Source organism: Sorex fumeus, unplaced genomic scaffold, assembly GCF_029834395.1.
Source record: "Sorex fumeus unplaced genomic scaffold, SorFum_2.1 ptg000008l, whole genome shotgun sequence".
NCBI lineage: Eukaryota > Metazoa > Chordata > Mammalia > Eulipotyphla > Soricidae > Sorex > Sorex fumeus.
The window spans coordinates 20,377,667-20,521,845 of NW_026606065.1; the positions used below are offsets into that span (position 1 = coordinate 20,377,667).

At 40.2% G+C, this 144,179-nt stretch overlaps 1 protein-coding gene across 2 annotated transcripts; it reads right to left on the reverse strand.

The window, feature by feature from the left end:
- Positions 1 to 21,318: 21,318 nt before the first annotated feature.
- On the reverse strand, positions 21,319 to 108,609 carry PHF3 (PHD finger protein 3). 2 transcript variants are annotated; one of them, XM_056109840.1, is made up of 16 exons: positions 108,222 to 108,609; positions 94,108 to 94,376; positions 67,063 to 67,224; positions 60,035 to 61,817; positions 53,652 to 53,961; positions 44,587 to 44,767; positions 42,701 to 42,845; positions 42,463 to 42,619; positions 38,186 to 38,302; positions 36,839 to 36,970; positions 35,931 to 36,063; positions 32,804 to 32,999; positions 32,166 to 32,313; positions 26,620 to 26,709; positions 24,478 to 24,673; positions 21,319 to 24,241 (listed from the first exon to the last, which is right to left on the reverse strand). In XM_056109840.1, exons 2-16 carry the CDS (start codon positions 94,349 to 94,351, stop codon positions 22,116 to 22,118), a joined length of 6,120 nt encoding a protein of 2,039 aa, XP_055965815.1. In that variant the 5' UTR covers positions 94,352 to 94,376; positions 108,222 to 108,609; the 3' UTR covers positions 21,319 to 22,115. The 2 variants fall into 2 exon arrangements, with proteins under 2 accessions (XP_055965815.1, XP_055965816.1); XM_056109841.1 differs by lacking the exon at positions 94,108 to 94,376.
- Positions 108,610 to 144,179: the final 35,570 nt, after the last annotated feature.

Here is a 144,179-nt window from a genome sequence, read left to right on the forward strand (position 1 = left end):
ATTAAAGTAGACTATTCTGCAATCCAGACTACTTATTTAAATATTCTAGCAAAATATTCTGGCTTTTAAATATTTTTTAAGATAGTACCCCAGATTCTCTCTCCTGTTCTCAAATCTTGTTCATTTGCTTTTCCAAAACATAGCTGTCTTCAGAGTTTATGGTTTACTACTATGCTATATAGTATTTCCTGAATCATAAAATTTTGTCTCCCAGTGTGTTTCTTCTCACATTATTAACAAATTGCATTTTTATTGGATTCGTATTAATACTACTAAATCTTATCAATTGCATATCACTGACATAACCAAATGGAAATCCAAAAATGTGTATTTCCAACTTTCAGTCTAACAAATATTAGAAAATATTCTACTTTTGTTACCTTTTTTCCATTTTTATTGTAATTTTCCTCCCACCTACTTCTTATTGCCTCAGATTAATAAACACACACCACATACACACACACACACAACACATGCACAAGCTGGCTGCGTGACATCTTATTATCTCATTCTTACTTTAGAAAACCTGCCCACACGGCAGAGTCTGGCAAACTCCCCGTGGCATACCCAATATGCCAAATACCAGTAACAATGATGGGTCTCATTCTCCTAACCCTGGAAGAGCTTTTAATATGGCACTTTTTAAAAAATCTCAGGGCTAGGATAAAGGAGACATTACTGGGGCCTGCTCGAGGCAATCGACGAACAACAGGATGGTTGTGATCATTGTTGTGATTGTGATCATTGATGCCTGATTATATAACTTTGAAAATTTTCTTGATTTTTTTCCAAGTTTCCAATTTCTGTTGTATGTGCACAAGTGCATGGTGGTGGTGGTGGGGGGGATCCTTTGAGTAGAATGCCTCATCTTAAAATATTTTAATGGCAGGAATCACCAGATGTCTCAAACTATCAAAAAAAGTTCATGCAATTTTATAGAATACTTCATTTTTAAGCAACACTCTATCTTTATGGTCTTCAAAGAACATTTGAAACAAAATAGCCACCCAAATAATTAAATGAGTTTAATAATTAGACTTGTTCAACATTATCCATCTGGGTGCTAAAGAAAAAGGCCTAAAGGGATGATTTTATTTTTTCAATAACTGTTTCTTAAAACCGTCCTTCTGTTAGCAATCAACCAACTAGTTTGACTGCTTATTCACACCGTTACCAGTAGACCCTGATAATAATCCAGCGAAGAGAAATAAGTTTAGTTTCATTGTCACTGCAAATACAATAAAAAGGTGTTCACTTATTTTGAAGGTTTTTAAATTTGCTTCTAGGGAGAGAAAGAGACAAACTGATCCTTTTTTTTTTTTCAGGGTCAAATCAGTTGTGCTCAGAGATTATAAATGGCTCTGCTCTTGGGAGTCTTCTCCAATAGTGCTCAGGGGACCCTATGGCACCAGGGTTCAAGGGGGTCCTCCAGCATGCAAAGTAAGTGTTAGCAATGTCCTTTGCCCAAAGAGGTAAGTTCTTTTCTTTTTCATTCTTATTTTTATTGTTGTTTAAGCCAGCATTTCTTAATCAGGGGCCATCTGGCTGCATGCAAGTAGGACCCTTATCCACTGTACTATCCCTCCAAACCCTGGGCCTATTTTTCTAAACAGATCAAGATCAAATCATGAGGAAGAAGAAATTTTAAACAAATTAACAACAGACTGAATCATTAGTCTTTGCGACAGAGAGAAGTCCAGGATATGATGACTTCTCTGGAGCAGTCTACCAAAATGATTTAAATGAATTAATGACAATCTTCCTGAAATGTAAAAAACCACTGGAAAAAGAACATTCCCTAATTTATTCTGTGGTGCAAGCATTACTGTGATGCCAAAATCAGAGATGCCCAAATCAATAAAATAAAATCATTCAAATTCAGTCACATTAGATGTTCAGCTGTGTAACAATTCCATCAAAGAGGAGTTTGAGAATATTATGCAAAAAAAATATGTGTACAAAAGATAAAGCATGCTGAACTTAGTCCTATACCTCCCGAGGTGGGAAGTTTTGTGTAGCTTCTTTTATTTAAAAGGCTTTGTTTTATTTTATTTATTTAATTTGCTTTTGGGGTCACACCCAGCGATGCACAGAGGTTACTGCTGGCTCTGCATTCAGTAATTACTCCTGGCAGTGCTTGGGGGACCATATGGGATGCTGGGGATGAAACGCAGGTTGGCAGCATGCAAGGCAACTGCCCTACCTGCTGTACTATCGTTCCAGCCCCTAAAAGGTTTTATTTTTTAATTATTTTTTAAATTTTATTCTATTCTTATAAAGTAGTTCACAATATTTGATTATATTTAGTACTTGAATGCCAATCCCCCACCACCATTTTTCTGATGTTTCCATCCCAAACCCCAACTTCTGCCCCAAAGCAAACCGAATTATTTATTTTGTATTGTTTGTTACAAATAAACCACTGAAAATGCTCCAAAATAGTTTTCTTGGAGGAAAGTGATTGGAAATTGTTGTATTTCACTCAGGGGCCACTAAGCCCTTCTAGAAGAGATTACTAATATGTTGTTAAGAATTGAGCCTTGTCGTAAAATGTGCTTCACATGCCAGAGGCCCATGTTTAAAAATAGCACCACATGGTTCCCCAAGCACCATCAGGAGTAAATCCCAAAACCAGGAACAAGTCCTGAACTTCACAAGGTGTGGATGACTCCACCAAAGTAAATAAAAAGAAAATTAAATTGAAAAAAGAAAAAGAATTGAGCCTTGTGAGTGTATACATATATATATGTGTATATATATATGTGTGTGTGTGTGTGTGTGTGTGTGTGTGTGTATAATGTATATATGTATCACTGTACCACTGTATCACTGTCATCCCGTTTTTCCTCAATTTACTCGAGCGGGCACCAGTAACTATTCATTCCAGACCTGAGTTTGGTTTTTTTTTTTTTTTTTTTTTTTTTTTTGCTTTTTGGGTCACACCCGGCAATGCACAGGGCTTAGTCCTGCCTCTACATTCAGGAATTACCTCTGGCAGTGCTCATCCCATAAGGGATGCTGGGAATCGAACCCGGGTTGGCCGCTTGCAAGACAAATGCCCTACCCAATGTGCTATTGCTCCAGCCCAGCCCTGAGATTTTTTTTTTTTAATTTTTATTAGTGAAATACCATGAGGTAGAGTTGTAGACTTACAAATTTTTGTGCTTGGGTTTTAGTTATACAATGATCGAGTACCCATCCCTCCACCAGTGCCCATTCCCCACCTCCAATGCTCCCAGCATCCCTCCGACCCCACCCCCACCCCCACCCCCCCATCCCACCCCACCCCTGTGGCAGGGCATTCCCCTCTGTTCTTTCTCTCCTTTTGGGTGCTGTGGTTTGCAAAAGAGTCATTGAGTGGCAATCATGTTTGGTCTATAGTCTACTTTCAGCATGCATCTCCCATCCTGGGAGGATCCTCCCAACACCCTTTACTTGGTGCTCCCTTCTCTATCTGAGCTGCCTTTTACCCTAGCATGTGCGGCTGGCCTCCAAGCCATGGAGTGAAACTCCTGGTACTTATCTTGACAGCCCTGAGATTTTAGCAGGCTCTCCTGAACTCATCTTTCCCAATGTTTAGAGGCTCTTTCAGGGTGAGGCGAATGAGACCTGTTACCATTACTGGTTTTGGCATATCGAATATGCCACGGGGAGCTTGCCAGGCTCTGCCCGTGTGGGCAGGATACTCTCGAAATATTAAAATTGTCTTGCATGTAGCTCTAGCACCTGCAACACTGGTTCAAATCACCTGCATAATAAATGGTTCACTGCACGCCAGGGGAGATTCTTGAGCACAAAACCAGCAGTAGTCTTGAGCATCATCATGTTGTGGCCCAAAATTAAGTTCAACTTAATTTAACTAAAAACTGGGGTCAGAGACTCAGCTCAGCAATAGAGAGAACACTTGTGTTATATATGTGAACCTCTGGGTTGGAACCTTTGCACAGCAAAATAGTTTTCTTCAAAATCTAAATGCCACACAACACCCCTAAGTAATTTTTTAATGTTACAGGGCCAGAATAACGTACCTGTACAGAGAGTACAGCAGGTAGTACATTTTGCTTGCATATGGCCTACTTGGATTTGATGCCTGGCACCACATAAGGTCAAGGGAATATAACTGGAAGTGATTCCTGTGCACAGAGCCAGGAGTAAACCCCAAGCGCCAAAACAAAAAAATAAACAACAACAACAAAAAGTTTCAGATTAAAGGGGCCTATAGAATCATGGCAACTACATGAAAATTTTAATGTTTTGTTGTTTTTTGTTTGTTTGTTTGTTTGTTTTGTTTTGGGGGAGGCCACAGCCAGAAGTGCTCAAGGCTTACTCCTGGTTCTACATTAATTATTACTGCTGGAGGGAGTTGGGGAACCATATGAGGTGCCAGGGATCAACTTGGGTTGGTTGCATATAAGAAATGTATATATAATATATATTATTATATGTTATGCTTTAATATATAATACATATATCATATATTTAATATATGTATATATTAATAGGATGGAGTGATAACACAGCAGTAGGGCGTTTGCCTTGCATGCAGCCAGCCCGGCCGAGCCAGGTTCGATTCCTCCGCCCCTCTTGGAGAGCCTGGCAAGCTACTGAGAGTATCTCGCCCGCACAGCAAAACCTGGCAATCTACCCATGACGTATTCAATATGCCAAACACAGTTACAACAAGTCTCAAAATAGAGACGTTACTGGGCCTGCTTGAGCAAATCAATGAACAACAGGAGGACAGTGTCATTACAGTGTCATGTATATATTATATATAATATACACATATTATATATTTAATGACTCCTTCAGGGTCTGGGGAATGAGACCATTGTAATTACTGGTTTTGGCATATCGAATACACAACGGATAGCTTGCCAGGCTCTGCCATGTGGGCGGAATACTCTCAGTAGCTTGCCAGGCTCTTCAAGAGGGATAGAGGCTTTTGGGGCGGCCACTAATTGCCCTTGTAGGTGTTCCCATGGTTCAAACCATATTTGAACCCTATCAAATATGGTGCTTCAATCCTGGAAGATGAGTATTAAGTGTGTTATAATGTGTTCAGAAAGCGTTCTGGAGTGTGGCGGCAGCTGGGTAGTGGAGGTAGCTAAGAGGACAAAGAACCTCTGGCTCCAGCCACATCTCTTCGATTCCACTGTTGTTCCTGCATTAACACATGCCTCAGAGACCTGGATCCTATGCAAACAGGATGAAAACGCTATTCGGGTTTCCCAAAGAGGAATCGAAAGAACTATGCTTGGAGTATCATGTTTCACTCAAATGAGACAAAGAATTCGGATTTCCTATCTCCATCGACAGTCAAGAATCAGGGACGCTTTCTTGTTTGCCAAGGTGTCTAAGATCAGATGGGCTGGACATATAATGAGATTTGGAGACGACCGCTGGACTAGAGCTGTTACCGACTGCATTCCATGGAAAGTCAAAAGACCACGTGGCCTCCCATCTACCAGATGGTCAGACTTCTTCATCAAGATCATGAACGATCGCTTTGAGGCTCTTTATGTTCCTAGAACGAACAGATACCATTGGCCTACACTAGCACGCGACAGGGACAAAGAGATGCTATTGGCACCTGCTCGAGCAAATCGATGATTAACGGGAAGTCAAGTGATCAAGTGATATATTTAATATATATAAAATCTTCCGGGGTGTCCTGAATGAAACACTGGCTGGGAAGTTTCTCTCTTCTACTCTCCAATAAATGTTTTTATTTTCTGGGGAAAAAATGATGTTGATATAAAATGATGTTGAAAAGTGTGATGTTGATATATTTTAAGTAAGTCAATACATTTTGGTAGTTTAAAAAATGTTGTTCTGCTATCTAAACAGTAAGCATAAGATTTAAATAAATACATATTAAGATGAATTTATTAAAAATTTAACCATAAGTACACTGGTCAGTGTAATTATGGATAGGACATAGTTAAATCAACTAAAAAAATAAACTTCTAAAAAGCTAGTGTTTGTTCCTCCCTTTTAGTCCTCCCTTTAGAGCATTTGTATTGAATAAGCAATATATGTGAGCTGAGTTTACAATAGCTAGAATCTGGAAAAAACCTGAGTGCCCGAGAACAGATGATTGGTTAAAGAAACTTTGGTATATCTACACAATGGAGTACTATGTAGCTGTTAGAAAGGATGAAGTCATGAAATTTACATACATGTAGTTCTACATGGAAAGTATCATGCTGAGCGAAATGAGTCAGAAAGAGAGGGACAGACATAGAAAGATTGCATTCATCTGGGGAACATAAAGTAACAAAAGTAGGAGACTAACACCCAAGAATAGCCAAGATAAATACCAGGAGGTTTACTCCTTGCCTGGAGGCCAACCATACATTCTAGGGGAAAAGGCAGCTCAGATAGAGAAGGGAGCACCAAATAAAGGGTGTTGGGAAGATCCTCCCTGTATGAGAGATGCACGCTGAGAATAAACTTTAGACTGAACATGATTGCCACTCAATTAAAAAAAATTTAACCATAAATGTTACATAATTATCATGAAATAACATAGAATAAAGATATGCAGGTGGCATGCTTGTTTTAAAATTTTACTTTTTTTTAACAGTGTAGGAGCACTGCTATTTATTCAGCCATTGATTAAGCTAATTTAATTGGGCATGAACTCCACATTACTTTTTTTATTATTTATTTTTTAATTGTATAAGTTAGTTCACAATGTTTGATTACATTCAATGTTCAAACACCAATCCCACCACCATTACACCTTACTACCACCAAATTTGAGATGTTTCCATCCCAAACCCCAATCCCTGTCCCAAAATACAACCAAAATAATATATTTCATATTGTCTTATGAAGAACTGCTGAACATGCTTACAAAAATGTGTTCGCATAGGAAACAGTGTGAAGATTGTTCTAATTTGGCAGGAGCCATTACGACATTCTATAGGACATCACTAACATGTTGTTAAAGTTTGGGTGATGTGAGCTTTGGTATTTATATCTGAAAATATGTATATATGCATATATATATATTTCCCTCTATGATTTGTTGCCTACTATCTGAACACACATCAAATATGGTGTGGTAATTATGGGGAATGTGTAGGGAGTGTTTTATGATGTGTCCAGGAATATGTTTACTCGTATGTGAGGCTTGACCTGAGCGCATATACAATTAGATTTCAGCTCCCAAAGGCTTTAGCTATTTTGTTTGTTGGTTTGTTTTGCAGTGTGTGGAGAACATACATGGCAGTACTTGGGGTGTCAAGGAGGGTAGAGTCATACAATGTTTAAGCTCAGGGCCTCACATTTGCAGGACATGTGTGCTCTAATGGTTTAAGCCACGACTCGACCTAATTACTTTATTTATTTATTTATTTTGCTTTTTGGGTCACACCCGGCGATGCTCAGGGGTTACTCCTGGCTCTGCACTCAGGAATCATTCCTGGCAGTGCTCGGGGGACCATATGGGATGCTGGGAATCGAACCCAGGTAGGCCACATGCAAGGCAAACACCCTACCCACCGCGCTTTCGCTCCAGCCCCTCAACCTAATTACCTTTGACTTTTTTTCATCTAGTTTCTCAGGAAATGAAACTCAGTGCTTGAAAAAAAATCATTTAAGTGTTCTTGTCATAGAATATTAAAAAAAAATACAAATAAACTGTGCCCTAGGGTGTAGCACAATGAGGCACATGCTTTAGATACATCCTGGGATTGAATACCAGTACCCCAAACACAAAACTGTTGGCTCGATTTTTTATCATGAAATTTTTATATTTTAAGTGTTAATAAGTTACTAACATATAAAGCTGCAAGACTAATTAGATAAATTCATTTCTGCTTCAATGCATTATTGAAGTGGCTTCAAAATAATTTCAAGGAGTGATTGCTTGTGATTGCTGCAAAGAAAAAACGTAAAACAGACTGAACTGCAATAGAGAACTTAAGAGAGATTTGTTCTGAAATTTGATACTTGGCTTTAAATTCATGATTAAATTTCCCTTTGAAAATTCCAAATGGAAATAGCACATTAGCATAGAATTCCTTGTAATAACCTTACTGTAGTAAAGGGGTTTTTTTTGTTTGTTTGTTTGGGGCCACGTCCTATGGTGCTCAGGGTTTACTTACTCTTAAGTTCAGGGATCACTCCTGGTGAACTGTGGGGATATATGGAGTGGAGGGATCAAGTTTGGATGGACCAAGTGCAAGGTAAGTGACTTACCCACTGCACTATTTCTCCAGTCCAGAGCACATTTTCTTATATCTGCTATTGACTTAATTTGTGACAGTCAAGATTTTTGATGTAGGTAGTATTCACAGAGATGAAAAAAAAATAGATTCAGCAGTTTCATTTCATGATTGGTGTTATATTTGATTCCAGTATCTATCTAAAGCATCAGGTTCTATGCTTCACTGAACCACCTCCTAGAGCACAGTTTCTTTGTATTTTTTTAAAAAAATGCTTCATGCCACGATCATGATCACGATCATCCTGTTGTTCGTCGATTGCCTCGAGCAGGGCCCAGTAACGTCTCCTTCGTCCTAGCCCTGAGATTTTAAAAAGTGCCATATTCAAGGCTCTTTCAGGGTTAGCAGAATGAGACCCATCATTGTTACTGGTATTTGGCATATTGGGTATGCCTCAGGGAATTTGCCAGACTCTGTTGTGTGGGCGTGTGGGCAGGTAACATTCAGTAACCTGCCAGGTTGTCCAAAGTAAGAATGAGATAATAAGATGTCGTGCATCCATGACAAGAACACTTAAATGATCAAATGTTAATGTTACCTTAAAATTTATGTAACATTAACATAAAAAAATAACTTATGTGAGGAAATCTCAAAAAGCATCAAAAATCTAAGCTTTGCTTTCTGAGACTTATGTTCTGAGACCAAAAAAAAAAAAAAAAAGGGATGACTGAAGTAGTAGTATTTTAAGCATTCCTGGATTAAGGACACCCCTCAATACCTGCACAAGAATCTTCTTCCATAAAACTATAAATTTTACTTGTATCAATTGTATGCCACAGTTTATAAATCAGAGTGCTATGTCTAAACTAATGTTAAAGTATTTCATTGTGCTAGTTTTTGTAGTATGAAAATTTTAAATGACTTTTGTATAAAACTTCTGCAATGTTAAATCTTTTCTCTTTGACTTAAAATGAAGTTGAAGTGAGAAAAATAGAGTTGAAGTTTCTTCCTTTCAATTTCCTTAAGGCAGGGACAGCAGTGAACACTTTCCTGAGCACTTTCCTTGTGATTGTGGTGTGTCATAATCTTGTACATTAAGACCATAAACAATAATACTATTGTAACCATGTTACCTAAAGCTAAAAAATTAATGATAAAAACACTCCCTTGGATAAGAAAAAGAAAGATAATTTGTGAGATGTTAGTGGGAAGGGAAAATGCAATTTTAAGAAATATTTCTGTAGTTTATATGTTAACCACTTTGTTACACTCTTATCTTACATTGAAGAGTGTACACTCATTTTCTCAGGCAGGAAGTTGCATTTGCTTTTTCTCTGAATATCTCATCAAACATCACTAACACAGGCTGAATTTACTCAGATTTGTTCACCCATGGTTATATAATTCTAAAAAGAGACCAATATTATGAAAGAAAGAAGCCTGGTGCTATTATAGCACTAATAGAAAAGTAAAATCTGATCCACTCAAAAAGATCCGAGGAAGTGTTTGATATGAGACTAGAAAGACAGGTCATGAGGTAGAATGGAATGAAAAGGTGTCCCAGGGAGGTTAGGGGAGAGAACATAGAAAAGGGTTCTGAAACAAGATGCTGAAACTCTAACTAAAGGTCAGCGTTGCTGGACTCATGTATAGGGCATAACACTTCAGGTAAGCTTGGAGGGATGTGCCAGAAGCATGCAAAGATTTTTTTAGAAATGTTATCCTTAGGTGTGCTATTAAGAGGGCAGCACAATGATCGTATTTTCACTTGAAAAGATCCATTTAGATTGTGTAGATTAGAAAATGAATTTGAAAACGATTGGGCAGATGCTAGCAATCTATCAAACGACATTTATATAAGGTGACAGGAGAGAAATAAACAGAATTGGGATGATTACAATGAACCAAAATACTAGTATGTTTGATTTGAGACCTATCTCATAATAGATTTATGTAGGATGAAGAAAGGAAAAAGTCAATGATCACATCTAAGTTTTTGTTTTCAAGAATTGATCAATAAGGGGAGATACATGGAATTTGGGAAGACTCAAATAGACTGAATTTATGGGACAAAGCCCACAAGCTGAGATTTGAACTTTGGGTTCTGAGGCATCATTCATAGGCAAAGCCGAGCTCTCAAGTTGGAATTTGCCATTAAACATAGAACTTAATGCTAAAGGCCTGACTGCAATTTTAGAGAATATACAAAATGAGGTTTTCATAGCAATGCTATTGGTGGAAAACATTCATGTTACTTTTTTTTTACACATTTACCCTTAATTGAGAGAAAGAATGCTTTCATTAGTACAGTGCTGCATTCACTCAGTGAAAGGTATTGACAATTAGAGAAAACTTAACCAATTCTTGAACACAGAATATGTGTATGAATGTATACACATATATTTTGGCCTGTAGATAGGAAAATTCAGCATAATTGTGATCAAGATTTATTGCCACTTTCTTTTCCAAAATCCAAGCTTATTCAAGTGTTCAGAAGGGCAAGAGGTTTTAATGCACTAAATAGTATTTTAGAGGCCAGAGAGTCTAGGAGGTAAGGCTGCCTAGCGTGCAGCTAGTTCAAATCCCTGCCACCACATATGGTCCCCTGAACACTGCCATGGGTTCCTCCTGAGAAGAGCGAGAATAAACTGAGCACTGCCAGGAGTGGCCCCTAAACCCCTCATAAATAAATTACATAATATTCTAATGTTACTAATCAAGCTTGTTTCCTTCCTCAACAGCTAACTTTTTTGTGTGTATTTTTCTAGTAAAATGGTTCTGTTCAACTTTACTACAACCTTGGAGAGAGAACTATCCTCCCAGAAACTCTCCAAAACATACCATTAATATAAGTATCGGGCATATCATTAGACTATCAAAATGCAGGTACAGAAGGCTACTTACATTTGATGGACTAAGTGTAACAAAAAACACCACTTTTAAATGAACTCCTGGGATACAAATACTGACTTCTATATCAGAGGCGCGCCATCCTTCTATCTTGTAAATCCCATGGCAGGGGCATACAAGCCTGTGGGGTTTCAAGGTTGAGTTCAAGGTATATAAACAACCAAGAACAGCAATGAACTGAATTAGAAGCAAGAGGCAACTCAAACATTAGTGACTGTGACAGCACAACACATGGGTAGAGTGTGTGGAAATGGGGGTGGATGTACAGTGAATGGAGTAACCTTTTGGGGGAGGTTGGAGGCACAGTTGGTGATGCTCAGGGATTATCCTGATGGTGCTCAGGGGACCATATGGGGTGCCAGTGACTGAACCTGATTAGGTTGCATGAAAGTCAAGTGCCTACTGTATAGGCACAACTTTTTTTTTTCATTTTTGGGTCACACCCAGCGATGCACAGAGGTTACTTCTGGCTCTGCACTCAGGAATTACCCCTGGCAGTGCTCAGGGGACCATATGGGATGCTGGGAATTGAACCCGGTTGGCCACGTGCAAGGCAAACGCCCTACCCGCTGTGCTACTGCTCCAGCCCCGGCACAACGTTTTCTTGAAGATGGCTTTCCACCTTAGGTGGGAAAGAAATGTAATCATTCTCTACATTGCCTACTGTTTGAATAACCTTTGTCTATACCATTCTTTATGTATAAATGATCATTTTAACTTGTGTCCTATGGATCGGGAGAGAAGATACTGTGAAAATGAAATGTCATTTTCAGTGGCAAATTTCGTGGGTAATTCTTACACGAAATATACTGACTCATATTACAGAATAAGAGAACTCGGGGGCTGGAGCAATAGCACAGTGGGTAGGGTGTTTGCCTTGCATGTGGCCGACCCAGGTTCGATTCCCAGCATCCCTTTTGGTCTCCTGAGCACTGCAAGGAGTAATTTCTGAGTGCAGAGCCAGGAATAGCCCCTGTGCATTGCCTAGTGTGACCCAAAAAGCAAAAAATAAATAAATAAATAAAATAAAAAAGAAAACTTTAGTTCACTGCTGTATCCTTATATTTCAGTACTGCTAAAATAGACGGCATACGAGATAAATACCAGGAAGTTTACTCCATGGCTTGGAGGCCAGCCGCACATGCTAGAGTAAAAGGCAGTTCAGATAGAGAAGGGAGCACCAAATAAAGGGTGTTGGGAGGATCCTCCCAGGATGGGAGATGCATGCTGAAAGTAGACTATAGACTGAACATGATTGCCACTCGATACCTCTTTTGCAAACCACAGCACCCAAAAGGAGAGAGAGAACAAAACGGAATGCCCTGCCACAGAGGCAGGGTGGGCTGGGGAGGATGGGGGGTGGGAGGGATACTGGGATCAGTGGTGGTGGAGAATGGGCACTGGTGCAGGGATGGGTACTCGATCATTGTATAACTGAAACCCAAGCACAAAAATTTGTAAGTATACCATTGTACCTCATGGGGTTTCACTAATAAAAATTTAAAATAAATAAACAAATCACTATCACTATCCTCCCATTGTTCATCGATTTGCTTGAGCGGGCCCAGTAACGTCTCCACTGTGAGACTTGTTTAAACAGATGGCATAACGGTATAGGTAGAAGAAGCTTACAAAGAAAAAAACCAATTTTCTAGCAATTGGTCTCCATTATCAGCCCTTAAAGATAGCAGTTATGTCCCCATTGATGGGAACCTGGGAACACTGATAGAGGGAAGTAGATGCTGGTGGTGTGATTGCTGTTGAAACAGTATGTCTAAAACTCAACTACATATAACTACAAATCGTGGAGCCTAATTAAAAAAAATTAAACATAAGAAAGTTAATTTAGGAGAAAGTGTCACTATACCTATAATTTATAGCAATGGTACACTGTTGCAACAGGCAGCATATAGTTATAATTTAAAGTCATATTATTAAGACCCACCTGCATAATAATCTAATTATCTCTAAGACACTGATCTATGCAAAACATTTTCTCTAGATGATGGTATTAGTTATCAGGGAGGCTTTGGATATGGTAAAAAGATAATTACTGTTATGCAAGATTTTTAAAAGATATTTTGCTGGAAAAATATCAAAGACAGGGCCAGAGAGATAATACAAAGATTTAAAGGCTTGCCTTGCACATAGCCAACTCTATTTCAATCCCTAGTACTGCACATGATCCCCAAACACTGCCAGGAGTGATCCCTGAGCATAGAGCCAGGGGTAAGCCCTAGCATCACAGGATGTGACCCAAAAACCCTCTCCCCCCCAAAAAAAAAGAGTATGTTTTCAGATTTTGATTAAGTAATTCAGAAGGATAAATTTATAATAGAAATGAACAAAATTAACAAAAACTAATAAGGTAATTTTAATACACAAAAAATTGAAAATACAGTTTAATATTTCTTTGGCACAATACTTGCTAGAAGTTAACTTTTTTTAATAATTTTTTTTTTATTTTTGGCTTTATGGGTCACAACTGGCAATGCTCAGGGGTTACTCCTGGCTCTGCACTCAGTAATTACACCTGGCGGTAGCTCAGGGGAACATATGGGATGCTGGGAATCGAACCCGGGTCAGCTGCGTGCAAGGCAAACGCCCTACCCGCTGTGCTATTGCTCCAGCCCCTAGAAGTTAACTTTTTAATACCTACTTTTCTAAATGCTTACAACTTTTAAATAAGGTTAAATAAAAGATTTTGTTTTACCCACAACCAACTAAACTAAATATACGTTATCAAGTATTTGATAATAATTATTTAATATTTTTTCACCTGAGTTGTTTTTTAGTTTTGGGCCACCCCTTGCTGTGCTCAGGCATCATTCCTGACTCTGTTCTCAGGGATCACTTCTTGCAGGGTTTGGGAAACCACATGTGGAGTGGCAGGGAACAAACCTAGACTGTCCATCTGCAGGGCAAGCAACATACCTGCTGTAGTATCTCTTCAGTCTCTGTGTAGTTTTTAAATAAAATAAAGGTAACAAAAACTAGAAGTGCAAAGAAAATTAAAAATGAAAATGAAAACCAAAATTGTTGCCTAAAGTGGGGAAGAAATCGTTAATAAAGGCTAAATTTTATCTTCCAGAATGTCATCAATTGCTGTAACCTTTGAAAAATTAGCATAATGCATAATTCATTAGCATAATGCATATGAAGGCCATATCCTAAGAAGTGTATATATAATGAAAAGTGGTACTCTCTGGAGAGTAGATACTGTTTATAAATTTGTAGAACTGATATGTTATATATTTAGGTAACAATCACAAAAAAAACACCATTTGCATTTAACTTTAATTCTATATGTATTTCAGAGCTGGGCATAAAACAAGTTTTGAATAATGACATTGAATATTATTATTTTAATAATATCTTTAGTGTTAAAAAGAGGAGGAATGATACCTATTGCCTCAATTCTACTAAGCAAAGTCTGCCTTTGTAGACTGCAGTCTGAACAAAATACAGTTAGCAGCTATCTGTTTAATTTCAAAACTTTACAGATTTGGGCTGGGAGAAAATTTGTAGCTTTTGTCATTTTTTTCAATCAAAAAGTTATTCTTGAAAAGTTCTAGAAATAAAGTTTAGAACTTTGGCATTATTAAGAAGCTTGATGGGGCTGAAGTGATAGCACAGTGGGTAATTTTCCTTGCATGCGGCCAACCTGGGTTTGATTCCCAGCATCCCATATGGTCCCCTGAGCACCACCAGGAGTAATTCCTAAGTGCAGAGCCAGGAGTAAGCCCTATGCATCGCTGGGTGTGACAACGCCCTACCCACCAAAAAAGAGGCTTTCAATTCCTCAACAACAACAACAACAACAACAACAAAATGGTGACCAAGAGACAAAGGACAGTTTATAGAATGGGAAAAATTAGTTACCAATACCTATCTGATAAGGGGTTAGTATCAAAAATATATAAGGTATTGGTAGAACTTAAACACCCAAAGTTTAAGAACTTAAACTTAACACATTCAAAAAAACAAGAACAACCAGTGTTGGCTCAGATGGGGGAGAAAAGGACTCATTCATTGTTGGTGGTAATGCCGACTGGTCCACCCTTTTTGGAAAACAATATGGACATTCCTCAAAAAACTAGAAATTAAGGTCTCACTTGATTCAGCTATACCATTTCTGGGAATATACCCTGGGGCCTAAAAACACACAGCTAGAAACACCAGCTGCACTTCTACGTTCATTGCAGCATTATTAACAATAGCCAGAATCTGGAAACAAACCAAGTGCCCCGAGAACAGAAGACTTGGATAGAGAAACTATGGTACTTCTACACGATTGAATATTATGCAGCTGATGGTGGTGAGAAGGAGCAATGGTGGTAGGATTAGTGTTTGAATATTAAATGTAATCAAATATTGTGAAGTACTTTATAAAAATAAAATTTAAAAAATATTATGCAGCTGTTAGGAAAACTGGTCATGAAATTTGCTTATAAATACATTTCGAACAAAATATATATTGCAAAACAATGAGTGCACAAGCAGGTAAGAAAATCCATCTTTAAGGTAGACATTGAGATTTGTAACTAAAAATAAACCCTTTATAAAGACACTCTATTGAAATGAAATGATCTAATTGGGAAGTTATTAACCGAGGAATAGCAGTGATATTTACTTTTCCAAGGATTCCTTTTAAAGAATAAATTCTTGCAAAGCATATGGGAAATTATTCTCCTGAGAAATATTTTTTAAAGCAGGTTAGACACATAGTTATATAAACATATACACCGGAGGGTCCCAAATTTATCTATCTACCAGCTTTTCCAGAAGAAAAAAACCAACAATTCTTTGGAAATCTACCCCTACTGCACTGACGCTGCTGCAGGGCAGTGCTACTTTGGGAAACTCTGATCTTAACATCAAAATCTGTAAAAACAGGGACTGGAGTAATAGTACAGCCGGTAGGGCGTTTGCCTTGTACGCGGCCAACCCGGGTTCGATTCCCAACATCCCATATGGTCCCCTGAGCACCGCCAGGGGTAATTCCTGAGCGCAGAGCCAGGAGTAACCCCTGTGCATTGTTGCCCGGTGTGACCCAAAAAGAAAAAAAAAATCTGTAAAAACAGATCTTAGTTTTTTGTTGTTGCTTTATTTTTAAGCCACACCCAGCTTGCCCTTAGGAGTCACTACTCCTGGCAGTGCTCAGTGGATTAAATGGAATATCAGGAATCGAGCCTGGGTTGGTTGCATGCAAGGCAAACACCCTATCTGCTGTACTTACTCCGGCGCCAGAAACAGGTATTTAAGGGTATTGTTAAAAGATTCACTGCCTTACCAGTGTTTACTGTGACAGTTCTGCAAAAAATTAAACAATTAACTTGTTAAAGATTCTTCCAGTTATTGCCATTTTCATGTTTTGAACTCATCTATTTGTGCATGTTTTAAATATAAATTACTGAAATTTTTATGAAACAGGAACCCCCCTAAAATGGAATGCTTGACACCTTATAAAAGCACTATCAATTTTACTCATGATTTATGAAACGGAAGTTTCATTGATTATGCAAACTGTCCTTCGTAGTCAATTATAAGCAATAAGTATTCTAACCAGTTAGAGGGGTCCAAAATTGCTTTTGCCCTATTGTTGGTTCCCTGCACCCTTCACCCGTTTTACTCTTAAACATACTTAGATGCTTTTTTTTTTTCGTCAAATCTTAGATGCTTTGTACTCCCAAACTTTGGGATTAAGTCACCCACAGCAATGCCAGAACCAGTAAGAACTGCAGTAAGTAGAATGGCTCCCAAACTGTTCACTGGACACGCTTAGATTAGGTTACAGGACAAAACGGGAATTGAGGTTACAGATGGAATTTAGATTTGCTAATCAGCAGATCTTAAAATAGGAAGATTATCCTGGCTTTTCTGGGTTTCTAGTCAGATATAGTGCAGTGTAATCACAAGGATACTTCAAACTAGGTAAGGAAATAAGGTTAGGGTCAAAAATGTATACTGAAGACTTGAGCCCACATTTTTGGCTTTGAAAACAAAGGAACCAGGAAGCAAAAACAGTCTCTACTGTAGTTTTTCTCGTAGTCAACGAAACCAACCCCACCCCATGCCCCTGGGGTAGGGAGTGGTATCATATACATAAGGGGTAGGGCAATACAGTCTGGTGTTAAGTCTGGGGTACAACTAGGAGGCATTTTGTTCACTAAAAGAGGGAGCGAGATGGAGGGATTGCTGAACTGTGTGTGCTTTTGTTTGGGGGCAACACCTGGCTCAGAGGTTACTCATGGCTCTGCACTCAGGGATCACTCCTGGCAGAGCTCACATGACCGTATGTACTGTCAGAGATGGAACCCAAGTTGACCATGAACAAGGCAAATGCCCTACCCACTGTTCTATCACTCCAGCCTTACACAAAGGTTCTCGACTGAGCCTTTTTATTACTTTGAGAAACCAGGTAGCTCAGTAGAGGATCTTCAATGCAACAGGTACATAGTAATAACTCTGTGTCCCTCTTGCTTCTTCTCATTTCTCAGACAGATGGCACACATGTGGACTTGGAGAAAAGTAGAACCAAGGTAGAACTCTATCACTACCAAACAGCAGTCTAATGTAACTCTTGGCTTCGTAAGATGACCAAGGTTTACATGAAGTGTTCCACATCAGGTTTTACATTGTGGAATCATGATGGTCTTACTGCCCCAGTGGGTGGTCTTAATTGATAGTTAAGATATCTGAGTACCAACAGTATAGATGTATGTATGAACTCTCTTGAGCCTGTTCTAATTTTCAAAAAGCATTAAAGTAGGGTTTTTTTTTATCATAAATCCCAGACTCTTGCTTTTTAAGATTTAAAAAATTTAATTATAGAACTAATATTTACAAAGTTATTGATATTTGAGTCTTTGTCATTCAATATTCAACACCAATCCCTCCATTAGTGTCAACTTCCCTCCATCAGCGTTTCCATACTCCCTTCACCCCACTCGTCACCACCTTCCTCTCCCCACCTGCCACTGTGATGGGCATTTTAAAATGAAAACTATGGGGCTGGAGAGATAGCACAGCGGGCAGGGCATTTGCCTTGCATGCGGCCGATCCAGGTTCAATTCCCAGCATCCCATATGGTCCCCTGAGCACCGTCAGGAGTACCTCCTGAGTGCAGAGCCAGAAGTAACCCCTGTGCATCACCAGGTATGACCCAAAAAGCAATAAATAAATAAATAATAAAATGAAAACTATTGCCCGACTTTCAGGAAGTTTCATATGCTTCTTCTGTTTTCAGATTTAATAAAGTAAGTCAACATTCTAGCATAGTCTAGCACTGTTCTGCCATTGTTCAACAATTTGCTGAGCAGGCACCAGTAATGTCTCCATTGTGAGACTTGTACTGTTTTTGACATATTGAATATGCCATGGGGAACTTGCTAGGCTTTGCTGTGAGGGTGTGATACTCTTGGTAGCTTGCTGGACTATTCGAGAGGGGCGGAGAAATCAAACATGGGTCAGCTGCGTGCAAGGCAAACGCCCTACCTGCTCTGCTATTGCTCCAGCCCAACATTAGCAAATTTAACATTAGCATCTCAAATACAATTACATGCTAACATGGCTGTTACCGATGAGTGTTCTGGGCCATCAAGGAAGATGTCCACATGGATTCAAATTATCTAGGAAGTGGGAATTGAAATTCAACTCAAAAGATGCATAGCAATAAAACAGAGCAGACAGGAGGGAAGATTCTAGAAAAGAAAATGGAAATGAGTTGTATATTCTTGGTGCTTCAAGGAGCAGTAGTTTCTTTTTCTTTTATTTGGAATGTGATTTTTAAGCAGCAGAAATTCCAGTGTAAATACAGAGACAACTGTATTGGCAAGACAGAGGATAGAGGAACAGATGGTCATATCAAAGTAGTTTTAAAGAGCACAATATCCATATAACAAGGAGAAACTAAAAGATGAACGTCTAACTAACTCACCAATTTGTTTAAGGTTAGTTGTAGATACTAAAAGATTGAATACTAAAATAAATTCGGACAAGTACTGACTGAAAACGCTTCTTATTTCCCCTTTATTTCCTCAGAAGCTAAAATCTCAAGCCATCAATATGGTTCCTACTCTTCGTACTCCACACAACAATTCATACAGAGATGAACATTCTAGCACTTAGTAGCTCAAATCTCAGGAAATGGTTATCACAAATAGGAGCTTGGCTGGGATGACGAATGAGCTAACAATAATCTTACCGCCTACTCCAGATGGAACCCTGGCGTCCAAAAGCTTCCACAAGCAAGACCCAGGTATGTGGGTACAAGAACTCAATCTCCAGGCCACATGACAGCAGAGGCGCTGGGTGGTCCCACCCTGGCTCTCTGCTTGCTCCTCAGCCTGGCTGTCACACCCACAAGCTTCCGCCTGGCACCATCTTGGCACACCAACAGCCCTGATCTAGAGCCTCCCAACTGAATCCCAAAATAGATTAGTGCCCTACAGAGATGTCTATGGAACCCAACCATTTACAACCTAGGATCCCAGAAGTGTGTGGAACCAGCACCCATGATATTCAAAATAAGTAATGAACAATAAATGATCTAGCATCTGCCCCCTGGCAGGCAGGCTTCAATGGTGGTGGGAAAATTTGGGAAAAACATAATGCCCAAATGTAGAGAGAGTATTGGGGAAAATGTCTGCCACAGAGGCAGGGTGAGGACTGAGAGGAAGGGGGGAGGGGATACTGGGGACATCGGTGATGGAAACTGTGCACTGGTGGAAGATGGGTCTTCGATCATGGTATGGCTGAATCTCAAACATGAAAGCTTTGTAACTGTATCTCATGGTGATTCAATAAAATAATTTAAAAACTTTTTAAAGAAAACAATTTTAAAGTAAGCATAAAGACAGTATGTGGAAGAAACCACTGGTTAAGAGGTAATCAAAAACGGATTTCAGAACTTATTTCCCATTGGTTAATCATTCCTTCTTGAACTTTGAGGAAAAAAAATATGTCTAATCATCCTTTAACCAGAAGAACCGGTAAAAGAAGACAACATACAAATCTGTGATAAAACATAATTTTTCATTTAGTTTTAATCTTTCTGGCGGGATAAAACCTTGACATCCACTTCCTCATACTGGTGAAAAGGACCAGAGAATAAGCTAGGTTTTGTTCAGAGACCAACATGTTTTCTAACCATTTCAAAGAGATGACCGAAATTAAACATTATCGAACGAAGACAAGGAAGGAAAGAAGCCGGGGAGAGAGGGAGGAGTAAGCAGAGGCAGAAGTACAAAGGCAGAGGTCTGGGCCCTCCTGCATGTCAGTGGTGTAAGAGGTTTAGTAAATGTAATATCTCTAAACCACAAAACCAACAACATTGGAAGGATGAAATCTAAACTACAATCACCAAACTGAAAATAGTGTGCCTGTTAAGAAGGTGGGCTGGGGGTGGAGGGAACCTAACGACATTGGTGGAGGGAAGTTGACACTGGTAGTCGGGGGGGGGTTAGTGTTGGAATATTGTAGGCCCAAAACTCAACTATGAATAACATAAGTTATGGTTCCTTAAAACATTAGCCAAAACATAATATAAATCTTAGGAGGCTAAGACAGCAAAAGGAGGGGCTAGAGTTTGTTGCAAATTTGATCAAATGTTTGTTTTAGATTTTCTATTCTTTTTCTGTCCAGACTGAAAAGAAAGCCAGGCTCAATTTTAAAATCTACTTTTTTTAACAGCTCAATTTTGAAATCTATTTTTTTAATGCTAATTTAAAACCTTGGAAAAGTAAAGGTTAATTTTAATTTTTTTAACTTACAATATTTTCCTTGAACATTAGCACAAATAGTACTTTCTCAATTGCATTATTTAGTAGCTTCTATAATACAACAATCAATATGTATGTAGTTTACGATTAAACTTAGATTTGGATTGACAATAAGTTCCAAGAGATTTCCATTTCAGGAAAAACTAGTCTAAGAAAATACAGTTGCTCCCAAATAGGAGTTAACACTTTTAACAAAAAGATCTTAAAACGTTTTTCTTAAATAAAAGTTCTGTGGTCAGCGTACCAGGTTATAAATAGTATACAACCATCAAAAATACCTATGAAGTGAATTATAGATGCATGTTTGTTCAATTTTGAGCTCTAAATCGTATTCTTCTTTAAAATATGAATTATCCTAATAGTGTATAATCTAATATTGCTCACCCCCCCAACAGCTTTTTTTTTCTGTATGTGCTTGGATAAAAGAAGAAAAAATGTCTTGAAGGAAGTTAAAGCTTTGAAAGAAATTCTTTTACTACTCAGTTTCAAATCACACACACAAAATAGGTGAGAAATTCTTTTATCATATTTAGAATCAAAATATCCCTTAAAATATTTACATTTTACAGTAAAAAGGATAGCAAAACACAAGATCATGTACAAGCTTAAGTATTCAAGTCTCTGAATAGCCAAATGAAAAGGAAGTAATGGGCTACCACAAAGTTGCGACATGGTAACGAACGCCTTCAATGAGTATAGATTATAAACAATATATATGTACTCCTTGGACTTCTGATTCTTGGTCAAAAACCGCTCAACTAAATGATTAATATAATCTGATTATGAAACTGGTTTGGCTTTTTGTTGCTCCTCTACAATCTCTTTAAAAACAGTGCAATTTGAAACAAACATATAGAGCACACATTACTCTCAAATTAATCATTATATAAAGGACATTCACTAAAGGCAGTAAATATATCCCATAGTTAACCATATTTACCAATTAAAGAATAAAACTAAATTTTCTAAGCCTTTATTGTATATTAATAAAACAAATCTTTGAATATACAGCAATGTAAAACTTTTAAAAATATTAAATTCCTATTAACTAGAGACAGTTGGTATGAAGAAGGGATGATGAGCACTGGTACCGAGCACTCTGCCCAACACACAAATTTATTGTTCTGCAAATCACCAATATTAAAAACTTTTAGAGATGGCACAATCCTAGCAGGCAATCAGAGAGTTTTTCAGATACAACATTTAACTGTTACTTAAATGGAATCTTTGACGCAGCCTGCCACTTTTACCTTTTGCTCTTAGCTCTGTCAGTGTGGTCCCTATCTTTGTGGTACCTATCTCTGTCCTTTTCTCCTTCTCTGTGTTTACTTTTCTCTCGTTCCTTGTCCTTTTCGTGGTCGTCACTTTTAGGTTTGTCTGGTTTCTTGTCTACATTCCTACCATCTCTACTTGCTTTTCCGTCTGCTCCTCGATCACTGTGTGACAGCCGTGCCCTCTCCTTATCTTTGTGCCCTTCCTCTCTTTTTCTGTCTCTGTCCTTGTCTTGGGTTCTGTCTCTGCGTCTATGCCTTTCAGATTCTTGTTCCCACTCTTTATCGTGCCGTTCTCTCTTCAAGTGATGGGAATCGCTATAAAATCTCTGGCGATCCCCTTTCCCCCTATTAAACGGCCTATCCAGTTGCTGCTGGTCTTGCCTACCCCAAGGGTCACTGTGACGCCTTTCTGGTCTCCGAATGTCTTTCACCTGATAAAAATTTTGCGGCCCTATATACCTGGAAGCTTGTGAAAGGGGGCCTATCATACGCTGTGGCTGGCCGGCCAGATGAACAACGGGCGGCCAAGGAACCATGGAATTTTGAGCAAAGCCAAAGCCCGGAGGGGGGAGCAAAGGGGGTGGCAAATGCGGAGGAAATCCAAACATGCCCTGAGGGGGGAAATTAGGAGGACCTGGAAATGGAAATCCAGGAGGACTGGACTTGAGTTGCGGGAGGTTGGGCTGCTGCGGTCTCATAGGTGCAAAGTTTGTACTTGCTCTGGGGCTGGTGCTTCTAGAAGTAAAATTAGTGCTTTTAGAAGGAAATTCCGACTGACATGTGCCTCCACCTTCAAAATGAGATGCTGTTGCTGATGCTCCTCTTTGAAATGGGTGCAGAGTCTCGATATTCTGCATTACAGTATCCTCCTGCAGAGGTTTGGCTTGGTCTGTTGGAGAAGCGTGTACGTTTTCTGCTGATGGAGAGTTCTGTGCAGCCACTGCATTTTCACTCGGCTGAACACTTGGGTTTTTCTCCGTGGAGGTCACATTGTCCTCTACTGGGATTTGTTCCGTTGCGTTCTCTGTGTGTAACAGAGATGGCGGGGTGTTTTTTTCTTCATTCCGGCAGCTCTCTCCCTCTTTGCTCTCTGAAGCAGCTGCCTGCTGACTTCGGCCTGCTGCTGCTGCTTGCCTGGGATCCCTTTTCAGGTTGATAAACTGTGGGGACCTTGTGGTGTTGGCAACCAGGCTTTCACTGCAACTCGCGTTACCGTCTGCATTTCCTTTGCCTACGTTAGACCTGCACGGAGAACTCGTACCTGAAGTCTGATTATCCTGCACGGTATTCTCTTGTTCTTGCAGCAGCTGTCTTATTAATGGTCTCTCTTTGCTCTCCGCAGTGTCCTCCTGTTTTGACTGAATTGTTAGGTTCGTTAAGAATGCTTCTGTAGAAACATCAGGTGGTTTACCTCGGAGACTAAGACTTGTCAGAGGTCCCGGAGAAATGGAAGAGGACCCGGCGACTGAGGTCTCTTCTGACACTACTGAATTACCTGGCGTTTCTGAGAGATTATCTATTTTAACATCTCCCTCCTTGGTTTCAACCTCCGTCGCTTCTGCTTTATCCATTTTCTCAGCTTTGGGGTTGGCTTGCTCATTTAGAAACGGAATTTCTTTCAGGGTGTTTTGCTCTGTCCCTGCCTGAGCCTGTTCATATTCCTGACCAGTGGTGCCCAAAAGGCTCTGAAGAATATCATCCACTGGAAGAGGTTTATTTGCCAGTTCCAAAGTAGAAGGCTGATTGTCCCAGCCAATTAATACCCCCGGGAGGAAACGTAAAGGTTTGGGTGGCTCCTGCTTCGTGGCTTCCACCAAGGGTTCAATTACTGCCGGAAGGTCTTCCTGAAGGGTTTGCTGGGGCTTATTTCTCTGCTTATGCAACACAGTTGTGAAAGAATTGAAAAAGTCATTTTCTTCCTCTGGTGCGTCCTCCAAGGAAACATCCATCTTACTTTTTTTATCAGGTGGCAATGCTACCGGCACGCTGTCCGTAGTCTCAGCTGGATGACTGGTACTAGCACTAGCACTATGTTGTCGCTTCAGTTTTTGTCGAATAATTAAGCCCAGCAACAGATTAGGTCTATGGAGTTCAAGTCCTGTAGAGAGGAGAAAGAAATTTAAAAATTATAAAAAATAGACACATCCAACCACAACAATAAAGGATGTATTTTGCATCTGGCATTTTTTTTTTACCACCCTGTAAGTGGGTGCTTTTCCCTCCCAAGCCAGCTCTAGAGGGTTTCAAAAAAGAGAAAAGCAGTCAGATTTTTTTTATTCTGGAATAATCTCCCACTTAACTTTAACGTGCTCTGTTATTAAAATCTATACCTACCAGGTCCATCGAAAGGCACGAGGGGGTGTGGAATTTTATCTGTGGCACCCAGAGGAATAAGGTACATATCCTTAACTTGCTTCATGTTATTAGCAGCTACTCCATAGCGCTTTCTGCTGCTAAAGTACGCAAACAGCAAAGTGTAAGAAATCTGGTCTTCTTCAGTTACGGGTGTGAAGCGAACCACACAGATTTCCTATTCAAAACAAAATGAAGCAAAAGTTTAAAATAATAACCTACACACAGTCTGATTACGCTCTCTCTAAATTAGAAATAATCTGCTGTATTTTATAATGATGGCTACCAAATAAAATGGTTTACTAACTCAGATGAAGAGTACTAAAATGAATGCTAAAGAATACTGAAAGAAAGCCCAATTGAACCTCAGAAAAAATGGACTTCAGAAACCACGGAAAAAGATCTTTGCTAATTCAATAATACTTGTTTGTTATAGCTGAAGGTTTCCTGTCAGAAATAGAGCCCAAGGGGTGCTGGAGCGATAGCACAGCAGGTAGGGTGTTTGCCTTCCACGTGGCCAACCCGGGTTCGATTCCCAGCATCCCTTATGGTCCCCTGAGCACCACCAGGAGTAATTCCTGAATGCAGAGCCAGGAGTAACCCCTGTGCATTGCCAGGTGTGACCCAAAAAGGGAAAAAAAAATTGTAAAACAAACAAAAAAAAGAAATAGAGCCCAAGGGCAACACACTCAAGGCAAACATGCTATTTACATCCAAATCTTTAAATATCTATATTATATCCTTATTTTCAATGTGACAACTTTCACAGAGGGATGCCTGTATCTTTGGTATGATTCTAATCGATAGCATTTATCACAATTATCTACTACACACAATCACAAACACTCAAATACATGATAAGCCACAGGAACTGAATTTAGGTATCAAAGGCCGTGAGAAAAGACCTCAAATATACACAGGCCATAAAGCTTGTAAAATCATTTCGCTTATTCAGGAAATGATTTGCTTGCCCCTGGGTCTTGGCCAAGTTTTTTGACAGACAGTCCTAAACTGCTATTTGACAGTGTGAAACAATCTGTTGCAAGCCTAAAATGATAGAAAACCTAAAGAAAGCATATGAGTGAGTTAAACCATGGTTCTACCTCACATAAAAGATGGCATATAAACGTTCCTCTTTTAAGGTTTATGATACAACTCTAAAAGCTAATGATACAACTTCATCTTGAAGAGAAAAAAAAAAGCATTTTCCTAAAGCATTTTCCTAGTGATTATATTTTCTTGTGTAGTCTTTTTTTTTTTTTAACTCAGCTAAGAAGAGACAGAATACAAGAGAGGAAAGAAAAAGAAATATGGTTGTGGTAAAGGTTACCAATTATCTCCCATTATCCACCTCCCTTCATTCTTCCAAGAGAAGTCCCAACATTTCGCTGAGTGCAAAGACAACCAATAAAGATTATTTGCCCAGTTCTTTCAGAAACTATATATAAAACTAAATGACTATACTGTTGCCCATAAAAATAAGGAAACTGATAGGCGCACTTTTGGACTTACTCACAAAACAACTAAACAGGGATTCTTTATTTCTGTGTTCCCACTTTGTGCTGATTAAGTCAGCTTTGACTGAGTTCGGCTGATTGAAAAAAACAAACAAACCAATACTGGGAAACAACAAAACAGAAGTCATAAGGCCCCTGGGTGACTGAATAGATTTGTAGAACCAAAGCTACTTAACCATTCTAAATGGCAAACCTACCTAAAATAGGAGAAAAACTAACATCCATACTGAATGTATTTCAGTTTCTTTGTGGTAAGAGATTAGCCAATATACTAACAAAATGTTTACAATCAAGACAAAAAATTCCATGATGAAACTTGATATTTCTGGTACAACTTTTTCCCCAAAGCATTGAGGATATTACAGACAAAGCATAAGGAAAGAGGGAGGAAAATTTTACCAAAGAATACTGGGCTGTTTTGAATCTTAGTGAATGGCTTCAGTTTTGCTTTGAGATGTTATACAGTTTTATTTTGTTCTATTCTATTATACAGAATAGAATTTGTACTGGTCCTTCCCCAGGGAACCTTGCAGAAGAATTCTTTAAAGGTTTACTTTTCAAGTATTTTGTCATACTGATTGGTACAGAAAGAAAAACCTTTCATTACCTTGGTACCTGATGCTTTGATTTTTTCCACATAATCCCAAACTGTCTGAGGTGATATCCTGCCACCTACTTGAATACTGTCTGGTAGATCCTGTGGTTAGAAAGACAAACATTGATCAATGTATAGAGAAAAATGTTGCTATAACATTTCTAATTCACAGAAAATATAGTTCAAAGACAAACGTGAAATGAGAATAACAACCAGGAGGTGGGGAGATAGATAAGTAGGCTGGAGAGCATGTTTTGCACGGCAGAGATGCGAGGATGGTCCCAACACCAAAACTCCCAAACAACGCAGGAAGGTGTAGGAGCAAGGAGCAGGGAGAAGCCACGGAGCATGACTGGGCATGGCCCCAACTCCAACCCTCTAACAAAGTAAATAGGTAATGAAAGGCAACAGAGACCTTCTCTGTTCGCAAGGGCTTCCTTTCCCATTCATTCCATTGCTGCAAATTCATGCACCCACAAAATAAAAATTCTTACTAATCGAGGGATTAAATAACTAAGAGGGAAAAAAAAAACCCCACCAAACAAAATTCCATACTAGAATCCCTGAGGTCCACATCTACATATAAACTAATGATCCCTCCGAGGTGATCTAGACCAAGAACATACCAAAAATGGGACTACCACATTTTCTAGCAATTCGATTTTTATCAAAAACACAAACATTCTTATTCAGAATGATGTGTGCAATGTTACTTGCAAATGCAAATATCTGGAAATAACCCAAGTAACTAGAGTCAGAAAGAGTGAATGAAGAGAGTGGAACCTTTTAGGAAACAGATTCCCTTCCCTTCCTCTCCTTCAGAATCCCAAGCAGCCTCCACAGCCATCCTCTGCCATCTCTCTGGGCCCACATTCACACCTCAGACCCTCTGCCTGCTCAGTTCTCCAAAGACTCCATCTACAAACTGCACCTGTGACTCAGCTTCCTGCTGCTGGTCTCCTGACCTAAGAGTTCTGACTGAACCTCACAGTGCACATATTTACATTTCCTGCAATGAACACAGATGCGACAGCAGCTCTAGCTACTACCAAGAGCTTCATGATGGTAATGCCTACCCCGAGCCCTGTCTACCTACCCCACAGAAAAGCCGTACCAAAGGCAGTGGTGGGAATAAATCACAGAGCCTTGGATCTTATTCTAAGGAGGAAGGGCCACCGTGGCCTTGAAAGGAGCCCCATAATCCCCATCAGGATCAAAAATCACAAACCAGAAACAGCCAAAAGAAGGCACTAGGAGAGAACTTTCAGGGAGGGAAAAGGGTTAAGGATCAGCCTGATGCCAAAGGGTGCCGGAACACTGTACAGCTGAAACCCAATCAGGAACAGGTGTTGGAACACTGTATGACTGAAACCCAATCATAAACAACTTTCTGTGTGCCTCAAGGTGATTCAATAAAAATAAATAAATGCAATTAAGGCATAAAAATAAAGAGTCAGCTGAATCCCTCAGATACTCCCACATGAGCTCTAAAGATACACGCTCAGAGCACAGCAGATACAGTGGGTGAGCTTGAAAATGGAAATTAATCACAAACAGAAAAAAACTCCAGTACTTTGGGAATTAAAGATTCTTAGTAAAAAAAATATTTTTTTCCACTTTTTAAAATATAGTAAGGTGGCTGGGGCTGGAGCAATAGCACAGCAGGTAGGGCGTTTGCACTGCACGTGGCCGACCCGGGTTCAATTCCCAGCATCCCATATAATCCCCCGAGCACTGCCAGGAGTGATTCCTGAGTGCAAAGCCAGGAGTAACCCCTAAGCATTGCTGGGTGTGACCCAAAAAGAAAAATACATATATATATTTTTATATATATTCACACACACACGTGTGTGTGTGTTGGGGGGGGGGAATAATGGACAGAACTGCAGAGCTGGTCTATAAAACTAACTTTACCTGGTTAGGGGAAAGGGGATAAATGGGAAGGGTCCTTAGGACCGGTAGAAGAAAACAAATACACTTTGGTGATGTGTGTTGGGATGATATATGCGTGAAAGTATCATTAATAGTATTGCAAATCATGGCACCTTTATAAAAAACAGAAGAAAAAGAAGGAAAAAAATGTGGTGCACATACACAATGGAATACTGCCCAGTCATAAGAAAAGATGAAATCGTGCCCTCTGCAAGACATGAATGGGACTGGAAGGGACCATGCTAAGCACAAGAATCGAGAAGACAAACATCTCAGAGTCCTACTTATGCTGCATAAAAAGAAACAAAGCAAGAAAATCATGTCCAGTAAAAACAAAGCCACAGAACTGAGATCAATTAGGGGTGGGAGGCAGGCAGTGCAGGCGTGCTGAGGGGAAGGCAGTGGGTCGGAAGGTTCTGACAAAGGGGGAGACAAGTTGGCATCTTTGCACCTCCAGGACATAAGCATTTAAGCTCCCGTTAACCACCAGTACCTCAATTTGAAATACTAAACCAGCTGACAGCATCTCTCCTAACAATACCTACTTTTACTTGTCCTGGGCCTGAGCAGGTAGGGCATTTGCCTTGCACATGGCTGACCCATATTTGATCCTTGGCACCCCATATCGTCCCACAGCACTAATCCCTGAGCACCACCGAGTGTGGTCCAAAACACAAAACTTTTTTTTTTGTTTTATCATTCGTTCCTGAATAACTATTTACAAAGTAATTGTATTACACAAAGCAATTGTATTAGATAGCACACATAATCCTGGGATGAGAAAGCATATGGGAGATGGATTTGCATAGTTATATGAAATGCTATACTATTTACTATAAGGGACTTGAGCATCTGCAGGTTTGGGTATTGGGGGTAAAGGGAGGAGAGTTCTGAATGTTCTGTGCATACCAAGGGATGACTATACTGGGATAGCAATTAGATTTCATCTCGAATGTCCACTCCAAGTGATTTGACATGGATGCCAAAAATACAGTTGAGAAAGCATCTGAGGAGCTGGAATGACAATATAGTGGGCAAGGCTCTTGCCTTGCATGTGGCAAACCTGAGTTTAATCTCCACTACCCCATATGGTTTCCTGAGTATCACCAGGAATGATCCCTGTGCAAAGAGCTAGGAGTAAGCCCTGTGCATAGCTAGGTAGGGCCCCAAAACACACAAAGAAGTAAATTAATTAACTTCAACTTGCACTGACCAGAGATTAAATCTTTACACAGATTTGCTCAAAAAAGAAGCATAGATACACTTCATTTTCTTATGAAAAATAATCCTTTGAAAAATACTACCTACTAGGCAAAAAGATGTAAAAGTAATAATTTAATAAAATTATTACTATTATTATAGTAAAAGTAATAATTTAATAAAAAACTGCTCCGAGAACTGGTTTACAGGACTAAGTTTACCAAGTTCAGGCCAGGGTGTATTGAGAGGGAAAGCTTAGAAAATGGTGGAGGGTATGATGTTGGAACTTTATATGCATGAACCTTATCATTAACATTACAAAATTATATTTGTTTGAAGCACTATGCTTTTTAATTTATATAATTATTAATTATTATATAATTTTTACAAAGCAAAATTCAAAGTAAGGGGGAAAACTAGGTTATTTCTTAATAAAAACACAAAGTCTAAACAAACTGGAAAAAAAGCAATAATATGCTAAGTTAATAATTATAGCCAAATCCAAAGAAAATCTTAACATTCATACCATCAGTCTTTACATACATGATATTTGGGAGTGAGGTTAGGCTACACGTGGCTACACGTGGCAGAGCTCAGGGGCAGAGCACACGTAGGCTACTCCTGGTCTACCCAGGGGTCACACTCAGCAGTACTTGGGAGACTGCTCTTTGGGCCCTATATCAGTCATTAAAAAAAAAAAAAAAGGCACATTTATAATTTAGGCTTTTTGAAATACTAAGAAGGGTTTTTTATGTTTCTTTTCTTAACTTTTGTTTTTATACTCAGCAAACTGAGAACGAATAAAAAAGATTTGGTAATGTTCAATATCTATGTAAGAGCCAAATATAAACCCAAGAAAATGAAGTACATGTGTACTGATTTATCCTATTCTGCATAAATGAAAATATATTTTTTCAAGTTTTTAAAACATCATTTTCTCTCATTTTTCTCACAAAGTTATAGTACAATGGACTATTTTCTATGAATGTTGCTTAAAAAGTTTCCTTTTATTCTCTCTGTTAAAAAACTAGCCAAGGGTACCACTAAAGTAACCAGTCATTACTTCAAACATTTGTGGAATATAAAATAATATGAGACTGACACCCAAAGGCAGTAGACGCAAGGGCCAGGAATATTGCTCCGTAGTTGGAAGCCTGTCTCATGAGCTGGGGGAGAAGGCAGCTGGAATAGAGAGGGGATCACAAAGTCAATGATGGTTGGAGGAACCGTTCGGGTTGGGATGTGTGCTGAAAGTAGATACAGGACCAAACGTGATGGCCTCTCAGTATCTATTATTGCAAACCATAATGCCCAAAAGCAGAGAAAGAGAGTATGGGGGAAATTGTCTGCAAATAGAGGCAGGGGGGAGGGTTGGAAAGGAGTGGGGGGGAGTAATACTGGGGACATTGGTGGTGGAGAATGTGCAATGGTGGAGGGATGGGTGTTCGATCATTGTATGACTGAAACTCAAACATGAAAGTTTTGTAACTGTATCTCACAGTGATACAAGCGGCCAACATGACCGACCCGAGTTCGATTCCTCCGCCCCTCTCGGAGAGCCCGGCAAGCTACCGAGAGTATTGGATATGCCAGACACAGTAACAATTAAAAAAATTAAATAAAAATTAAAAACCAGTAATTGGTGTCATGAGATTATAAATTAGCCATAGTTTCAATTATAATCTACAGAAACACGCAGGTTAGAACTGGAGCCATGAAGTTAAGAGAAATGAAAGCAAAATATGAAACTTTCTCCCCTGGTTGGGTTATACTGTTATAGTCTCTTTGTCTCTCTGTCTCTCTCCTCTTTCTCTGTCTGTCTCTCTCTCTGTGCTCAGAGCTTATTTCTAGATCTGGGCTCAGGGATCACTCCCAGCAGGCCTTGGGGGGGACTATTTGCAGTGTCATGGATCAAATCCAGGTTGGCTGTGTACAAGGCAGGTACCCTACCATCTGTACTCTCTCTAGCCCTTGAAACATTTTTGTTTAATTGTGCATTCTGTTTGAGAATCACACCTGGCAGTGCTAAAGGAGTACTTCTAGTGATGGCCGGGGAGTCATTTGGCCCTGGGAATCAAGCCTGAGTCAGCTGTGTGCAAGGCCAGCAACCTCCCCTTTCAACTATGCATCTACCGTAATCTTGTCCATGTCCATGATAATCCATTAATTTTTCATTTTCTGACACAAAAATGAGGTTTACTTTAAACAATATGGCACTTATCGGCATGAAAATTTCAGAGTGCAGTTTTCTTGAGCGGGCCATTCCATTAAGTGAAATCATAATTCCATGAACTGAATGGTTTAAGAATAACTGTTACTAGTTTTTATAAATTATCATAATTCTTTACGATGCTGCTTCCCTGCCTAGTGCTTTCAGGAACACAGATGCCAACCCAGGCACAGAAGGGTAAAGAAGTTCACAGTACCTCTGTCAAGTACTCAGGGGAACCAGACACTGGGTAGGCTTTGGTAACAAATTTTGCCACAGAAGGCATGTTGATAAAACCTTTCCAGATGAAGTTCAATCGAGCCAGGAAGGTAGACTCAACTTCAACAGTTCCCGGCATCTCTGGACTAAAGACAATGACATCAAAAAGGTTTTAGCCTAAAGATATACTCGTGAATAAATCCATTTTCCACTTAGTCACCAACCGTTCCCATTTCAGCATGTCAAGAAAGCAAAAAAATACATAAAGGCTATTGATTTAAGATTCTGAAATTATCCCTCTATCAAAGTATGCTCATTATTTACACAGTTGGTTTTTACAAACCCCTTTCTTCTTGATTATACCTTTGTTGGATTAAGATCCAGAGAAGTAAAAGTAATTTTTAATTACCTGCTTCGTGGGACCCACATAATTAAAGGGAGTTTGAAAATCTAGTCCCACACTCACAAACATATTACGTATTTACCTTAATTGATTCGGAATATAGTACAGTTAATTTCTCAAAAGAAAGTCTCCTAATCAATGTGTCACTTTCTGTTTTTAAAGACCTCTGTGCATAACTTGGCAGACAAACAACAATGCTTATTAACAGAAGTTACAACTAACAGAAAAATTACCGTGGAGCAGGAGAGAACGTTGACTTTGGAGAGTCCTGTTTCTCCTCTTCAAATAATTCAGAAGTTAAAATATTTGATGTTGAAGATAATGCATCTGCGATACTATCTGCTTCATTGTCCGAATGTTTCCGAGACACTCCAACAACAACTTTCACCTTTTTTGGAGAAAGATCATCTGCAGGTGGTGCCATTCGACCTAAAGTCAGAATAAACCAAAAAAAACTATTCTTGCAAAGTGACATTTCTGTATTTCAGAAATAACGACGTATTCGATATGCCAGACACAGTAACAACAAAGTCTCCAATGGAGACGTTACTGGGCCCGCTCGAGCAAATCGATGATCAACGGGAGGGCCTTTACTTTTACTTACTTACTCTGTTTCACTGACTGCCAACTGCTGTGCTCCCAGGTGTTGTGTTTCCTGAGTTAATGTTTTGCTTGTACTGTTTTGAGGGGCACACCCTGCAATGCTCAGGGCTTCCTCCCGACACTGCTCTCAGGAGTCACTCCTGGGAGTGCTCCAGCAACCATATGGGGTGTCAGGGATTTAACTCAGGTCAGCTCTATGCAAGCAAAAGCCCTACAGGCTGTACTATTGCTCAGAACCCTCCTGGGTCAATTTTAACTAATCATCATTTCTCATAGTGGGTTAGAATGCACCTGTCATATTGATGTGGGAAAAAAATTTTTTGGTTTTTGGACCACACCAGTGGTGCTCAAGACTTACTCCTGGCTCTGTGCTCAGGGACAACTCCTGGTAGGGTTCAGGAGATCATATGGAATGTCAGTGATCAAATCCAGCTTGGCAAGTGCCCTACTCACAGTACTAACCAGCCCCTGATGTGAAAATTTTTAAAAAGAGAGTGTTTGGCAACTTAGGCAAAAATGGAAATATTATAACGAGAGCCTATAACTGGTTTCTTTACTCCCTCACAATTTTTAACTGAGCCAAATTTCAACAGTCTGAATAATCTCATAAACTAGGATGAATACATATTCTATTGTGTGTGTTTCAGAGAGGTTCATGGCAATACATCCAGAGTACAATTCTACTTAGTTCAGAAACACAGGAAATCTTAGGAAAGCCTTAGAAAATGGCACTGGTTTGGGGTTCTAGCACCAAAGAAACATCATGACATAATTTCACAGGCATTTTTATTATAGAAAAGTTACCTGAATCTCCACTATCTTTATCAAGAAACAGAACATAAACTCAAACTTCTTAACATATCCCCATTGCCTGTGCCGTAAATCCAATCTCTAGCATCTATCAATACTGCCTAACGTTAGTATATCCAAGTTCCTACTTGTTTCCAGCTCCAATGCTATACTGCAATTAAAATTATATTCATTTCCCAGCTGGATTCCTCACGACTTCTTCCACTATAATCCCTACACAAAGTCACAGCTGCTTTCAAATTTTTCCAATGTTCTGTCATTCCCTGCTTTAAAACCTTCAATCACTATTCACCCCTCTTGAGATAAAAGATCAAAATAATTATTGGGAGTTTACAATAAAGTACATTCAGTATTTGGGGGGTCACGGGGAGGGGACAGGGTATTTGGGTTATACCCTGTAGTGCTCAGGGCTTACTCTTGGCTCTCACAAATTCTCTGGCAGTTCCCAGGAGACAAAATGGGGTGCTTGGGATGGAACCTGGGTTGGCTGCTTGTGCCTTACTCACTGTACTACCTTTTCTGGCCCTCTCTTTGTGTACTTGAAATGGTGGTCATGACTCACTAAATTTATTTTCACTGCTATTAAGATTGAAATCAATGGTTATTATTGATCTCTAAAAACTGTGTCAAATAATCAATTATCTTTTTTGTTTGTTTTGTTTTTTGGGTCACACCCAGCGATGCACAGGGGTTACTCCTGGCTCTGCGCTCAGGAATTACGCCTATGGGATGCTGGGAACCGAACCCGGGTCAGCCGCGTGCAAGGCAAACGCCCTACCTGCTGTGCTATTGCTCCAGTCCCTAATCAATTATCTTTATCCTCTTCATGAACTTAAGAGAAACTTCTACCACTCCCAGTATCTAGAATGTTCTTCCCATACCTCTTTACAGGCACACTTCTCAACACTCAAATGCTTCTGCTCAAAATTCAATTCTTATCCAAGCCTTCCATAGCACCCCAAATCTAGGCAAGCCTTCCTGCTTACAAATTATGTATATAACAACTAACTTCTATGACATAAATCACCATCTGTGGACTGGAGAGATAACGCAATGCTCTAAGTACATGCAAAGCATACATTGCAAGATGGAGGCTCAGGTTCAATACCAGGTGTTACACGGTCCTCCGCGAATTTGCTAGAAGCAATCCTTAAGCACAGAGTCTAAAATAATTTTTCCCCCACCACCTCCCATCACTACGTGGTAGGGCACCAAAACTGGGGGGATGGAATGGAGGGTGGAAAAGAGTTACTACAAGGGAATCACCATCGATTTTTTCCTACTGTAGGAAGGATATCATCTTAATTTTTTCACCACTTCATTAACAGTACCAGTTATTACTTTTTTACATTTTTATTACTTTTTTATTTTATAATTTTTATTACTTTTTTATTGCTTATTGAATAAATACTTATTCAATCAATGAACATAGATAAAAACCCTAAAGGGATCAAGGGGTGATAGCTCAAAGGGTTCAGACTTGTTTTGTATGCAAAAGGTCCCAGGTTCCTTCCTTGGCATCACCAGGTGCACCAGTCCACCCCAACAATAAAGCACTTAAGAAAGGGCAATTTCTGACTTGCTTCATGTTTCAGAAAATAAATACGAGCGCTATTTCACTCCTTAATTCTATCAATGACAGCCCCAGCTAAACTGTTCAGCTTCTGATATCTATTCCAAAAGATGAATTTCTAATTATTTGGCTCTCATATTTTAAGTTAATATTTCTCACAATCAATTCTAGATAATAGAATTCACTTTGATAACAAAATATAACTCAAATCTAAAGCCCCCAAAATAAGGGAACACAAAAAAATGAGGAACTTCTCAAAGAATGGATAAGTGCATCATTACCGATATCACAAATTAAAAAACTATGCAAACTACGAAGTATTACTCCCTTTCTGAACAAAAGCACTATATTTAGGAAGAAAAATCTCCAAATACCTATACAAATCTTGCAGTTAAGATCGAAAAGATGTTGTCTATGTTGATTAGTGGTATCTTTAGACATGGAGTCAAGCTCTTCCTTTAGTTTCTCAGATCCCTCTGTCTTCTCCGACTTATTAGCTGCAGCTTCCTAATAAAACCCCAGAGTGAAAATTAGTTTTGGCAGATAAAACTTGACATTATTAAAATCAACATATACTTCAAATTGATATTTTTCTAAAATATAACCACTTTTATTCAGAGAAAAAACTTCACTATTTCCTTAAAACAAACTTGGTATTAGACTTGAAACTCAAAGCATTGCTCATTCTTCAAGAACTCTTAACAAAATTTTGCATTTTCTCACTGCTGTCAGAAATGAAGAAAAATGGTACCAGTTCTCAAACTAGAGTCTAAGAAGGATCTACAGATTTTCACATTATTTCCTCACTGATGTCAGAAATTAAGAAAAATAGTTTCAGCTCTCAAACTATAGTCTAAGCTACAGTTTAACCTGTAGTCTAAACTGTAGTCTAAACTACAGTCTGAGTCTAAATTGTAGTTTCAAACTACAGTCTACCTACAGATTTCTTGGCTTACAAAGGAATTCACTGGTCACAGACCAAAGGAATCCACAATTTAACAGGTATATTTAACAGATGTATCTGGGGTCAGAGTGACAGTGTAAAAGACTGGGTGCTTGCCTTGTGCATGCCCAAACCAGATTCAATCCCAGAACTCTTTATGGTACCCTGAGAGTGATCCCTGAATGCCGGATCAGGAGTAAGCACTCAGTACCACCAGGTGTGGCCCCCAAACAAAAAATGTATCTTTTAATTCTTTTACTTTATGAGGATTAGAACTTAAAACCTTGTCAATCTTCCTGTTTTTAGCATCACGAAATATGACATTTTTATGATCCTTACCTGAATTTCCATGGCTGCTTCCTGTTCTTTCATGGGGGCATCACTCTCAATTTCTATTTCACCCTTATGTGTAATTTTTGTGATTGGTCGTCTTTCCACTTCTCTCTGCTCTTTCTCAATCATCTCTATAGTCTAACAGGAAGCGTTTTAAAGAAATAGCTCACGATTAAAAACACATGCAATTTTAAAGTATAAAATATAAAATAGCTTTAAATAAAATCTCGCAAAAGCTACATCACAGATTATTTTTAATTGTTAGATGATTTCTCAACAAATACGAGTACTTATGTAACTTAGAGGCTGTTGTAAGTAGGGAACTTTTATAAGAATTAGATCCCAAAACACAGCCTTTTAATTTATTTTTATAGATTAGATAACGTGTTTACGAAAGTGTTTACATTTACGGTATTGACATATACAGTTACCCCATCACACTACCACCAGAGTGCCCAAGACCCTCCATCAATGTTCTTGTTGTATCCAGTCTCCTAGACATGCTGCACCTCCATCCCCACCTTAGTGGATACTCTTAACTCTTAATGGTGTTCTTCAAGTACAAGAACAACTCCTTGTGGTAAGAGAGAGTTGAGTATCATATTCCTTCCAATACATTACATTTTTTGTCTTTTTCAAAATTGTAGTTTAAATAATATGGTTACACTAGTGCCAAATTTTATGGCACTGATTATCATACTACCAGTCACGACCAAAGTGCCCCCATTGTCTCAGCCTTGAGAAGTTCCCATGTACATTAACCAGAGGCAACAAAAACGCAATGTAATTTGCAGAGCGATGAAACAGGACATTTACATTAAAATTTTCTATTCTGATATAGCTTTTCTACAGCATTAATCAACCCAGTATTTCTGTGAAAAAGAACATTCAGATTTAAAAATTCAGGTGAGATTTTATTAGAAAATTATCGGAGGTAAATTTACTTTTCAGAGCTATGTATTTCAAACTTTGAATATTAAGGAGTTATAAGCCTGTAATAAGTTCATTACTACTTAAATTGGCTCTACAGATTACCCATATATTGTCAAGCCGAGCTTCTGAAAAGCTTAGATATGATTAAGGTGCATCTATTTTCCCATTCTTCTGGCATATGAAATATAATAACAAAATACAGGTAATCCTGTAACTTGTAACTGCAGAAAATAATGAAAAAGCAGAAAAATTCAGGTTAAACTGAATTTGAAAACTAGGTTAGTGGAGGCGAACTAACTAGAAGAGGCTTGCAACAGAAAGTCTGTACTGTGCAATCAGTGAATGAAATGTACGCTTCTCCCCTGGTGTGAAAAACACAGGTGTGGATATAGTCAAATGCACACTCATAAGTAATCTTACATGTCTATTTTCTCTTCGTCTCCAAGCAGCTAATTCTTTAGAAGCTAGTTCTTCAGGACTCATTTTTATAAGATGATCAGGGGTTACTTCTCCTTTCAGAACCTTTTTAAACAACATCTGGAAGTTTTTAAAAATGGGAAGGAAAAAAGAAAAAAAGTGTTGTAAAAGAGCAGTGACTAGAACATATTAATGATGCAATTTTGAAACCTGATTTACAATTTTTTTGTGATTTACACACTACTAGAGAGAACGAAAAGAACAGCTTTTGTATTGTACTCTATCACGTGAGGTAGTAAAATATATTTACTAATAAAATATATTAGTAAAATATGTATTTCATAGAAAACTCAGCACACGGGAATCCAGGTAGGAGCTCAATAAGCGTGTCTGCCTTGAACACACAGCCCTAAGTTAGATCCCCAGGGCTACCCAAGCCCCAGGTCCAAGCTCTGCTGCCTGTGATCCAGGCAATACAAGCCATTTCTGACTACACAGAAGCCAGGTGTGTGTGAATATCACAAAAAAGGTTCAACCCCTGGCAAGCACCTCAACTAAAAGCCGTCTGAGCCACATCACATGGACAGGGAGTGCAACCCGGATAATGAGTGAAATACCCAATGAGCGAAAGGATGGGCACTGGGTTAACCTACGGCCAAGAGTACAAGCAGAAGGTTTAAAGAAACATGTTCTCTATGCACCAACACAGCCGATGGGTGAGTATCACTACTAAATGAGCAAGCACCATGTGATACCTAATGAGTATCACAAGTAACTGCACAAGCATCAGAGCTAGTTATGGTTATGTGTGTGATCCCTAAACAAAGAAACAACAAAGGGAAGAGGAGAGAAATCTAAAAGTCTTTAAAAAAAAAAATCAACATATGGAAAAGCATGCACATTGGAACCAATATAATATCTACCCCAAAACTGTAGTCTGCCTAGGGTTAAAAAAAAAAAAAAAGAACCCAAACCCAAAAACTTCACTGGGACAAGAGACACAGTAGAGTAGGAAAGGCTCTTGCCTTGTAAGTCTTTGGCCCAGGTTTGATCCCTGCAACATCTCACATATGCTGCTGTGAGCACTGTAAGGTGTGAACACCAAACACAAAATCCCGACCTCCCCCCCAAAAAAAACAAAAACAAATAAAAACCAAAACTTTACGGAACACAATATTGCTCATCGTTTTAAGAGGTCACATTTAAATTCTAACAGGCGTGAAAGAGACTTCAGAGCAAAGAATGTACTGCAAAAAAAAAAAAAAAAGTCTAAAGGTCTTTGTTTTGGGGGACTATAATCAGCAGTACATGCTAATACTCCTGGCAACACACAGGGTACAAAGGACCAAAATTAGGGATCGAATACAAAGAAAGCCCTCCAGCATTTTCTTTTCCCCGCCTCGTCCATCTTTCTATGTTTTATTTATTTTTTTAATTATTTTTATTTTTTGAGTCACCATAAGATACAGGTACAAATCTGTTCATGCTCAGGTTTCAGCCATGCAATATTCCCACACCCATCCCTCTCCACCAGTGTACATTTCCCACCACCAATGAGCCCAATTTGCTTCCCACCAAGAGTCTCCCTCTCGCTTCCTCTCCCTGTCCCCCCAACCCCCCCGACCTTTTTTGGACCTTATGGTTTGCCAAACAGATACTGAGAGGTAATCGTGTTTGTTCCTTTACCTACTGTCTACTTTCAGCATTCAGTTCTTATCCAGAGTGATCATTTCCAACTACCATTGCCATACTGGTCCCTTCTCTATCCAAACTGCCTTCTTCCCCAGAAGCCTGAGACAGGTTTCCTGGCCCGTGTTTCTACTGTACTTGGGTATTAGCCTCATACTATGTTTTTTTATGTCCCTAAAACGAGTTCAATCATTCTACATCTGTTCCTCTCCTTCTGATTCATTTCACTCAGCATGATACCCTCCAGGTCCATCCATTTATAAGTGAAGTTCATGACTTCATTCTTTCCTAACAACTGCATAGTGTTTCACTGTGTAGATGACTGGAGTTTCTTCATCCTTTCTCAGGCATTCGGGTTGTTTCCAGACTCTGGCTATTGTGAATAGTGCTGCATGCCTATGTTCACTGCAGCACCTTTCACAATAGCCTCCAGCCTCTTGAACTATTCTTCTGGCTCAAGCAAACTAGTCTTCACTGAGGCCCAAGAAGTAGTACAGAATTTTGATTCCCAGCACCACATAGAACCCTGGCATTGTTGGGTGTAGCCTTAGTGTGGAGGCTGGGGGTGGAGCCAACACCATCTCCGGGCAACAAAGGGTACTGCTTTAGGAGATTTCCAACACCGCCCTGTGTGTGTGTGTGTGTGTGTGTGTGTGTGTGTGTGTGTGTGTGTGTGTTGGGGTGGTGGGGGCGAGGGGGGAATGACAGTGTTGTATCTGAACCACTGCAAGACCCAAACAGCATTACATCCTCGGCCCTTGGTTAAAGGCTCCAGCCATCTTCACCAAGAATCACTGGTGGTAGCAGTTCCTATCAACCTCTATAAGCAATTGATTGAAAAACCACCACCCAGAAAAGAAATAGCTGTTTACTGCTGGAGCGATAGCATAGCGCTAGGGTGTTTGCCTTGCGCGCAGCCGGCCTGGCTGAGCCGGGTCCAATTCATCCGCAAGCTACCAAGAGTATCTCGCCTGCATGGCAAAGCCTGGCAAGCTACCCATGACATATTCAATATGCCAAACACAGTTAACAACAAGTCTCACGATAGAGACGTTATTGGGCCCACTCGAGCAAAGTGATGAATAATGGGAGGACCGTGACCATGACCATGACTGAAGAAAGGGTTTTCGATTTTATGTTAAGAAACGTCTGAACTAATACTTCAAAGAGTGAAAAGAAACTTCAGCTGGGGTTTGATCCCTGGTTTATCATATGGTCCCCCAAGCACCAACAGAAATAATTCCTGAATGTAGAGCAAGGAGTAAGCCCTGAGAATTACTGGGTATGGCATAAAACCAAAGCAAACCAAAGCAAAAAGTGTGAAACCCTCTAGACCTTGTACAAGCTGATAGTATCTTTTTGTTGTTGTTGTTTTTTGGGTCACACCCGGCAATACACAGGAGTTCCTCCTGGTTCATGCACTCAGGAATTACTCCTGGCGGTGCTCGGGGGACCATATGGGATGCTGGGAATCGAACCTAGGTCAGCTGTGTGCAAGGCAAATGCCCTACCTGCTGTGATATTGCTCTGGCCCCCTTAAGGAAATATTTCAAATCACTTGTGGCAAATATTATACAAATTCAAGTGATAGCAGTTATGTGAAAACTTGTAAGCATATACAAGGAGCATGAATTACATATACACAAGGCCTTTAAAAACCCTCTATAAGGGGTATTTAAATATCACTCTCTTTAAATACCCTCTAAACAAGAAATATCAGAAAAAGCTTAGGGAACCAACTAATGCTTAATCCACTGCTAAAAAAAAGTATTTTGACTTAAAGTTAAAATTGATTTAATAAAAACATACTAAAATAGTTCCCTTTTTATCTAGATGAAGTAATTAAGAAACATAGATCTGTTTTCAGGATTTGAATCTATACTGGTAGCTTAGTGCTATAAATTTTGGTTTAATAACAGTTTTTGAAGAATATATATGTATGATTTTTTATAATTAAACTGGATTATACAAAGACATGAGAAAATTCACATGGGTGCTGGAGAGATAGTTCAGCAAGTAGGCCGCTTGCCTTGCACACAGCCTATTTGGGTTTGATGCCACATACCCCAAATGGTCCCCCGTACCCTGCCAGGAGTGATCTCAAGGTGCAGAGCTAAGCCAGGAGTAAGCCCTGTACACCACAGGGTATGGCAAAAGTAAAAGTATTAAAAAGAAGATTAATTAAATCAGATTAAAACACGGGCCAGAGCGAGAGTACAGCGGGTAGAGCATTTGCCTTGCCCGTGGCTGATCTAGGTTCAATCCCCGGCATCCCATATGGTCCTCTGAGCACCGCCAGGAGTAATTCCTGAGTGCAGAGTCAGTAGTAACCCCTGAGCATCACCAGGTATGACCCAAAAAGCAAAACAAAAAAAAATGTATATATAATATTTTATATTTTAAGAGACTCTTTTATATTTTCACCTATTAAAACTATGCAGAATTTGTAACTCAGTTCAGTAGTAAAAAGAGAGTATTAAAAATTTTACAACCATACAAAAAAAATCATACTCCATTCCAATCTCAAATCCCCAGGTATTCCAGGGAATTGGAAGCATAAATTATCTACAGACATAAATAAACATACTTACACTGTTTTTAGGATCTTTCAGATTAAACATCAAACTTCTATATTTGTTCTTATATTTAGCGTCCGTATCACGAAAAAAAGAGAAGAGCTCTTTTTCAATTTTTGTGGCAACTTTCGTTGCCTTCTCTTCTGGCATCTTCAAATTGGAGTCCGTGAGTCTTAAAATGAGAATAATTAATTACTCTTCCAATACAAAGAAATGATGTTATTATTCAGTCTTCTACAATAATGTGCATTACCTTTTCATAAGTATTTCTTTGAGAGAATGTCTGACACTCTGTCTGATCTGATCTGCAGAAGGCTTGGAAGAAGCGGGAGGAGGATGCGTATTCGGCACTCCCTTTTCAACTTTCTTCTTTTTTATCTCTTGTTTCTCATGAGCACCTAATTAATGTGAAAAGTTGTTAAAATGTTTTCATAAAGATTTTTTTCTTTCTCAGCATAATACAAGCTTATAAGTGGATCTGAAAAGCACTTATATATATATATATATATATATTTATATATGTATACACACACTTCATATGTGGGTAATAATTTAAAAATTTTAGAAAATGATCTGAACATATTAGGTGAGCAGATAATTTAATTAAGTTACAATGCCACAAATTGATGAATCTCTTCTGATTTTAATGGTATCTGACATTGGTATTTTGAAAGCTAAGCTTTCCAGATGAATTTTTATTCGATGATTACTAATTCATGTAGCACACCCCTAAAATCTCAATATGAAACCTCCTCTACTCTAACCTGCCATCACATCAGCGTGCTCTAAAACCGCAATTCAACAATAGCTTTTGTCATTTTTATCATTCATGTTTTTCTTTGCACTTCACCAACTTCAATTAGGCAGTCCAATACTACCACCACTTCCTGACATTCTTTCTCCTCTGAAAAATCTACGTTGGCAAAACCATGAAGCTAGTCAAAGCCAGCTTTTATGCTTCCAATAACCTGCTTCAAAGATCTGAAGAAACTGCACAGAAATAAGCACTGCTATCAGTGGAGCTTACATATCTCAAGGATATAATTCAACTGGCTACTCCCGATTTCTCACAACTGTTTTGCTTTTCTTCTTCCTCTCTTCTCAAATCAACAATACCTCTTTTCCCAACTTCAATTTCATTTGCTTTTCACTTAACTCATTAAGAAAACACAAAAAAATTAAATTGATCACATCATCCCCAACTTACTCAGGTACTTGCCTAAGCCCATGCTTTCACCACTAGTCCTTCCTAGTGTTACAGAGATGAAATATGACCCATCCTAAAAAGACCAATCCATGTCAAGTGGGCTCCCTGCCTGGCTGGAATTCTCATAGATGAGAATTCTACCTCAGCCCTGGCTCTGCCATGTCATCCCCTTCTCCAAAAAATTTCAACTCCTTTCCAACTCCACCTTCCGTATTATGTCATATTACCTTTAACAGGACTTCCCTAAAAAGATATGCATTCTAAAACAAATTCCTAACACCCTCCTCAACTATAACTCGCTCTCCTATTATTCCACTTTTTCTCCATATGAACTAAATTCTGTGAAGCCATGTATCATTTTTAAAATTAATCTCCTTATTGTCTGTCTTCTAACAGTCTGCTTTTAATTTAGTTGCTTTTGGTGCTGCACCCAGGAATGCTCGGGCTTACTCCTGGTTCTGCACCCAGGACTCAGTCCTGGTGGTGCTGGGGGATCATAAGAGTGCTAGGGACTGAACCAGGGTCAGCTATGTGCAAAGCAAGTGTCATACCTGCTTAACTATCTCTCCGGCCCACAGCTGGACCAGGGGCCACTCAAGGCAATATTCAGCCCTATAATGCAGTGCTCAAGGGCCATCAAACTGTGTCAGCTGTCTGAGGGCAGGCGAGGGTGAGGAGGATGCAGTGTTAGGGACTGAACTTAAGGCCTCTGCCATGTTAATTCTCATGCTTTCAAGCGCCAGGAGGACAAGGACATTATCTTATTAAGTCCATTATTACTTCCCCCAAATTTAAAGGTTTTTAATCTGCAAGTAAGTCAATAACCTGAGCCATTTTGATTGACATATTTAAATGTTAAAGATTCTCCTAATAATCTGAGAAATAAAACAGAAATACATTAGTATATTATTTATTTCCATTAATCTTACTACCTGTTTTTGAAGCTTTTTCTCCTGTGCAAAGAGTTACAGATTCTTTTGATGTTTTCTCACTTTTCTCTTCTGAGGATCTCCGAGGTAAAACTGGTTGTCCCGTTTTTCGAAGAGGAGCTAGTTGCCATTTTTTAATTTCACTATCTCTAGCATCTGATGAGTTTTTACCTTCCCCAGATTCCTGGAAAATAGTTTAAAATTCATCAGAACTTAAAATACAAAGCAAGCCTTGTACAGCAGGTAAGACAGTACAGCGCTTGCCTTCCAAGGGCTGGCTGGATTCAATCCCCCCACATGCCACATGGTTCTCTGAACCTACCAGAAGTGATACCTGAATGCAGAGTCAGGAGTAATCCTTGGGTACCACTGAATGTGGCAAAAAAAAAAAAAAAAAGTGAATAAAAGAAATGAAAACATTAAACTCACACTGCAACCTATTAATCTACCAAGCATATTCCATTATTTAGTGCAAAAAAACAGGAGGACTTTTTCTGAAGCTGTAAGGAATTTTCAAATGTTAGCACAAAGGATATTCACCCTTTTCATAGCCTATACAAGGAAAAAAAAAACAAAAGAAACAGATCATGTTCCCAACAGTAGTATCAGAAAATTAGATGAGTTCTTTTATTTGGTTGTGAATATGAAAAAGAAATTATAAATCAATAACTATCTACCCTTTGGCAATTTTAATCTCAAAAGCAAAATAAATCATAGTATCTGAATATTATATATGTACAAATGTGTAGATATATCTTGTCCTAACTATAATGTACAAAGAACCATAAATAAAACCATAATTCTGAGATCCTTAAGAGTAATTAATTGCTTCTTCCTCCCCCGGGTCAGTCATTCGAACCCTGGACTTGGTTTTCCCCGCATATGCGCCCCAGGCATCCTCTAGGACCCTGGGACACTCACCATCCCTGAGCCTCTTCCTGTTCATTCCCAACGCTGTGCCCGGTCTTCTTCCTCCCCCAGCTTGTACCTCACACACACACACCAGGTACCCCTAGGTTGTGAGACCTCTTCAGAAGTGGGCGTGGCCTCTGTAGAAGTGGGTGTGGCCTAATTTGGGGTGGTAGTTTACTCATACCCAGCAATCTCATGTAACATCTCAGTCTCCATACCTCCACACCAACATGAAGAAACAACACAAATCCCCACCACAAGGGGAGGACAATGAAAAGAGTCCAGAAGCCTCAATAGGTGCTACTCACCTAAGGGACCTCTCTGAGAAAGAATTGAGATATGAAGTAATGAAGATGTTCAATGAACTCAATGAAACAGTAACACAGATATCCAGTAAATTAAAGGAGGACATGAGAGAAACAATCGAGAAAATACAGGAAGAAATGAGAGCAGAAATTGGGAAGCTACGCACAGAAATGTCACAAATTAAAGATTCCGTAGATGAAATAAAAAACTCAGTCTGTGCCCTCAACAGTAGAATGGCCACAGCTGAAGACAGTATCAGTGAGCTGGAAGATCAGCTGAACCAAGCCAACAGACAACAACAAACAATGGCAAGAGACCTCAAAATAGCTCTAAAGCAAATGAGAGTCCTAGGAGATGATTCCAAGAGGAACAACATTACAATCATTGGAGTACTAGAAGGTCAGGGAAACAATCCCATTGAAAAAAACACTGTTAAACGAAGCATTGCGGAAAAGTTCCCAGAGCTGGACAATGCAGCCATTCAGGTTCAAGAAGCCTGAAGGGTGCCAGCTAAAAGAGACCCTAACAAAAACACTCCAAGACATATCATATTTAGAATGATTGATGCCACAGATAGAGACACAATACTGCAAGCATCAAGGTCAAAGAAGGAAATCACATACAAAGGAGCACCCCTTAGATTCACAGCAGACCTATCAGAGGAAACCCTCCAAGCCCAAAAATGGTGGGATATAGTGAAAAAAACTCACTGAAATGAATGCTTCATCAAGAATACTCTATCCAGCTAAACTCTCAAACTCGAAGGAACGGTACACTATTTTGTGGAAAAACAGCAGCTCAGGAACTTCATAGACTCAAAACCAAACCTAAAAGAAGGGTTAAAGGGGCTACTATAAGGCAAGACAAACCCTACAAGCACAACAAACCTTACAGAAAGATGACACAAAACCCCCCCGTAACAATAATCTCTCTCAATCTCAATGGTCTAAATTCACCAATTAATAGACATGGAGTGGCAAAATGGATTCAGAGAAAGAACCCAATATTCTGCTGCCTACAACAAACTCATCTCAACAGTCAGAGCAAACACAGACTGAAAGTTAAAGGATGAAAAACAATCCTGCAAGCAAACAGCTCCCTCAAAAAAGCTGGGGTGGCCATACTAATATCCAACAACATAAATTTCAGCTTGAAAAAAGGTTAGAAGGGACAGCAAAAGCCATTTTCTACTTACCAAGGGATACGTACAACAGGAAGAAATCACACTATTAAATATATATGCACCTAATGAGGGAACAGCTAAATATTTAAATCAACTGCTAACAGATTTTAAGGAAGACATTGCAAGCAACACAATAGTAGCCAGAGACTACAACATCACCTTATCACCTCTGGATAGATCTACAAGAACAACACTCAGCAAGGAAACATTGGTTTTCCTATACACAAACAGTGAGAGAGAAGAAAGTGACACGGAAAAAACAATCCTCTTCACAATTGTGCCCCAGAAAATCAAGTATCTTGGAATCAGCTTAACTAAGGAAGAAAAAGACTGGTACAAAGAAAACTACAAAACGCTATTTCAGGAAATAAAAGTGGACATGAGAAAATGGAAAGATATCTTCTGCTCATGGATCGGGAGAATTAACATTGTCAAAATGGCAATACTCCCCCCCAAAGCATTCAATGCGATCCCTATAATGATACCCTTGACATTCTTCAAAGAAATGGAGCAAACACTCCTAAAATTCCTATGGAACAATAAGCCCCCACGAATTCTAAAGCAATTCTTGGGAAAAAGAAAATGGGAGGAATCAACCTCCCTAACTTCAAACTTTACTACAAAGCAGTAATAATTAAAACAGCATGGTACTAGAACAAAGGCAGAAAATTAGAAATTGAGCTCCCATTTGACCCAGCAATACCACTCCTGGGAATATATCCCGGAGAGGCAAAAAAAGTACAGCTGAAATAACATCTGCATTTGTATGTTCATTGCTGCACTGTTCATAATCGCCAAAATTCGGAAAAAAAACCTGAATGCCCGAGAACAGATGACTGGTTAAAGAAACTTTGGTACATCTACACAATGGAATACTATACAGCTGTTAGAAAACATAAAGTCATGAAATTTACATACAAGTGGTTCTACATGGAAAGTATCATGCTAAATGAAATGAGCCAGAAAGAGAGGGACAGACATAGAAAGACTGCATTCATCTGGGAAATATAAAGTAACAGAATGAGAGTCGAACACCCAAGAATAGTTGAGATAAGTACCTGGAGGTCTGCTCCATTGCTTGGAAGCTGGCCTCACATGCTGGAGGAAAATGCAGCTCAGATAGAGAAGGGAACACAAGTAAAGGATGTTTGGAGGAATCGCTGGAGATTCGAGATGCGTGCTGAATGTAGACTATAGACTGAACATGATAGCCACTCAATACCTCTATTGCAAACTACAAGACCCTGAAGGAAAGAGTGAGCAAAAGGGAACGCCCTGCCACACAGGCAGGGTGGGGTGGAGGGGATGGGGTGTGGGGATGGGAGGGTTACTGGGATCATTGGTGGTGAATGGGCACTGGTGGAGGGATGGGTACTCGATCATTGTATGACTGAAACCCAAGCACGGAAGTTTTTAAGTCTACAACTATACCTCATGGTGTTTCACTAATTAAAAAATAAATTAAAAAAATTAAAAATAATAAAAGAGCAATTAATCACATCTATTCGTGTTTTAGAGACAAAGAGAAGGAAATAAACTGTTAATATATTTTCAAAAGACTGCACACATTAGGGGAAAAAATCTTATTCTAGACTATTATTATAAAGAATACTTTTTATTTTTTTTCCTATTATCCAACTAGATATTAATTAAGAGCATATTTCAATCAGTACTATGTACCCAATTCTGGTACCATACTTGACACATGAAAGGAATTCAATAAATGATTTCACATAAAATAGTGTTTTTAAAAACAAATTTCCTGGCCAGAGAGATAATGCAGTAGGGAGGGCACTTGCCTTGCACTGCACACAACTAACCAGGGTTTGATTCCAGGCACCCTGCGGACCAAGGACTCCGATACGGTGCTCCCCTTAGCAGTTTCAGGAATGATCTCTGAATGCAAAGCTAGGAGTAGTAAAGGTAGAGTTTCTAAAGTGAGTCTAGGGACAGAAAGATAATACAGATGTTTAGGCCTTTGCAATGCATGTGATTCCCTCCTTGAGCACAGAGCCAGCAACAACCTGATCACGACTGGCGTGGCTCAAATCCCCCCCAAAATAAAAATATAGTCTCTAGAAGAAATGACTTTGTAAATAATGTGGATTTTGATAAAAATATACTATGTTCTTCAATCTGAATGGTGGCCTAAAATTTTCTCAATATTCCAACTCATGTACTTTGCTTTATGATTATCTCTGACTATCTGCATGGTTGTTGCCACTATGTTTCCACTATGTGTGTGTATGTGTGTGTTATACATTCTTTAATTCTCAGATAGTTATTCCAGCGGTTGAAGCAAAACCTCAGTGTTGCAAGAAAAAAATGAAGAAAAAGGGCCTGGAGTGATAGCACAGCGGGTAGGGCGTTTGCCTTACACACGGCCAACCCGGGTTCGATTTCCAGCATCCCATAGGGTCCCCTGAGTACCGCCAGGAGTAATTCCTGAGTGCAGAGCCAGGATTAACCCCTGTGCATTGCAGGGTGTGACCCAAAAAGCAAACAAACAAACAAACAAAAACCTGAAGAAAGGCGTAAGTGGTACATGTGTAACCATAATTCATGTTCTGCTTAGTTTTAAACCATAATATGAAAAAAGAATATAAGGTCACTCTGATTGAAAGTAATATTCTTCCTAATGTCCTAGTTCCATTTCTAAACCAATGATTAGAAAAAAGTACTAAATGGTAGGCACTGACAACAAAACTTAGTTTTCTGTATTTCTCTTGTAAATGACTAAATATATTCAACTTTCTACTCACAAAGTACTTTCAGACAACAGTTAAAAATGTTGCATGGTGGGGACCGGAGTGATAGTCAGCAGGAGTGTGTCTGCCTTGTACCTGGCCAACCCAGGTGCGAGCCCAGATCCCATACAATCCCCCAACTACCACCAGGAGTAATTCCTACATCCAGACCCCTGAGCATCACCAGGTGTGACCGAAAAAGCAAAAACAAACAAAAATGTTGCATGGTAGTGGCTGGAGAGAGTAGAGGCGGTAAGGACATGCCTTCCACAAGCTCCAGCTGAGACCCAGATTCTAATCCCTGGCACTACACCTGGTTCCAGAGATCACTTAGAAGCACACAGCCAAGAAGGCTCTCCAAGCACCAAGCCAGGCACAAGTCCCCTCCCTTTGAAGAAAAACTCTTTGAAAATGTAACATGCAAGAAAATTATAATCTCTAAGGAGTTCATCTTTTTTTTTCTTCTTTTTGGGTCACGCCCAGCTATGCACAGGTGCTACTCCTGGCTCTGCACTCAGAAATTATTCCTGGTGGTACTTGGGGGACCATATGGGATGCTGGGAATCAAACCTGGGTCGGCCACTTGCTAGGCAAATGCCCTACCTGATTTGCTATCACTCAAGCCCAGGAGTCCATGTTTTAAGAGAAAACCTAAGGTGAAGATTCCAAGCAAACACTGCAGCAAAGGTCAAAGAATTGCAATTACTTTACCTTACATAGTAAATATAGTTGTTCCACTTGAAAATAATAATGCCAGTTATAGTTTAAAGTTTAGCAGATATTTATGGACTGAAAACATTCTTTTAAAACAAGTACCATTGGGGGCTGGAGCAATAGCACAGCGGGCAGGGTGTTTGCCTTGCATGCGGCCGACACGGGTCTGATTCCCAACATCCCATATGGTCCCCTGAGCACCGCCAGGGATAATCCTGAGTGCAGAGCCCAGAGTAACCCCTGTGCATCACCAGGTGTGACCCAAAAAAGTAAAAAAATAAAATAAAACAAGTACCATGGAAGCTGGAGTGATACTACAGCCAGTAGGGCATTTGCCTTACATGCGGCCAACCCGGGTTCTATTCCCAGCATCTCATATGGTCCCCTGAGCACCACCAGGAGTAATACATGAGTGCAGAGCCAGCAGTAACCCCTGTGCATTGCCACGTGTAACCCAAAAAGAAAAAAAAAGTACCTTGGAGGCTGGAGATATAGTATAACAGGCAAGGCACTTGCCTGGTATGTGGCTGACCCAGGTTCAATCCTTGGCACCCTTTATGGTCTCCTCGAAGTGCTCTTTGAGTACAGTGCCAGAAGTAAGCCCTGAGCAATACTGGATGTGGGAGAGGAAGAGGAGGGGGTAAGAGGGAGGGAGAATAACCCAGCATATCATGGGCCTGGGAGATCACACAAGGGATAGGACTAATGCCTTGCCAGAGACTAAATCTTAGTTGAACCTTGGCAGAACATGATCCCCTGAGCACTATAGAGTATGGCTCTGGAAGCTCCAGAAGAATTGCTGGGGTGGTTCGGGGTCCTAGCAGCACCACATCCTTGGTTTCTGCACAAAATTTCTAGTCTAATAGACCAAGAATCTCTGGGCACTGCCATCAGCCTCTAGGCACTGCTTGAAAGGCACCTCCCCAACACACACACACACACACACACACACACACACACACACACAACCAGCAGCAGCAAGTACAATTTACCCTTAATTTCACAAGACACATACTCAACAGACACATATACACTCTTTCTACAAGTAAAACCCAAGTACTAAACTAGAGACCATAAATAAAATTACGTAAGAAATAAGATCTGAATAAAAGCGAACACTCAAAGCAGTGGAAGAGAATGGTTCTCAGACATAGAGACAGTTTACGACAAGCTAGCAAGAAGCATAAAATGGAGAAAGAAAACTTCAATAAATGGTGCTGTGAAGACTGGATAGCTACAAAGTACTGAAATTGGACCACTAATTGAACCACTGACACCAAAAATGAAAGTTAACTCAAAGTGGATTCAAGACTCAAATATTAAGACCCCAATTCATAAAATACATGAAAGAGTGCTAGGGAGATAGCTAGGGAAACGGCAGAAAGAGCTGGAATGCATAATTTGCATGCAGGAGTCCCAGGCTCAATCCCTGGCTCCTGCTCTCCTCTGAGAACTTAAAGAACTCTGAGCTGTCGGTAGCCCCTGAACATCCCCTAGTATGGCGCCCAAAGAACAACAACAAAAATATCAAAGAAAAAATTAAAAACACTTCCTGATAGTGGTTTGTTGCAGTGGTGTCACTGGTGATTCAACTCCCTTGGCAAGGAAAACAAATGCAAAACTAAACAAATTGTACTATATCAAACTAAAAAGCTTCAGCAGTGGCAAAGACATAATCATCAAAAGAAAAAGACATCCAAGTGACCAAGAGAAAACATCCACACACTAGTTAAGACTACACAGACACAGGGAACTCACTCACCAAGCAGAGCAACCAAAAGCAAACATTTCCACCCAAAGAGGAAAAAAGCTGAACAGAACACATCTTCATCAAAGACATACGCACAGTGACTGGCCACACTGAAAAATGTTCATCATCACTATAAGGAAAATGCAAATCAACATTACAATGAAATATTTCCTTACCCCCAGTGAGAATGGCATCATTAAAACAGAAAAAGATGCTGGCAGAGAAGTGACAAAAAGGAAATTCTCACTCAACCGTTGGCTTAGCCTTTATGAGAAAACAGTATGGTGCTTTCTCAATAAATTCACACTATAACCACCATATCATCCTTCCAACTCCACTCCTAACTAGCTATCCTTAAGGCTGCAAAAAAGCTACTCAATGGAAAAGACACGTTCATATCTATATTGGCTGCAGTGCCACTTGATTTAACCAAAATCTAGAAAAATCTCACGTCCAACAAAAACAAAAAAAAAATGGGTGAAAAGAAATGATGTGGTGTAGAGCCAGAGAAATAGTAAAAAGGCACTTTTTGCCTTGCATGCAGCTGACTCCAATTTAGTCAACAGCATCACATATTGTTGCCTGAGCACTCTCTGGAGTAATCCCTGAACACAAAGCTAGAGTAAGCTCTGAGTACCACTGGGTATACCCCTAAAACAGAAAATAAAAAATCATGTGGTGGATATGTTCATGCACACGCACACACACGCGCGCGCGCGTGTGCGCGCGCGCACACACACACACACACACACAGAGGAATGCCTCTCAGCTTTAAGAAAAAACACAATCTTGCTTTCTGCCACAATATGGATAGAACAGGGCAGCAAGGAAGGCTGGAACATACAATGTTGATGTCAGAGGAGAAAGAAAAGTACCCATGACCTCACTCTTTTTATATGATATCACTGTGAAGAAACAAAACAAGGGAAGAGACGATTCCAGTGGAAAGAAACCCTTCGACTATAATCAATGAGTACACTGAAAGATTAAATGGTGGGGGAGGAGGGATCCTGGCACTTGGATGGTAGGTGTGATGTGGGAGTACTGTACCCCTCAATCATACACTTACTCCTTACGCTTACTCTTATAAAACAATGTTACCTTAATGAAAGATAAATTTAATAAACTAGACCACAGAAACAAAGAATTGTTTATGTGACTGTTTATAAATGTAAGAATCTACATATTCTTAAGTTATTATTACCCAGTTTCAACAAAATGACCAAAATGTTTTATTTTTGTTTAGGGGCCACTCAGGGATCATTCCTGGGATCATATGTGGTGCCAAGGATTGAAATTAGGCAAGCACCCCACTGTACTATTCTCTCTGGCCCACCACCAAAGTATTTTAATGATTCACTTTCTTAAAAAAAAAAAAAAAAACACAGTAATTCTGAATGTTCCAAATTCTGTCTGGCTCAAAAGTTATAACAAAAGAATGTATTAATGAGCTTACCCGTTTTAAAATCTTGACCTTGTGTTTCACCGGATCATCAACATATTTGGTTTTATCATTTGTTGGTGTATGCTTTGACAACCCAAGCTTTTCGTATTCCATTGTCTTATCTTCGCTCTGAACTTCAAGTTTAGCTTGATTTTCCAAAACATCCATATCAACTATTTCAGTCTTCTTATCTTCTTCAGCACAACATTTCACACACACATATTCTTTGTCTTCTTCTCCCATTTGTTGTGCTTGAGTAAGACTTAATCCAACACAATCACCATGAAACCAGTCATCACATCTCCCACAGCCAACCATAAACCTGGGAGAGAAAAATGAGTTAAATGCATTTTCTGAAACACCAATGTCAAATGTAAACCTAAATTTTCAGTAGTTGTTTTCATGCATGCTCTCCTCCTTTACCCTATCAGTTCAACACTGAGTGAAAGAAAAAAAAAAAGAAAAAAACCTCTAATAATGAAAAGTTCACTTTAAATATTTCTCTTTGGTATGAATGAATGTTCAAACACTAAAGGAAAAAATACCCTTTGAGTGAAAAAGGTAATTGACCTCAGTATATAACATAAAATAACAGCACAGAACAGAAAAAAAAAAAAACCTGCTCTTTAAAAAGGTTGCTGATGTGATAATTTGATCACAATCCCTACTAGTTATTTGCCACACACAGGTTATCACACATAAAACTGGAAAATCATTCATGTAATGGATCACTTTAAACCAAATTTAGCAAGAAAAATACAACTTGAAAACATAAAAGGAGTAACTTGGTTACTAATGATACACTATTCCTTGAGCTCAAAATACCTGGTTCATGGTGTCACACTGACTTAGCTGAAAAAGTCTATACTTTTCAGTGTGGAGTTGTTTTCCTAAATAGATACCAATAACTTGAAGATATAAATTTTCAAGCTAAAATTTTTAATTTCCTAATTTTCTTTTTTAATGCATCTTAGTAACTAACAAATGAAAATGTCTAGGGACTTAGGATTATGACTCAAAGCTCTTTTATCTTTATTCTGGAATTATTGGTGACTACAATTTCATATTAGATGCGTATAAGCAATTCGAGTTTTTTATACTTCTCAACTTACTGCTAGAAAATGTAGTTTAATCATGACTAACATTCTTTTTTATTCTACAGGTTTGCAATTCATGCATGGTGTAGAACTTGGGTGTATATTCTCTGGTTTAAAAGGCTATGCTGACTTAAGAACAGTAACTCAACCAAGTGTCAACAAACTCCACTGAAAACTTTGTGATCTAGTGGAAATGTTAGGTATACTGGGTGACACTGATAGAATTCTCCACCTGTCATGTTTTAGTATCAGGAATGCAAAAATTAAAGCCTGAGTTTCAGTACTTAGGTGTCTTGAAATAGTCATTCCAAATACCTCTCATTCTTCAATAGCAGGACTTTCTTCTGTGTGCTCTTCTAATGTGTGCTAAACTATTGCCATGAATTAAAGAAACCTGATTTCTACAAGTTAAACAGTGTTTACCCTAACTAGCCTGCCATTCTTATTGGATGTCATAATTACTCCCCAATGATTTATTTGGTGTGGGCAAAACAAAAATCCATGCCTTAGGTTAAAAATTTTTTTGTTCACAGGCCAAGTAAGAAAAACAAGATTCATGTGGTATTTATTTCCAAGATAAAAATGGTTTGTCTAAATCTGAGATTTTAGATGAAACCATGTTAAAACATTGATCTTCAAGTCAAAATAAAGTCTGAAAAAATGTAAATGCTTTGAAGTCATCCTGAGACTTCATCACTGTATCACTGTCTTCCTGTTGTTCATCGATCTCCTCGAGCAGGCACCAGTAACGTCTCCTTCATCGTAGCGCTGAGATTTTAGAAAGTGCCACATTTGAGGCTCTTTCAGGGTCAGGGGAATGAGACCCATCATTGTTACTGGTTTTGGGCATATTGAATACGCCACGGGGAATTTGCCACTCTGCCATGCAGGCGGGATATTTTCGGTAGCCTGCCGAGTTCTCCAGAGAACCCTGAGACTTCATACACTAGAAAAACTTTTTGTGAAAGCAACTAATACTCTTTGAAATAGTTATTTCCCTTTATTTCCACCATCAAAGAGTACATTATTTCTTCCAAGCAAGTCTGATTAGCTTTACTAAAACTACTTAATAACCCACAAATTACTAAGGAGATAACCTTGTGGCCCCAAAGTCTAAAATTATAAAATATATTAGAAAAATTCCAATTTTTATTTATTTTAGCAAGTTTTAGGACCATAAATTTACCAATTATTTCACCATGCCACCTTTTATTTTGGAAATGTCTCTATACATGTGGCTCTATTAAAGCAAATTTCTAGTGTCATCTATAGATTTTAATATATTTTACATATAAAATATAAATAAAATTGGGAAATTAAAAAATTACGTCCTTCCCACATATCTAAGGAAAACATTAACTCACTTGAAAATAGAACTGATTACTCAAAAATGTAAATTATGGTCTTTTTTTTTGAGGGGGGAAAAAGAGGCATATCTGGTGGTGCTCAGGAAACCATTCGTCATGCCAGGGGTCAAACCTGGGCTGGTCACGTGCAAGGCAAGTGCTCGACCTATTGGCCTACCACTCTAGCCATAAAGATCATTTTCTGGATCTAAAACTTGATAACTTTAGAATTATATCTTCTTTTTAAAAGTTGATTAATCAGAAAAGGAGAAAATATTCCCTTTTCAATTATTCTTCATGCTTTCAAAGCACAGTGATAGGGAAACGAGGATCTGATAAAGAGCAGCATTCCTTTCCCATTTTGGCCATGGCCTTGAATTTCTGATAATAGTAGGCAAAAATCCCGTAAGAAAAATACTGTAAACTGGCAGTGATATCTCACTAAAATTAAGCCAGATGATCAATTAGCTCTGGAACAAAACCTGAGCCGAATCAGCATAAACCAACATTCTAATGTTGTATGTTCATACACAAAATGTAAAGCAAATTCCAAGGACAAAAAAAACAAAAAATTTAGACTTCTAGGAAAATTCATAGCTAATTTTAAATCCTAAACCTAATTCTAATCTTTCTGGCATAAACCAGAATATATTCTTACAAAACCTTTAAATTTCTTCAAAGTAAATCTGAGTAACATTGAGAACTCCTGTTTTTGCAAATTCTTGTCGAATCTACTGAGCTACTTTCTGTAGGATTCTTCATATAGAAACATATTTTCTTTAGCTCTTATTTTATTCTATACTTCATACAAACATTAAATCACAAATTGTGCCACTTACAATCTCATCTACAGAATTTATCAAGTTCTCAAAATACAGAGTACTTGAATAATTTTATATATAAAGATTCCAAAAGAAGAATTCCTTATGTAAGTATAAATCTATAAATTTACTCAGCTAAGTAGATCTTTTTCACCTTTGAATTTCCTCCAACTTACTACTCTTCTACAACTGGTAATAAATACAATAGAAACTGGAAAATACTAAAATGACATGGAGAATTGGGTAAATACTAGAAACTATAAGGTATACAATATGAAAGACCAAGACATCTTTATATTTCAAAGAACCTCAGGATATTTTAATGTGTTGATATATGATATGTGTATATATGTATAGATATATATGGGTATCATATATGCTGGTGTTTAAAATTATGAATATACTAAAAATGGAAACAAAAAACCCCCTAACCAACATTATGTATAAACAGCTAGAATCAATACCTACAGTACAAGTGGAGCTGTTTGTTTAAATATTGTATCCAGCATGTCATGAATAAATCAGTTACAAAGTATAACTTTCAACTGAAAGTACAGAGGGGAACCTAACCTCAATTGCAGTATCTGTAAAAATATAAAGAGTTAAAAATCTTTGAAAATGTAGGGGACATAGCTCAGTGACAAGGCACATGCCGAGCATGTGTTAAGGTCCTGAGTTCAATATATGGCTCCATAAAAAACAAAAACCAACAGAAAACAAATCAAAAGAGTGAGAAAGTAAATCAGACAACAAATAGCTCTCATTGTGGATGGGGCCAAGAGATCAGAGATGGATGAAATTTCTTTCCAGATATGCCCTTCCTTAATAAATTCATATTCCTACATAGGGATTAAAAGAGAAAGATGACAGATTGCATAGAAGTACTTTTTTTTCTTTTCCTTCTCTTTTTTTGTGACAACACTATATCAAAGACATAGCAAAGGCTAGTTAATATGTAAAGGAAAAAAATTACTTAGGCTTCTTCACAAAATTAATGTAAAATGCTGCTTCCAAAATTACTTCCAGTGTTATAAATAATCCTAATCAATTATACAGGATGCACTCAAACCCTACACATCTAATATTCCAAGTCATGTTTCAGGCTGGGGTATAAATCTTATATAGACATTATATAGTATATATAGAGTATATATAGTTTTATGTAGTAGATACAAAAACAACAGTAAGACTAGTACTTAATCTTTATTTTGGGAAAACTATTGATGTTGGCAAAGTGACCGTTATTACTCTTGACAAGGCAAGCAGAGCAGAAGTTTAGCTACAAAAAGAGCTATTAATAATATTTGAACAAGGCCGTCAACTAGAGGCCAAGGTCACTTAAAAATTCATTCACTTCTTCTCAGACTTCTGGCTGCCTTCCTGTGAGAATAAACTACTGTTGTTTAAAAAAGGAAACAAAAAAACATTCACATTCACGTTTTAACATCCCTATTTCATTAGTCTGATCACTATGTGATAACTTTAGGGTGAAAAAGGTTTCATTAAATGATTACCTGAAAGTATCATCTAGTCCTAATTCTTAGGCCTAAAAATTTAGCAGCTCATTTAAAATATTTGGAAAAGGTATTTTAAATTAAAAAGCTTAAGGAATACATGCACTAGGGCCAATGTACTTGCTAACTTGTCATACTTGTTAGAAACTGAAATATGTTGTTCTCGAGTTTAACACTGTTGTGTTATAAAGTAACACAAACCAGGAGGGTGGGAGGGAAAAAAAATAATAGAGTAGCACAATCTAGAATTAGGCCACAAATTAGATCACAAGTGAAGAAATGCTTTCACACAAGCCTCTTTACTGTTGACAGAACAGTTACATGTAAGAGTTCCCGCCCAACTCTACCTAGATCTCTATCCACACCCCACACCTATGTATTAAGATACAGATGACTACAATGTCCCTCCCAAAAGCTTCTCTTTTCATGTTAATTCGCTTTTTATGCTGGGAAAAGTCATTCCAGTATTTGCTTTCATGACTAAGAATATTACAGTGTACGTCTTAAACTTTTTTTTTTATCTTATTGTCGTTGATAGAAGTTCCAATAGTTATATGAACTCCTGAACAGGATAATCTTGCAGCTGCAAACTCCATTTTCATCTCTTGTTTTTCTTTTCTTAAAAAGTTAACAAATGGGGCCAAGAGACAGTACAGTGAGTAAGGCACTTGCTTTGAATGTGTCTGACCCAGGTTCGATCCCTGGCATCCCATAAGGTCTCCTGGAGCCCCACCCAGAGTGATTCCTGAGTGCAGAGCCAAGAGTAGCCCTGAGCATTGTCAGGAGTGGCCGAACCCCTACCCCCCAAAAGTCAGCAAATAAAACATATACCAGAGGTGAAGTTGGGGGTGGGGGAAAAGTGTGGCAGAGAGTATGTAGGGAACATAGGGGAAGCAGTATCACAAAACTACAAAACACTAAATCAGGAATATCAAAGGGTCGTGCTCAAATCATTTTTCATTTCAAAAATGAAAATTCACAAAAAGTCTTCACAATTCACTAAAATATTCAAAAATGAATTACAAGCTTTCACTCTACTCCACGTTATATACAAAATTCATCTGGGTAATTAAACAGTTGCTTCAGTCATCAAATTTTATTACAAGGTCAGTTTTGACATCTACGAAGTAGTGGTAGAAAATGTGTTTCATTTTACTTCCCCCAAAATGTTGAGAAGAAAAATACTATTCCCCTTATGGCCTTCATACTTTATTACTAGTTCTTCTGAAGCCAAATAAAACATGTATTTTACAAGACCCAAAAAGTTTTAACAATTTTCTAATTAGCTGAAAGTATTTCTGTTGCTGTTTCCAGATGCGGTAACTAAATTCTTAACTGGTCACAATTACAAATATTACCAATTATATACCAGCTACTGCCAGGCTATGCCTTTTTTGAATGTTCTGCATTTGTAATTCAGTGTCTCCATGTTTCTATCATTTATCCAGGATTTATGAGGCTTTATTGTTTCTGTCAAAGTCTTTGTATGTTAAGTAATTTCCTTCTATGAGACAGTTCATACTAACCCCACCCTTAAAAGGCAATTTCACTTCAAGGTATACATCACACATACATACATACACACATACACACATACATACATACAAACACACACACCTGTTGCCATGTGGCTTTTTGCAAAACCCACACTGCTTGCTGGGAGTCCACACAGATTTGCTCTCAAATGGAGAACTATGGTCTGAGCCTTCCCTTTTCACTGTAGCTATGTTGTCTGGAATGAACAATGGTGGCTCATCTACGGAAAAATTTTTGCTGCTTCTTCTCTGGCGGGGCTGTAGGTTTCTCTCGGGCTTTCTCAGTTTCAGCTTGTCTTCCTCCTTAAAATGTTCCACAGTTGGATGTTCAAGCTCTTCTTTCACGTGACTGTTGCTTTTCATTGCTGTGACCAGTGGCTGAGGCTTATGGCACTGTTTCTGGTGGACTAGATGCCCAGTCTGTGCAGGATGTTGCGGTTCTTTGGAGCAACCAGGTGGACCATGAGACCTGTCATTCAAAGAATGAACTAAGGGTTTGGAAATCTGCACCAAATTTTGATCCTGTGATGTTTTTTTCAATATAGAATGAGCTTGATTTTTCATAGATTTGACCCCAGAATTGCACATCTGAGTCTTTGGATCTTTATCAACCTGTTTTTTTCTCACTTTGGCTGATCTATGAAAATTTTGCTGTGATTCTGGTTCATCAGCATTTCTTTTAACACTTTTGACATGAACTTTACTTTTATTGTGTACTGATTCATTCTTTGTTACAATAACTTTCTTCAGATTATCCATGGTCATGGTTTGCTTAGGAGGAATTACAGGTTTTACATGTTTAGATTTTGTATTTTTTGATTCTGAGCAAGGAATAGTACTTAACGGGCTGTTTTTGTCATTCTGAATGTTCGCTGCTTCATAAGACTCCATTTTAACACTTTCAACAATATTTAATTGTTTAGAATTTTGGTCAGGAACATCACTAACAACATTTTCTAAAATACTATTTTCTAGTTCTAAAGCATTAGTACCAACCACCTCTAAAGTTGATTCATGAAATTCAGTATTCTCTGACTGCTTGTCACTGGACTCTATGTCTTTACAATAACCCACTGGTTCTATTTCATGTCTCTGAAAGGAGCTCTTGTCTCTGTCAGTAATTTCCTGGGTATTCTTTAACTCCAAATTACATTCGTTTACTTCATCCACAGAACCAGACAAATCTCCAAGGCTCTTTTCTGTTTCATTTGGATTTGGACAAGCAGTATCACCAGAGACTGTCACAGAAGATGCAGGTTCCTCGATAATTTGGTCATCTTCATGGGGTAATTTGATTGCATCCTCTGATTCTTGTTCAATTTTCCCCCTTTCTCTCATTTCTGCAACAACAGTCTCATGAATTTTATCTGAAATAGAATCATTTTGCTCATGCTCTTCTTTATCTGAAAAATTAAACAATGGATTATCATCAGTCTTCATTTTACTTTCTGTCAGAGCTTCACTTTTCTTTTCTTCAATACTAACACATGTTTCTGAAAGGAGTGGACAATTTAATTCATGAGATGGCACATCTGCTTCACTTTGATTAGTACAGTTCTGTTTAGAATCTAATTCAACTTTATCCTTTATTTCAAGAGAAGATGACAATGAAGAATGACTTGAAGACACAGACACTTCTGGTTCCACTTCAATTTGTGCAGTATGACGAGTGCTTCTTCTGCTCTCCTTATGGTACTCAGGTTTCAGTGACGCACAGGTTTCTTCTTTAATCTGACATCTCTCCACTTGTTTCACCCCGGCTTTAGGGGTCGATACAGTCTTCCCAGATGCCCTTTTTGTGCTATTCAACGGTGCTGCATTTGAACGCTTGGCAATAGTGCTTTGTCGCAAACTTCTTACTTGTTCTATCACGAAAGGAAAAATAAATAAAATAACTTAGCTGTGTTGCCATATTTTTTTGTTTCAATGCAATTTAAAAAAAAAACACGTTCTTATTTTGAGCTATAAAAATATTTGCTCACTACAATGAAAATATACTAAAGTTACTGATGACCTTTGCGCACGCGCGTGTGTGTATACACACACACACACAAACGTGTATTTATATATAACATAAGCTAACCTTAACCTTTATCAAAGTTATATGAATTTTAGTGGGGCAATGTCTATAAATCTCAGAGAGCCATTATACCTTAATATGAGAAAGAAATAGTTTCATCAAGTTTCTTTTATACAAACAGTACCTGGAGTAAAATAAGCAAAATGAACAGTCTTTATACTAATGTCATCTTAAAGTCTGTCATATAATTTTATACATTTTTTAAAATAAAGCCAAATAAATTTATGTACAAATAAAATATAAATCAAATATTTTCATAAATAGCATCTTTCCATTGCAAAGTATAGTCCGAAAATAACTAATCCTTTTACGAATGTGTTTCACTTATCACTATTTTAGCATCCAAGCTATTCACAAGTATGAAATATAAACTGGAGTCAAGATACAGATCTACAAAAAGAAATCATAATTTAAAAGAATTAAGAAAACATAGAAGCAAAAGCAAGTGTGAGAATAATTTAATGAAGCTTCCCACCTATATTCCCACCAAAGAATGTATTAGTTTCTCTTCTTGTTATCTCCAAAGAAAGGAAAAAAAGAGAATAAAAAGAAAATGAGGGAAGCTAAATAATTCACGGCCACGGTCCTCCTGTTATTCATCTGTTTGCTCGAGCGGGCCCAGTAACATCTCCATCATGGGACTTGTTGTTACTGTGTTTGGCATATCGAATACAACACGGGTAGCTTGCCAGGCTTTGCCGTGCGGGGAAGATACTCTCAGTAGCTTGCCGGGCTCTATGAGAGGAGCGGAGGAATCGAACCCAGCTCGGCCAGGCCGGCTGCGTGCAAGGCAAACAGCCTATCGCTGTGCTATCTCCACTCCAAATAATTCAGTATGTGGGACAACAATCCATAAACCAATACTGAGAAGCTATATATCTAGGCCTCTGTGTATTCAATACATCTGAATTAGCTGTACGAAATTTAACACCAGTTTAAGTCTACCTTTCAATACAAAACCCTACTATGTATCAATGTGACTGATGAAGGTTCAATTCCTAGCACCCTACATGGTCCTGGAGACCCTCCAAGGAATGAGCACAAAGGGAAGCTAAGCCCTGAGCACCAGCTGTGGCCCCAAAACAAAACCAATAAATAAATAAATAAATCAACTATGAGGCCCTTAAATAAGGTATCATACATTTTTGGGCAGTTTGGGGGTGGGGAGGGGAGCACATTCAGTGGTGCTCAGGGTTTATTCCTAACTCTGCAATCAGGGATACTCCTGGTGGGCCTCAGGGGACCATATGTGGTGCTAAGAATCAAACTGGGTTAGCCATGTACAAAGCAAGTAAGCACCCTACCTGCTGTACTATCGCTCCAGTCCATACAACTTTATCTGTAACTGTCAGGCACGATGAGGATCCTGATGAACAGTACACTCTCAATCGCCAAAGTGTCCCAAATTTGCAAATTACATGGTGGGAAACCCTTGCCTATTCCTCTATCTGGACAAAACACTATCTGGCCTTTAAGTAATTAATAACATTATCTACCTAAGTGACTGCTAAAGATTATACATAAATAGGATATTTGACTATAAAGATATTTTGACAAAAGAAAATGTTTTTCAGAGGCTGGAAAGATAGTTTACAAGGTAAGGTGCATGCAGCCAACCCAGGTTCGATTCCTGGCACCCCATAAACTTGCCCAAAGCCTCAAGGGGTGATCCCTAAGGGCAGAGGTAGAAGTTATAAGCCATAAGCTCCCCCAGGTGTGACCCTCCCCTACCCCACAAAAAAAAACTAAATGTTTCCAAGAGTCGGGAAAAAGTACAATGGTTAGAGTGCATGTGCCTGACAGGGTTCAGTTCCTGGCACCGTATGGTCCCCAATCATTGCCAGGTGTGGCTCTGGAGTGATGTGAGTAATGGCCGGCATCCTCAGGCCACTGCACTGAACTATCAGCCAGGTGGGCTAAGAATCACCAGTGGGGCCCATAGACCTCCTGAGCATCCCTTGGGAGTCCCTTCTCCTCCCAAAATACTGACTTATGGGCTGGGAGTTAGGACATGGACCTTGAAGCATTGCTAGGTGCAGTCTGGAAGGAGTCTGAGCACTGGCAGAAGAGTGAAGAAGTGAGGCCTAAGTAGCATTACACCCTCAGGCCCTGTCATTAAACTGCTGGCCCAGATGGTCAAGAATGACAGAGCGGCCCCAAAGTCCCCTGAATATCAGCTGGGAAATCCAAATGTAAAAGGACATAACTGAAAAAAAAATGAGGGACTGGAGTGATAGTACAGCAGGCTGGGTGCCTGACTTGCACACAGATGACCAGGGTTCAATCTCCAACACCATATATGGTCTCCTTAGCTCTGCCAGGAAACAAAGACGATTTTGGAACCAAACAAAAGATGATCAAGAGGAAACTGATGAAAGAGACTCAAGAGAACACTAAGTAGGTAGTGCTGGCAAGAATCATTAATTCCTCAAAGGGTGGTAAAGAAATGCAAAATGCAAATAAAACAGTAAGATATCACCTCCCACCAGTTAAGAAGGGTATCAAAAATACTAGAACCAGCCAGTATTGACTAGGATGCAGAGAAAACATTGTTGGGATTAAAGTGTTGTTTTTTTTTGGAGCCTCTATAAAAACAGCCTGCAGATTCTCAAAAAACTGAAAATATAATTCCCAAGTTCCCATAAGGCCCAATGATTCCACTCGTTGGCATCAAGCCAAAGGATGCAAAAACATTAGCTTGAGCAAATATACGCACATCTATGTGCACTGTGGCACTATATATGTACATTTATACAGATACTATGCCCTATGTACACACTTTATATATATGTGCATTGCCGTCTAAAAGCCAAGATGTAGAAACAGCATAAGTGTCCGACAAAAGACAGGTGGAAAAAGTGGCATGGCTTATATATTACTCAGTTAAAAGGGAAGATGAAATCTTGCCTTTTACCACACCTTGGATTAAGCGAGAGGGTCATGTTAAGCAAAGTAGGCAGAGGAAGGAGGAGAAATACGAGATGAGCTCACTCACATGCAGTATATAAAGAACAAAGGAAGGGAGTGAACAGTGTCTAATACAGCCACTTCTTCCACTGTGAATACAGAAATGAGGTGATGGGGAGTGATGGGGGGGACTAAAAGTGATCTAACACAGTGGCAGAGGGTCTTGGGCACTAGTGAAGTATACTGTAAGCATAAACAGTAATACCATATGCACCCCTATCTTCTGGTGTAACCCAAAGGCCCCCAAGCAGTAGTCCTGGTGATCTCTGGCACCACAGGGCCAGAGCAGCACCACGTCCTCAGACCTGTGCGTTCGGCATTCTGACCTCATCGGCCAAGAATTGCTGGGAGTGGCTCCCTCAGTACCACCTGGGAGACCAAAAATATAAACAAACACTATTGTAACCATGTTGCCACAAGTATAATTTAAAAATAAAATAAGGAGGGAGCTAGAGAAACAGTACAAGAGGTAGGGTTTTTTTGCCTTGTACATGGCTGACTCAGTTCGATTCTGGCACCACACAGGTTCTGCCAAGCACAGCCAAGAGTGATCCCTAAGCAAGAAGTCAAGAGGAGTCAGCCCTGAGCACTGCTGGGTGTGGCCCATCTTCTCCTGGCAACTGCTCTTTTACACACACACACACACACACACACACACACACACACACACACACACACGCACACGCACGCACGCACGCGCACGCGCATCGCATTATCATAAGTATCAAAACCATACAACTGAAGAGGAACACTGCACAACTTCTAGAAGCTAATGACCAAATTAGAGAATCAGAATAATGTTCTCAACAATGAAATTAGTGGGGGGAAAACAGAAAAAGAAAAAGAACAGTACTTTCAAATTAATAGGGACAGGAAGAGTACAGTAAGGAACTTGCCTCACATGTGGCCGACCAAGGTTGACCCATGGTCCCCCATTTGGTTTCCCGAGCCTGCCAGTGATCCCTAAATCAGGAATAAGCTCTGAGCACCAGCAGATGTGTCCTCCCTCCACCCAAAAAAAAAAAAAAAACGAAAACAATTAAGAAAAAAAAATCAAAATTCTGAAAGATATTTCCAACCTTGAGTCCTATACACAAGACCCTGATACCAATGTGAGAACAGATAAAACATCTGCAAAAATACAAAGATTAAAAAGTATGTTACCTTTTCTCACAAAACGGCTTAAAGACAAGCTTCACAAAAATAAAGCTAAACAAAACAGACATACTAGGATCTGTTTAGACTCCTCTGGAGGAGTTAAAGAGAGGATCCCGGGCTATGTCTCAGGCTTATAGGATGAATACCAAACCACATAGGAGATCAGAAGTCTCATTTCTTCAATTAAAAAAAATATCAGGGTACCGGATATGCTTAAACACCTTCAAGAAAAAGTTAGATAACTTGGAATAATTGTATGCAATTACTGATATTGTACACCAAAAAAAACTGTGCAAAAATGTGTAAAAAATAGGCAAATAAAATTAAATCAGAAAGAAAAAAATCTACATTAATATAAAAATAACTAGTTTATTAAAATAATTATCTCTAATGGCACATAGAGTTGCAATAATAAAACTAATGGTGATAAATCGGTATACTACAAGAGCAGAAAACATGTTTGTCTGACTAAGATAAAAGAATACTCATTCAATTTCAATCAAGCAAGTGAAAAAATTATCTAAATCTGAATAACCAGAATGCAGAAGTATTACCAGAGACATGGAAATAAATACCCCTCCCAAACAAACTAAAATCAGATGGAAAAGTTAAAAAGTTTTTTCTGGGAAAAAGGAACAGGATGCAGTGCAACAGATACTAGAAATTTATAAAGAGCTAAGCAATTCCTTTGTGTGATTGTATGTCAACAAACGTTTTATTACTATACAATTTTTATTTTTATAACAATTTTTATTACACCAAAAATTCCGACGATCTCAAAATTGACTACATTCAAAATGCTCAGACTAGAAAACACAAGAAAGTATGATCACTCGCAAGTTCATACACTGTCCTATTTTTCCCTATTCTTTCAATTTTTTAGCTGGCCCTCTTGGGTAGATTACCTTGCGCCATTAAACGAGGTGATTTTCTTGGTGATCTTACTGAATTTTCTTCCACTTTGTCCCTCAAATTCCTGTTAGGTAAAATCAGTTCTTCTTCATCAATAGTATCATTGCCACTTTCTTTAACAACTCCTTCGTCCATAATATCGTCAAGACCAACAACTAGGAAAAAAGCAAACACAACAACAAATAAATTAATTTTAAAAATCTTGGATGTTAAGTAAAGGCAATACAGAAGATATTACAAGACGAGTCTAATGCAATACAACACAGTCCTGAAAATCTAGACCTATTTTTAACATAACTGAAACTGTCAATACCGAACTCCCAAATTCTATTTGTAACTGGTTAATGAGGAAGATTGCTATAATCTTTTTGGTTTGTCCTCAACTCTCACACTCACGTAGCATTCACTGCATCGTTGGGAACATCCTGAGCAACCAAGTACAGCTGGAGTACTCAGCAACCCCAACTTCATGATTAAATTTTGGAGCATAAAGTTTAACACCCTTTAAATCACCTTTAAATTGGTGATTTAAAGTTTGAGCTACAACTGAATGTATGCTTGGGTCCTGAGTGACGGCTCAGGAGTGAAGGAAGCATACCTTGTAGATGAAAGTTCCCAAGTTCTATCTTTCACTGGGAACAAGCATTGACTCAAGACTCAGCTGGCAAAGCACTGCCAGAAGTTGCCCCACAACCTAAGCACCACTGGGAGCATTAAAAAAAAGTATATGTTTCATCATTCTGTTATGCAATGAATCTGAAGGAAATAATAAAATTTAGCAGGAGTCACTGAAAAATTAATTGAGAGGGCACAACAGGGAGCTTAATCAGATGGGCACTCCACCATAATAAAATAGTTGTGCTAACACACATGCTCAAAGAATTTTTTTTTAAATACAAGATCGATAGTTTTGCCAGCTTCATTTCGGAACACCAAATTTAAGACTTTTAATCCCAATTTTATATATACAATACATGCACTGCAAACACAAATATATTAGTAGAAAATGAAACCTCCAGAGAGCAGAAATAATCCCTAGTGTAAAAAGAGTATGTGGAATTACGGAGATTTTAAGCATTGTTGTACTTTATCTGTTTTCTAAGTTTGCTACAACTTGTAATTCGCATTGAAATCAAGAGAGAAATAATTTTTTTAAAAACTTGGAGAAGGTAACAATGTTTGTAGGCAGGAAATAAAGAAGCATTTTATAAATTTTAGGGCTATATTGCAAAGCATCATCAAGATTTGCAAGCTAACATCCTAAGGTCAATCACCTGGTTTTATTTCTTCTATTTCCTACTGTACCTGACATAGCTAAGCCCTCATCTCTTCTTGTTAAGTTTTAAACTTCTGAATATCACATCCTTCTAGGTCACTACTCACTTCTAAGTGTTAATTATCTGCTTGCAGATGTCTACAGAGTGGAGGTTTTATGGGTTGGTTTTCCTTGTTTATACTCATTCCACTTCCCCCTAAGTAATGTTGTAATTCAAATGATTCCCAAAGTTATTTTTTCCATTCATAAGCAACTGACATCTTCACTACACTGTCTAGCAGGTTTCTCAAAGTAAACATTTGAAAATAAGCACTACTTCCATTCATTCCTCTTGCACTCAATGAAACTGCTCCTCCTCTCTTTCCCAGTAATGGTCAAACTTGAGAACTTTCCTTGGTTCCATTTTCCACACATTCCACATTCAAGCAATCAGTGTGCCTAGCAAGCTCTAATCTACAAACTACATCCTTCATTTGACCATTTACAGACCATCACAGTTACCATTCTACTCCAAATCACCATCCTCACCTAAATTCTACTAAAGCATTCTCATACTGTCTCAGGTTACAATTGCAAATGTGCATACACTTGCAGACTTTATTCTCCATGCAGTCATTTCAATGAGATTCTTTTAAAATTCCTTTAAGTCATTCACTACCATTCTTCTTTCACGCCTCTCCATGCCTTCAACATAGCAGATTCATGTCCAAATCCCTAGCCAGGAACACAAGGTCCTCAGAAGAACTTCCCTAGCCAATTTCTTTAACTTATCTCCTACCAAACTATATTATTCATTCTGCACCAGTAACACGGGTCTTTTCCGAACACAGGCAAGTGAAAGTCCTATCAGTCTTTGTACTTGCTACTCCCTTGGCATGGAGTGTTTTTCTCCCAGATACCAGTATAATTCACTCTCTCCCTACATTCAGGTTTTACTCAAGTATCACCTCAGAAAAACCTTATCTCAAATGTCTTATCCAAAATGTGTTCCCATCATTGTCTACTGACCCTTAGCCTATTTAATCTTTAAAATGTGATTTACTACCTTATTAAATATCTGCTTATTAACTAACTTTCACATGAAAATATAAGCTCTACAAGTCAAGAAGTCCATATGTTGCTAAACCTCCAAGAATCTAGAAAAGGTTTTCTCAAAATGGCTGGTATCTACCCTTTGGTGAGAACAAAAAAGACTTAGGGGAAGAAGGGTGTTTTCTGTGCTAAATGTAGGTTGATTTTTCAAAGGGTGAAGTAATATTTTCTGAAAAGGGAATAACAGGACAAATAAACTTTGGAGCTTCTCACCTACAACCATAACCTAGAATGCACTGGTTACTATCTTATATATTTGCTAAATACAAAAACTAGGATAAAGGAAAAATTGGAACTATGTATATCTTGATGGGGGGGGGGAAGATCATCCTCCAAAGATAAGAAAAATTTCAAGCAACTAGGGAGAGCAATTACAGAAGGGGGGAAAAAAGGAAAAGAACAATCTACCAATCTGACACAAAGAAGCAGGGGGTCAGACGAGAGATTTTAATATGATTAACTAGAAACAGTAACTGCAGCCTCATCTTTTAAAGAATTGTGGTGGCGAGTATGGTGAAGTTTATGATAATAAATATATTACAGAGGTATAAGCTATATGCCTCAAATGTTGTAGTATAGCAAATACAATGAAACGTTAGCTTTGTTTTTTTAAAGAAAGTAATAGTGTCAGAGCCAGAAAAGAGAATTACAGGAATTAAAATGCTCTGTTTGCATGCAGCAGAGTCAGGAGTAGACCCAAACACCACTGAGAGTACAGCAGCTCTTCCCTTCCCGGCGCCCCCAAAAAGGCAAAAACAGAAAAGGGGTGCAACCAAATAAAACCAAAATTAACAAAAGTGGATTTTCTATACAAGTGACAGAAAAAAGGAAGGGGGAGGGGAAAGAGGCAAAGGAGAATCATTTTTACAAAGAGGAATAGGAGGGAATGGAAAGGAGAGAAAACAGAGAAGAGCGAGGTGGAAGAGGAAAGGAAAGAAGAAAAGAATCAAGACATCTGAGCATGTTTGCATGTGCTAGAACTAGTCTGGAAGGAATGTGATGCCTTGAGGTCCCATCATCATGCAAAATCCACTTATGTCAGCAATTATAATACCTTGAACTGCAAGAAAAGCTTCTGCAAGGTGAGCTTTTCAAGAAAAAGTCCTTTCCATTTTCCTACTTATGCTGGCAATATTACCTTTATCTCGAGAAATCCATTTTAGAGTAAATCAAGTTCTACCCAACACTCCCCCCTAAAAACTAAAACACTAACTTTAACTTAGTTTTTCATATTCTTCTATAAAAGATACCAGAAATCAGAGAATGTTCTGGTGACTAGCATATTTAAAGTGCTCAGAGCAGTATCTGGCACTTAGAAATTCCCCTACTAATTTCACTCTGCCCTGCCCCCCAGTTCTGAATGTCACCATCAAAAAATAAGTATTCCTGGGGTCAAAGAGATAGAAAAGGGGTTAAGGCATATGCTTCCATGCTGCAAACCCCAGTTCAAACCTTGTTACCACCTGGTCCTCCATGCCTCCATGTGCAGTCCTGAGTCACACAGAGATGAATGAGGTAATCCCTGGCACTGCGAGCAGAGCAACACCACACCCTCAGGCCCTAGCACTGACTGTAGCACAGGAAACCAAGGACGGCCAAGAGGGCCCCCAAACTTCCTGGGCACAGCTCGTGAATCCACCACCCTCCAAAAAACATATGTATTTCTTCTCCCTCACTTCCTCAACTGCCCCCAGAACAACTTTAAAAAAAAAATACTGAATAAGATCAGAAAGTACAAGGGTTTAGGCTTGTACTTGTCTTGACACAGCTGACCCAGATTCAACCCCCAGCACCTCACTTGGACCTCAGCACCAGGAATCACCAGGAGTGATTCCCTGAGCACAGACTAGGAGTAAGCCCTGAGTACTGCTGGGCGTATCCCCCAAAAAAACCCACGAAATAAATTTTAAAATAAAAAGTACTGAATATGAAGGGCGTCACAAGACACACATTTCCAGTTACAATATATAAGTTACAATTAAATGTTTGTTTTGTTGTACAGCACAATGACTATGATTAATAATACTCAAACTGAATACTTGAAGCAGCGAGTAGATCGTTTAAGTCCTCACCACATGAAAACAATTTTGCATATATAGGTTTTACAGATGTTAACTAGATTTATTGCCACAAATTTTTCCCAGTAGAAGGGGTCCTCAAATAGCACACTTTCATTTAAAGTTATTTTACTATATCACTGATGGGGAGAAAAAATATTCTGGCCCAGTATTTCTCTAGTTTTACTGGACAGCAGATGTAAAGACGGCTGAAGGCACTTTTTCAGGAGTGTATTTAATTGCTATTGCTAACTGAATAGAAGTCGAATACACACTGTTCTTTGCAGAACACGGCCTAGTCTCCAGGGCTCCAGAGTGCCACACCCGTGAAACAGACGGAGTCAGTGTTCGCTGGCCATTTAAAGAGGGACTCCGCAGATCTATCCTACAGAGCCACCAAAATGGGAACTTTGGGGTCACAGAACAATGAAAGCGTATTTATGATCATGAAATAAAGAGGGAGATGCTTTTTCCTTTTCCTATACTCCAGAATTAGGTACTACTTTTCTGATTTTGAAATTCTGCAAAAATTGATAAGTTATACTTAGACAACTTGAGAGTTTAGAAGTTCTTCCCATTCTGTCAGCAAATGGCCCTAATTAAGCCAGCAAAGTTCTGATGCCAGTCAAATATATTAAGTGACAATATCTAAGTATCAGTCAAATGTCAAAGTCAAATATTTAAAAACTTCCTAAACACTTTAAACATCTGACTTAGTTCCAACCTATCTTTTTAGCAAATGGGATTTTAAAAAAAAAAAACAGAAAACAGGGGCTGGAGCAATAGCACAGCTGGTAGGGCATTTGTCTTGCACTCGGCCGACCCGGGTTCAATTCTCAGTATCCCATATGGTCCCCCAAGCACCGCCAGGAGTGATTCCTGAGTGCAGGACCAGGAGTAACCCCTGAGCATCAGCAGGGTGTGACCCAAAAAGAAAAAAGAGAGAGAGAGAGAGAGAGAGAGAGAACAATCCATTTGGGAATTAAACACACGAAATTTCACCACACATGGAAGTTTAAATTACTTTACTATCATACAAATGGAGAATCACAACGACAATATGAAACATCACATTTTATATATCTTACCTTAATACACTGTGGTAGTATAAAGGTCAGACCCAACCTGACTAGGGTAGCTATTATTTTTTATTATAAAAGTTGGCACTCAGTATCAGACTTACCCCCCCCCCCTAAAAAAAGAGACTATGGTATCTCTGAAGTATCACAGCAATAATATTGGATGTCTATTTTTCAGGGCTTATGTTTTGAAGATTAAGAAAATACATAAATTCTTCCTCCTAGCAAAATAGCCAGTTTTTCCTCTAGTATTACAGAAGACCACACAATCTTTATCTTGGTTTTTTGTCTGTTTTGGGGCCACACCTGGTGGTGCTCAGGGAACCATCCAGGGTGCTGGGGATTGAACCCATGGTGGCCACGCGCAGTGCAAGCATCTTACTTACTTGCCGTACTATATCACTCTGGCCATACCAATCTCAAATTTGATCATCTGATAGTGAGAACTTTTTTTCAAGATATGTAAGTCCATACATTCACTGAAAAATGAGATAAAAATAAAGCCAATAGTATACATTGATACATACCATAATTTTGCATAGAGATCCAATCATTTCGTGGTGAATTAATCATTTTAGATATTACCACATTCAAAAAATAATTTAAAAATATATTACTTAATTCTTTCTTTACAAAAAAGTGGAAAATATATTTTCCAATGGGTAAAAGAAGGCTAATCCTTTAATTTTTCTATTGAATGCATCTATTTGAACTTACAGCTTCCATAAAGATTAATGATTTACAGACAGATTCTCAGCTTCTTAGCAAGACTCAGTAACAACTTATTGGCACCATTGAATTTCAAGCTAAAACATATACATAAGTATTTATGCATATGTATAAAGAAGATTGATAGATTTATCTATCGAAACACTCTGAAATACTGTCACATGAAGCTAGAATTTTCTTCAGCACAGATTTTTTTTAGTTATTCAAAAGGCAGTTCTGATGCACAGATCTGCAATGATGTAGTGTAACTGCTTCTCAAGCTTCATATTCTCACACGCACACACTTATATCAGGAGCTAGACACCAAACTGCCAATCAAGACTGCTGTTATTTCTGGATCTCCCCCACGCCCATTTATAATCCATAGCTCATTTACAACGTTTTAGGTGGAAGGTGTAGGACACAATGATGGTGGTAAAGCGCCGTAACAGGATGCACCAAAATCACAACTATCAACAAGTAGTGGGGGAAAGGTAGGGGAAAAGAAAGATAATGGCACTGGAACAGAGTTGGAGGGTCATGACACCATGGCAGTGTATGAAATAACTTTGTACATTACTGCTGTAAACATAAACAGTTACCCTATTATCTATCGCTTTTTTAATGTTTGCTAAGAGTTACCAAAAGTAAAAAAAAAAAAAAAAGTGAATACATGAGACTGCATTTAAAAAGACAGAAAGATAATACTCAGGATACTAGAACCAGCACACTAAACTGATCCCATTCTAAAAGCTACTGTTAGGAAACAAAAGAACAGAATACTTCCAGTCTATCAAAACCATGTTTAATAACCTCTTGCAGAATTCAAGACTAAAAAATGCTAAGAATTTAGAAAGCATAGTATAGAAGGAAGTATCCCAACTTGAAGCAACCAAACCACCACCAAAAAGCTCCTCTCTCAGAACCATGTCAAAATTTTCAGGATACATGCACAGAAACTAAAGCTTCTTGAGCCACACAACTTCTAAAATCCAACTTAAAGGAAATACATGAAATACATGAAAACCTACTACTTAAAATTGTTGCAAACTAATAAAAACAATTGGGAATAAATTTAATATAGTAAAATATCTGTATACTAAAAACTAGAAGGCAGTGATTAAAGAAACTGAAGACATAAAGTAAATATAACGTTTTCGCTCTCATAGATTAGAATACTGTCGAAATGTCTATTCTTCCCAAAGATATCTATGAATTCAATAGAATTCAATCAAAATTCCAAAAGCATTTTCCACAGAAATGAAACAATCCTAAAATAGGTGTAAAACCACAGTAGACCTCAAGTAGTCAAAGCAATTTTGAGAAAGAACTAATCTGAGGGCATGCCAATTCCTGATTTGAAACAGTTATTTCAAAGTGACAGCAAAGAATAACAGTACGGTATTGATATAAAAATGGACTTAAAAATCAAAACAAAGGCTGAAGCAATAGTATAGTGGGTTTGGCCCTAGCCTTGTACAAGAGGAAACTGGGTTCGATCTCCAGTATCCCACACGGTCCCTTGAGCCCACGAGAATTAATTCCTGAATACAGAGCCAGGAGCAATCCCTGAGCACCACTGGGTGTGACCCAAAAAAAAAACAAGAACCAAACTAAACCAAACCAAACAAAAACAACAAAAATCAAAAGAGAATAAACAAAACATGCTGGAAGATAGTACAGCAGGCAGGGTGCTTGCCTTGCACATGGTCAATCAGGATTTGAGCCCCAGCATCCCATATGGTCTCCCAAGCATCAGAAAAATTAATTTCTAAGTTTACAGCCAGGAGTAACCCCTGGCTATTGTTGACTATGACCCCTTCCCCCAAAAAAAGAATTAAAAAAAAAAAGAAGCAAACCTACACATGTATGGTCGATTAATCTACAAATTAGCTAAAAATACGCAACAAGAAGAACGACCTTTTCAATAAATGGTGTTGAGAAAGATGAATGGTCACATGCAAAAAAATGCAATGATCTTGGGACTGGAGTGATAGCACAGCGAGTAGTCGTTTGCCTTGCATGCAGCCAACATGGCCGACCCAGGTTCGATTCCCAGCATCCCATATGGTCCCCCGAGCATCGCCAGGAGTAATTCCTGAGTGCATGAGCCAGGAGTAACCCCTGAGCATCATTGGGTGTGACCCAAAAAGCAAAAAGAAAAAAAAATGCAATGATCTTAATTTATCTAATACTAAACATAAAAATCAACTCAAAATGGATTATAGACTTGAAAGTAAGGTATCAATCCATAAAACTATAAGCCACAAGCTCTTTGGCCTTGGTGGCCTTAATTCTTTTGACAACAAAGACAAAATAATAAATAGGAGTGCATTTAAAAAAAAAACTTCACACAACAAATGAAACCAACAACAAAAAGCAAGCTACCACATGGGAGAAAACAAGTGATTAATACCTGGAACAGGTAAAGCCCTTGGAAAACTCAACAGAAAAGCAATTTTTTAATTTAACAAAAGAGCAGGTGAAATGAAAAATTTTCCAAATTGTATTCATGTATGGTCATGACATACAAAAAAAAATCTGTAAAAGTAACATGAAAAAAATAATCAACATCAATCACCAAGGAAAGGTAGATGGAAACAACAAGGTACCATCATAGAACTACTCTAACAGCAGTGAAAAGACGAGGAGTCAGGGAGGTGCTAGGTGCTCCCTGGGCCAGACCCCCAGCACAGGCCCACATTGCTGGACCAAACATCACTGGAAGTAATCCCAAACCCTCCACTTCCTGGTATTGCTAGATGTGGCCACTATTAAAAATAAAAGACAAAAGATAACCCATTGTTGACAAGGACATAGTGAAAAGTGAGTTCTTATGCACTGCTGAATGGAAATGTAGCTTCCCATTTATTCAACATAGAAATGAATACTGAAGCTCCCCCAAATATTTTTTTAAATGCCATTGTGATGATCTAGTTGTCCACTTCTGAGTATAAATTAAAAGTAAATGAAGGGACTGGAGAGAGAGTACATTGGGTAGGGTGTTTGCTTTGCAGTGGCTGACCCAGCTTCAATACCCAGCATCTCATATGGTCTCCTGAGTACCTCCAAGAGCCAAAAATAATTCTTGAGTGCAGAGCCAGGAATAACCTCTGTGCATCACCAGGTGTGACCCAAAAAGAAAAGAAAAAAAAAAGAAAAGACAAGGCCAGAGAGATAGTACAATGGGTAGGGTGTTCGCCTTGCACATGGGCAACACAGGGTTTGATCCCTGGCATCCCATATAGTCCTTCAAGCACCATCATGAGTAATTCCTGAGTGCAGAGCCAAAAGTAGCCTCTATGCATCACCGAGCGTCATCCAAAAAGAAAAAAAAAAAAGTGAATGAAAATAGTACACTGAAAGATAGTGCAGTCTCCATGACCACAGCACTATCATTCACATTAGTCAACACACAGAAATAGCATGACCATCAAAGAATGAATAAAGACATCAAAACATAAGATAGAATGGGATATTACTCAATGAAAAGGAAATCCTGCCATTAGGAACAGCAAAAATAGATCTTTAGGGTAGTATGCTAAATCAAATAAGCCAGAGAGAAAGACAAATATCTTTTGACATGAATAATTTCAAAGAGTCAAACAAAAATAACAGAAATAGTTAGAAAAGAGAACAGCAGAGATTATGAAATGAAGAAATTAGATGAGGATGATATTCCAAAAGTGCACATCGAAAGTATAGTTTCTCAACTTTGTAGCTGTGCGTCTCACTGTGATTCAATTGTTTAAAAAGTATAGCCTCTTCTACAAGAGGGGCCAGAAAGATAGCAGAGGTGGTAACGTACCAGTCTTGCACGTGACTGATGCTAGCACTATATCTCTCAAATACCACCAGGAGTGATCCCTGAGCACAGAGCCAAGAGGAGTACCTGAGGAACACGGGGTATGGCCCAAAAACCAAAAAATATAAAAGAAAAACTAAAATAAAACATGGTATGTTACCACCACTGTGCCTCATAATTCAAATAATTAAGACACAGAACTCTAATATTCTCATAGAGGTGAATCCTTTCACAAGGTATGCATAGACAAACACAACGTATATTTTATTATTTTAGGTCTTTTACCTCATAAAGCTCCAGCAAGAAAGTTAAAGAGCATAACCATGATAAGAAAAAAACATGAACTCTGCAATAAACACATAAAAAATTATCAGAACTTGGTAAAATATGAGAAGAAAATTTTAATAAAAATACCTGACAAATACAGCTCGGTAGGGCTTTAATATAAAAAGTGAGTATTAAAACATATTTGGTCTTGAAGCAACTTTATGTATGCAACTATGCATACGGATAAATATAGCAAAATGAATCTTTACACACAGTTCAATGAAGCAAACACACATTCAATCCCAGGCACCATTTATGATCCCAGGAGTAATCCCGAACACAGGTGGGTGGCTGCCAAAACAGCGAAAACAAAAATTTCCCACAAGTGTCAGGTATATTTGATATATGTAACAAAAGCTCTTATCATTAAAATAGTGCTCTAGGGTTATCACTAAGACTAAATTAGTGACTTATCTCTAATTTCTTCTTTCCCCCCTTTATTTTGTTTATTCATCAACAATTAAGTTTCAATTATTTACCATGTATACTGCCAATTGACCAGTTTCTTAAGGTAAGGTCCGGGCTAAAGATAAAGACACATGCTTATGCAAATAGGGAAGGACCTGGGTTTGATTACCAACATGAACACCACAAAAAAAAAAAAATATTTAAAGCCACATTTGAAGTTGTGTTATATTTTTCCTTCCTTTGGGGGAGAGTGGCACCAGTAGGGAGGATGGGTAACATCTGGCAGTGCTCAGGGCTTGCTCCTGGCTCCGCATTTAAGGAGGACTGAACACAAGGCAAGCACCTTATCTGCTACACACCAACTCTCTACCCCTCCCCTTTTTTTCTTTTAAGGAGCTATTGAATGTGTTCTAGAAAATGACCCATCCACAATTATTAGTATGAAAACTGGCTTACTTAATATGGTACTGGTGTCAGGGGAAGTGATGGTAGGTGCAGGTGTGAAGGAAGTGATTGAATCCAGGACCTCAAACAAGCAAAACAGGTGTTCTACCACTTGAACCATATCCCAGCAACAAATGAACATATTTTTACATCAAAAAGGGAAGAGCTGGGCTGGAGCCTTATAGAAAAGCAGGTAGGGAGTTTGCCTTGCACATGGCCAACCCGGGTTCGACTCCCAACATCCCATATGGTCCCCCAAGCACTGCCAGGAGTGATTCCTGAGTGCAGAGCCAGGAGTAACCCCTGAGCATCGCCGGGTGTGACCCAAAAAGCCAAAAAAAAAAAAAAAAAAAAAAGCGCTCAGGGGCTGCAGCGATAGCACAGCAGGTAGAGCATTTGCCTTGCACACAGCTAATCCGGTTAGATTCCCAGCATCCCAGATGGTTCCCTGAGCACCACCAAGAGTAATCTCTGAGTGCAAAGCCAGGAGTAACCCCTGTGCATTGCAGGGTGTCACCCAAAAAGCAAAAAATCAAAAATCAAAAAAAAGGAAGAGCTCAAAAAAATTTGTTCTATGCCCTACCCCTCTTTGTTTTGTCATCAGATGTAATCATCTCGCCAGCTCCTACTCTGGAAATCGGTATCAAATGTTAATTTATTGTTTAATCTGATTATTCAATAGTAATTATAGTTCAGAAAAACCAAGTAATGTAACTTTTCTTTACCAGAAAAAAATGTTTAAAAAAGCTAAAATTAGAAAATCACTTTGCTACAACTTATTCTACCAAATATCATCAATAGATACATCAAAACATGATAGAAAAGGCTAATGAAGTACTAAATATTTGCCTGAGTTAGATTCTTATAAGTATCTGTCATCTCAATCATTCAACAAGATGAGATTTGATTATTTAGCAGCTATAACCAAATTTAGTAATAAAACCAAACAATTTAAGACATCTGGTTGTACAATTCACCTATGAAGAATTCTCATTAAAATATTTAACTTCAATCAAGCTTTGGAACCTAATTTATATTTTACAGGAAATAAGAGGAAAAGAATAAGTCAAGTGAACAAAGAAACAACATCAAAAATCTAAAATTTTGAACTCTTTTGCTAAATTTAGCTCACCAGACAAGTCACGCTTATAATACCTTTCACTAACTTTCATATGTACATACATATCTAAACATATATCAACATATAAATGCTAAGCAGTCTTCAAAAGAAGTCTGTATATCTAATAAAGATATATGCACAACCAAAAGCATAAGAAAATATACTATGCATATACTTGTAATTGGGCTGGAGCGATAGCACAGCGGGTAGGGCGTTTGCCTTGCACGCAGCCAACATGGCCGACCCGAGTTCGATTCCTCCGCCCCTCTCGGAGAGCCCGGCAAGCTACCGAGAGTATCTCGCCCGCTCGGCAGAGCCTGGCAAGCTCCCCGTGACGTATTCGATATGTCAAACACAGTAACAACAAAGTCTCCAATGGAGACGTTACTGGGCCCGCTCGAGCAAATATTTGTAATTAAACAAATTAAAACTAAACTTGCCAATATTTAACCAAACTAACACTATTTCTATGCTACAGTAATTTTCTTGCTGGATTCACGCCAGCCAAAATTTACTGAGTGAGATCCTGAGAATAGTAAAAATATTCCATGAAGTGGAAGAGCTGACCACAAAAATTCATTTGTATGCAACACCGCACCTTGACACAGGATGTCATCGATTAACTCTATACGGTGGGGGATATGGCTTCAGAAGATGAAGCACATACCTGATAATGTGTGCTTGCTTCCTGGCACCTCGTAGTCCCAACCATTAAGTTTAGTTGTCATACCAAGTCAACTAATATGACTTGGTAAGTATATACTCCATTTCAAAGATGTGCCTTCACTGAGTCACTTTTTTTCAATGATAAAGACCTTTAAAGTATAAAGGGGCAAGAGAGATACTTACGGGGTTAAGATGCTTGCCTTGCACGCAGCCAACCCCAATCTGCTCTCTGGTACTTTAAAATGTCTCTCAGTTCTCCTAGGAGTAAACCCTGGGCAGTCTGGAGTAAGCCTGAAGCACTGCCAGATGTAACCCCAAAATCCAAACAAAAATTCAAGAATAAGAATAACTCACAAGACCAGAGAGATAGTACAGAGGTTAAGACAGTTGCATGGCAAAACCAGAAGGGATCCATCAACAGAGAGCCAGGAATGGTTCCTGAGCATGGCTGAGTTTGACCCAAAACCACCCACCTATGATAAAAGTAAGCGTAACTCACAACCAAACATATTAACACATTAAAAATGGAGTCATAAGACAAAAAATTTTTAAAATAATCCTCAAAATTTATCTGAAAGTTATAGTTTTAATAAATTCAAAGAATAAACACAATTTAAATTACCTATAACATTAAATATATGTAATATAATAGAGCAGATATACACAAATATACATATAAATAATGACAAACCTCAAAATGTTACTAATGAACATGTATGTCCAACAAAAGTTTGGATATGCTTCCTTTCGCGAATTAAAACCTCACATTTGTATGGTGACAATTTTTAATCTACCTTATTAGATGCAAACCCTTTCCAAGATATGGCCAACACACTATAAGGAAAAATGGTACATGGCACTCTCGATATATGAATGTAATGGCATTAAATATATGTAATATAATGTAATTACTTTCTTAGTGACTAAAATCCAACTGGATAGCTATAGGACTCATCTCAAATGAAGCAAATACCATTTTTAACAATAAATTCATCATTTTCATGAGGTCTGTCACCATGTAGTCATATCAATGGAACCTCATCACTCAATTATGAATACACATAAGCAGCCAATTCTAAAGGGCAAAAAAACTTTCTGTGGATAAAAAACAAGGGTTCAAGAAATTTAGCTCATGAGAAACATATTTAAAAATTCAGAAATAAAATAAAAGATGAACAAGAAAAAGGATGCCACTGACTTTTTGAAATCTTAGGGACAGAAGCCCAGAAAGACCGTGGTAGAGTGTAGAGGTAAGTTGGGAGGGGGGAGGGGGTGGCCTGTGAACAGCCAATCTGAGTTCAATCTCTGATACATAATAGTTCCCTGAGTGTGGCCGGGAGCGATCCCTGAGGACAGAGCCAGGAGTAAGCCTTGATCACTGCCTGAAGTACTCTCCAACACACACTCCAACCAACAGAAGTGTTCGAGGACAGTGGTTTTAAAAACAATTCTGTTTCACAACTCTCCACAGAGGGCCAGAGAGACAGTACAGTGGGTAAGGCCTTGCACGTGGCCAAACCTGGTTTGATCCGAGGCATCCCACATGGAGCCCCGAGCACTCCTAGGAGTAATTCTTGAGTGCAGAGCCAAGAGGAACACCTGAATATCATTGGGTGTGGCCCCGCTCCCATTTTTTTTTAAAGTCTAGCTCATTCTATTGTATTTAAAATTTAGTGGTTAAGATTTTTTTAAGTGAAAGCATTTGAATCTACAAATAACTATTCCTAATATTTTAAATAAGGAAAATAAATTCAGGTTTATATATTTTTATAGCTGATATAGGTCCATTATGTTTTCTTTAACTGTTCTTAATGCATATTTTAATATCTGGTATACATTCTCTCCAAAATATTTCACTAGTAACCTTTTACGAACACATTTTTAAAATCAAAAAAGTATTTTCTATCTGTGATAATAACTATGCATTTATCAAATTATACTTAGTTCAGGGAAGGGTGAAAATATATCACCTGGTTGAGTCTCCTACAAACAGAGTACACCACTATCCAATAGTAATCGTTCAATAATCACAGAAATCTACTTTTAAATTAATTTCATAAGCTAGTAGTAGACAATGTAGCTTGTCAGATACACCACTTGTCCTATTAAGCAAACTTAAAAGTACTACATCAGAACCAGAGAAGTGGCCAGTGGGAGAGCACATGCCTTTCCCTGGATTTGATCCCCACCCCCAACATGACTCTACCCCAGCACTACTGGGTGTAACCCCATCAACAATTTTTTATAATCATGTTATAAGCAAAATACTATCAAACATCATTTTGAATGAAACATCTCATACTGAATAAAACCACTCATACTATATTCTGAACTGGTCCCTACAAGGTGTACACTGGAGGGGTTCAACCCAACTTGTGAAATAGTCTCATTGTAATCTAAGACAGTGATTAGTTGATTCAGAAAAAGGAGGCAGATCAATTATACTTAAAATATTATCATATTTGGATATTACTCTGCCTTAGTAAATTTTCAGTTCATCATCCATGATAGTTTGGCACTTTTGCTATGTAAATACATATCTAGTAACTAGCATTCAAATGGCCACAAGAGACATAAGGGAAAAATCTCTAAGGTAGTCTAAAGAGGTCCTAAGGACCTAACGACATGGTGGGTGGGGGGAAGGAAACATGGACATTTTTGTGGTGATGATCTGCATTAACCTTGCAACAATACTATGAACTTTAACACTATGATACCTAAACTATCATTTTGGAATGTTTTTGTTAAAGGCATTCTCCTAAGGAAACCAACCCATCATTAGTGGAGAAAATAACAAGAAATTCTGCATTCCTACCCTGACTGGAAGAAAACACAAGAATAATCAACTGGGGCTGGAAAGAGTAGAGCCTATGAATTTTTCTCAATAATCTACCACTTTAAACGTGGGCTACAGGAGGCTGGAGAGAAAGTACAGTGGGTAGGGTGCTTGCCTGGGTTCAATTCCCAATATCCCATATGGTCCCCCTAAGCACAGCAGGAGTGATTCCTGAGCACAGAGCCAGGAATATGACCTGAGCACTGCAAGGTGCAGCCACCAAAACAAAAAACAAAGCATAACATGGGCTATAAAACAAAAATTATCTATGCCAATTTCATTTATGTCTGAATTTTATGTGGCTTTTTCTATCCACTTATGTGTTACAGAGAATCTAAAAATCATTTTCTAAGGAAAACTCACTGTGCTCCTGTGTCAAGGAAGGCAGAATAGTCTCTAAGTCAAACAAATGTCCCTAAAAGCCATTAAATTTATGTAATCCCTTACACAGCACTGTTTATTTATAAGCTTATGTCTGTGCACTTACTGGCAAAAGGGAAAACAAAAAAAAAAGAAATGGGGTAATTACATTACCAACAGGTCTCTGACAATATCATGTAACTCAACTTCACACCACTGCCTTTAAAGATCGAGTTATCCGATATCCAAAGCAAGTTGTCTAACAGGGTGAAAGACAGGATGGAATGCATGTTCGGCGTGCGGGAAGCCTGTGCTGGGTCCCCACTATTGCGAGGCCCCTCAAGCACCACCAGGAGTGGCCCCGAGAGAACTAACTCAGTCAGGGGTGGCCCTTGAGCAGTAGCAGCTATGGTACTGAAAAAATTTTAAAGATAATCCAAAATATGTCCTAAAATTAGGTCAGACCTTTAAATCAATCACGGGGATATTACTGATAGTGAGATACACATGATAAAACTGAATATAATTTCTTTCCCATTGAATAGTATGTTTCATTATCCTGGGCATTTTGACTTGTTTCTACCATTTTTTTTAACTTGTAAGGCTTCTTCTCACACACTGACTTGCTATAAACCAAAGTGCCAAAGTTGCACCCCATTTGTAGCAAACTTTTTATTTGCTATCTTAACTTATGGTCAAATTACCTCAACCAATTTTTCCCCCTTTTTTTTCTCTGTGTGTTTTCCAGTTAAAATGTGCTGAAGAGAGAAAGCCTGAATGGTTGTACTATATGTCTATCTACAGGGCCCATGGTTCAATCACATGTACCATATAGCCTCCCTAGTACTATCCAGGGTAGCCCTGGTGTACTCAACATGCCCCACTCCCCAAGTTAAAGACAGCAAAAATAAATTGAAAAATTTAAAGAACAAAAGAGTAGATGGGGATATGGCTCAACTGTAAATCATTGGCTTGAACCCTTCAGACATGGTTTCAACTCTCAGCACTGCCGGAAACAAAATAAAACAAAACATGGTGAAAGATTAAAAAACAAAAAGTCCACTCTGAAAAATTTACTGATAATCTGTTATAAGCTATGTACTACTCTAATGCCTAATATGAATAGAGGTAGTTCCTGTTTTCTTGAAAGCAATAATTTAAGTTTTATTCCAGTCAAAGAAACCAATGACAAATTATTTTTTATCTTTAATAATTCAAGTATTTTGCAAGTCCCCTAGAATCGTTTCTGTGCATTAAACAGAACATGATCAAAAACTATAAAGTGCCTGTGATTTGGCGGCGAGGAAAATAGTTTGCACTACAGGCAGTTGACTTGGGTTGAATCCCCAGCATCATATGAGAGAGAGCGAGAGAGACAGAGAGACAGAGACAGAGAGAGAAAGAAAAAGAGAGAGAAAGAGAGAGAGAGACAGAGAGAGAGAGAGAGAGAGAGAGAGAGAGAGAGAAGCCTATGGGTTTTATAAACTTCCTATGTCAGCAAAACCCCCATTGAAACCACTTTCTCAGTGACAGTGATTAAAACTAGTTCCATGGTAACATAGATAAATTTAGCAGTAATAAGTCAAAGAAGCACTTATCAGGTTGGGAGAGTTTGGTACTCTCCTCTGATGATAAGGATTCAACTTGGTTATGCCACAATGCTCAGATATTTGATACAACACCAATCTAAATTTGACCAAAAAATAGTTTTAGAGGACACTGAAATTAAAACTTAAATAAATCAGATTATCCTCCATAAGCAGGTCACACCAAGCAGCTCAAATAAGCTGAAGGCCTTAAAAGGTAAATAAAAAAGGATGATTTTCCAAGAGGGAAATATGTCTCTAGACAGCCTTTTAGTTTCAAACTGTAACAAAATTCCTTTCTGGGTCTGCAGATTACCTGTTTACCAGGCACAACAATCACAAATCTCTTTCACTCTCACACCTTACTAGTGCTCTTTTTCTGGAGACCCCTCCCCCCTCCCATCAATGTATCTGCAAAGCTCGAGAAATTTGTTAATAGCTTTATTACTACACAGAACTAGCAATTAAGATTATGAACAGGTTAAGAAATCTCAAAAAGGAAATAAACGCAAACTGACCATGAAAGAAACCAGGGTAAAATATAAAGGTAATAGGGAATAATTTGGAAAAGGATTCCAAAACCCTCAAGAATTAAGAACTGCAAGGTTTTGTAACTATTATAGCTGAAAGAGTTGTTAGTTTCAGCAAAATCTCTCCTAAATGAATGAAAGACAAATGCCTACACTAACAAGGAGAACAAAAGAAAACCTAGAAGCAGATGAAAGTTTTGACATTAGTTCTGGAAGAAGAGAAGAGAACTGAAGAGATTAAAAAGTTACGGCCTATAGGCCAGAGATAATAGAGCAGGAAGGGCGCTTATCATGGGAGGGCAGATGGGTTAGATACCCAGCACAGTTAGGTTCTTAGCACACAGCCTGCCAGAAGTGAGCCCTTATTGCAGAGCCAGGATTAAGCCCTGAGCACAGCAGAGTGTAGCACAGGACAAAATAGTTACAGCTTAGTAGAGAGAGAGAGAGAGAGAGAGAGAGAGAGAGAGAGAGAGCGCTACAGTCCCACTCAACATATGTTGGAAGAGATTCCCAAACTTATGTGGTTTATCATGTCCTTTTATCAAGAGAATAAAATAAAAATATTAGGGGCTGGAGTCATAGTACAGCAGTGGGGTGTCTGCCTTGCCCATGGCTGACCTATCCCCTGAGTTCTATCCCCTGCATCCCATATGGTCCCGCCAGGAGTCATTCCTGAGTGCAGAGCCAGGAGTAACCCCAGAGCAACGGCAGCTGTGACTCAAAAAAAGGCAATAAAATAAAATAAAAAATATTAGTGCCTCTATCCTATTCAAAGGAACAAACAAAACATCTCCCAATTACACCCAAGACTTCTATCAACCTTCTGAACCATTGTGGGTGAAGGGGAAGGCAGTACTGCCCACTCTGGAAATAATGGTTTAGTCTTTAGAAGTGGAAAAATAGAGGACATCAGTAATAAGCTGAATTACAAAAACATGATTAACCTAAAGCCTGACTTCTTTCCTTTTGTTTTCAGTTTTTGTTCTATATTTTTAAGGCCTAACTTCTAAGAGGTCCATATTCCTGACCAACAAGACCTATGCACAAGCAGTGAACTTCAAGCAAGAAAATGTTTCTGTAACCTTAAACTGAACGTGGGTAGCAGCTGGAGAAAACTGGATAGATCATGTACCAACTCATGAAGTATAAGGTGCTCCTAGCTCTGGTATTTAGAAGTTCCCTAAAATAAATGATGGCTCAACCTCCCCACCCCCATAACATCAATTCCCTATTTCCTCCCATTTTAAATTATCAACCAAAATAGTTGGACACATGGGATACATTTGTATCACTGTGAAAAAAGATGAACTAAGTCAGACTACAAATTGTACCCCTGTAACAAGAGTACTATTTTAAAATGTTATGAATAAAGAAAACAGACACACAAGAGGGTGGAGAGTATGTCTGGCACGTGGAGGCCCCAGGTTCAATCCCAAATCTTACACAGTCCTCCAAGGCCTTCAGCACTGTCAGCACCAGAGCCCAAGCAACAAGTCATTAAACCTGGCTGGCTGAGTACCATCAGGACTGCTCAGGAGGTCAAAAAGGAAAAAGGAACGGGCCGGAGACGGTTCAAGCAGTACAACACCTGCATCAAATGCGGCCGTCAGATTCCCAGCACCTCATATTGTCCCCTGAGCTCTGCCAGGAATGAGCCCTGTGCACAGATCCAGAAGAAAGCCCTGAGCAACACTGGGTGTGGCTCAAAGACAAACAAAACAATTAAATGATCAAAGAGACAGAAAATAGGGCAATCTTTAAAAATAACTAACACATGAATTAATCCAGAAAGACCAACTAAGACTTACACAGAAACTCAAGACAAGCTTAAGGTATCCTTCTCCAATTGAGATCACCCACAAAGTGCCTTGAAACACACACACACACACACACACACACACACACGGGGAGAAGGGGGGAAGGGAAGGAGGGAGAGAGAACCCCCAAATAAGGAAAAGATTATAAAGTGCAGAAATGGCCATGAAATAATTTAGTAAGTCATAGAAAAATCAGACAACCCAGGAATGACACTAGATATGCCTGAGTCACTAGATGTGTGTACAACACAAAGCCTGTCTCCCACATAAAGTATTAGTCACATACACTGTTATTAGAAAGTTGTTAAGAATGATATTAAAAGGCTGGAGAATAGCACAGCGAGTAGGGCATTTGCATTGCACGCGGCCAACCCAGGTTCGATTCCCAGCATCCCAAATGGTCCCGTGAGCACCGCCAGGGGTAATTCCTGAGTGCAGAGCCAGGAGTAACCCCTGTGCATTGCCGGGTGTGACCCAAAAAGAAAAAGGGAAAAAAAAAGAATGATATTAAAGAGGGCATAGTTGAAATATAAAATATGGGGAGGGGGCAATAGAAATGTAGTAAACACCCTTTCAAGGCAAACCCACAGGGGATGAGTCAATGCCCTCCTGAGGAGTAAAACCAAGAAGTAAATTCCTAGAACCAAAATCATGTTCAAGATCTTGGAAAAAAGATGTTACAATTGCACAGCAATAGAAATTGTCATTTGATTAAAACTGTAATCTTGGTCCAATATTTGGGTTTCTTTTTTGTTTTTAAGTAAAACAAAGTGTATTAGGAGTAATAGTAAAATTAACTGAAATAAAAGATAAACTGAATGATAGCAACAGTCATAAAGACAAGTTTAACTTTGGTTTAAATGAAGAGACTCGGGGGAATGGAGCAATAGCACAGCGGGTAGGGCATTTGCCTTGGACGCAGTCGACCTGGGTTCGATTCCCAGCATCCCATATGGTCCCCTGAGCACCACTAGGAGTAATTCCTGAGCGCAGAGCCAGGAGTAACCCCTGTGCATCACCAGGTGTGACCCAAAACCAAAAAGCAAAAAAATAAAAAATAAAAAAAATAAATGAAGAGACTGGAGACAGAAAGTATACTAAGTATAGCCAGTAGGACCTAACCTGAATTCAATTCCCAGCATCCCCATAAGGTTCCACCAGGAGTGATCCCTGAGCACTGCAGGGTGTGGAACAAAAACCAAGAACAAACAAAACACCGACACAGAATTAAAAACAATGCAAGCCGTATGCATAGCTGTAAAGCTGCACTTTGGCTTATTGGCTTCTTTTAACAGAGGCCCTGGTGGTGCTGGGGATCAAACCTGAAATTGAAATACACCTTATGCAAGCCATAAGCTCTATCACTTGAACTTTTCCTCAACCTCTTCAGTGACATTTCAAACAATTTAAACACTGAAATATATCAAATCTGCAAACAGAATTGAAGATAAAAGTAAATATCATTTAATTTTTCATGAAAAATGAAAGGGTCAGTTATACAGCTCAAAAGACTAAGCCTTTGCTCCTTGCAGACAGGAGCCCCAGGTTTGACCCCAGGCAGTCAAGAAGTGCAAAGCCAGAAGTCGCTTCCAGTAAAGCTGGTTGTGGTCCAAAAAATCAAAAGGAAACAAAGCAGACACACTGTATGTTGAGCCAAACCTTAGAGAAGATCATCTAACGGAATAAATGTCTGGTGCCTTGAAGGCCAGCCACACGTGCTAGGTGAAAAGGAAGCTCAGATAGAGAAGAGAGCACCAAATAAAGGGTGTTGTGAGGACCCTCCCAGGGTGGGAGAAGCATGCTAAAAGTAGTCTATAGACCAAACATGATTGCCACTCAATGCCTCTCTTGCAAAACACAGTACCCAAAAGAAGAGAGAGAGAACAAGGGGGAATACCCTGCCACAGAGGCAGGGTGTGGCGGGGGGGAAGGGGGGTGGGGGGGATGCTGGGACCCGTGGCGGTGGAGGATGGGCACTGGTGGAGGGATGGGTACTTGATCATTGTATAACTGAAACCCAAGCACAAAATTTGTAAGTCTATAACTGTACCTCATGGTGCTTCACTAATAAAAAAAAAAAAACCAAAAATATTACATTCATTTTCCAATAAATATCTTATTTTGTATTTAAAAAAAATAAATGTCTGGTGCGTGAATCTCAATAAATTGTCAAGAGGCTCATATCCATCAACTGTGTAATTCCTATTTCCCCAATGAAAACATATTATTCTATTCTTAGGGAGCCCAACATTTTTCACAATCTATCTCTAAGCCATCAACCAAATCCTGCCTCCATTAGTAATAAAGAAGTCAAATCCTTTGCCAATTAACAAGTTTCCAAGCATCTCACGCTATTCTGATGGCCTACTCTTCTATTATATCTTTAACTTCACACAGGATGTCTCTCCTGTTTTCTAAACAAAATTCACCAACACCCCCACCGAGTACAACTAGAAACAATCATCATCAACCTTACAAAAATTATGCTTTATTCTTAAAGGCCACATAATTTTCTTACAAGACTATTATTTTTTTGTAATATTCAATTTACACTTTGCCCCAACCAACATTTCTCATATGCAGAACTAATTTACATATTAAATTTGTATACTCTTATTCAAATGCAGTTCTCAATAACAAGATCAATAATGTCAAAAGTTCACTGAAGCACAGATGTTAAAGAAACAAGTAAGGGGCTAGAGCAATAGCACAGCGGGTAGGGTGTTTACCTTGCACGCGGCTAACCCGGGTTCAATTCCCAGCATCCCATATGGTGCCTGAACACCACCAGGAGTAATTCCTGAATGCATGAGCCAGGAGTAACACCTGTGCAACACCAGGTGTGACCCAAAAAGAAAAAAAAAAGAAACAAGTATGACCCATAAGAATTCAAAAAAAGAAAGAAACCCACCAAAGCAAATAACTAATAGATGTATGTGTATAGCTAGATACAGATGCAGGTATGGAATTAATGCACAGAAAGTTCACTAATCCCACAAATGGAGCATAAATATGAAGACTCCTAAGTATCTGGAAGCTGAATTTATTGAAAGACCACTGTGTTCTTTCAATGGACTGAATAATTAGAATTGTTATCCAAAAGTACAAAGTCCTAAAAACGACTTTGTAGAGGTGTGTGTGGGGGTGGTTGGGTGGAGGGGCAGTGTTCAGGGCTTACTCCTGGTTCTGTACTCAGGGATCACTCCTGGCAGACTCAGTGGGAACTCTGGGTGCCAAGGAATGGACCCAAGTTGGCCCCATGCAAGGCAAGTGCCCTACCCACTCTACTACTGCTCTGGCCCCAAACTTATGATTTTTTTTTTCAACAATCTCAATGATACACTAGGACACCAGTTATCAGAACAAATAACAATGAAATTCTTTTCCAACATTACACAGATGAATTCTACAAGCTGATGATAAAGCCCCCAAACACAAGACAGAAGAAAATTTAAGTATGCCCTCCCCCCACTATTCCAAAAAAAAGACTAAAGCTTATTATTGCCAAGAAGCTTATAAAACTAGTCTTAGACAATACTTTGTTCATATGGGAACACAGGTTACAATTCTTATTAAATAACACTGCTTGGTGTCATATTATCAATGTCATTCACAAGTAACACATACGCTTGTCAAGAAAAATCTGACTTTACATTTGAATTAACACAAGCACATAATATGAATCAACTCCCAGTAAATATACTACAGAGATTTTTTTTTGTTGTTAAAAAAAATACACTGCAAGCCACAATAAAGTCTAGAAAGTTCATGCTAGTTTAACTGAAGACCATAGTAGTTACAATTACTATCTGAATGGATGAAATGAGTTCTTACAATTTAAGAACAGACTTTTATACAGTGTCTGTCATCTTGGTTTTAAGGACATAAATCATATTACAGTCACTGTATATTTCAGTGTAACTTATAAAGACACAGTTGTAAATACAAGATGTGTTTCATACTTAGGAATCACAGTTGTCTATGTAGAAAAGGAAACATTTGTTTGTAAAATTAGAGACAAAGTAAACATTTCTTAATGACTGTCAGCTTTTCAAACACTTGTTCAATGACTCTTCTGCAAACACTATTTGAATATTGAAACACTATTTCAATGTTCTCCAAGTGTTGTTATGTTGAAACTATCAGTTGGGAAAATATTATTTTAAAATTACAAAGTTTTCTAAAAGCGGTAGTTAGATAAATCATCAAAATCAAACATTTTCCTAATAATAATTTTCCTCAGTTGCTGGAGTTAAAAAAAAAGTATTACTGTGAAAATCTAAAAACATGTGCAAATCCACCAAAATTATTGTGTATCATAAGACCTCAATTTCTAAAAAGTCAAAACAATTTTTTTAAAAACCATATGCAAACAATGCAGTTGCATTACAAAATGGAACTGCAAGTACTCAAAAGAGGATCAGAAATCTAGTGTTTATTTCTTAAAATGAAATGATTAGCATCCTACTTTTGTTCATTTGATAGAACACTGAAATCTACATGTTTTCTCCTGTTTTGCAATTTTTTTAATTACTCTTTTTGGAGAAAACTGAAATATAATGCCACGTCACTCAACTATGTCAACAAAAACAACTAGTCTTATGAAGTACAGACATCAACTATGTTTAGCATAGTAAAAACACGACAAGGGCAGTTACTTTGCCTCCTGAATTTGAACAATGTCAAAAAACCAAACCACAAAATAACCTAAATGTAAAGCTTTCATGAAAAGTTTGCAGAACTGGTCCGAGAATACTTGACACAGTCATTTCCCTACTCACCTTCAGTCCAAAAAAGTAGCAAAAATCTACAGAATAGTATAAACACCTAGGTTCTAAGAGCCATGGCCAGTTTACAATTACGTTTCTTCTTTGTAACTCTCTTAAATCTAAATTATTTAAAAATAGTATTTTTTAAATGTGGTGTTTTGTATTATCAGAAAATACACAGACTGAACTAAATATCCCAAAGGGAAAAAGAAACTTGAAAATAATACAAATACCTCTGCCTGATGACAATGAAATTGAAAACAATTCCAGACAAGGGAGTACTATTATTTTAATTTCCCCACATATCACTTTACCTATCTTTAAAAAGTGCACAGAACACATATATTGATATAAACAGAACTTAAATAACCATTGCAACAAATATAAAATTTAGAATATCATTCTAAGTCTTAAATGTTAAAACTTTAAAAACAGAATGAGTAACAATCATATCTAAAAAATTAATCACTTTGATAAAGATGTTCTAAGTCTTCAAATAGCAAAATAGAAAAAAATTATATCAATAAAAGTATTTTATACCGAGAACCTAGTGTTTTTTAAAAAAAAAAATAGCAAGAAGAAATATTGGTATTATTAAAGGACCGGAAACTAGTAGGAAGTCTAAGAAGATGATGTATTTGCCAATACCAGGCCCCTTATAACATCCACAAGGGTAACTGTATTTCCAGCAATAAGCACCTTGTGGATACTAATTGTTTCCTGAATTTAAACTGAAACTGCAACTACTGTCATGTGTTCTGACAATAATTAGGTATACTATACTAATACAGGGACCAATGCAAAAAAAAAAAAAAAAACTTGAACAGTGCATACATAAAACATTTTTTTTAAGTTTTGAGACATTTCGAATACAACAACAAAAACAATGTAAAACTCTGTGATAACACAATGCAATGTATATAATTCAGGGATATACCAATAGAAATCAATTCAAAATCAATTCAGAACTTAGGAGCTCTTAAAATGAAGATTCCTAGAAGTCAAAGTGTTGAAGTCTTTGGGCAGACAACTTACAAATGAGAAAGAGATCACCTTGTCCAAACTTCAGTATTAAAATATCAGAATATAATACAGGAGACATTAAAATATATTCAAAACCGTAGTACAGTAGAAATTCAGTCACTGAGAAATAGACCAACAACACATAAACCTGTGCTCTACTCTAGGGAACAGTGAAGGGAATCCTTACTTCTCCATGTGAAACTGACTTTCTTTACCTCTGAACTACTCCTTGCTTTGTAAAGAAAACCTATGTATACTCCACATATTAACATATATGTTAAGAAATCTGGTCAGAATTAGTTCAGTACTACAGAAAGTTATTTTCAATCTTTCAGTTATTTCAACAATAGAGCCGAGAGCAGTGTTGTTCAATAAAAATATAACATAAGCCACATGTATTTGTTGTTCTTTAAAATTATTACATACCTACTTCCCCAAAAAGCAGGCAAAATTAATTTTAATAATGTATTTTAACAAATATCTAAAATATCCCTTTCAAACATACCATCTAAATTTAAAATCTGATGATAGACATGATTTTTCATAATAAGTCTAACGTGCACTTTTATAGCACACTGGTTAAGGGACAGAGTCGTCTCAAATAAGCGTTAAGTATATGTGGCCAGTGGTTACCACACCGGACTATATAAAAGTCTGGAGTGTGTTCTCCAATTTTGAGATACAAAATACTAAAATACATTAAATGGGATCGCACAATAAATTAAATTTAAAGGACCGAGAAAGCATAATATACCGTTTCCCTTGACTCTAGCAGGCCTTATGACCCAATCTGTTAAGCAACCCCCTACTTGCTAGGGAGATTTCAAATTTATTCTCCTTATCATGATGCAATCTACATGGCGTCCTCTGAAATTCTCATAAAGTGTCCCACACTGGATAATAAGTTATATGTTCACCCTAGTTAAAGTCACAGTATTCTCAAAGCTAACTCCACACTCCTTGAAAGAAAATTTATATCCTAATTCTGATGCCTGGAAAAGAAGCACCAAATTCAAAGGAAAGAACCCTAAAATCACTACTCTCATCAAAAAAAAAAATTATATATGCTGCTGAAAATTTTATTTTAAATTGAAGACTAAAAAAAAAAAAAAAGAAAAAAAAAAGTAAGAATTACCTGTTGAACAAGGCATCTGGAAATTGGGATCATTGCTATCCAAAACAGGCAAACAGAACTGGTTACTTGCAGATCCTAGCATAGGATCCTTATCGCTGAGCATGTTCTTCAGCGAGTCCTCTAAGACATTTTGACTTGTACTAAAATCCTCACAGACTTCATTCTCCAGGTTGGATCCTAGAAATAGGGCATCATCTAAGTGTTCAGTAGGAATTAAATGATTAAATGTATCAACTATATCCATGAAGACTTCTGTGTGTCTTTCAGCCCTATAGAAAGACAAAAAAAATACCATAAGAAATAAAGCTATCAATTGATAATCACCTAAAACCAAATTATTTTACTAGTTTTGAGACTAAGAACACGCTTTAAAGTATTTCTGAATTGTTAAAAAAAAAAAAGAAAAAGAAAAAATCCTAATCTTTAAAATATACATTTGGACATGTTGAACAAATCTTTACTAATGTTTCTCATCATGCATGTAGATATCATTTTACCAGAAATCCTATTAAATGTTTATTCAATTCATTATTTTTAGAGGGGGAGAACCTATGTTTATGGTGCATTAGTTGAAACATTTGAAAGAATTTCATGACTTAAACCTGAAAGCTACATGTTTTTAACCACAATCTCACAAATAATCAAACACTGCTTTTACAATTAAGTCCACATAAAAGTGCTAAAATAAAATTATTTAAATTATTGTGCCATATATTATTAAAACTAAAACAGCCTTGTTTTATTCATAAAACACTGGAATTACTTTAATGAAATGTAATAGAGACAGGGCTTTTTGTGAAGGTCCAGGGTAAATGAACAGATTCCAAACAAATCACACACATAGTAATAGTATCCCCTCCAAAAAAATACATACAAACACACACACACACACAAACACACACACACACACACAAACACACACACACACACCCTGACTTCTGGGGAATGCACGAGATAACAAGAAAACAAGAAATGTCAATGTATATTAGTGAACAGTATGTGTGGACTATATCAAGCTAGTTTCTAATTAAATTGGACCTACATACTAGGTACTGCTAAACAAGTCATTTCATGCTCTTCAAGTCTCAATTATCAAAAGTTTAAGTATTTTCAACAATAGTATTAGAGGAAAGTATGAACCACCACATTTTGAGGGTAAGTGGGATTAAACATATATATATATATAAAATATAGCTGAATTCAATTAATTAGAAAATTCCACAAATTAAGCCAAAACATTCTAAAATTCCAAAGCTTTTATCTCCAAATATACAAAAATCTCCTCAAATTGCCTTCGCATTATTTCCCCTATTAAAGTAAGGAAAGAGGGACCAGGGGCAGTAAATTAGACATGTGCTTGCCTTGCACACAGCTGGCCTGGGTTTGATTTCCCATACTGTCCCCAAACCCCGCCAGGAATAATACCTGAGCGTAGAGTCAAACGTAAGCACTGAGCACTGCCTGGCGTATGCTGCCAGCCTCCCACAAAAAAAAAAAAAAAAAAAAATTCAGAGAAATTTCAAAAATATTCTACAATTTACTGACATGTAATATGCTAAAGATTGTACTGATGTACTGATTTATTCTCCAAAAATAGGCCCTAATTAGCATTATGCTTGTTTTACCCACACCCAAGTGTTTTTATGTAAGTTAAATGTTTACCCCAAATACAAAATAAAGTCCTTCCAAATCCAAGTTTCAAAGAATTTCAGAGATTTACTAGATTTGGCTAATAGTTTTTAAACTTTTCATAATTTTCCAACAAATCAGGGTTTACCATACTGGAACCTTGAATAAAAAAGAAACGGATGGCACTGTAGCACTGTCCTCCCGTTGTTCATCGACTCACTCGAGCGGGCACCAGTAACAGCTCCTTTGTGAGACTCGTTGTCACTGTGTTTTGGCATATCGAATACATCACAGGTAGCTTGCCAGGCTTTGCCGTGCGGGCGAGATACTCTCAGTAGCTTGCCCGGCTCTCGGAGAGGGGCGGAGGAATAGAACCTGGGTTGGCCCAGGTTGTCCGTGTGCAAGGCAAACGCCCTACCCGCTGTGCTATCGCTCCAGCCCCATATTGGAACCTTGAATAAAAAAAAAAAAAAAATGGATGGAAAAATAAATAAATAAATAAGATGCTGGGGATGGGGGGCTGGGGGTGAAATGATGGAAAATATCCTAAATCTTGATAGTAATAATAGTTTCATTGGTGGTTATTACAGAAAAATTCCTCACTGGTTCGTGTTAAAGAAATGACTCACTATAACTCAATTTAATTTTTTCAGAAGGAGGAAAATTTTCTCCTTATTCTCCTAAATAACCTAAGAGCTTCAGTATCTTTTTTAAATTTTTACAATTTATATTTATATTGAAAGATTAATAAAGCAATGAACTATTAATATCATGCTGTTATTTTACATGCATTCTTTAAAATGTTAAAAGAAAATTGTAGCAGGGCCAAAAAAGATAGTACAGTGGGTAAGGCACTTGCTTTGCAAGTGGCCAATCTGGGTTCAGTCCTCGGCATCCCACATGGTCCCCTGAGCACTGCCAGGAGTGATTCCCGAATACAGAGCCAAAAGTAACTTAACCCTGAGCACTGTCAGGTATGGTCCAAAAACAAAACAAAATTTTTAAAAAGTAGTTCGCAATGAATGCTTATAAAATTAATAAAAAATTTAACTGTAGCACTGCCCTCCCGTTGTTCATCGATTCACCCGAGCAAGCACCAGTAACATTTTCATTGTGAGAATTGTTGTTACTGTTTGGGCATATCAAATATGCCACAGGGACCTTGCCAGGCTCTGCTGTGCGGGTGGGATACTTTCGGTAGCTTGCCGGGCTCTCCGAGAGGGATGAAGAAATCGAACCCGGTTGGCCGCGTGCAAGGCAAATGCCCTACCTGCTGTGCTATCGCTCCAGCCCTAAAAGATGTAACTGCCTAATATAAACATTAGTCTAAATTCGTGCTAGTATCCAACATTAACCAACACAAGGCAAAAACAACCTCCTCTTCAGAATTGTATCCCAGTAAGTAATGTTTTTTCAACAAATCAAAGAGTTTTGTTTTCTTTTTTTTTTTTCATTTTAATGTAGGTGTATTGCTATTTATTCAGTTATTGATTAGGCTGATTGAATTGGGCATGAACTCCACCTAACTGTTTCTTTTTCATAAATTTATTTATTACATCACTGTGAGAGCAGTTACAAAGCTTTCAGGTCTAAGTCTCGGTCATACAATGATGAAACACCCGTCCCTTCACCAGTGCCCATTTTCCACCACCAAAATCCCCAGTATACGCCCCCCATCCCACACCCCCCTCCTACCTGTGGGGCAGATGATTTCCACATTACTCTCTCTCTACTTTGATTACATTCAATATTTTAACACCAGACCCACCATTATTATTTGGGATTTTACCCCAACACTCAGATCTGCCGAAAAGGCAACCACAGACAAGTTATTTTCTACTGTGGTTATGAATAACATACAATGTCACGTGGCTACGAGTAGTGGCTGCACAATTTTGGAATTCCGAAATTTTAACAATTAAATCTGGAGAGACTTTTACCAAAACCTGCTGACTTCCGAGATTTGTTCCTGAGTCTCTGGGGTCATGGCCAATAGCAGCTTGATTAGGAGCCAGAGAGGCCGTTTGTGGGCAGTGACCCAGGGTCTCATTTGGGAGGGGAGGAAAGGGCGGGCTGCACCCCCATCCCGTGAGGCCCCACTGTGGGTCCAGACCTGACTTTCCAATGGCCTCTGGAGGATGGCATCCACTGAGCCGCCAAAAGGGAGCAGGCAGAGGGACAACACCCTTTCCCCCCTGGGGTGGCCTGGCACCAGTAAGCTACTGCAGGGATCAGACGCATTTCTGCCAGAATCTGCTGGGTTACGAGATTTGTTTCTGATTCTCTACGATCATGGCCATTAAGCAATTTGATCACGAACCAGAAGGCCTTAACTCCAATTATATAGCTGAGCCGGAGGTGGTTTGTGGGTGTGTCATCCACATACCTAACTTTAGGCCGTTCACTTTCTTGGTAAACTTGTACTGGCCAAAGGCACAGCAGCAATTTGGGGGTATCTAGAAATGTGAGGCACCATCAGTCTGCTGATGCACTTAACCTGCTGGTGGCACCATACCCCAGTTTTTCTTTTTTTTCTTTTTTTTAAATTATAGACCATGTGTTTTCAAATTGGTAGTGACATTCCTAAGATACAGAAGTTAAGATCACAGACCAAAATGGCAAAGCTATCATAAGGAATACCAGTACATTCTAGTGATTTAAATAAGCAATATTGTTTTTTCAATAACTTATTAGTGAACTATACTTCAGGCTATCTGAAGGTACATTTTAATAATCTCAACACAATATTTTGATCATTAATTTAAAATATAAATAAGAGTGCAATAAAATTTCAAGAAAGATGTATTTTGGCCAAAACTAGTGTTACTGGGCTAGAAAGATACCCAAAGAACTGAATGCTAGTTTTGTACACAGGATTACCCATGTTTAATCCCCAGCAAAGCGACTCCCAGCAACCTAGAGAACTGTCCCTGAGCAACAATCAGCTGTAGCCCCAAAACAAAATTATTGGGGCTAGAGACAGAACAGAGATTAAGGTACTTGCCTAGCATAGAGCAGACCTCAATTCAATTCCAGGCACTCTATAAAAAGAAACACTGATTTGACTTATGAAGTGCTTATAAGGAAAAAGGCTTCCCTAGTCAAGGAAAAAGGCGTCCCTAGTCAACCGTGGAGAAAGACTAGGTACAACAAAGTTACTTTTCTTTAATTCATTCAACAAATGTTGACCAAACAGCCACCCACTATATGAGAAACTTGTAACAGGCCAATAAGACTAGAAATCTTCAAAGACAGAGAGCATATAAAAACATCCAAGTCAAAGAAAAATATTTTCTGTAGGCCACATCACAAGATTAGAGTTTAACAAAAGTTAAAAATTATTATTAAGACTGATTTTTTACATCATTTCAACTAACTTTGGGGCAAATTCCATAGAAAGCCAAAGAGAATACTATATAACCATCCAACAAAACTACATTGAAAGCTGGGGCTGGAGTGACAGAACAGTGAGTAGTGCACTCACTTTCTTTGCACACAGCCAACCTGGGTTCAATCCATGGCATTCCATATGATTTCCCAGCTCTGCAAGGAGCGGTCCCTAAGTGTGAGCCAGGAGTAAGCCACTGTCAGGTAAGGCCAAAATACTGTACTGAAGATAATATTTAACTGAAATATAGTTATTTTTAAAAATCAGTTTCAGAAATCAAATGTTCTATCAAAGGTAAACCATACTAAATAGAAAAATGTTTATAGAATTATTTGCCAGTTGTAGTAGGAAATATTGGCTCTGCTGGTAGGACTAAATGCCATTATCCTAAATTAGATTGTGAAACAAAAAATAACAATAGTGGGGGCTGGAGCAATAGCACAGCGGGTAGGGCGTTTGCCTTGCATGTGGCCGACTCGGGTTCGATTCCCAGCATCCCATATGGTCCCCCGAGCACTGCCAGGAGTGATTCCTGAGTGTAAAGCCAGGAGTGACCTCTGAGCATCGCCAAAAAGCCAAAAAGCCAAAAAAAAAAAAAAAAACCAATATGGAAAAGCTGACGAAATTAAAATTGTCTAGCATTTAGCCTATAATAACATACTAATAGTAGCAATAGTGGGCTGGAGCGATAGCACAGCAGGTAGGGTGTTTGCCTTGCACACGACTGACCCGGGTTCGATTCCTCCATCCCTCTCAGAGAGCCCGGCAAGCTCCCGAGAGTATTCTGCCTGCACAGCAGAGCCTGGCAAGTTCCCTGTGGCATATTCGATATGCCAAAAACAGTAACAAGTCTCACAATGGAGACGTTACTGGTGCCCGCTTGAGCAAATCGATGAACAAAGGGAGGCCAATGCTACAGTACCAATAGCAATGTTATCTCTAGTTCTGATAAAGGCCACATGACATAGAGCAATCAGGGAAACCATAAAGGTTATAAAATGAAATCAATGCCACTGTGTTTATACTCTTTCTATAAACCTAAAATTATTCCAACATAAATTATTTTTAAATGAACACTAATCTAAAATGTAATACTCGAAGCTACTTAGTGACATAGAAAGATCAGCAGAGTTACAAGCAAAGTGCTTATTAAACAGTATTCTTTAAAAAAATTTTTTTAATTTTACTTAAGCTCTCAATGAATGTCAGCAATATTGTAAACACACAAACAATAATTTAAAAAATGATTTTATTTAGGGGCTAGAGAGATAGTACAGCAACTACGGTATTTGCCTTGCATGCAGGTGACCCCAGGTTCAATCCTCAGTTCCCCATATGGTTCCCTGAATCTATCAGGAGTGATCCCTGAATATAGAGCCAGGAATAAGCCCTGAGCATTATCAGGTGCAGCAACAAGTTTTATTTAAATACCTCCTTATATTTAACATCATAAATTTCGTAAAACATAGTAAGCCTTGACAGGGCATTATTTTAAGTGACCAGTAATATCTAAACTAATACTAGTAATCCAGGAATACTTATATACAAAAACTGGTATTTCTAATTTCACGATTACACATTTTACAGACAAAAAAACACAACAGCTAAGTCAGAAAGTAAAGTCTGCTAAACTCAAAACTCAGCCACATACTTTTAAGTACCTATTATCATGCCATTACCATTAAAACAAAATCATTTCAAATCCACAATACACAATGAAGACAAACACAACATGTACATGTCACAAATACAAAAAGTCTTACTGAAAGGCAACAGTTATCTCAGAAGAAGGTGAAACTTAAGTAAGTTAATGAGGCCACCAAGCAGGTAAGTGAGATGGAGCCCAAGGTCCAGAGGGTACTTAGGTATACATGTGCTAATTGTGAGTAGCAGTCTGGTTCTAACAGTTCATGTATAAAGATTGAAGTAAGTATTAGAACACTGCAAATTATGGTTACTCTAAATCAACAGATATTTTTGGCTTTAAAGAGCCTGTTGAGAGGCCAGAGAGAGCACAAAAGGTAGGGTGCTTGCCTTACATGCAGCCGACCCAGATTCAATCCCCCACACCTCATATGGTCCCCTGAGTACAATCAGGTGTGATCCAAAAAACAAAAGTACCTTAATCTGTGATGTTCACAAGAATTATACTGTCGCCAAATTTAGTTTTACACACACAAACACACAAACATTTAAACAGCAAAAATAAAAAGAACTACATTTAAAAAAAAATTTTAAAAACAAAAAAAAAGCTCCTTTGAGTAAACGTATACTTAATGACCTTCCCAATTTTTCAGAGGCATGTTCAAAGTACATATTTTGTCATATTGCATTTACTAAAATATAGTACTGGGCCCTCTCTAGAGATAGTACTATGTGTAAAGGTGCTTGCCTTGCACATAACCAACCCCGATTGGATCCCCAGCACTGCACATTGTCCCCCGAGCACAACCAGGAGTGACCTCTAAGCATTTAGCTAGGAGTGTGCCCTGAGCACTGCCAGGTGTGCCCCCTATCCGAGCCAAAAACAAGGGGGAAAAAAGGAAATTTAGGATATACATAGGCTTAACAATAATCACTAAGGCTGTCAAAGCCCTACAGATTATTACCCTATAATGAAAGGGTCTTAGGTCTTTTGCATAATATTCTTGTGGAAGGAGATGGGGAACAACTTAGCGAGAGCATAGAATCTGCGAATGAAAAATAAGATAATAGTGGTGCAGTCAAATGCCATCATTTTACAGAGGATGGCAAGTAAAGTTCTTGCTAATTGGGGAACAAAATCTCCCCCCACCCCCACCCCCCGGCCCACATAAGCAGGAAAAGGCAAAGACCTAAATGCAAAGGCTCTGAGAACGGCAGTGCTTGATAGCTTCCAGCACCACACCATAGCTTAAATCGAGATGCCAATCCATACAGGCATGCTTACCATGCACAATTTCTTAATCAGCAGTATTATAATAATAAAAGTAGCACTACTAATGATAGTAAAATCAGACATTACGTTACATCCCCTGTATCAGTAGTTCTCAATTAAAGGTGATTATGCTCCCAGCAGTCAACATTTGGCCATGTATGGAGACACTGTTGAACTACACAAGGGGAGTACAGTCACTCACTGCGGGCATACTACTGGCGTTCTTGTTCTATTACATGCTATAATATATAATATATATGCTATTATGTATATAATATTATATGCTATAATAGAACAAGAATGACCCACAGAAAAATGCTGCCAAAATTTAAAAATGACATTTATTAATCTTAATCCTCACAATAATGCTGTCTTAAAACCTTAATTATACCCTCTCCCAAAAGGTAGAGATCAGGAAAAATGGATTATTTATAGTAAGTGATGGAACTGCAATTCAAATACAAAAGTATCTCAAAAGTCATTGCATTTACCACTCTCCTTATAAAGTTAAATCCATAGAATGTTTATTAGGTGCCGGGCACTGTATACTAAAAAAACCCAAGTGTATATTGTTTTTAAAGCAACACGACCACGAAATTAGGTAGATGCTATTATTACCCTCAACGTGAAAACAAGAATGTAAAACTAGAAAACGTACACCCAATATTACGAAACAAGTGACAGAACTGGAACATAAAGATTAGTGCTTAGCCATTATGAAAGGACAAAGTTAAATACTAACAGACTGTTTTTCGGGGGCCAGAGCAATAGTGTGTGGGTAGGGTGCTTGCCTCGCACCTGGCCCGCCAGGGATCAACCCCTAGAACCTCATATGTTACCCTGAGCTCACCAAGAGTGATTTTTGAGCAGAGCCAGGTGTAAGTAAGCCCTGAGCATCACTGGGTGTGGCCCAGAAACTTAAAAAAAAAAAAAAAGGAAAGACTGCCCTTCCAGGATGGAATCAAGGAAAATCACTAAATGGTAAGCCATGATATATGAGACAATAATACAAAATCTAACTCTACCTACCCAGCTGCTTCACTCATCCGTTTCAATTCTGGCAGTTTCAATGGTCAGAATCCGTTGGCAAGACTTCATAAAAAACAGCAAAATACAACTTAATGATTTATCAGGTAAAATCTCTGCAATTCCAAGGTGTCTGCTGTAATAAGACCGAAACAAACCTGACAACCTAGGGAAAAAATACACTATCAAGCACAAACTACACTGGCAAAAGCAGAAATACACTGACCAACATGAAAGAACTTCAAAGTTTACAATGGTATCTTCCTGACAGTATCCAAAGCACCGAGGAAAGAGCCAAGTATGCCATGATTAAAAGCAGAGCCTAAAGCTTGAGAGACAGCTCCACCTGTGCTGAGCCCTTGTTCCAGCCTCCATACAACATGGGCTCCCAAGTTCTGATTTGGGAGTATTAAACCCTGATCACAGCCACAGGTGGCCCAAAACACAAAACAAACGATAGCCAAAACAATAACAGCACAAAGCAATATGTACTTAGCATATATATATATGACAAGCCCCATACAAAGGAAGTCATGTGCATAAACTCATAAATTCCTCACAACCACCCAGTAAGTGCCACTATTATTTCTATTTTACAAAAGAGCAAATTAAGGTCTAAACAAAAGAGAATATGCCCCAGTTACATACCCTTTATCCTAGAACTGGAATCCAGGAAGAAATGCCTGACTCTGTACTTTCAAACTACTATACTTTGCCAGAGTATACTACAGCTGGCATGGTGTTTGCCTTACAAGCTGCTGACCTGGGTTCAATCTATGGTCCCAAAGTGACCCCTGAGCACCACCGAGTATGACCCCAAAACAAATAAAAATTCAAAGACCAAGTGCTATATTTTACATCTCTATATGCATAAGTTTTATTTTTTAACATATAATTAAAGATATCCTTCCAAAATAAGTTATAAAATAAGCACTTAGCCCCACTTACACATTAAAAGACAAAACTTCTACCTTAGTAAGTGTAATACAAAAATCATCGTATTGGAACTTAACAACTATGAACTTCACAATTTATTTTAGAACATTTTCCTATGTTTAGGTCACACAAATTATGAAGGCATTGAAAATTTTAATCACCCAAGGGGCCAGAGAAATAGTGCAGCTGGTAGAGCTCTTGCCTTGCAAGCAGCTAACCCGGCTTGAATTTCCCTACCCCCATGTGGTTCCCCCAATCTGCCAGAATCAATTCCAGAATGCAGAACCCAGAGGAACCCCAGAGTACAGCTGGGTGTGAACAAAATCAGAACAAAATCAATTTAGCTTTCCATAAAATCTACCATGTCATTCAAAACTGTGATAAAATCTGTGCCACCAACTTAAACTGTTGAATACACTGTCACACACTGTCCTCCCGTTGTTCATCGATTCGCTCGAGCAGGCCCAGTAACGTCTCCATTTTGAGACTTGTTGTTACTGTGCTTGGCATATTGAATACGTCACGGGGAACTTGCCAGGCTTTGCTGTGCGGGCGAGATACTCCCGCTAGCTTGCCGGGCTCTCCGAGAGGGGCGGACGAATTGAATCCGGCTCGGCCAGGCTGGCTGTGCACAAGGCCCTACCGCATACATTTAATTTTTTACTTAAATATTCATTCATCTCCTCTTCACTGTACAAATGAAAAATACTTAATCCTCTGACCACAATCTATGTAAACATAACCATGAATGGCAATAAATATCTAGTCTACACACTTGCAACTCCCTCCTCAAATGATATAAAAACTCACTTGAAACTCTTAAGTCTAATACAAAGATTAACCATCTAAATCTGTAAATAGTTTCTCAACCTAGGCTCTTTTCCTCAACAGTAAACACAGCAGCACCTAGGCCTCAGGTACTCTGAATCAAATTAATACAGTACTTTTCCTTTGTAATGAAAGCAAGTATTTTTACTGCTCTGGGCTGGAAAGGTAGTATGCAGGTAAGGTGGTTGCCTTGCACACAGAGGACCCAGGCACCATTTCCGGCATCCCATATGGTCCCTGGGGCACCAGGAGTAATTCCTGAGTGCCGAGCCAGGAGTAACCTCTGAGCATCTCCGGTTGTGACCCAAAAACTTTAAAGAAAGAAAGGAAAAAAAAGTATTTTCATTATTTAAAAAAATGTAACAGTATCATAAACATAACAACTGGCACATCGCTTTTATAACTAAAAAAGCCTTTGCTCCTGAAAAGGATATTCCGGGATTCTTAAAGGCAAGGAGAAATAAAAGAGAAATACAGTCCTAGTTTACTGTTTCAGAAATGCAAGAAACCTAGCAGTCACTTGTCAGAAAGAATTCCAAGATCAGAATGAAAGTCGTTAGAAACCAGCAAAAACTTCAACTCCCTGACACTGATGAAATAATTATTGGCAATCCAGAAACTTGAGATACTGATCAATACACATATCACTTCATTTTTAAAAAGGAAAAAAAAGCTTATCTACTGAAAGTTAAAAAGTAAATTTAAAAAAATCTGTGTTTAAAAAAATGCACGTATAAGAAAGCAAAATATAGGCTGAAAGCAAAATGTACACCAGGTTGGGCACTTGCCTTGTACATGGGAGATGCAGGGACATTGAACAGACCAGAGTTCAATTACCAGCATCGCCCACCCCACTCCCCAAAAAAGAGAAAGCAAAATGCATCAAAAGCATTTTACAACTATGTCACTACTCTTTTAATACCCCCAAATCAGAATGATAAGCATAATTCATTTACCAGTTTTCTCCAGTCTAAACTCTAAACACAATTTTGTAATAATGCAAATTGTGACTTGCAGCCTGTTGCTATTACCAATAAACTGTTATATAAATCCCAGGTTATCAACCCTTCCTAGCACCTTCCAGCACCAAACAACTTTATTTCAGCGGTACGACTTTAAATGACTAACTTAAAGACAACATACTTTCAATTTTTTTTATCATAGAATTTACAATCAACCGGAAGCTATTTTCACCTATTTACACAAACCACTTCTCTTTGACTTGTCTAAAGAGACAAGAGAAGTTCACTATAGAATTCGGTTATGTTATAAGGTCTATCCCAATGGCATAAAATCAAGTAACAAATTCAGCGTGATAAGGAAGTTTAGTGTTTTCCCCAAGGGCACTAAAGCAGCATTATAAAATCCATTTTCATGTTATTCAATAAATGGACCTATAAAGCATGTTAAATACTGCAGGAAACTGATCCCTTTGCTAATTATTTTGCTATCCCTTATAGACAAGTCACCAATAGGGCTAATAATAATAATAATAATAATAAGGCTTAAAATTCAAGACTGCAATTCCGCACATTCGAAAAGTAGCCACCAGTGGATTGGGAATATGGTTTTGTGGTAGAGGCATGAATTCCAAGAGTGAGGACCTAGGATGGATTTCCAATACACATACATACACACAAACACACACAAACACACACTTAAAAGCCAATTTAAGTGTAGCAGCAGTCATTCAGCAGCTAGAGATGAATTAACGGTGTGTCACTTAATCAGAGCAACAGTAAAGTCTAGAAATCTCCCCTTAAAATGGAGAAATGAACTCTGTGTGTGTGTGTATGTGTGTGTGTGTGTGTGTGTGTGTAAGGAACAGAAATATAGGGAAAATTCATTGCAATGTTAATCTAGAAGAATCAAGCAGAAAAAAGAGGACGATGTTAGGAAAAGATCTAAGTGGCAGTAAAGATTAAAAATTAGTCTTTGAAATAATTTTTACAACTTTTGAAAGAGGGTTACATTTATGGTACAGGGACATAAATGTTTAAATGCTACAAAGATTTCCTAGTTCTTTGGTTCGCATCTCTTTCCTACCACAAAAAAAACACATCTAGAAACACTTTCATAGTTCCGAACACTTCATTCGAGAATGAAAAAATGGTCAGAAAGGAATGCGTAATGGAGGTGTCCTGAATACCAACCAGATTCGAAGAAAGGAAGAGTCTGGCCCCACACTAGTAACTAAAAGCAACAATGTATCACCGCCTGAGTAGACAACTGCCTCTGTGTTTTTCTCTTTAACTTAAAGGGAGCCTCGCGCAGAGTTGGGGGACTGCTTAATTGAGAAAGTTTCCTTTTAAATAAGTAACTGCACCGAATGAAGTTAGGATCAGGCGGGTGGTCACTGACACGAACGCCCATCCGTGATCGCAATCTACAAATGATTCCTAAACAGCGCCTGAGAACCGCCTCCCGAAACTGGCTCGATCTTCGCGTCTCCAGAAAAGATCTTGAAAAGTCCGGGATGGGAAAGGGTTACAAGGGAGCCGGCGAGACATCATCGCCAAGAGAAAGAAGGGGCAACCCGACCGTGCACCGCATCAACATTCTCTCCCCCCTTCCTCCCTTCTCCCCGCCCCCCACCCCCACCGTGTCAGGTGATCAGTTATTTAGCACCATTAACACGCACGGATCGACAAGTGGCTCATTACATTACCCCCCAGGCAAGCTTCTAAGGGCTTCGCCTTTCCAACTAAGCCAGAGGAGTCGACAGTTTGGGTCCCGAGCACAAAAGCGCGCGGCAGCGGGATGGATGGATGGATAGATGGATGGATGGATAGATGGATGGAGCGCCAACTCCTCTCTCCCAAAGCCGGGACCTCCCCACCAGGCTGGGCCTCGCGACTCGAGGCCGATGCCCGTGTCCCGGGTCCAGAGCCCCCAAAAGCTCCGAGCTGGGGGCTTCCCTCGGAGGCCAGAGGCCGGCAGGGTCGGGGCGGCGGGGGGTTGCCGGATTGAGGAGGGGTGGGGTGGGGGTGGGGGTCCCGCGGGGCGGGCCTTTCTGGAAGCGCCCGGCCTGCAAGATCCGCGCGGCGGCGGGGCACACTCACCCCTTGGGCCCGGGCCCGGGTGCGGGTGCAGGAGCCGGCCGGGGCCCCGACGCCGCGGGGCCGACCCTTCGCCGGCCGATCTGCCCGTCGCGGCTCCCTCCCCACCCCCGCGGTCCAAACGGTCCCCGGGCAGGAGAGGTGCGGCCCCGGGGCAGGCCCAGGACGTTGCGCAAGAGGCCGGCGAGGGGCTCTCCCGGCTGGCGCGGGAGAAAGGCGCGGAGAGGCGGCGGGAGGGGCGGGGAGGCCCGCGGAGGCGCCGTGCGGGTGCCAGGGGCTGGGGGAGGGGAGGGGGCCCGTCGCCCTGGCCGCGGCCAGCGCCGCCACTCACCCAGCTCCGCCAGACGAGCGCTACCACTGGCAGCAAGAGGAAGATGGTGGCCGCCGCCGCCGCCGCCGCGGAGGAGGAGGAGGAGGAGGAGGAGGAGGTGGCGGTGAAGGAGGAGGAGGAGGAGGAGGAGGAGGGGGCCGGCGGGTGCCGCGGCGAGGGGGTACGCGCAGGACGTCGGCGTCGCTGCCGCGGCCGCTTCCCCTCTCGGAGGCCCCGCGGCTGCTGCTGACGACACTCGCTCCCGACTTCCGCGCCGCCCTCCTTAGCCTCGTTGCAGCCGCCGCCGCCCAGGGCCCGAGGCTCCTCGCTCTCCTCGCGCGGACCGTGGGGCTGCTCGAGACCCCGCAGCCATCGGCGTGCGGCGGCGGCGGCGGCGGCGGCGGCAGCGCGAGGGGGGGGGGGGGGGGCTGGAGCGGGGCCGTGTCACGTGACCGCACTGTTTACCGTTCCCGGGGCCTGGGCCTGCGCCGCCGCCGCCGCCGCCGCGCCTGCGCGCTGCGCGCCCTCCCGCACCGAGCCTCGGCGGGGGCCTCGAGCCGCCGCGCTCCTCCGCGCCCCTCCCCGCCTCCAGCGGGCCTCCGGCGTCCAGCCCCCCCCCACCCCCCGCGCGGGGTGGTCGCCTTCTCCCGGTGGGAGGGAGCGCTCGGATGTTAGCGCTCGGAAATGCATCTTTTAGTGATGGGGCAAATAGACTCTTCCCTCCCCTCACCCACTTTTTTTGATTCCTTTGGGCCAGAGGTTCAAGGTCCAAGCCCCTTCCTGAACCAACGCCACCCTCGGTTCCTGAATGGTTGATCCACTTAAAACTACCGCCGCCGGGAAAGTTGCTGGTCGAAGTCTGTAGTTCTCCGAGGGTGCTTGCAGGCCCCTCTAGGGGATTCCCCCGAGGTCTTTCTAGGGATCTGTAATTCTTTTGCAATTACCTATGAAGAAAACCAAATTTTGTTCCTCTCCTTCAACCAAAACAACATCTATTAACCCACTTAATGCAGGAGCACATATGACAGCCTGTCTCTTATTAAGTCAGACATTGAAGAAATCTGAAAAAAAAAATACCACTCTTGTTGGAAATTGTATTTTTATTTCTGTGGTAATAATGGATTTTGTCTATAGGGAGGAGGTTGGGCCACACCCAACTGTGCTTACGAGTTACTCCAGGCTCTGTGCTCAGGAATCACGCTGGCGGTGCTCCGGGGACCATTTGTGGTGCCAGAGATCAAACCAGGGTCAGTTGCATGCAAAGCAAACTCCCTACCTCCTCTACTACCTGACACTAGAGAGTGTTCATTTATAAGTGCTTTATCTTCTTTGGTTTAATTTCTAGGACAGCAAACCCCTGTAGATGCAAGGGAACTCATATATGCTACTGGCAGGCTCTCAATTTTTTTTTTTTTGTCTAAGTCTCCTGAAACCAAGAAGTTTGAAAATCTCTAGTCTAGGTTATGTACTTCCTGCACTTCGGACTGATACCTATCTCAGTGCTCACGAAGTGCTCTAGGTCATTGTTGCTAGTCTTCACCATGACCAAAATGAGACCCTTAAGAACAGGAATGGTGTCTTTTATCTGCAGAACATTAACAGTAGCCACTAAGGAGTGATAGCCAACACCTGCTATGTCTTACAACCTTTTCCTGTTGCATGAAGCAGCATACGCAGCACGCCGCAGCTATCACAGGCAAGGCAGCGAGATGTGGAATAACAGCTCCTAGGCATGTGGTGAAGATCTCTCCAATCCTCTGGTTTCTCAACTCCCAGTACTAAAATGCTCACACAAGATTTTGACTGTCCTAATTCTGTTGGAATCCTAGAATTCCATCCTCTGCCTTGACTCATCAATCCTTCAAAACTTGGTTATACAATTAATTTCTTAGTCAAAGGAAATCCGGAAATAGTAATCAAACATTTTCTTTCACTTGTAATGTCTGGGGTGAATTACAGAAGAATACCTCTCTAACTATCTTTTGAATCACAAAGTAAAATTTGAAAAAGGCATTGGAATGAATGGAGACGTTACTGGCACCTGCTCGAATAAATCGATGAATAACGGGGATTAAGTGATAAGTGATAAGTGATTGTTGGGGCTGGAGCAATACCACAGTGGGTAGGGTGTTTGCCTTGCACAACCCAGGGTTCGATTCCCAGCATCCCATATGGTCCCCCGAGCACCGCCAGGAATGATTCCTGAGTGCGAAGCCAGGAGTAACCCTGAGCATTGCCGGGTGTGACCCAAAAAGCAAAAAAAAAAAAAAAAAGAAAGAAAGAAAAGAAAAGAAAAAGGCATTGTTGGGGCTGAAGACATAATACAGTAAGTGTGTACCTTACATGCAACCACCCAGATTTGATCCCCAGCATCCCAAATGGTCCTCTGAGCAAAATCAGAAGTAGGCCTTGAGCACTGCCAGATGTGCCCCCCTAAAAGAAACAAACAAAAGAGACATTATGAAACTGTGCATTTTATTTGGTGAGCTGGTTAGTTTTTATAGCATTTTTATCAAGGGACATTTTTAAAAGTAAGATGTTTGCTATAAACAAATACTAATAAAGGAATTTGAGGGGCTGGAGTGATAGCACAGCAGGTAGGGCCTTTGCCCTGCACGCAGTTGACCCAGGTTCGATTTCCAGCATCTCATATGGCACCGCCAGAAGTAATTCTTGAGTGCAGAGCTAGGAGTAACCCCTGTGTATCACCGGGTGTGACCCAAAAAATAAAAAATAAATAAAAGAACTTGATATAATAGAGCTCAATATGGAAAATCATTCATGGAAAATAGATGATCTGGGGTTCACTTAGAGATATTTTTGTAAATATATTTTATGAAAATAAAAAGAAAGTATACAAATCATGTTTGTCACATTTACAAAACAAATATTTTTTAAATTTTATTTTATTTTTATAAAGTTGTTCATGATGATTTATTACATTCAATATTCCAACCCCATTACACCTTCCCACCACCATTATTTCCAATTTTCCCAACCACCACCCAAGCCTAGCCCAGTAGCAGGCCATAAATAACTTATTTTGTATTGCTTGTTATGAATAATTTACTAAAGATAATCAAAAAAGATTTCTATAGAAGAAATCGTGTGAGGATTGTTTTATCTTACCCTAAAGCAGTTAAGTCCTTGTGTAAGAGATTACTGACATGATGTTATAGGTTAAGTCTTGTGTGTTAACATTTTCTTAACCAAGATTGGTTGCTTTCCACTTTACATCCCATCCAATGTGACATGTTACTCCTGGTATATTAGTGGTGTTGAATATGAGATGTCACTCAGCCAAGGATGCAGCCACACACTCCAGGAATTCTAAAATTTTGAAGAGGGTGATAAGTTGGAGTTAAATTATTAACTCGATGGTGACTTTGGGGTCCGGAGGCATCTCTGCAGTTTGCTGATCTCTTTCAAGATTTATTTACAAGGGGCTGGAGCAATAGCACAGTGGGTAAGGCATTTGCCTTGCACTGCCAACCTGGGTTCAATTCCCAGCATCCCATATGGTTCCCTGAGCACCACCAGGGGTAATTCCTGAGTGTAGAACCTGGAGTAACCTCTGTGCATTGCCAGGTGTGATAAAAAAAAAAAAAGCCAAAAAAAAAAAAAAGATTTATGAGTCTCTGGGTCATAACCTGTTAATGAGCTTATGTGGTGCCAGAGGCAGTTCATGGGCATGACTGCCAGGCTCCTGGAACAACAGGGAGATTGGTAAGGTTGCCCATCCCTGACTCTATGAGAGCCTGGAGATTTCAGTCACAAAACCCACATACCTGAGTTTTTCAATAGATTCATTCCTGGATGAGGCTCATCCTGAGCCTATGGAGTCCAGCCATGAGCATGTTGGCAATTGGATTATGGAGGTTTTCTGGGGCTGCTGGGGCTCTGGGCAAGTGGTGGGTTCACTTACCCCCTCTGGGGTGCCCTGGATGAGACTGAGCCTAGCACGGGTTCTGGAGGTATTGCTGCAGCTTGTTGGTCTCTTTTGAGATTTTTATGAGTCTTCTGCTCCACCCCGCCCGGCTGTTGCAGTGGTCCCTTGGAGGGGGGCAGGTTGAGTTTCCCTCCCTGCCCTGAGCAGAGCCCCGGCAGAGCCCCGAAGACCTCTGGAACCAGCCATAACCATGCTGAGACTACTCTCCACACGCATGAAGGTACCGGCAGAGGAACAAAGGCATGCGGATCCGGGGGCTGAGATCTCCAAGCCTGCTCAGATTGGGGCTGAGCATCCTCCACCCAGATCCTCCATCCTCCAGTAGGCGGGGGTCACAACCACCAACTGCCCCCTGGCGCCATGTAATCCCATCAACGGCCAAGACCCAGAGACTATAAAACCCAGCTCCCGGAAGCACGCGGCCACATTTGTGGCCGGGCAACATCTTCTTATCTCATCCTTGCTTTGACAACCTGGCAGGCTATGGAGTGTAGCCTGCCCCCGCAGCAGAGTCTGGCAAACTCCCCGTGGCGTACCCAATATGCCAAATACCAGTAACAATGATGGGTCTCATTCTCCTAACCCTGAAAGAGCCTTGAATGTGGCACATTTGAAAATCTCAGGGTTAGGGCGAAGGAGACATTACTGGTGCCTGCTCGAGGCAATCGACGAACAACAGGATGCTCATGATCGTGATCGTGATTAATCTCTAGACCATGAACACTAGGCCTTCTTAATGAGTAAAATACAATGCTAAAGTTGCATTGCATTAATTCCCTTGTATACCCATGGGCCTATTTGTTAAAATGGCTATAGACAGCCTAATGCAATAGAATTGGATTTTGTGGAAAGAAGTGGAAAATATTGCACTTCTTACAAAAAGTAACTGGACTTCATTTAAAGAGACAAAGAATCATGCAAAAAAAAATAGAAAAGTGAATGACAACAAACTATTTGAATGCCTTTCAGAGGAAAGCACCAGAGGAAATTAATCAAAAAATGAAATCAGCATTAAGTGCTATCAATTCAAATGGAGAAAATGATAACATTTATTTAAAATCTATGTAGAAACTGGATAGTAATCCTGACTTATTATCAGATTTTCTTTTCTGGAAAAATTTTCATTTTGACGTAAACCCAAAATTATTATTACTTACATTCCTTTTCAAATATATTCAGTTCTCATTTCACTTATGCCAGAACCACTTATTTGCCTGCAGCAATTACCATAGTTTTTCTTGTAATACGAATCTTGACTTGACTGTGTAGATTCTTACTTTATATCATTTCCTTCAAACTAAAGAGTTCCATGGGCCAGAGTGATAGTATAGCAGACCAAGTGTTTATCTTGCATGTGGCCAACCCAGGTTGAAAACACCACATATGGTTTCTGAGCACCAATCCAAGAGTGATCTCTGAGCACAGCACCAGGATCAAGCCCTGAGCACAGCGGGGTCATGGTCCTTTTCTTTTGGGTAAGTAGTGATCTCTTCAAGCTGAGGTCCAAGAAACATGGTCTGGAGTGCTGTGGGGAATTCAAGTCTTCACACGTGAAGGGGCAAATGGAAGCTTCATTTCCACTGAATGACCACAAGCATCTCACCACAAACATTAGCAACTCACTTTCCGGTAAGAATCTTTTCCAGAGAAAGAGGTATGTCATACCATGCAGAACCACACAGAGATGCCCAGTTTTGGTCGGGAGCCTGGGAGGTTACCGCAAAGCATGACCCAAAACTCTGCTATGTTTTTGACAGGAAACAGTTTGGGATTAGTCAGTCTCTTAATATGTCAGCAGACGCTGGAACACAGAAGTGGTCTCTAGTTGTCTGGTGCCTGGCTCTGCCTGACTTGGGGAGAGGATGAAAGAACCACATAGAGAAGGTGATATGAAAAAAAAATGTTCTCCAAAACAAATATTTCTCTTTGTTAAAAAGTCACATAGCGGGCCTGAGCACTACTACAGTGGGTCGGACGCTCTCCTTGCATGCAGCTGGGCTATAACTCCAGCACCACACAGGGCCAGCCCCCCAAGCCCTACCAGGAGGGATCCCTGAGCTCAGAGTCAAGGGTAAGCCCTGAGTACCATCATGTGTAGCCCCAAAACAAAACAAAAACTGCATTTGAAGGCCAGAGCGTAGGACCTTAATTTTGCCTGTGGTAGACCCAGATTCAATCCCTGCCACCACATATGGCCTCCTGAGCCCCTCCAGAAATAATCCCTGAGCACATTCAGGAGTAAGCCCCAAGCACCACCAGCTGTGATCTCCTCCCAAAAGATAATTATGACAAAGATGTTTGTAACCAGTGAAACAGGTATTCCTACTCTGTTCACTAAAAATAGAAAAATTTTGAGTTTTAACTTCATTAAACACTTTTTTAATGAAATACTTTTTCTTTTTTAATTTAAGGGATTTTCTTTTTTGTTTTTGCTTTTACTTTGAGGACACACCCAGCAGTGCTCAGTCTTATTGCTGGCTCTGCACTGAGAGATAATTCCTTGTGGGCTCAGGGCACCGTACGGGATGTCGGGGATCAAGGCTGGGTCAGCCATATACGAGTCAAGCGCTCTACCCACTGTGATATCTCTCCGGTCCCAGCTACCAAGGGATATTTTCACATTTTCTTTCTAAAATAATTTTGCTTTTATTAGTGGTGGGGGAGCATATTGAATAACGCTTAGGTCTTGCTCCCATGTAGGAAGCCATGAAGTGTCGAGGATTGAATCATGGGCTCCCACATGCAAAGTAGAGCCACCTCTCTGGCCCTGAAATAATTTGGGGAAGAGGGTCTGGACCATACCCCTCAGTGCTCGGGGTTTGCTCCTTTGTTTGTGCTCGGGGAACCATATGTGGTGCATTTGAACAAGGGTCAACTGCACCTGACCCATTGTACTATCTTTATGGTCCCTAAAATAAAATTTTAATGATCTTCAGAGCTGAAATATGTCCAACCAGATAGCAAGTCATTTGCTCCTAAAGTATAACAGATTCTCTGATGCTTTAGTATCTTCTGGCCTTTGAAAGCATGCTGTCTATCAGAAATGCCCTCTCTCTCTACTCCAGGTCAAGTGAAGTCTGAATGAATGTCTTCTGTGCCAGCTGCTGTTAAAGCATTTACCAGGCCGCATTGTAATTGTCCGCTGGCCCATCGTTTTCACTCTTTGAGGCCAGGAACAATACCTTATAGATGCGAAATTCATTTGGCTTGTAATATAATGAATAGAGGATCAAATAAATGTAGTTGTCGGGTGGCAGGTAGAAAAATGTCGAAGGCTGAAAGAAGGTAATACAAGTAGTGGAAGAATTGGTCAGAAAATTGCTGTCTTGGCTCTCTTTCAAATAATTTAGAATTGCTGAAACCTTCAAAGGTGCTTTAATGCTGCGCCTCAAGCTTCATGCAGGGACATGTTTTATTTTACAGCTTGACCTAGCTAAGCACCTACCCACCCACACACCCTGCCCTAATCTCTGGGATCCTGTGAAAGTTTTTTTTTCCCCCCTGGAATGGGAAAAATGCACTTTTCATTCATTGTTTTCTGCCGAAAGCCTGAGGGGCTGGGAACCCTCTTTCGGGGAGGGATGGGGGGGGAACAGATAATAGTGAGAGAGGGAGGAAGCCTGATTAAAGGAAAAGCCATCTGGAGGTAGGAGTTCCATGAACATTAGTATAATGCGCACAGATTATTTTGACCACAGTTTTAATCTCATGTTTAAGAATGAAACCTTTAGTAGCTATTCTAAACGAGGACAAGTGTTTCTCAGAAAAGAAAGTATTTTCAACAGAAAACCCCATCAAGGGTCCGAGAGGTAGAACAGGAGTTTGAATGTTTGTCTTGCACACAGCCAAACTTGGTTCAGTTCTGTGGCCCTCTATATAGTTCCTCAAGCCCAGCCAGGAATGATCCCTGAGTGCAGAGATGTTGGGCAGCCTATTTGGCCCTGAATTAGAAACAAACCAAAAATAACAAAACAATTACAAAATAAGCACCATAGCACTGTAGCGCTGCCCTCCCATTGTTCATCGATTTGCTCGAGTGGGCACCAGTAATGTCTCCTTTGTGAGACTTGTTGTTACTGTTTTTGGCATATCAAATACGTCACGGGTAGCTTGCCAGGCTCTGCCGTGCGGGTGAGATACTCCCGGTAGCTTGCTGGGCTCTCCGAGAGGGGCGGAGGAATCAAACCTGGGTCGGAGCGTAAACGCCCAACCCACTGTGCTATCACTCCAGCCCAACAAAATAAACTTTATTTTTGTAAATAAACTTGTTTATTTTTAAAACAAAACAAATTTTATTTTATTTTGTGTTTATTTTATTTTATTGTTTTAAAAATAAAGCTTATTTACAAAAATAGAGTTTATTTACAAAAATAATAAAAATAATAATCTTCAGTGTCAATGTCACCTGTTTACATGAAATTTTCTCTGGTTCTCCAAAGAAAGATAGCAAAATGAAAAAATATTAATAGTTACTTTATAAAAATATTAATAGATCCTTTAAAATGAATCTTTGGCTAATGCCTCAGCCTTGCCTTTTCCTAATCTCTGCTTTTATCATTTATAATACAGCAGCATTTAATTTTATACTGTCTCCTATACCATCCCCGTACCATCTTCCTTCCAACGTAACATCTTGCTGTGACGTGCATGCAGTCCCCCAAAACTATCACCATACATCCTAACAGTTTATCTTAAGGCGCAATGACTTCTTTTTTATTAATTTTTTATTATATTTTAGGTAACATGGTAACAGTTGTATTGACATTCATGGGTTAATTTTTTGTTTGCTTTTGTTTTGTTTTTGTTTGGGGTCCATACCTGGTGATGTTCTGGGGCCACCCTGGCTTTCCACTCAGGAATCACTTCTGACAATGCTTGGGGGACTATGTGGGATGTGGAGGATCAAACCTGTTCAGTCACGTGCAAAGCAAACTCCTTCCCCACTATACTATCTCCTCACTATATAACTTCATGGATTTGATGTTCAAAAAAGTTACAACTCTCCACCACCACCAAAATGGCCCAAGACCCTCCACCACTGTCCCTATGTCACCTCTTGTCTACCTAGTGGTAGACTACATTAACCTAGGAAATTCAAAAAGCAACTATGAATGATGCAACTTTTTAAAATTCAAATCAGTGTCCATGAGTGAGAGGTGGGCTATTTAATCCAACATAGATATTTTCATTATTATAAAAACATGAAACTGATGAACAGTGAAGGCTCAAATAACAGAATGAGGTCAATAACAGGGTGGCCCCATGAACAGAAGAGCTTTACATAACATTGTTTCTTTAGGGTGATGAAAAGGTTCTGAAAACAGTCCAATATCATGGTGTAATTAGTGACAGTGAATTGTACACTCAAAAATAAAATTCAATGCTGCATAGATTTTTCAATGGGCCAAGGATGTTTGAATCATAAAATTGAAAAGAGTCCACAATAATCATTTTGCTATATATCTTGGATATGTTTTATATAACACACATCAATGCACACATTCCCTACACACACACACACACACACACACACACACACACACACTCCATGTATTTTTGGAATTCAATTGGAAATTTATCTTTAGAGAATAAAGAGTTGAACTTACAAAGATTTGCCTACAAAATAGGATTAAACCTATATATTGATTTGAGTTTACCTTTTAAAACTCAATAACGTACAAGGCTAAAGAGACAGGTGCGGGGGTATGGTGCCGCCAGCAGGTCAATCTGTACCTGTGAGACGAGTGCATCAGCAGCCTCATGGCGCCTTCAGACTTCCAGATACCCCAAAATTGCTGCTGTTCCTTTAGCCAGACCTCAAAAACTTGGGGCAAAGTTTACCAAGAAAATAAACGGCCAAAAGTTAGGTATGTGGGAAACACACCCACAAACCACCTCCAGCTCAGCTATATAATTGGAGGCAAGGCCTCTTTGGTTCCTGATTGAACTGCTTAATGGCCATGATCCCAGAGACTCAGAAACGAATCTCAGAACCCAGTGGCTTTAGGTAGAAATGCGTCTGGTCTCTGCAGTAGGCTACCGGTGCTGGGCCAACCCAGGTGGGAATAGGTTTCGTGCCTTAGCCTGTTCCCCCTGGTGGCCCAATGGCCTCCATCCGTCTGAGGCCACTGGATAGTCACATTTGGGCCCCCAGTGACGAGACACACAGGGCCTCACGGGATGGGGGTGGAGCCGGGCTTGTCCTCCCCACCCCAACGAGGCCTCAATTCATTGCCCATGAATGGCTTCTCTGGCTCCTGATCAAGCTGCTTAACAGCCATGATCCCAGAGACTCAGAAACAAATCTCAAAACCCAGTGGCTTTTGGCAGAAATGTATCCAGACTCCACAGTACGTTACTGTCACCAGGTCACCCCAAGGAGGAAAGGGAGTTGTCCCTCCGCCTGCTCCCTCTTGGCGACTCGGTGGCTGTCATCCTCCAGAGGCCATTGGACAGTCAGGCTTGGGCCCGCAGTGACGAAACTTGTTGGGCCTCACAGGATCGGGGTGCGGGGGGCGGGTGGAACCGGGCCTGTCCTCCCCACCCCAACGAGACCCCAATTCATTGCCCATGAATGGCCTCTCTGGCTCCTCATCAAGCTGCTCAACGGCCTTGATCCCAGAGACTCAGAAACAAATCTCGAAACCCAGCGGCTTCTGGCAGAAATGTGTCCGGACCCCGCAGTAGGTTACTGTCCCCGGGCCACCCCAGAGGGGAATGGATGCTATCCCTCTGCCTGCTCCCTCTTGGCGACTTGGTGGCTGTCATCCTCCAGAGGCCATTGGACAGTCAGGCTTGGGCCCGCAGTGACAAAACTTGTTGAGCCTCATGGGATGGGGAGGGGGGGTGGAGCCGGGCCTGTCCTCCCCACCCCAACGAGACTCCAAGTCATTGCCCATGAACGGCCTCTCTGGCTCCTCATCAAGCTGCTCAACCGCCATGATCCCAGAGACTCAGGAGCAGATCTCTAAACCCAGTGGCTTTTGGCAGAAATCCCTCCAGATTTAAGTGTTAAAATTTCGGAATTTCAAAACCACATGGCCCTACTGCAGCCACACGACATCATATGTTATTCATAACCAGCAATAGAACACAAATTGTCTATTGTTGTCTTTTCAGCAGATCTGAGTGTTGGGGTAAAATCTCAAATAATGGTGGGTCTGGTGTCGAAATAGTGAATGTGATCAAAGTAGAGAGAGAGTAATGTGGAAATCATCTGCCCCACAGGCAGGGGGAGGGTGTGGGATGGGGGTATACTTGGATTTTCGGTGGCGGAGAATGGGCACTGGTGAAGGTACGGGTGTTTCATTGTATGACTGAGACTTAGACCCAAAAGCTTTGTAACTGCTCTCACGGTGATTCAATAAATAAAATTATAAAAAATGGAAAAAAAAGAGAGACAGGTGCTTCCTTGCATGTGACTGACCCTGGTTCAATCCCTGGCACTACATATAGCCCCTGAGCACTATCCAGAGTGACCCCTGAGCCCAGCTGGGTGTTTCCCCACTCCCATAAAATCCATAATATATAGTAAAAACATCTTTTTAAAAATAGTTATTCTAGGGGCTGGAGAGATAGAACAGCGGGTAGGGAGTTTACCTTGCACACAGCCAACCCAGGTTCGATTCCAAGCATCCCATATGGTCCCTTGAGCACCGCCAGGAGTAACTCCTGAGTGCAGAGCCAGGAGTAACCCCTGTGCATCACCAGGTGTGACCCCCCCAAAAAAGCAAAATAAATAAATAAAAATAGTTATTCTAGAACCAGTGAGATAGCACAATATGCTGAGCAAAAGCTTTAAACAGGGAGGTCAGGGTTCAGTCCCATTACTGCATGGTCCCACAAACACCACCAGAGTGACTTTGCAAGCACAGAGCCAGGTCTAGAGCCCTGAGCACCACCCGATGTGGCCACAAACCTTAAAATGAGCAGAAGTCTTCCATGAATGTGGCTGAGAACATAGCTCAACGGCAAAAGCACCTGCCATGTAATCCCAAGGCCAGGAGTTTGATTCCCAGTACCAGCCACATGCATGGAAGATGTTTTCCTGACTGGGAACACAGCTTTGCTGTACATGAAAGCTGGTGCTGCAACAAAGTACAGACTTCAGTTCCCCACAGTGAGGTATGTGAGAGCACTGAAATTAAAGTATTCAATGCCAGCAAGTTGGTATGCAGTAACCACAATTAAAGATGTGTGATCCACAGCAGTGGGTCATGTGACCCCTGGCAGTAACACAAGTAAATTAGCAGATGAACTGAGCCCTTGGACCATTTGTGTGTATAGCCTCTTGTCTTAAAATGTATTCCTCAAAGCAGCATGGAGGAGGCAAGACCGGTGGGTCAATTTTAAACTAGCCTTACTCACCTTTGATTTTTAAAAGCAAGAAACTCAGGGAAAGTACTAAGTCAAAATTTCTAACTTGACTTTTGTGTTTTTCATGCATTTTATTTTCCACAGTTTTTACTTTGCATTTTTTTGTTTGTTTTTTGGGTCACACCTGGCGATGCCCAGGGGTTACTCCTGGCTTTGCACTCAGGAATCACTCCTGGTGGTGCTTGGGGGACTAATATGGGATGCTGGGAATCGAACCTGGGTCAGCCACGTACAAGGCAAACAGCTTACCCGCTGTGCTATTGCTCCAGCCCCCTACTTTGCTTTATTGACATGATTTAATAAAAGAATATTGTACTATCACAGTTTGGTATTTTTCATCCCTTGCTCTATTTCATGTTTCTGAAGTTTGAATTAAATTATAATTTTTTACCAAAAAAAAGAGATGTGTGATCTATACATAGCAAGAACAAAAAACAAATGTGTGTGTGTTAGCATGCATAAGCCCAGTTATTGCAATAGCAACCACATTGAAGGGAATTTCCCTCCATGTTATCATGTAGCTCTGCAACATTTGAAGATTACATAGGTCACAAGGTAGCAATATTTCAATAGGATATTTAAACATTTAATCAGCTCCAATTTGTGGACATTTTGAATGTTTCCTCTGAACTACTAAGTCCTTGGGATGACCTCATGAACAGAATCTTTGCTGTCTTCCTCTTGGAGATCTCAATAATTTGCCACTCCTCTGTACTTTATTATCAGAGGAACTGCCAATCTAATCTCTTTCCCTTTATTCAACCGACCATATTCCAAGTACATAATCTTTCTCAAAGGCCAAAGTTAATTTAACGATGTTACTCTGCTTATACATCTGCCTTTCAAAGTTCTACAAAACCAATGGGCTGGAGCGATAGCACAGCAGTAGGGCGTTTGCCTTGCACGCAGCCAACATGGCCAACCCGAGATCGATTCCTCCGCTCCTCTCCGAGAGCCCGGCAAGCTACCGAGAGTATCTCACCTGCACGGCAAAGCCTGGCAAGCTCCCTGTGACGTATTTGATATGCCAAACACAGTAACAAGAAGTCTCACGATGGAGATGTTACTGGGCCAGCTCAAGCAAATCGATGAACAATGGGAGGACCGTGACATACCTGTGACAAAACCAACATATAGCAATCCTGTTTCAATAGCATGATTAATAAGATCATGTATCATCTGATCTCAAGTCATTGGTGTCTTTCTGTTTCTTCGTGTGATCCAGTCACTAAATTCTTCATAATTCAGAGATACAATCTCATTTTCATTCTGTTGCACATGCTACCGCTGAAAAACACGACCTGCCAAACTCAGATGTTTGCGAACTCTTGCTTCTGTGCATGCTTCCTTCAGCAGAGTACTTGACTTCTGCTTTGCATTCTGTGCACACCTTTAGGGCATGCTCTTTAAGCTACTGTTTTCCCCCATTGGAATTTGAGTTCTTGAGAGCCAAGACTGACTCTGTGGTCATGTCTGCCTTTCAAGTTCAAGCTTAGTCAGGCCCTGCAGTGGTACGGGGTCATATCACCTCAGAACCTGAGTGTGATCCCCGTGGCTTTGCCGTCTGGTATCCCCAATACCACAACAGAAAGTGGCCACCAACTCCAGTGCACAACCAAAAACCATGCAAGTGCCACAGCTAATGTGTGTGACCCCAGTGAGCACCCCAGCTAAAACTGTGGGAGTGTCACAACCAAGTGTGCAGCACTTATCATTGGAGAAACAACAATGAAGGTGAGCAAAGAGAAAAATTAACTCATAAACAGAACATTTAAACAACAGTCTTTGAGTTCTTGGAGGGTGGGGTATCACTTCATAGACCCTATCTTGTTTGACTTAATTGGTTGATGTTGGTCTGTACAGCACTGATTTTTCCTATAATTTTTTTTGCTTTTCTAAATTTTTCCTTTAAAACATAAGTATATTTATATGTAAAACGGGCCAGTAAAGCCAAATACTGATACGTTTGTGCGTGCATGTATGTTCTTTTTTTTTAATGTAGGAGTACTGCTATTTATTTATTTATTTTATTTTTTATTAGTGAATCACCGTGAGGTACAATTACAGAGTTATAAACTTTCATGCTTGCGTTCCAGTCACACAATGATCGAGTACCCATTGCTCCACCAGTGCCCATTCTCCACCACCAATAATCCCAGTATCGCTCCCACCACCCTCTCCCCAATCACCCTGCCCCACCCAGCCTCTGTGACAGTGCATTCCCTTTTGTTCTCTCTCTCCTTTTGGGTGTTGTGGTTTGCAATAGAGGTATTGAGTAGCCATCGTGTTCAGCCTATAGTCTACTTTCAGCACACATCTCCCATCCCGAACGGGTCTTCCAAACACCCTTCACTTGGTATTCCCTTCTCTGTCTGAACTGCCTTTTCCCCCTGCTTCCAAGCCATGGAGATAACCTCCTGGGGAGTACAGCTATTTATTCAGCCATTGATTAAGCTGATTGAATTGGGCTGCATATATGTGCTGAGCCCTTTTGCACACCAAGACACTGGAAACAAATGCTGGGCAAACTGAATTGTACATCTTCAGTCAGTGTTTGGGAGTCCAAAGGGGACTAGCACCGTCCTAGGCACTGAGTGTTCTGCTGCTCTTTTCACCAGTGTGTTCTGTAAAGATATGTTTCACTTTGCTGGAATTCTCTTTCCATCACTTATCTTAGGTTATTAAGACTAGTTTTATTTTATTTTTTATTTTATTGAATCAACATGAGATGCTTACAAGCTTTCATGTTTGGGTTACAATCATGCAATGATCAAACAACCATCCCTCCACCAGTGCACATTCCCCACCACCAATCTCCCCAGTATACCCACCTTCCCCGCCCTCCCCCTGCCTTCATGGCACATGATATTCTCCATACTCTGTCTCTACTTTTGGGCATTATGGTTGGCAATACAGACACTGAGAGGTCATCATATTTGGTCCATTATCTACTTTCAGTACACATCTCCCATCCCGACCAATTCCTCCAGCCATCATTTTCTTAGTGATCCCTTCTCTATTCCATCTGCTTTTTCCCCTCTGCTCATGAGGTGGACTGCCAGTTATGGAGCAATCCTCCTGGCCCTTGTATCTACTGTCCTTGGGTGTCAGCTACTTAATCTTTGACAAAGGAGAAAGAAATGTGAAGTGGAACAAGGAAAGCCTCTTCAACAAGTGGTGCTGGGAAAACTGGATAGCTACCTACAAAAAAACTGAACTCTGACCTCTGTCTAGTGCCAGGCACAAAAGTCAGATCAAAGTGGATTAAAGACCTCAATATCAGACATGAATCCATAAGTAACATAGAGGAAAAGGTAGGCAGAACCCTCCATGACATTGAAGCTAAAAGCATCTTTAAGGATGAAACACCACTGACCAAGCAAGAGGAAACAAACATAAACAAATGGGACTACATCAAAATAAAAAACTTCTGTACTTCAAAAGAAAGTGACCAAAATAAAGAAAGAGCCCACGGAATGGGAAAGAATATTTACCCAATACCCATCTGATAAGGGATTCATATCTAGGGTATACAAGACACCAGTAGAATTATATAAGAAAAAATCCTCCAACCCCATTAAAAAAATTGGGAGAAAAAATAAACAGAAGCTTCCTCAAAAAAGAAATATAAGTGGCTAAAAGACACATGAAAAAATGCCCCACATCACTAATCATCAGGGAGATGCAAATCAAAACAATAATGAGATATCATCTCATACCACAGAGACTGGCACACATTCAAAAGAACACAAGCAACCAGTGCTGGCGTGGATGTGGGGAAAAGGGATGCTCTTTCACTGTTGGTGGGAATGCTGACTGGTCCAGTCTTTCTGGAAAACAATATGGACAGTCCTTCAAAACTAGAAATTGAGCTTCCATATGACCTCGAGTACCACTTCTGGGAATATATCCTGAGAATGCAAAAAAGCGCAGTAGAAATGATATCTTTACCTATATGTTCATTGCAGCACTGTTCACAATAGCCAAAATCCAAGTGCCCTAGAACAAATGACTGGTCAAAGAAACTTTGGTACATCTACACAATGGAACATTATGCAGCTGTTAGGAGAGATGAAGTCATGAACTTTACTTAGATATGGATAGACATGGAGAGTATCATGCTAGGTGAAATGAGTCAGAAAGAGGGAGACAGATATAGAAGGACTGCACTCATTTGTGGAGTATAGAATAACGTAAGACTAGTTTTAACTCATAGAGTTTGCAGAAGACGTGCAGACGTGTAACGATGAGCTTTGCCACCTAAAAAACAAAGGACCAAGGGCTGGATATAAAGCTCAGTAGCAGAGCACTTGCCTTGCATGTGTGAGGCCTGGGGTTTGACCCGTGGCACCACCTGGTCCCGGGAACAGCCAAGGAGTGAGCCCTGTACATGAACTTCATGCTGGAATCACTTACAGTTGAACCTGAGGCAGGGGGACATAATGTCTCTTCCTTTACCTCGTGGGCCTCTCTTTCTCTCACATCTCATATTTCCTAAATAGGATTAATATTCTACTCCAAAATTAAATACAGGCTCAAAGAGACAGTGCAAGGGTGGGTTCATTTGTCTCATCTAAGCCTCACCAGAAGTGACCCTTGAGCACAGAACTAGGAGCAAGTCCAAAAACTAAAATAAGTTTTAAAATATTTTATGAATAAAAGTTAATACATAGGGTTTGGAGAGATATTTTAGTGGGTTAGGCACTTGCCTTGCATGCAGCCTACCCGGGTTTTAGCCTGAACACTCCATATAAGTCCCCTGAGCACAGAACCAGGAGTAAGCCCTTGAACCACCACTTCGTATGTCTCCCCCCAAAATAGTGAGTATATTATTAACATATGGGTTGTTTATAAGAAAATAAGTCTCATGGAGAGTGCTGGTAGGAATGGAAGTGCAGAAAAAGGATGAACTCAGAGCTAGAGTCCTTGTGAAAAGGAGATACAAAGAAACCCTGCAGGGACCGTATCTCTGAGCCCCAGAGGGATGGTGGCATCAGAACTGAAGGAGAGGGCACACATGTAGTCAGTGAAGAGTAGAAAAAAAAGCCAGCGAATGGGCAGTCTCACTGCAACGCATCTTAGAAGATACCATTTATTCTGTGGAAGGAAGTTCAGCCTGGAACACTCAGGCTGAACTTCCTTCCACAGAATAAATGGTATCTTCTAAGATGCGTTGCAGTGAGACTGCCCATTCGCTGGCTTTTGTGGGCCTGTGAGGTTAACTTCAGAGCTCTGACAATAAGTGACCACAAAACCTGAATCAATCTTAACTCCGGACCCCACGTTGTCCAACACAAACACTTGTGTCTTCTCAGGAGCTGGCTCAATGGTGTTCGCCAAAGGAAGACTCAGGAGTCAGGGAAGGCAGGGTAATCATTTTCTCTGGACTTAAAAATGGGTGAGGGGCTGGGCTGGAGCAATAGCAAGTGGGTAGGGCATTTGCTTTGCATGCTGCCGACCTGGGTCTGATTCCCAGCATCCCGCATGGTCCCCTGAGCGCCGCCAGGGGTAATTCCTGAGTGCAAAGCCAGGAGGAACCCCCAAGCATTGCCGGGTGTGACCCAAAAAGAAAAAAAAATGAGTGAGGGGTGGCAGGAAAAGGCAGGTGATGGTGTTGATCAGGACAGAAGAGTCCATGTGAAGAGCATGAATTTCCAAAAGGAATTTTAAAAATGTGACAGAAAGAGCAATGGTCTAGTTGATTTGTTTTCAACAGCCAGTCCACAACCTGGTGCCAGCACTTGAGCGTGAGAAGATGTCACACCATGGGTCTAAGGATTAGTTGCAAGTGGAGAGTATAGCCCAAAGAAAGAGCAGGTTTGAAAACTACATCATCCCCATGTGAGACGTTTGCATAGCAAGTGAGGTCCTCGAGGAACTGTCAGATTGCATTAACCAAGAAGATATTGACACTACTTCCACTACCCAGCCGTCGCCACACTCCAGGACGCTTTCCGGACCCGCGCGGCCGCAAAGCAGCCGCACGACACATCATAACACACTAAATACCCATCTTCCGGAATTGTCATACCGTATTTGATAGGGTTCAAATATGGTAACACCTACAAGGGTGATTAGAGGTCGCCCCAAAAGCCTCTATCCCTCTCGGAAAGACTGGCAAGCTACCGAGAGTATTCCGCCCGCACGGAAGAGCCTAGCACGCTATCCGTTGTGTATTCGATATGCCAAAACCAGTAACTACAACTGGTCTCATTCACCTGACCCTGAAGGCTTCACCGACATGGCAGCACTGAGAAGGATGAGAAAGGAGAGGCCGACAAAATCTCAAGGCCGACCTAGGCTGCCACAACAAAGGAAGACAAAAATGATCGTCTGTACTTTCAATGCACGTACGCTAGCATCAGATGCATCCATCGAGGACCTGATGGTACAAGCACAAATGATCAAGTACGGCATCATTGGTCTGACCGAGACAAGAAGGCACGAATCTCACCATGCCGTTTTCGACACTGGAGAAGAATTGTTCCTCGGAACATGCGATAAAAGAGGTAGAGGTATTGGAGGCGTCGGTGTCCTTGTCAACACAAACTTGGCCAAGAGCATTGATTCATTCGAATGCCTAACAACCCGAATCGGACGTTTACATTTGAATAGATGTGGCTCACTGCCTGCAGTTTCTATCTTCGTTGTCTACGCACCAACATCTCATTATGATGAAAGAGAAATCGAGAAGTTCTACATGGAGCTAGAGAAGTTCTATAAAGAAGACCACACCTTCTACAAGATCATTGTGGGTGATTTTAATGCCAAGATAGGACCGAGAAGATCAGCTGAAGAACTTCACATGGGGACCCATGGCCTAGAATGGAACGAACAGGGTGAGAGACTGTCTGAGTTCATCATGTCGACCAAGACCATTCATGGTAACTCACAGTTCCAGAAGGCAGAATCTAAACGATGGACATGGGAGTCTCCCGGTGGACGATTCCACAATGAAATAGACCACATCATATTCAATTGACGGTTTTGCCTGATTGATGTCGTTGTTGTCCCAAAATTTCGAACAGGATCGGACCACCGTCTCCTTCGTGCAAAATTCTACTTCACAGAGCAGGGAGAAAGGGCTGCAAAGTTCAAAAAGAGAACTCCCAGAATGACCACCAACTGGGAACTCTTTGGTACTATTGCGGCAACATGGGAAGATGCCATTGTTGACAACATTGACGAGGAATACGATCGACTGGTTCAGCACCTCCATGAATGTGCGAGGAACGCCAAGAGAGAGATAGCCACAAAAAATCGCCTATTTTAGAAAACTTTTGAGCTAATTCACCAGCGTGGTTTGGCACATGCCTCAGGCAACCGCAAGCTAACGTCCGAGCTTGCAAAGCAGTGCAGAGATGCGATCAAGGAAGACCTCAAAGAGAGAAGAGCAGAAGTACTGGTAGATGCGGCAGAAGCTGGGAAAAGTATTCGTAACGCCCGCCTGTCCTTCGCCAACTACAAGACCAAGATGACTGCCCTCCGACGTCCTGATGGATCCATCACATCCTCCAGAACGGCAATGGAGAAGATTATCCATGACTTCTACTCAAATCTCTTCGATAGCCATGTCCACTTGCCGACATACCAAATTCCACAGGATGGATAGATATGTCGTTCCCAACGTTCTCCCTTCTGAAATCTGACACGCCATTTCGTCGGTAAAGAAACAAACAGCACCCGGCCCAGACAAGGTCAGACCTGAACACCTGAAGAACCTGCCGTCAGTACTCATCAATACACTGGCTCGGCTCTTCACTCGCTACCTGTCTGAATGCAAGGTTCTGTCCCAATGGAAAACCAGCAGGACCGTACTACTGTTCAAGAAGGGAGACATCCATGACATTGGCAACTATCGCCCGATCTGCCTATTGTCTGTCATCTACAAGTTGTTCACTTGAGTCATCCTAAATAGGATTGGCAGAACACTAGATGAAGGACAACCATGCGAGCAAGCAGGGTTCCGCAAAGGATTCAGCACCATCGACCATATCCACACAATAACCAAGCTCATTGAGGTTTCTCGGGAGTTCAAGATGCCGCTCTGTTTAACGTTCATTGATTTAAAGAAGGCCTTTGATTCTGTTGAGATGGAAGCGGTCATTGAAGCCCTAGCCAATCAGGGCATTCAAGCCCAATACATCAGGATCCTCCATGAGCTGTATTGCGGATTCACTACCAGGATCTCACCATTCTACAAAGAAGTGATCGTTGATGTCAAGAGAGGGGTGCGGCAGGGTGATACCATTTCACCGAAACTCTTCAGTGCCACCCTCGAGAACATCATGCGACGACTGGAATGGGAAGGAATGGGAGTGAAGATAGATGGTCGGCAACTACACCACCTCCGCTTTGCTGATGACATTGTTTTAATAACACCAAACATCAGCCAAGCGGCACAACTGCTGGCCGACTTTGACCGTGAGTGTGGAAAGGTAGGACTACAGCTGAATCTTATGAAGACAATGTTTATGAGAAACAGCCTTGTTCCTGACGCCCCATTCGCTCTCAATGGAACGACCATCTCCGAATGCAACAGCTATGTGTACCTAGGTCGAGAGGTCAACATGACAAATGACCTGGCACCCGAGCTGCGCAGGAGGAAGAGAGCGGCTTGGAACGCCTTCAAGAACGTCGAAGAAATAGCTAAGAGGACGAAGAACCTCCGGCTCCGGGCACATCTCTTTGATTCCACTGTTCTTCCTGCATTAACATATGTCTCAGAGACATGGGCCCTACGCAAACAAGATGAGAACGTTATTCAGATCTCCCAAAGAAGAATATAAAGAGCTATGCTTGGAATATCACGTTTCACTCAAATGAGAGAAAAAATCCAGAGTTCTGACATCCGTTGACGATCAAGAATCAGGGACGCTGTCTCATTTGCCAAGGTGTCGAAAATCAGATGGGCTGGTCACGTAATGAGATTTAAAGACGACCGCTGGACTAGAGCTGTTACCGACTGGATTCCACGGGATGTCAAAAGACCGCGTGGTCGCCCACCTTCCAGATGGTCAGACTTCTTCATCAAGATCATGAACGATCGGTTTGAGGCCCTTCATGTTCCCAGAGCGAACAGATGCCATTGGGCTACACTAGCACGCGACAGGGACAAATGGATTCGTTACTGGCGCCCGCTCGAGCAAATCAGCGACTAATGGGAAGTTAAGTGATTAAGTGATTAAGAAGATAAAAGGCATCTGATGAGACAGGTAAACAGAACTTTTGTTTTTGTTTATTTTGGTTCTTTTGGCCACTTCAAGTCTTACTCAGGGCTTACTCCTGATTCTGCACTAAGGAATCATTCTTAGCACGGCTGGAGAACCATAAAGGATACTGGGAATTGAACCCAGGTTGGCCCTCTTCAAGGCTAATGCCAAACCTGCTGTACTATTGTTCCAGATCCAGAACTTTCTTCAGTAGGATTGGGGGGGTGAAGGTGGGGATGTCGAGGTAAATGTTCTCAGGACTAATCCTGGCTCTCTGCTTAAGGATCACTCCTTTTTTTTCTTTCTTTCTTTTTCATACTTATTTCTTTTTTTACCATTACAAAACTTTCATGTTTGAGTTTCAGTCATACAATGACTGAATATCCATCCCTCCACCAGTGTACATTTTCCACCACCAATGTTCCCAGTATCCCTCCCCCGGATCCTGTTTCACCCCTCCCCTCTGCTTCTATGGCAGACAATTTCCCTCTTACTCTTTCTCTACTTAAGGGTATTATGATTTTCAATATAGAGAATGAGAAGCCATCATGTTTGGTCCTTTATCTACTTTCAGCACATATCTCCCATCCCGGGCGATCCCTCTAACCATCATTGACTTAATGATCCCTTCTCTATCCCAGCTGCCTTCTCCCCCAGTTCATGAGGCAGGTTTCCAACCGTGGAGCAATCTTCCTGGCCCTTGTCTCTCCTGTCCTTGGGTGTTTAGTTTCATATTATGGTATTTTATATTCCACAAATGAGTGCAGTCATTCTATGTCTATTCCTCTCTTTCTGACTCATTTCACTTAGCATGATACTCTCCGTGACCATTAAGGATCACTCTTGACAGTGCTTCGGGCAGCTTATATATGGTGCTGGGGATAGAACTGGGGTCATCTACATGCAAGATAAGTGACTTAATCCCTGGACTATCCCTCTGGTCACAAATTCAGCCTAACTTTCAACTAGTTAAAGATGGACACCCCAATTGCTGTAGCAGTTGTTTGCATTTTGAAAATCAGGTTCAGAGGACCAGAGCAATAGTACAGTCGTAGGGCTCTTGCCTTGCACATGGCCAACCCGGGTTCAATCCCCGACACCCTTTATGGTTGCCATAACCTACCAGGAGTGATCTCTGAGTGCTGAGCTAGGAGTAATCCTTGAGTGCCACTGAGTGTGGCCAAAAAACATTTTCAAAGATCAGGTCCATCAGTTATGATTTAAATAAAAATCAGTATCTCATATGGTCCACCAGGAGTAATTCCTGAGTGCAGAGCCAGGAGTAAGCCCTGAGAATCACCAGTGTGGCCCCCAAATACAAAAAATAATAAAATAATAAATTAAAATTTTAAAAGGATATGGGAAGATGGGCTGGAGCGATAGCATAGCGGTAGGGCCTTTGCCTTGCACGCAGCCAACATGGCCGATCCGAGTTCGATTCCTCCACCCCTCTTGGAGAGCCCGGCAAGCTACCGAGAGTGTCTCGCTCGCACGGCAGAGCCCGGCAAGCTACCGAGAGTATTCGATATGCCAGACACAGTAACAACAAAGTCTCCAGTGGAGACGTTACTGGGCCCGCTCGAGCAAATCGACGATCAACGGGAGGGCCTTTACCTTTATGGGAAGATAGCATGCTGCTCATGAGCCAGACTTCAAGATCAGTCCTTGACATTGCATAGTCTGGGATACCCCAACAGTGCTGGGGAGAGCCCCCCACCAAGCCAGTTTTATGCTGTCTGCACCTATTCCCAGATACGCAGGAGAGAATAGGCGGTAAGTATTTACTTCAAAGGAATGAGTAAAAGTTAGAGCTCTCACTATTCCAGACAGATGAAGAGGCATGGGGTGATCATCGTGCCTGAGATTGCAGTTTCCCAAGAGTCTTCAGCTGGTCCCAAGACACAGCAATGTCCTCACTAGAAAGTTCAGCTTTCTAAAGCAGCATCAGAATGCAGGTCTGTTAGGCAAGACCGTGTCCAAATGAGGGTTAGGAGATTTCTGTCGTATGACATTGAATGAAGTCATGGCCTTTCTCAAATGACACCAGACCTTTCATTGCTGGGAAGGTTACTAGCTGATAATTTTATCACTGAAAGCTAGCAGCTTGTTTATAATTTATGTTTTAATTACGACTATTGTCAAAATTTAAAAGTTACAAATGTGTATACCGTACAACTTAACAGCTTTGGGGAGTCAGAGTAGTGAAGAATTTACTGAGGAGGGATGAGGATTTATGTAAAAATTTCTCTAATGTGGGTCCCCTGATAAAAAGATGTAGGAACCTTCACTGACCTGAAATTGGGATTCAGAGCACATACTACAAAAGCTGGGAGGACAAAGAACAAAGATTTCATTTGACCAAAGGAGAAATTCAACATGAGCAGATAAGACTTTGAGAGTGGATACTGGAGGTCACAGAGGAAGAATCCTCTGGGAAAGATGATGTTAACTTCAGGACAATATGGTAAGAAGTGTAGTATATGATGGGGCAGGAATGAGAGCACAGCAGGTAGGGCTTTTGCCTTGCACTGGCTGACCCAGGTTCTATCCTCACATGCCATGGCTTCCTCCAAGCTCCATAAGGAGTAATTCCTGAGTACAGAACCACATGTAACCCTTTGCCAGGTGTGACCCAAAAAGGCAAAAAAATAAAAAATGTGGCACTTCCGAAGCAGTAGTCCAGCAGGTAGGCACTTGCCTTGCACACAGATGACCTGGGTTCGATTCCTAGCATCCCATATAGTCCCCAAAGCCCTGCCAGGAGCAATCTCTGGGAGCCAAGTGTAAGCCCTGAGCATAGCTGTGTGATGCCTTCAAAACAAAACAAAACAAAACAAAAAAAGAAACTGGGCTACTCTAGATACAGAAAAAGCTAGTGTGACTGGAGCACTGGATGCAAGACAAAACTGAGAGATTGGCGAGAAACTGGTAGGCTAAGGCAAGGAATTTAGATTCAATTGCTAACGAAATAGGAAGTCAGTGGAAGTCATGGTGGGTCATTTTTTTTTTAAAGCAAAGTATATCATGGTCTGATTTTTTAATGCTTAATCAAGCATAATTAACATATTACTTAATTGTCCGATAAAACTTCATTTAATGTCTCAAAGGTGTAAGGCCCTCAGGTGGGTCCTTGGTGCTGAAAAAGAAATAAACAATAGCCAAACAAATAAAGTGTACCAGACCGGAGCGATAGCACAGTGGGTAGGGTGTTTGCCTTGCACACAGCCGACCCGGGTTCAATCCCTGGTATCCCATATGGTCCCCCAAGCACTGCCAGGAGTAATTTCTGAGTGCAAAGCCAGGCGTAACCCCTGAGCATTGCTGGGTGTGACCCAAAAAGCAAAATAAATAAATAAAGTGTACCTTTTGGAGGAATTGTGTAAAACCTCTCAAAAGCCATCTGGGACTTGCCTTTCAGGCCCATTTTCTCTCTTGAACATGTGGCTTGATTGTTTGCCTGCATTTTGCTCCTTCTAGCCTATGTTCTTCCTTGAACACCTTTTTCCACTCTGGAGAGCCTCTGTTCTCTCTTTTTCCTCCTGCCTTCCTAAGCAAATTTCAATAAAATGATGTTGCGTCAATGATCTTGCTTTAAAAAAAAATAATGAAGCGTGCAATTCCTCACTATTCACTGCTCACAGAGGGCATCTCTCATGACTCACAACAGCTCAGGTGGGGATATTGGTATCCATTTGGATGAAGTTTAGTATGACGGGAGAAGATGGATAGAGAAAACATAGACCCAGTTTTTATGGTCAGCAGAGAATGCAACAGCCCTGGCACTTGAAGGAGGAAGACTGTTAACCTTAGGCAGTGGAGGGAGGTGGCCAAAAATAATGTGCTTTCTCTTTAATTCCTGGATCCAGTGCACCAATTACAACCAATACAACCACCATATTGTTTGCCTGAGTCAGGCAACGGCTGTCACTAGAAATATGGAGAACTTCTGGTCTTGCCATTCTGACTAGGTGCTGTGTGTGTGTGTGTGTGTGTGTGTGTGTGTGTGTGGTATGTGTGTGTGTGTGAAAGAGAGAGAGAAAGAGAGAGAGAGAGGGAGGGGACCTCCCAAAACTTGTTAACATAACTAAACCTTATAATTTGTAGTATTTGATACCTTTAGGGTACTATGGCCTTTAGTTTATGCATAGAAGCTAGTACATCCATGCTTCAGCATGTAGGATACAAGTTCATAACTTGTGACCCAGAAACAACCTGCATCATCTGTGACATCTGCAAACTTTGAAGCTTGGTGACACTCTCTATGAGGTTTAATTAAACCTGTGTATTAATTAAGCAAATAAAGCTGAAAAATAAATTCTGAACTGAAAAGTACAGTTGAACATTTTTTTGCAGACGCAGAGTAGCACATTATTAACACTATTAATTTTTGAGTCATTTCAACATTCAAAAAAAAGTATTGAAAATACCCTTTAGCATCATCATCCAATCTCTCCACCAGCCTAGAGCAAAGATTAATGACTTTCACTTATCTATGTTTTGTCTCTAAAAAGTTACCTATTTTACTTCATATAAACAGAAATTTATATTCATAAAACCACCACCATCAGTTTTTGGTTTCAACTAAAACATCCACTTCCTTTGGTATGTCTTCTGTATCTTTACACCACATTCTATTTCCACTCTGTGTTCTTGAGAATTCCTCAACTTTTTTCTAATTCTGCATAATGGTAATGGTTTAAGCATGTATTCAATTATTTGTATGTGTTCCTTCTCTCTCCTAGGATGTAGAGAATATATTGCTCAAGTTTTCATTTCATAGCTGGTTCAGAATAAAAATTTAACCAATATTCTTTGGAAAAGTGATTTAAATTTGAAGTTGATTTCAAAGGATTTTTTTACCCTGACAAAAAGACTTTTATTCTGAACATCACACCCGCCATAACCATGCTGCCAGAGGGAAATATTTTTTACAGAAATATTTTTTACATATATATATATGTATTAATCAGTCAAGGTTCAACCTTTAACAATATGTTTGTGATCTCTTATAGAAGGGCTTAATGGCCTTCAATGAAATACAACAATCTTCACATTCTTTCCTCTAAGAAAACATTTTTTGTAGCATTTTCAGTGGTTTTTTATAACAAACAATACAAAATATATTATTTTGGTTCTGCTTTGGAGCAGGGGTTGGGGTTCAGGATGGAGACATCTGAAATATGTTGGTGGGAAGGTGTAATGGTGGTGGGATTGGTGTTTGAATATTAAATGTAATCAAATATTGTAAACTACTTTAGAAAATAAAAAAATTTCCAAAAGACTTTTATTCCAAGTCATCATCATCCTTTACTCTACACCTACCCAGAACTGTCCCAATCATTCCACCTCAGCACCCTCTCTGAGCCAGATCCAATATAATCTTGTCTCAATGTGTCTGCAGACAGAATTCATGGTAGCTGCTATCAGTGAAACAGTTCATAAAATTTGAAGATCTAGAGCATGGCTCTTGGCTCAAAAAGATCAGATGTGGTGTACAAGGAAAGGGAAGCTGTTTTTCTGTTCCTGGAATAGCAGGTAATGTTGGAACTTACCAGACTTCGGGGAATGCAGTGATTTGTAGGCACCTCAAGTTTTTGTTTTGCTTTTGACCCACATCCAGCAGCCCTCAGGGTTTATTCCTGGCTTTGTGCTCAGGAGACCACATGTGGTGCTAAGGCGTAAACTCACGTCAGTCATGTTCAAGCAAATGCCTTATCTGTTTGTACACTCTCCAGCCTGATGGGTAAGTGCCTTAATTCTTGGTTACTCTAAGAGACATTCAGTCAGGCTATCATCATTCTTAGAGAATCTCTCCCCTAATCCTGACCCAAACACAATAACAGTGATTTAGTAGTCAATAAACAAGAGGGAATTGGCGACGGGATACTAGATTAATTTTGACTAATTTCCAGATTATGGTTGTTAAAAAGCAGGGCCAGAAAGATAGTACAGGAGGTAGAGTGCTTGCTTTGCATGTAGCTGACCAGGTTTGATCCTCAGCAGCACATATAGGTCTGGGGATACTGCTAGGAGTGATTCTTAAGTGAAGAGCTAGGAGTAACCCCTGAGAATTACCAGGTGTGACTAAAATCAAACAAACACACAAAAAAGCAAAGTTCAAATCCTAACGGATTTACTTATTTTTCTTCTTTTAAAACTGAAATTTAGAGATGTAGTCAACTGATTTTATTAAATAATAGTGTAATAATATCTATTAAGTACAAAGACTTCAAAGGTATTAGAAGGACTTATATAAAATCAAAGGGCTTGTAGTCAGGAAGAAGATAAAGCAAGATAAAGAAAGATTCTTTCATGTAAAACTGTTATAGTAAGTTTCTGTTTCTGTCCTAGGGTAGGCAAGACTGAAAGCAGTGGACCAGAGACAAGATGGTTGAACAGGGGCAGTAGTATAGCAGCTAGGGCATTTATCTTGTACACGGCCAAAGTTCAGTCCCCAGAATCCCATGTGGTCCCCTTAGCACAGAGTGTGGAGTAGACCCAGAGCACCACTCAGTCATGACCCAAAAGTGAAAGAAAAAGAAAGGAAGGAAGGAAGGAAGGAAGGAAGGAAGAAAGAAAGAAAGAAAGAAAGAAAGAAAGAAAGAAAGAAAGAAAGAAAGAAAGAAAGAAAGAAAGAGGGGGGGAGGGAAGGAGGGAGGGAGGGAGGGAGGGAGGGAGGGAGGAAGGGAAGGAAGGAAGGAAGGAAGGAAGGAAGGAAGGAAGGAAGGAAGGAAGGAAGGAAGGAAGGGAGGGAGAAAGAGAGTGAGAGAAAAGAAACTGATGAGAGGAAGGGAAAGGCAGGGGAGTTGAAGCAAAGGGTGTCTTTAAGTAGAATGCTCAGGAAAGATGAGAAACTTATCCCTTTGACATCCTCTTAATTAGGGACAGGTGAGCACTTTGTGGGTGGGCTTAAAGCATGCAAAGCAGTAAGACAAAGGAGTTGGGGAAGAGCAGAATGCTTGAAACATTATCTTCTGCCTATCCTGGGTGCCATCCTGGACCCATTCTCTTGACATTTCTTCAGGGAATTTTCTCTGGGGCCATTCTCTTTCTAATATCATTTTATTTTCCTTCCTGTCCCCATCGCCCTCTATCCAAACCATGTCTGTTTGGGGGGCCACACCTGGCAACGCTCAGAAATTACTCCTGATGGTGCTCAGGGAACCATATAGGATTCCAGTTATTAAACTCCAGTTTGACACAGTGAAAGGCAAACTCCCTACCCACTGTACTAACTCTCCAGTCCCCAACCCATGTTGCTTTAAGGGAAGAGGGTATTAAATTTCCTCACTCTGCTGACCAGGAAATTCCAGACTGAATGGCTTGAAATTTTTGGAAGAAGCTGAATCTGCTATTAGGTTAGGGATAGAATCATGTTATTATCCCTTGCATAAATTATTCCATTTTGAGTCTGTTGCTCTTTCTGGCATTTTGTCAGATTATTTGTTTAATTTGAGGCGCCATGATTTATGATATTGGGTTTCTTGTTTTTAACAAGGTAAATACGAAGTGGGACGTGCCCGTGGTGGGCAGAGAGGGAACGAGGAACTGCATAGCCTCTGGCTTGAGCTAGTCCCGGCCGTGGGGGCTCTCCTGTCGGTGAATGAGGGTCCCAGGGCGGACGAAGATCCTAGGATTGGTGGAGTGGGAGTCCAAGTGACTGCACAGGCTTGCAGGGAGCATCTTGGTGCCTGTCTGGGTGTGCCTAGACCATGAAGCGGAGACATAGAGCCCGACTTCGTGTCCCCGTACCTGGGTGTACCGACGTGCGTTCTCTCTGAGGCTGTTTGTGCAACACAGAGAGTCTCGTTGCCTTCCACTATTGCCCTTCAGCCAAATCTGTGCCTCTTCCTCGCTTCAAACCCATCGTTCGGTGAGAGGAACATTCAGTTCTTCGGCTGAATTCCTACCTGCTCTCTTCCGGCCAGCTTCTTCAACCTCTCTGATGTTTGCCCCGTACCCTCCCTGCTGCCACAATGCCCTCCTTGAGTAGCAAAACGTCCAATGCAAGCCTCAATGCACGCTTGGTTTTTTGTGCTTGCCTTACCCCCATTCTCCAATCTTTGCAACCATTCCAGTGTCACTTGGTGTGGTGTCACCTGAAGGGGTGGGGTGGCGGGATGGGGGGGAACCTTTAAAAAAATAAGGCAAATATATCAGAATTAAAAAAAAAAACTTAAGTTGTTGATATTTGTTATGAGATCACTAGACTCTTGTCCTCTTTACCAGCCTTTGTCCCCATTAAAGCAGTAGTAACAGGGATGTTTAATTCTAACATTATCACAAGCTAAAGGAGGATGATATGAAACTCATACATACTAATGATGGCCTGAAGCATCCCAGCTGAGGTAAGGAGAAGCAGTCATTCCTTTTATGCAACGACAATGAAATAAAATAAAGATTAAGCCAGGCAGAGTAGGCAGATGATAAATGGCTAATGGTAAAGTTATTAGCGAAAACAAATGTCAAACCAAATGATCCCATTACAGCAAAGCAAAACAAAACAAAAGCAAACAGGAGAGATTGTACAGCACATAGGGTGTTTTCCTTACACATGGCTGACCCAGGTTTGGTCCTCGGCATACTCATATGGTCTCCTGAGAACCATCAGGAGTAATTCCTGAGTGCAGAGTCAGGAGTAACCCCTGAGCATCACCGAGTGTGATTCCAAAAAAAGCCAAAGGGGATTACGCTTCTGTAAAAAATCTGCAATTAATCTGAAACTTTAAATAATGTTATTGTACATTTGTAATGGCTGGAGCGATAGCACAGCAGGTAGGGTGTTTACCTTGCACGCGGCAGACCTGGGTTAAATTCCTCTGTCCCTCTGGGAGAGCCTGACAAGCTACCAAGAGTATCCCGCCCACATGGCAGAGCCTAGCAAGCTTGAAACTCGTAGCATATTTAATATGCCAAAAGCAGTAACAAGTCTCACAACGGAGACATTACTAGTGCCCACTCGAGCAAATCAATGAACAACAGAAGACAGTGGTACATTTGTAATATAAAAAGCATTAGCAGTTCAATTTTTAACAGTTTGATCTCAGAGACAGGAAAAAAAAACATTGTTCAATATAGAGCAATTTTGTTTACCCTTATGACCATTGTAGACACATTTGTAAGACCTAATATCAAATTGGTGTTTTCGTGTGTTGATATTTTTTTTTGTTTTGTCATGTGTTTCCAACATACCCAGCCACCCACTACCCCCACCTCTCTGTCCTGAGGTTTTAGTTTTGCTCACGGATAGTTGTTGGCTCTGTGTTCAGGAGTGACCCCAGGTGGCGCTTGGGGGACCATCTAAGGTGCTGCAGAGTGAACTGGGATGATCTAGGGCAAGGCAAGAGACTCACTTCCTGAACTCTATGGCTCAATGAGGATTTTCCTTATAATTTATTTTCAAATGATGTTGTTGAAGGAACTGCATATTCTGTCAGTAAAGAAAATGATGATGTTTCTATTAAAAGGACTAAGATCTCTCTCTTCTACAGGCATCCTTTTGATGTCCTGTCAAATCCAGTGAGTAACAGCTCTAGTCCAGTGGTCTTCTTCTCTAAATAGCATTACATGCCCGGCCCATCTTATTTTTGATGCCTTTGCAAACAAGACAGTGGCCCTGATTCTTGATCATCGACAGAGGTCGGAACTTCGGATTCCTTCTCTCACTCAAAGCATGATACTCCAAGCATAGCTCTTTCGATTCCTCTTTGGGATACTCGAATAGTGTTCTCGTCCCGTTTTCGTAGGGCCCAGGTCTCTGAGGCATATGTTAGTGCAGGAAGAACAGTATAGTCGAAAAGATATGCTCAGAGCCAGAGGTTCTTCTTCCTCTTCAAAACTTCTTCAATGCTCTTGAAGGCGTTCCATGCTGCTCTCTTTCTCCTGTGCAGTTCTGGTGCTAAGTCATTCCTCATGTTGAGTTCTTGACCCAGGTACACATAGCTGCTGCATTCGGAGATGTTTGTTCTGTTGAGAGCAAATGGAACTTCAGGGACTAATTCATTTTTCATGAACATTCCCTTGGTGAGATTCAGCTGCAGTCTGACCTTTCCACACACAGAGTCAAAGTCAGCCAGCATTTAGTGCCGCTTGGCTAATGTTTGGTGTTATTAGAACGATGTCATCAGCGAAGCAGAGGTGGTGTAGTTGCTGACTGTCTAGCGTCACTCCCATTTCTTCCCATTCCAGTCATTGCATGACGTTCTCGAGGGTGGCATTGAAGAGTTTTGGTGAAATGGTATCACCCTGCCGAACCCTTCTCTTGACGTCAATAATCACTTCCTTGTAGAATGGCGAGATCCTGGTGGTGAATCCATAATACAGCTCTCAGAGGATCCTGATGTACTGAGTTTGAACGCCCTGTTTGGCTAGGACTTCAACGACCGCTTCAGTCTCAACAGAATCAAAGACCTTCTTTAAATCAATGAATGTTAGACAGCGGCATCTTGAACTCCCGAGAAACCTCAATGAGCTTGGTTACCGTGTGGATATGGTCGATGGTGCTGAACCCTTTTCAGAATCCAGCTTGCTCGCATGGTTGTCCTTTGTCTAGTGTTCTGCCTATTCTATTCAGGATTACTCAAGTGATCAGCTTGTAGACAACGGACAGCAGCCAGACTGGGCGATAGTTGCCTATGTAGTGGATGTCTCCCTTCTTGTTCAACAGAACGATCCTGCTGGTTTTCCATTGGGATGGAACCTTGCATTCAGACAGGTAGCATGAGAAGAGCCGAGCCAGCGTATTGACAAGTACTGGCAGCAGATTCTTCAGGTGTTAGGGTCTGACCTTGTCTGGACTGGGTGCTGTAAGCTTCTTTTTTTTTTTTTAATTTTTATTAGTGAAACACCATGAGGTACAAACTTTCATGCTTGCATTCCAGTTACACAATGATTAAGTACCCATCCATCCACCAGTGCCCATTCCCCACCACCAATAATCCCAATATCCCTCCCTCCACCCCCATCCCATCCCCCCCACCCACCTCACCCCCTCTGTGGCAGGGCATTCCCTTTTTCTCTCTCTCTGCTTTTGGGTGTTGTAGTTTGCAATAGAGGTATTAAGGAGCTATATGCTTCTTTACCAACGAAATGGCATGTTGGATTTTGAAAGGGAAAACATTGGGAATGACATATCCATCCTGCAGAATTTGGTATGTGGACAGGTGGACGTGGCTATCAAAGAGATCCAAGTAGAAGTCGTGGATAATCTTCTCCATTGCCCTTCTGGAAGATGTGATAGATCCATCAGGACGTTGGAGGGCAGTCATCTTGGTCTTGTAGTTGGTGATGGACAGAAGAGCATTGAGAATACTTTTCCTGGCTTCTGCCGCATTGACCAACACTGCTCTCTTCTCTCTTTGAGGTCTTCCTTTATCGCTTCTCTGCACAGCTTTGCAAGCTCGGACGTTAGCTTGTGGTTGCCTGAGGCTCATGCCAGACCACGATGGCAAATGAGCTCGAGAGTTTCCAAAGACAGATGTCTTTTTGTGGCTTTCCCACTCTTGGCATTCCTCATGCGGTCATGGAGGTGCTGAACCAGTCGATCGTCTTCCTCGTTGATGTTGTCAGTGATGGCATCTTCCCACGGTGCCACAATAGTGCCAAAGAGCTCCCAGTTGGTGGTTGTTCTGAGAGTTCTCTTCTTAAACTTTGCAGTCCTTTCTCCCCACTCCATGAAGTAGAATTTTGCATGAAGGAGACGGTCCAATCCATTTGGAATTTTGGGATAACAATGACATCAATCAGGCAAAACCGTGGATTGAATATGATGTAGTCAATTTCGTTGTGGAACTTTTCATTGGGAGACTCCCATGTCGAATGTTCAGATTCGGCCTTCTGGAACTGTGAGTTACCATGGATGGTCTTGGTCGACATGATGAACTCAGACAGTCTCTCACCCTGTTCATTCCATTGGTCCCGATGTGGAGTTCTTTGGTCTTCTCGGTCCTATCTTGGCATTAAAATCACTGACAATGATCTTGTAGAAGGTGTGGTCTTCTTTATAGAACTTCTCCAGCTCCATGTAGAACTTCTCAATTTCTTCTTCATCATAGTTGGATGTTGATGCATAGATAACAAAGATAGAAACTGCTGGCAGTGAGCCACATCTATTCAAGCGTAAACATCCAATTCGGGTTGTTAGGCATTCGAATGAATCAATGCTCATGGCCAAGTTTGTGTTGACAAGGACACCAACACCACTGACGCCTCTTTTGTCGCATGTTCCAAGGAACAGTTCTTCTCCACTGTTGAAAATGACGTGTTGTGATCGATGCCTTCTCGTCTCGGTCAGACAAATAATGTTGTACTTGATCTTCCACACTTGCACAATCAGGTCCTCAATGGATGCTTCCGATGTCAGCATTCATGCATTGAAAGTACAGACAGTCAATTTAGTCCTTCTTCATTTTGGCAGCCTAGTTTGACCCTGAGATTTTATCAGCCTCTCCTTGCTTGTTCTTCTTAACACTTCCATACTTGGGGCTCTTTCAGGGTCGGGGGAATGAGGCCCATTGTTTTTACTGTTTTTGGTATATCAAATATGCCATGGGTAGCTTGCCAGGCTTTGTCGTGCAGGTGGGATACTCTCAGTAGCTTGCCAGGCTCTCCGAGAGGGATGGAGGCTTTTAGGGTGGCCTTTAATTGCCCTTAGAGGTGATCCCATGGTTCACACCATATTTGAACCCTATCAAATATGGTGCAGAAAATGGGTATTAAGTGTCTTATGATGTGTTGTGTGGCTGCTTTGCAGCTGTGCGGTCCAGATAGCGCCCTGGAACGTGGCAGCGGCTGGTACTGGAGGTAGTGGAGGTTGGCCGATGAGGTTTTTATCTGGCACCGGCAGGGTGGGTCTTCTGGGTCTGATCTCTGGGTAGCCAGGGATTGGTGGAAACAGGCAGAGGATCTCTGTTTCCAGGTCCCATTGAGCCTGGAGTCCAAGGTCACAAAGTTCCGCTTTACCTGGTTCTGTGGGGCTTCATTCATTCATGAGGCTTGGCCCGAGCATCCGGAAAGTGGCCTCTAGCGTGGCGTTGGAGCCTGGAGCGTGGCATTGATATATATATTTAAAAATAAAATCCTATTAAAAAAAACTCTGTGCTCTACATCAAAAACAATTTTTTTTATTATTTTCAGGAGCAGTCTAAGATTGTGGTGGTTCCGTTCACTATGAAGATGCCAGTCAGTATAATTAATTAAACAAAATTTTGTACCCCCTTTCCTTATTAAAGTGAAGATGAGCTCTCTAGGACAAAGGAAGCAAAAACCATAGTGTACAAAAACTTACTGTTTAGATGTGATGACTCTTTTCTGAGAACATCTTTGTTGTTAGATTATTTAAAAGGTTTTCATGGGACCGGGAGAGCCTTACAAATGTCTTTGGTGGTGCAGAGATAGCTCAGTGGAAAAGCACTTGTCTTGCAGACTTGCAGCCTTGAGTTTGATTCTCTTTTACTAAAAAAAAAAAAAAAAAAAAAAACTCCCCCAGTGGCCCTGCTAGTTTGGATATAGGAACCAGATCTCAGCCTACTGCCACAAAATGTGGGCAAACACTTCAGCTAAAGCTTGCACTGTTTCTAATATGTTTGAGCACTCAAACCAATTGCACAGTTCTCAGTGAAGGCCAAAATAACAGCAGAATGAAGAGAAAGGGAGCATTTGAAAATAAACAAAAAATTTAAATATAATAAAATTATTCACTGTCCTGTCACTGTCCTGTGCTCCCGTTGGTCGTCGATTTGCTCGAGCGGGCCCAGTAACGTCTCCATCATGAGACTTGTTGTTACTGTGTTTGGTATATCCAATACGCCACGGGGAGCTTGCCAGGCTTTGCCGTGCGGGTGAGATACTCTCAGTAGCTTGCCGGGCTCTCCAAGCGGGGCAGAGGAATCGAACTTGGGTGGACCATGCTGGCTGCATGCAAGGCAAATGCCCTACCCACTGTGCTATCACTCCAGCCCAATAAAATTATTGTAAATTTAAATGTATTTTTGTTTGGGGTCCACCACCAGTGATGCTGGTTACTCCTGGCTCTGCACTCAAGGACTATTCCTGGAGGTGAATGGGGAACCATATGGGATGGCAAGGATTAAACCCAGTTCTTGGCAAGTGCACTACCCTCTGTATAATCTCTCCAGCCCTCCCTTACAAAATTATTTTTTTATGTAGGATTATTGCTATTTATTGAGCCTTTGGTTAAGCTGATTGAATTGGGCATGAATTCCACCTTACTTTTTTTTTCCTTTAAGTCTCGGTCATACAGTGATGAAACACCCATCCCTTCACCAGTGCCCATTTTCCACCAGCAAAAACTCTAGGATACCTCCCATCCCACACCCTCTCCCTACCTGTAGGGCAGATGATTTCCACATTACTCTCTCGCTACTTTGATTACACTCAATTTTTCGACACCAGACCCACCATTATTATTTAGGATTTTACCCC

What these genes read in the sequence shown, in the direction of transcription:
- PHF3 (XM_056109840.1), bottom strand. Translation starts at nt 94,351, where the DNA reads ATGGATATAGTTGATACATTTAATCATTTAATTCCTACTGAACACTTA. An exon ending in ACCTCGTTTAATGGCGCAAG is followed by an intron (nt 61,818 to 67,062) that starts GTAATCTACCCA and finishes CTTTCGTGATAG; the next exon opens with AACAAGTAAGAAGTTTGCGA. An exon ending in AGAAAAAGCTTCAAAAACAG is followed by an intron (nt 42,846 to 44,586) that starts GTAGTAAGATTA and finishes CACATTAATTAG; the next exon opens with GTGCTCATGAGAAACAAGAG.